This window comes from Rhinolophus hipposideros (genome assembly GCF_964194185.1).
Source record: "Rhinolophus hipposideros genome assembly, chromosome: 22".
NCBI lineage: Eukaryota > Metazoa > Chordata > Mammalia > Chiroptera > Rhinolophidae > Rhinolophus > Rhinolophus hipposideros.
In genome coordinates, this window is record NC_138068.1 from 19,678,865 (window position 1) to 19,788,439 (window position 109,575).

Here is a 109,575-nt window from a genome sequence, read left to right on the forward strand (position 1 = left end):
GTCTTATGACGACCTTGACAGACATCTGAGAGGGAGGCCCAGGGAAAGGTGGGGGCTGTCAGCTCTGAGGATAAAATCTTCAGATAGCTGTCAGGAGACGCCAGGAGGAGGTGGCGACGACCGACTTCCACTCAGCGTTGAGTTTTCCAGAAGATTGACAGGAAGTGTACCAACTGTCTTTGCCTTAGCAACATGCAAGGTCTCGCGAGATTTGGACGCCTATCTAGAGGGAGGAGTCAAAGGCGCCTCTCTAAATGGGGGATGGTAATATCTGTGGCGCAATCATTGCGCGAGATTGGGCCATGGTCGCTGGGGCCATACTGAGATCTCGCGATATTTCGGCGGCTCCAGTCTGGAACTAAGGGCAATTTCTCGCGAGAGCCCGTGCTGCGGGCTCTGTGAGGCCCCGTGTGTTTGTGTGTGTATATGTGTGTTAGTGAATGTGAGTACGGGGAAGCAGAGGCCGCCATTTCAGGGAGTCTGCGGACGTTGTCGCAGGGTTGGATCCTGAGCTGCCGAAGCCGCCGTCCTGCACTCCCGCGCGGGCCTCTCTAATTCCATTGTTTCTTTTAGATTCGCTCGGGCCTATCCGCCCTTGGAGCCCGAAATTGGGGCTGGGCGGTACCGCGGCCCGGGCCTAGCGGCTTAACAGTAGCAACAGCGGCAGCCGTAGCAGCAGCAGCCCTCCTCTTTCCGAATACGAGTATTGCAGGGGCCCGGAAGCCCTCACAGGTAAGGAAGCGTCGCGGACCGGTTTATTTTCGGAGCTTTTCAGCGGTTTGGTTCTTTTCTGGGTTGAGGGGCACTCCATAGGCGGTCTTTAGCGACGTGGGGGGGGAGCGGCGTTCTCGAGAAATAGGCTCCATTTTGGCGACCGCGCCCTTTTTCGGTCGTTTAGGTTTTAGATTCTTGGGTGGCAGGAACCCCGGAGAGGTCTCGGGCAGATGGCGACCGGTCCCTTCCAGGCCTGGGCGGCCGCGACCTCCCAACATGGCGCCAGCCGACCGCTGCCATGGCACACAACACCTCCCAACCGAGGGAGTTTCCCTTACCCCTAAAATGGCAGCGCGGGTTTTGCGCGCAAAAAGGCGCTCTAGCTTGAGGCTCCCAGCTTCGGTTTTTGCAGTTCGTTTCAGGCTTTTGAAAGTCGAACGTTTATTTTGGTGTTCTCGGTCTTAGAGACATTTCAGATTTAATTGCCAAACCTGGAAAAGTGCGTCCTGCCATTTTAGTCATTCTAGGGCTTTTGAAGGTTTTTCTGAAGTTTCGGGGTATTCGTCTAAGAACGAAATGGAGCAGAACCGAGAAGTATTTACTCATAGAATTACTTTTCTTATTATTTTCATAGGCGTTTAGAGAAAATGGCAGACGATATTGATATTGAAGCAATGCTTGAGGCTCCTTACAAGAAGGTGAGAAAAACATGTCGGTGAGGTTTATATATTTCTTAATTTAGCATTATTCACGAAACTACTGCTGAAATGTAAACTAACCTCCCCGGAGCCCTCTTGATTTATCTTATCAGAGATGCATTACGTATAACTTACAAAAAGTAAATATATGCTATTGATGTAATAATATTGTGCAGTAGTTTCACTTCAGCGTGATGAATAAATGCCCATCTATCTCTCTTTGTAGACTTGCCTAACGATATCTCACCTCTACTCCCATGAATTCACCTTTGATTCCAGTGTGAACTGTCAATCATAAGGTAGTAATTGAGTGACTTATCGCTGTACCGTGGTCCCCTAGGTAAAAATGACTCAACTAAGAATTACCAGCTCCAGTTTGGTATAGCAAAAAGGTGAATGTAGTGGTTTGGGAAAATAGCAGGGGTCCAAGAATAACAAAGCATAACCAGTCCGTGGCAAGCAAATCTTTAAATAAGTCTTACAAGAAGAAATGGGTGAGATTTAAAATTTTTTCTCTATGTATGTATATATATAAAAGACTGGTGATGGTACAATATTAAAACAGGCAGGTGATGATCTGCTGCTCAGTTAAAAATTAATAAAATTCTTGGATCCCTGAATAGAAAAAAATTTTAAACAAAAGAGGCAGTATCACAACTTAAAAGTCACTTGATGACTGTTTTACTGTTCTCCATATTGTTTTATTTTTAGTTAGTCCCTGGCATATTTCACACTTAAAAACTACAAAGGAATTATTTTGGCTAATACAGTCTGACCTATTTCAGTATCACAGTAAAAAGTAGTGTCTTTTCATTCTTTCACCAGTTGGTGGTGAAAATAGCAGTATGCATGCATTATCACTGGTGTCACAAACTGTAAGCTTTGTAAGTTAGCAGTTATGCTCCTATAACTGATGTGATCAAACTTTAAAATAAACATTGCGCTAAACCTTTTGAAAATAATACATTTGTTCTGGAGTGTATAGCACGACCGTGTGGTACCAATTTGGATGAATTCTTTATAGCTTTAAATAGTGTACGTAGTTTGTAATGCTTAGACTCTTGAAGACTTCTTTCTATTTTAATGTTATGATTCTTGTGTCTTAGTTTAACATGGATGTAATTCCATGTAAACAGGTATGGAAGTAGGAAATGTTTAGGTTGGACTGGTGGATTATTAATTGACTTTCTTGGGTTCTTGGGAGTCAACATTACTAAAGCAGTGTGAATCCCTGTTTGCTTCAGGGCGAGATGTGTGACAGAGGTGGCATCAAGCTCTTACAGTCCCAACCCTCCAACGGAAATGGGCGAAGATCTCAGGAATGGCATCGGTCACAGGAAATCGATAGTGGCTGGCTGCTAGCATGGCCACTTGGGGCTTAGGCAGAAATAGAGCCATGGTACTGACCAAAGGGACCATAGCACATGGACTAAAACTCAAAACAGGACTTCATTCATGTCTTAAAGAAATTCTATTTAACCACTTCAACACTGTAAATCTGGATAACTTAATATCTAACTATATAAGAAAATAAATTTAACATGTTAATATGCATTTTTATTTTTGTACTTTGATGACTTAATTGTAAGCAACAAAGTGGTTAAACACATACCCATCTAAATTTTTTTATAGCCTTCCATGTTAAACTATAAATAAGTAATTAGTTTTAAAATTGTTTTGTATTTTCTTATTCCTGTTCCCTTTACCCTTTGACAACTTGAAATGTTACCACTTCGTCCTCATGATGTTCTTCTATCAACCCTGCTTAGGATGAGAACAAGTTGAGCAGTGCTAATGGCCATGAAGAACGTAGCAAAAAGTAAGTTTTAAGAAGGGACCTGGGGTGGGGGAACTTTGTGATTGAGAGCTTATTAAAGTTGTGTTCCTGTGGCTAAAGCATCAAACTAAGGTTCTCTTCTGAAGCTTTCTTTGCCTCTTTTAGAAAAGTGGTTCTTTACCTTTTGGGACAAGACACCCTACTTGAGGATATAAAACTATGGACTCTTCCTAGATTTCAGCATATGGTTTCGGGGACCTTTTGGACACCTTCCCCTCTAAGTCCATCCGTAACAATCTGGATATGAGTTCCTGGGTTAGAGCTTGTCTTCTAAGTTTATTAACTTGGGCTTAATATTTAGTGATATTAGCATCACTATATCCACTAAACTATTATATCCACTAAAGATGGGTTAGGAAGAAGAAAAAGTAATAAATAACCAGGCCATGGAAAATGTTGTTTGTTCTAAGTCACCGAAGGACTCAGAGCTGTCAGTTAAAGCTCCTTGCTGCTTAAAGGCCTTCTTCTCATAATGCTGTGGCATATTTAAGTACTTCTGACGTTCCTCTAACATGACTTCTGTTGTCTTAAACTTTTAAACTCTTGATAGACTTAATAGTGAGAATGGAATATAAAAAAAATTAAGTATTGATGCAAGTTATTTGAGTTAAATGCGTAACCCATAATAGGAACTCAGTGCTACAGACTAGTACAGTATCCAGTATACAAAAATCTAAGTAACAGTATGAATCATATCTACTTTATAAGGTTGGATCCTATTAATTTTTGGAGTCTCCTTTCAGCTCTAAAATTTTTAATATCACGTGGTCATGTTATAAGCATTAAATTATATTAGCTTTGTGATTTCATTTTGTCATGTTTGTGTCCCCCATAATGTATAATGAAAAGTGATGATAAAACAGCTATTTACTTGGTTCTTTTGGCTCTTACTCCTAAGAGCTCAAAAGTGCTTCATAATACACTACCTCAACATCCTCACAACTTTGTTAGATAGGTAGATATAATATAAAAAGGTGAGAAAATTGTCAGATTGGATTATTCAGGCTTTGCTATGGCATCATTTTTTTATTGTAATTCCCTGAAAATGTAGTGATGGATTACAAATGATAGAATTTGTAGAAAATGTCCTATATTTCTGTTACAAGCTTGGGTGGGACTTTTATATTAGGTTGGTGCAAAAGTAATTGTGGTTTAAAAGGATAACAATTACCAAAACTGCAATTACTTTTGCACCAACCTAATAGTTCCTCACTAATGACAAGAGGTTATGGGTTTAGTCTTGAATTGTTAAGGTGTGAGGCAATCAACCAATCATTGCATGGTTTAGTGTCATCTGGTTTTAGACCTTTACCAAAGTAACTGCTTCCTAATTAATGGTTCTGATTTGCAATTCTGTAATCCAAAGAAAACCTAGGAAGGGGTATTTGTATAAAATGACTAAAATGATCCAATGTAGGTCTGAGGCCTAGTGGGTGAGTAAAGATCTCACTCTAAGTGCCAAAAGGATGAGGATACAGTTTTGGGCACAGACCTTTGTTGTACCATTCTCAGAAGTCACTTCTTGCTAACCCCAGTGTATACTTGTTTTCGTCCTGAATCTAAGCTAATTAAGGCTATCAAGCTTTTACAAGGAAATTTAGCATCAAGCTCTCAATGACTGGTGCTTAGTGGCCTTTATTTACCTAATACAGTCTCATGGGGTTAAGTAGAACAATCTACAACTTTCTTTGATGATTGATCCTAGGATTCTTTGTTTAAGGGAAGAACTTTTCAAAACACTTCCAACTACTATGTAGAATCTTCTAAAAGGTACAAATTATTTTTCTGTCAGACTTTCCACCCTCAATTAGAGCAGTTAAATAAATGGTTCCCTTGTTCACCCATTTTTCTGAAGGGAATTAATCTTTCAAATTAATTTCAAACTTACCTAGAACAAAATTGTGTTTAGGGATAGATACAATATAAAACAACTAAAATGTTTCGTGGTTTAATCTTTTGTATAAATTGTATAAAAGTGTCTTAATGGAAGGAAAGGTGCTGTGTTGCATTTTTTCATCTTAAAAGCCATTGAGTATTGGGATGCAGTTTTAGGGTCGAAAGAAAGTACATATTTTGAGAAATTGAGAGTGACTAGTAAATGTTTCCTTTTCAAAAATAGTAATTCTGATTCTCAGTACATACACTCAATTGTATTTGGTAGTAAAAGGAACTATAATGTAACACAAAGTTGTTATCAATTACAGCCTACTTTCAAAAGAGCTTTATACCCCTGAGTTTGGCAAGATATCAAAGTATGCCTTTTAGGTACCTGGGCTTGCCTTCATGGGAATGTTTGTTAGTGTAACCAGTTTTGCCAAGTCTAAACCATCCATTCAGTTAAGCTCTTCAGGAATTACTCAAAAAAGGATAACAAAATGACACAGTTGAAATATATTGGCTACTGTGGTTTGGATTATCTATAAATTTTGGAATAAATGACTTTTCTATTTTTTTTCTTATTTTCCAGAGTACTTTGCATTTAAAATTTAGATCTTCTTACATGGAAGAGGTCAAATCCAGTTATAGCAAAACACCTTTACAGCAGAGGCCATATAACCAAAAAGTCCAAAGGCCCAGCCCAGTGGACCATTTACTTCAATGATGTTCAGTACAAAATTCCACTGCCACTAAAGACTTTGGAAAGTCCCTTTTAAGTTGTAACAGGATTTGACTATTAGTATGGATTTTGATAACCCTTTAGTTAACTTCGTAAATGTTCTTTGAAGCTGCAGTTTGTTATAGAGAAATATACTGATTTCTTGCACCCTTAAATTTTTGTCTGGGCTGTTATGCAGAGGACTGTATATTCTGAATGCATTAGTATGTTGCTGTCTTTACCTGTCTGGGGTTGCCTTCAGATGTGGGTGGGGACTCATTTATAAAGTCCTAGGAAGACCTTAAGTTGAAATTAGCTTTCCAATTTTCGAGTCTTTTCCTTTGGCGAAATAAGTTTTGGGCCTTAAAAAGAGGTAAATAGGGAGGTTGGCTGCCTCTCTGCTGTGTACCATCTATGAGCAGAGCAAAACTTTGTCTTTTTTTGTAGGACATGGAGTTACTTTTTACTTTGTCCCCTAATTGATTATATTTAGAACTTCTGATTATAGCTACTGCACGGAATTCTTTAAGAGATAGGGTCAGGTTTTTCAGGCAACAAATTTGGAATGTTAATTTGTTGCCCTTCTGGGCATTGCTTTGATGACTTCTATATAAATGAGTGTAGCCTAATTTTCTGTCATGTGCTACCTAGCATATACATTTCTGACAGTCAGGTGGATTATCTTGAAATTTTAGACAAAGTTTCTGCCTCCTTGGAAAGCTCTACATCTCCTTGTGATTGGAGTGTGGGTTTCAAGATTCCAGAAGGTGGGTGTCTTCATTTTCTATTTTCAATGCACTCTAAGATGACCTGCTTACAGGTTCTTTGAGGCAGACTTCAGTTGCTCTTGTGCTAACTTTGCTTTGATAAGGACTAAACAGCTAATTAAGATTCCAAATGATGTAGAGTTGTCAAAATGTTTAATCTTTTAGCCATTACAAATTGACATTTTAGTGGAATAAGTTTATTTGAAATGTCTTTCAATTTATATTAAAAAATATCTGAAGGCACCTCTAAAATTTGGGTGATGATGTAGAGGTACAGACTAAGATTTAATTATGAAATGAGTGGGTAGTATATTGTGAAGAACATAGAAATTAACAAAGATGTGACTTTTTTTTTTTACCTTTCAGAGTTTGAGATTTTATAAAAATTATATAGATGTTGATTCTTGGTTTTGATTGCACCCCACAGGCTTGTATAAACTGGCATAAAAAATGGCATATTCCCATTTTCTGGTGTACTCATTATAACTTTAAATAAAAGGTAACAAGTGATCACAGTAAAATCTAGTAAGAGTGTCAGAATGCACTTTACTGCATTAGTTTTACTGTCCTTTGTCATTACTTGTAATTTTGTCCATGAAAACCAAAATACTGGTGTTTAAGGGCCATTTCTATGTAATGACCCTTTGAAAGTATAAAATATTTACATGTATAAATTGGGTTAAAATAGGCTTAAGAGAACTTAGTATATTTAATGAAAATATATGTGATCCAGCAGTAATACTTAAACGTTAACATATTCTATTATAACTTTGATTTTATTACTGCATCTTATGGATTACAGTAATACTTCTTGGCCAGTTATATGATGGCCAAACTTTATTTAAAAGTTCAAGTTTTGAACTATACTTACCCAAAAAGTCCTTTCCTTGTTAAAGCTGTAGCTGACTCTCAGGAGATCATTGAAGTCCCGCTTTCAAATGATTCTTTGTCAACAGACTGCTGAATTTCAATAGTACAAGGCAAAGGTTGGGTGGTGTTTTACTTTACCTAGGAATTATTTTTCCACAACTATGATTAAGTATCTTTGTATGGTAGTAAAACTAGCAAAATAAATTTACAAAAAGGTAAAATTTATGACCATAAAAGGAAGTGTATTTGGGCAGATTCTTAAACCAGAAAGGTAATGGTGATTTTTTTTTTTCTTAGGAGGAAAAAAAGCAAGAGCAGAAGTCGTAGTCATGAACGAAAAAGAAGTAAAAGTAAGGAACGGAAGCGAAGCAGAGATAGAGAAAGGAAAAAGAGCAAAAGTCGTGAAAGGAAGCGAAGTAGAAGCAAAGAAAGGAGACGGAGTCGCTCAAGAAGTCGAGATCGCAGATTCAGAGGCCGCTACAGAAGTCCTTAGTATGTAACTATAATTATGATGATTTTGTTGAGAGTCATTCTCTGGGTATCCAGATAGCAATTTACGTGATTTGAACTGTGAAATTTTATTTTTCAATGTAATTAGTTAAAAAGTATTGAGAATACTGACATTAAAAAGACTAGTAAAGTAGAAAATAGTGTGGACAAATAGATAACTTTGGTTTTACTAGGCATACAGATTTTCTAATGTTCCATCTAAAAATATTCTATGTAAAAAGAATAGTATGCCAGTCCAAATTAGACTAAAGCAATAGAGTGCTTTAAAAAAAAAAGACGATGTAGTACGAAATACTTGAAAGCTTAATTAAAGGTGTGTGAACTAATATTTACTGAACATATATTTATTTAAAATTTTACAGCTCAGATGAATACAAGTTACAAATATGTACGTTTTATTTAAATGCGTAATTAGCTAATCTTGTCTGCGTGGCTGTTTTCAGCTGAAATGACAGACCCTTTGTGAATTTGGTGTATGCTCCTGGATAATGATTATTTCTGAGGTTCATCACACACCACACACGTCGCTTGTATTTAAGGTTTTTTAAATAAAGCACCAACCATGCTTTGAAGGTTAAATCATAATGGAAACTTGTATGTGGTTGTTTAAGATGAAAACAAGTTTCATTGTAGTAATTGAAAACTCAGCTATATTAATAATTGGTAAGATTCTTTTTGCAACTCTTAAGCAAGGATTGAATCTAGCAATCCTTAGTATTTTATCATGTTCTTTCCTAACATAACTATTATAAACTATGGGATATATTAAAATTAACACTTCTAACTTTAAAACTTGAATGGTTGAAGGTAGAATTCAAAGACAAACAGCTAAATCGGAAACTTGACTCTCACGTGGGCAAGTTAACCCTTTAAGCTTTTTTTCTCAAGTTTTAAGGAAGTAACAATTGACATATAAACTGTAATGAGCATTTAATGAGAAGAGAATGTAAATAAAACACCCACCATAATTGCTGTTCATGAAATGTTTTGGTATTTGAAGCCCCTAAAGTTAGTATCACTTTAAATTGATTCTGGCTCTTAAATCTTTAAAATGAAAGGAATTGAACTTGTTTTCTAAGTTCCTCCTAGCTGTTATTTCACACTTTTTAAGAGCTTAAAGGGACAACCATGTTCTCTTAATTCTGAATGCTCTGTTAGAAAATAGTTTGCTTTTTGTCCAATTTATCAAAATTTACTGCATTCTTTTTTACCAGAATGAACTAAATCAGAGGAAAAGGAATTACCTTAATAAATTCTGAATACAGTTTCCTCGTGAGTGACAAGTACTTGAAGTCAGCCTATGATCCCGGGTCTGACTGAAAAATGATTTAGTTCTCACATTTGGTTTTAGGTTAGTTTTAAACTATGGAAACAAAAACAGCCTGTAAGAAGGGGAAAAAAACTATTTGTACATTCTTATTTGAACTTAATCTGGTAAATGTACATTCTGATATCACTATTAGTTTGAATTGCAAAGGACCCATTTAATACAAAATAATTTATTTGGAACTGCTTTGAGGTTGTAGGTACATGGAGAGTTCCTGAAAATGAATCCAAATGTGGGTTGCAGACCATATTTGGATAGACACTTATTTCATTTTGCTGCCCTTCTGGAAAAGAAGAACAGGATGAGCACTAAGGGACATCTGATGGTCCCTTTAAGTTAGTTTGGTCTTTCAAAATAAAAGGCCCAGTAGTTTGGGGAATTTCTTTTAGAATACAGAGTAAAACTATTTTTAAATAGTTGCCTTTTTGATCTTTTAAAAAAATGCTCCTTTAATATGATAAGTCCTCAAAAGAGAATTTTCTGAAGAATTGACGAACTTCCTTTACATCTTTTCTATGTAATATTTTGCCACAAGGGGATGAAGTATGATATGCTGAATGTGCTTTTTATATAGTCCCTGAGACTTGCTGTTAAATGGAAAAATTGGAGTTTCATGGTTATATAAAGACTTAGTCCCTTATTTAAAGGAAGTCCCTTAAACAAGAAAACATAAATATTGTGTACGTACGTATGTGTAAACACATGTATGTCCCTGAGAAAGGATGTGTGAAGATGCACACCATAGTTATTCCTGGTGTGAGAGAAGTTCAGAAGGATTTATTTTCACTTTTAGGTGTTTTTTAAACCTCAGGAATGTATTCATAAATGTATAATTTTTCAAAACCATAGACTAAAAATAAGAGCATTTTCCGAATTTAAAACATTTTGAGGCTGTAACCTTTGGTTTTGGCACCTCTCAGTAATCCAGGATGGATAACTGTAAGAGCAGTTTGCCTGGGAAAGAGTTAAGAGAAAAAGCCTATTTCCTCTTCATAATTGAGGTGGGAAAGAAACGGCTTAAACAATGTTCAGCTTGCTGGAGAACACATGAATGTGATCTTAGCAAGACCCTAAACCTGTAACTAGTGTAATTTTGTGTTTCCTTTTTAGCTCCGGACCAAAATTTAACAGTGCCATCCGAGGAAAGATTGGGTTGCCTCATAGCATCAAATTAAGGTTTTTAAACATACTTCTGAATTGTTTAAATTGTTTTTCAAGGAACTAATGTGTTGTACTTGTTTGGGTAACTTCTGAAACTTTTTAACTTTGCAGCAGACGACGCTCCCGAAGCAAAAGTCCATTCAGAAAAGACAAGAGCCCTGTGAGGTAGCTGTTGTCCCTATTTCTTTCTTTAGAGCTTTTAGCTTTTATACTACAACTAAATTTAATGATACTGTGCAATTTGGACCCCATTAAGTCTTGGTTCCTTTTGTAGTACTAGTACGGTTAAATCAAAGTGTAATTGTAAATTTTCAATAACTTTCATTTTAATTTCATAATAATGAAGAGTGGAGCACTAATTAATCATTTAATGTGCAGATACTACATGTAATCTTATTTCCCTTTTATAATTAAAAAATTTTAATAGTAACAGATACATTTATTTATACATAAGTGTATAAATACATTTCAATAAATTGACCTTTGGAATTAGTAAATTTGAGTTATTGAAATGGCCTCAGGTGGGAAAGTAGTTATAACAATTATGAGTTTTATCATTTTGCCAATCTCTTCCCTGAAGCAAAGTATTTAATTTCCAGAGTCTTAACCAAATTGACTGGTTTTTGATATTTGATCCAAATACATTCTTAAATGTTTATTTTCCTTTTAAATAAACATAAGGCTTAATCTGTCTAATCTACCATTTTGGTTCAAGCAACATTTTGTCATATGGTAGCGTTGTTTACTGGTGTTCTTTCTGGCTTGCTTAAAGGGCACTTTTAGCTTTGACACTATCCTGTTATTTAGTATATTCTGATTCTAGGAATTGGTAAAAACCTTAATGGTTTTAAAAGCTCTCTTTGTAACACATATTGATGTTTTTACTCTTTAATATTTAGTTTTATAAAAACTCCTTTTAATTCTCGTCTGGATCTAGGTCAGCCTTGTGCCTGTTTTACAGTAATACGTTTAAAATCACTTGTAGATTTCTCAAGGGGATATAGATGGAGTATTTCAAAAGTACTTCCTGAGAATGTCCAGAATGTGGATAAGAGCATGTTTATGCTTATTTCTTTAAGGATTCACTTAGAACCCTAACCTTAATGATATTTTGTATTAGAGACTGTTAACATGCACTTCTGTTTTCCTTGAAATTTATGCAGTTAAATTTCATCTATTGTGCTCTTTTGTACTTTTCTCCCTTATTTGGGCACTTGAAAGGCTATTTGTAGTAATGAATAAATTGAATCCCACTATTTAATTTTCTGCTTTTTATTTTTGATTTGCTTATGGTTACTGTCTCTGTATTCTGTATCCATCAAAAAACATTTCTTTGGATACTAATTTGCAGTCTTAGTAAAAATCTGTTCTAACAAACAACCAGCTTACTGGTTGTTTATATATCTAAATTTGTTAAATAAATGAATAAATTTGCTGAATAAAACAATTCTTAGAATAAAATAGTTTTTGTCATTTGGTGTTTTACTCTCAAGTTTATCATTTGTGATTATCAAACTTAATTTCACTTTATGGTTTTGTTGTGGGAAATCATTTCTACTAACTTTGGACTAGTTTAATTTGTGACTTGTCAGGTGTTATTTCTTGTTACTATTTCTAAATGCTCAGGCTTCTGATTGGCCTTTTATTATCCTGGAGAAATTAGCATTTGTACGATTGAGAGGCCAGTGGACTTTTGTCCTGATACCTTGTGAAATATTAGAAGAAACATTTAGTATACTATTATTCTGTTCAAGGAATTGAGTCACGTTGAATTACTTTGTGGATGTTTTGTATAAATCTGGCTTGGGGATACTAACAAACTAGTTTTGATTAAGTTTATTTTGTTTACTAAAAATGTACTTTAAAAAGAGTAAGTTACAAATTTTACCTTTTTTACTCCTGGTAGGGAACCTATTGATAATCTAACTCCTGAGGAAAGAGATGCTAGGACAGTTTTCTGCATGCAGCTGGCAGCAAGAATTCGGCCAAGGGATCTGGAAGAGTTTTTCTCTACAGTAGGAAAGGTAATCTTAGCCTATTTAGGGCAATCAAATAAATGGAAATTGCAAACATTTTAATAATTGTTAGCATAGCAGATAGAGTGAGAAGACACCTGACCACCAAATCTTGTAGAACTTAGTTAGGGACTTTATTTTTGGTAACATTTGTTTTGCCTCAAAGTTTAGTAGTATTGGAGTTGATAAATGTTACCATGTATTCACCAAGATAGAAGGTAGGTGCTCGCTTAGGCAGCACATATACTAAAATTGGAACAGTACGGAGAAGAGGAGCATGGCCCCTGCGCAAGGATGACACGCTTAGAAAGCACAAATTAATAACCACAATATTGCCATGGGGATATGAAAGAAAATTTGGGGAATATAATCAGTAACAAAGATTTTGTAGGATGTTAGATGGGCATTTGTCTTAATAGGGAGACCACTTTATGGACAGTGTACATGCCACTGCAGTGCACACCTGAGGCTGAAGCTGAATACTGAATGTCAACTATAATACATAGTCATAGAGTGTGAAGTACAGCATAGGGAATAGTCAATTGAATTGTAACAGCTATATATGTCAGGGGTAGTAGATTGGGGGGTGGTTATCACTTTGTGGGGTGTAAATGTCTATTACATTGTTTTGTACACTTGAAACTTAATTTTTAAAAAAATCATAGAATTCAGCCTACAAATTTACTTGTTAAAAAAAAATTTAATGGCTTCTGTGCTGCATCAGTAATGTGTCTCTTGTCCCTTTTTGAAATTATTACCTATAATGGCTTATGCTGGATGATTGCACAAACAACCTTGTGATGAGTGTTTTCTTTTTAGGTTCGAGATGTGAGAATGATATCTGATAGAAATTCAAGACGTTCCAAGGGAATTGCTTACGTGGAGTTTGTTGATGTAAGCTCAGTGCCTCTAGCAATAGGATTAACTGGCCAACGTGTTTTAGGAGTGCCAATCATAGTACAGGCATCACAGGTAAATTTTTTTCCTTAAGAATTTGATGATCCATAGCACTGGAAACCTGTTGCTTAGTGTTGTGCAATGTACTTTGCATAATCACCACTGACTACCTTAAGTCAGATGTTCTCAAGATCACTTTGCTTTGATTACTTTGATGATAATGTATGCTCAGACCCATCCTGTTCCATTTTAATAGAAGTTGTAAATACTATTTCATAGAAAGACTTGAGAACTTGGTCTAGAATTTTATTGATTTTGATGATTTCTTAGTTGGAGATAGAAGCATCTAAGTACGTTTTCCCTTTCCAGTCTTTCAAATGGAATGATTTTCTCATTTTTAATAAATTGAATATGTTTGCAAGATATATAATGTTAAGAGTAGTTTTAGCATTTTTTTTTTAATTGGGGAACTGTGCATTTTTGGACCCATCAGCTCCAAGTCTAAGTCGTTGTCCTTCAGTCTAGTTGTGGAGGGCGCATCTCAGCTCCTCGTCCAGTCAACATTTTCAGTCTAGTTGCGAGAGGCACAGCCCATCATCCTATGCAGGAGTTGAACTGGTAACCTTGTTAAGAGCTTGCACTCTAAGCAACTGAGCCATCTGGCTGCTCCAGTTCTAGTATTTCTTGAAATGAAGATATTTCAAACTAATTTTGAGAATATCTTCTATTTAAGATAACTGTAATTGTGTTTTAATTCCTCTTTGCTGATACTCTACAGACTTGGCGTTAATATTTTAGTTCACTTAGATGTGGATAGTTGGGATGTATCAATCTATTAAATATATAATACGAAAGTACCTGTTCGTGCTTTCATACTATTCACTGACTGAATAGTCATGTTGGTTGCTTTTCAAACCCTTGAAATAAACACTCCATAACTCCTAAGTAATCTGGCTACTTCATCAAACGTGAACATAATATAAATTTATGCATAAGCTTTGTAACAGATCCGACTTGAAGTTGCAGCTTCACTGCTAACAAGCTTATGTAATGATCAAATTACTCACTAGCTCTGTCACCTCTAAAAGTTGGTAACAGGTCCTATTTTAGGAATAGTTAACATTGGGTATTTATCACTTGATTGTATGTAAACAATAGGAAAGTAATTGTTAGGAAATGGGGAAAAATCATTGCTCAGTTCATTTCCTATAATAGATGAGGACAAACCTAATATTGTGTAGACTGACTTGACAGAGGGCTGAGAAGCATCAAATTACATGTTGATTTCATTTAATCTGTTGAGATATACTATTTAAGGTAGCCAGTCTGTTGTATGAAGGAGCTTGTTTTAGAATATAAACTAAGAACTATTGATTTTGATAAGTACTTGCTTTGGAATAAATGACAGCTGAACTGAAAGGTTTAATTTGGTTTATATTGACAGGAGCCCCTTTATGACAGTTGTGTACTGTACTTCGAGTAACTGATCTGAGAGTACATTAATGAATAATGAATGGATTTAATGATTCCAAGAAATAATCTTGTTTTCTACGTTAGCATGTCTGATACCAGGATGCATCAGATGGCATAATGTAGTTTTATGATTGATTTCATTTTATGTATGAAATGCATTGTATGATTGCTCTATATATGACTTTTGCATATGTCTAAAACTTTAAAAATCTTTTTATTGTGGTAAAAAAGTCACATTAAGTAAAACAATTTTTGTTTAAACATTTTGTATTTTAATCACATGTGTATAGTTCAATGCCATTAATAACAGTAGCAGTAAGTGGAATTACACGATGTTTGTCCTTTTGTGTGTGACTGTTACACTTAGCATAATTTCATCTCTAACCTTTGACTTCATCATTAAGCAAACCTAAGGTAAAAGTGGGATTTATGACTGTTTAAAATGATTTGTTTTAGTGCTGCATGATGTGCATTTTGTCTTACCTAATTTGTAGGCAGAAAAAAACAGAGCTGCAGCAATGGCAAACAATCTGCAAAAGGGAAGTGCTGGACCTATGAGGCTTTATGTGGGCTCATTACACTTTAACATAACTGAAGATATGCTTCGGGGAATCTTTGAGCCATTTGGAAGGGTAAGTCACAATTTCTTCAATGGATCCTTGATAGGTTTTGGTCCAAATATAACTGCATAATAATTTTTGTATATCCCCTTTGTCATGTTTCTAAGATTAACATTAAGATGGGGGAGAGTCTTTCTGTAAGGTTTTTGTGATGACTTAGATTAAGATAGTTTCCCTGAAAGAAGATATTATTTGAATATACAATGCTACAGTGAAATGCATGAGTATTAGAATCAATTGTTTTTTAAAAATCAACATGATAAATGTACTGTGTGCATTTGGAGCAAGAGATATTTTTCCCTTGGTGTTTTTTTTTGGGGGGGGTGCTCTTACTGAAAATTTTAGTGGTATGTAGAGAGGTTTCTCTACTAAATTCAAGAATAATTAGACTGTTTTGTTTCTGTCCAGTTAGTCTTCATTTTAGAATAGACGTTTTGTTTTAGAATAAGAGTTAATAATAGGCTGTGCTCTGGTTTAAAAGATTCATGATGTGGTCATGAATAAAAATCTGGGTTCTTGCTGTACCTTCACTGATGTTCATTGCCCTTGGATATTCTTTTTATTGCTTTCTTTCACTACCCTACCCCACTGAGCCCCTTTGTTAAACTGTTTTAAGTGTCAATGATGGTAAATTTAGGGTGTTGAGATTGTGGGTGTTTTATTTATTACACACATACACACATACACTGGTACATAAATCATAATTGCTTGGACTGGTCAGTCAATACAAAATGGATAGATACATTTCTGAAACCACCAGAACATGAAGAAATATGATATATGGGTGCTGTGTTTTAATTTTTCATGCTTTCTATGTATGGATAGCTTTATTGGGATAGTATGATGTAATTCATAAACCATATAGTTCACCAATTTAAAGTGAACAATTAACTGCTTTTTATTCAGAGTTGTGCATTCATTAGCCACATCCAATGTTTGAATATTCAACATTTGGCACAATTTATTGTGTCTGGTATTGAGAATTAATTTTCAGTTGTTAGCATAATGGAAAGGAAACAACGACGTTGATTTTGTTTCTAACTCCTAATTATATTTTACAAAGGACTTTAGGTTTTTGTGATGTGTTTTTGAGCCAAAAGAGCCAAAAGACTTAAGTGTTGAGATTTCTTCCAGGTCGCCAGTGCGTGACTTCTTGTTTAGGAAGTTTCTAGGCCCTTTAGAAGATTTTGGGGGACTTTAGGGGATATGGTATGTTTTCAAGTATTTTTTAGGGGGAGAGGAGATTTTTTAAACATGTTTTGAGGAATATTTGTCCCATCCTTTTCACATATTTATAATATATATATATATATTTTTTTTAGATTGAAAGTATACAGCTCATGATGGATAGTGAAACAGGTCGATCCAAGGGATACGGATTTATTACGGTAAAGAAATACTATGATAAACATGACTTAAACGCAGCATAGTAAAGCTTCATTAATTATTGGAAACGAGGAAGGAAGAATGATTAATATTTAAATTAATCTTGCTGTTAATAGCCATTTCCTAGTAGCAACAAGTGTCCCCTAAATGTGAAAGTTTGTTTAACCAGTTTTACTGTTATCCTGTATGTCGTCAATTTGTTTAGCCAACTCTATATAATTGAAGTCGGACTTGATATGATGTCTTCAGTTTCTGACTCTTAATGACAGAATCTCGTTAGTTGAATGAAGAAGGTTTCTTGTAATTCCATTTTACCTAAAATTCTTTTTATATGAACACAACTTACCACAGTGACCAGGGATGCCTTATTTAAAGTGCTTCTGATTAGGGTATGAGGTGGCAGCTGGAATGATTGTGAATAGAGGTGCCTGCCCTTTTAACAGTAAACTCTTTGTCTATTACTTCATGGTACAATCCGATAACGTAATAGCAATTTTTCAAATGTACGGTCTTATAACATTGTAAGATCCTGGGAACATTTTTATTTTAAGATACAGATAGGTCCCAGTTTTAATCAAGAATTTAGAACTGTCTTAATATCCAAAGTTCCATAAAATTTAAACCTGTTCTGTAGTGGTATAGAATCTATTATTGGTCGCAGGGATTTTATCTTCCTAATATGTGCTGGTGAAAGGAGAAAACTTACTTATAAAACTGTTTACTCACTAACATTTTGTTTCTAAGACCTAGCCAATCAGCTCTCATGCGTCTTTTGGAGCAAAAATTAATATAAGACCGGGGCTTACTTTAATGTAAGACCGGGGCTTATTATATTATTACTAGACTTAACAAGTACATGTTTCCTTACCTTGGTTACATACGTAAACTAATACACTGGACTTTTTTTAATCCCTCTTTCAATTATACAGTTTTCTGATTCAGAATGTGCCAAGAAGGCTTTGGAACAACTTAATGGATTTGAGCTAGCAGGAAGGCCAATGAAAGTTGGCCATGTTACTGAACGTACTGATGCTTCCAGTGCTAGCTCATTTTTGGACAGTGATGAACTGGAAAGGACTGGAATTGATTTGGGAACAACTGGTCGTCTCCAATTAATGGCAAGACTTGCAGAGGGTAAGTTTTTCTCAGTGTTGTGAATGATTTATTATGTGTTACGGTAATGAGAAAGGGAACCATGTAGACTAATAAATGGAAAATGGTTTCTTATTTTGGAGTTGACATCCTTGGGTAGCACATGTGTATAGTTTCATAGATGGAAGGAAATTCCTTGCTTTCAAGTTCTAAAGGAATCTATTTGATAGTGGTGCATTTTGAGTACTATAGCATATGTTACAGGATTCCTTTTGCTTTCTGTAAAAATTGTATCTTCACACACGATAAATTTAGTTACAGTTCTTAACACTATATGCTACTTGAAATTTCTTTTAGTGAAGTGACTGGTAGTAAACACTCAGAAAACTAGGTTTTCTCCTTTTAACATAGTAAGGACTTTAAGACCTATTCTTTTACAGGTACGGGTTTGCAGATCCCACCAGCAGCACAGCAAGCTCTACAAATGAGTGGCTCTTTGGCATTTGGTGCTGTGGCAGGTAGGAATTGAATCTTTTCTAATTTGAAGTCATTGTTTTTTCACCTAATTCGAAAATTTGCCAAATTTTTGCATTTAAAAGGACTTACAGAGAATTCAATTCATCAAGTACTTCTGGCCTATAAATTTCAAGAGTTTGTGTAAGGAAGTGGAGATATAGAACAGAATTTTCCAGTAACTAATAAGTTGTCAGGGTATTAATATTGAACCCTGCACACTAATTTTTAGTTGAAATTGCTGTAAGTTAAGACCTTTTTAAAATACATCACTTTTAATTAAAGACCAAAAGTTGATAATTGATTTAAAGAAGTTTCTTTGTAATGTTTAAGTTCAAGAAACCACAAGAGGCCTTTAAATCGAGCTCTCCTAAACTGCTCTTCTAAATAGTACATACTGTTTTGAGATGGTGATAGGTAACGAAGTTCCTGGAGAGGGCATGAAGGGTGGAGAGAATTGATAGTTTGTGACAATTATGCAGCAAGGGGTTCACTTTGTGAAACACTGTTTTCCTCTTTTACAACTTACTTTAATTACATGGATTTTCTTTTCTAAACCTTGATTTTATCCAATAACTAGAAGCTAGGATAACATTTAATTTTGAAATGTCGAATACTTGCTTTTAGAACATCTAAGAACCATTTGTATTGTGGATGTATGACAGGAAATACTTATCCCAAGAAAGTATGGCAATTTCTATTATGAATCGGTCCTTTGATCTTATTTATAAAATGAAACTGACAATATGTAAAAAATATGAGCTATGATGGTACTGCATCTGAATATATAAAAAGGCCCATGTGGTTGCTTGATTTCCTTTTAAATTGAAAGTTTATTATATCTAATTAGTGGAGAGGATCATTTCTGCTTTTACATTATTCTTTATTATTTATAGATGGGGGCTTCACCGTAGTGGATATCCATACATTTCTGAATACCTTTAGGAAATCTGCCTTTAGTTTCCTGTGCTTCTGTCAAATTGAATGATTTATTTTGCAATCTGACAGATACAATCTCTAAAATTTCTGATAAAACCATGCCAAGTGAATCCTTTTGAGAAGAAAAATCATGACCATTGTTACCTTTAATTTTCACTTTTTCAACAACTATTAGACAATTTCTTTATAGTGATGTAGTCATAGATACCACTTGCTATAATTGAAGATATTAGAAGAAACCCGTCACTTCCACAAATAAATCCATCTGTGGTTTAAAAATTATTTAATCCGAAAGCTGTCCTTGTATTACTTCCCATTGTTCAGGTTATTCTTTCAATAATTTAGAAAATGTTTGATTGTTTACCATGTTTCTAGGTAATTCACTAAAGGCTAGTGAACAAGGTTTGTTCCTTGCCTTCAGAGATTTGATGCCATGACATATGATTGATTTCTAAACAATCTTATGTTATATTCTGGATGCTGTATCAAATACGTTGATTTGATCTTCATAAACAGTATCTTGATCTAATTGAAGAAGGTGAAGATTTTTCAGTGTTAGTGTTACTACTCTTAGCCATTATTTCTCCTATGACCACACCTCCCTGGGCGCATTCACTGTGTAGCTTATGTTACTGTGATCTAACTAAAATTCTAAATGTCCACAAGGGTTGCTGAAAATAGCCATTTAATTATCTGTGTATTTGTTATGTTCCCCCTTGTCAGTGTTTATTGACATTATTTAAAAGTTTGTTTTCTTACACTTCGCATAAATTGTATTGCTGAGTTAACAATCCACTCAGTTTTTAGGTAAATATTTATGTAACTGGGTATTTTTCTCCAGATATTATTAAAAGCTCATACATTCCTTGTTGAAATTAATAGTGTTCATGTGATTGAGGCCCTTGTCCCCTGAGTCCTTTAAAGCTGTTTTTAAAACCAAGGGTGGGTCATCACTAATATCTACACCTAAGATAATTTAGGGAAATCCTAAGTCATTTAGGGAAATGATAAGATAGGATCTTTACTTTTGTGAAACTCATGCTTTGTTTTCTAACTTACAACTTTTAACATTTTGATAGGGATTTATATACACTTTAAAAAGCATGGATTTTTGATATCTATACATTTTTCCCCATTAGGAAAAAAAGACAAATTTTGTTATAATTAAAGTTTATTGACAGTGTTCCTATGGCCATATCTTTAAGTTCCTTCACTATACATCAGTTACATTTCTTAGGCCAATTTTGAGCACCTAGGACCCAGGTATACTTATATCCCAATATAACTTGGGCCGCAGGTCCCTTTTCATTTTTGACCATGTTTTATAATCATTTTCTGTACTCGGCAAGAATCCCAAATGGTAATAAAGTGTTGCAGGTGAATCATATGTTAATGAGAATTAGGTACTGAATCTAAACAATTTCTATATTGTGTATTTCTGTAACTTTTGAACTTCAAGATAGTTTTTCAACACTGGCGTTTTCTTTACTGTTTAGACTTGCTGCAATTTTGACGTCATAGCAGCTTTCACTTAACTTCTTTTCAGTGTATAGTGTTGATTATATGAGGAAATATGTTGGTAAAAATTCCCATTCTGTTTATTTTTAATACTGACCAGATGCTTATTAAGTTTTCTTGTACTTCATAGATTATGGTAAACCTGATTAGATTTTTCCTGCCTCATTATATTTCCAGGCTAGGCCATGATACCAGACCCTAGTATAACTGTCACCTGGGCTGGACTTGACTAATCGAATCTTAAAATCACTTTAAAAATGATGTATATACATATAATTAGAATGGTGACTTAGCCACTAGTGATATTCCTACTATTGAATTAATAGTTAGTGAAAGTGTTTACACCTGTTTGATGTGTACTAGTGCAGGGATTACTGTTTTTAATAAACTTTCGAAAGTTTAAAATGCTTATTGTCACTGATAGAACAATAAATAGTTGAATATCCCAAGTACTTGGAATTGAATTCTCAAGATCAGGGTTTTCATGTATTTTCTGACCGGTGTGCTTCCCTTTCCCCATTTCCCATTATTCCCGTGTGCAGAGTAGTATAGTGGAATGCATTTGCGATGTGGAAGAGTACCAGGAATAGGAAGAGAGAGGCATAAGTAAGTTTTCTAGGACAGGAGGAAATAAGGCCCCAAAGCCTTGTCAATGAGGAATGGGGAAGGAGGTTTGGCTGCCAGGTTTTACTATAAAACTTCATTTTCATAAACCCTGCTACTGTAGTCCACTTTTATTAATGCTTTCCTGACATTTACCCTGTTAGTTGAGGCTCTTCATTGTTCCTGCACTGAGCTGTAGAATTCTCTTTTGTTATAGATTTGCAAACAAGACTTTCCCAACAGACTGAAGGTGAGTTGAGTTTTTTATTTGTCTTTGAAATAGGTATGTGTAGCAAGACATAGTTGTTTATATTATATTATTGTAGTTTGTATTTTGGACCCAATTTTGGCAGAATGGCATAATGATATATATACAGTAAGCTCTCTGGTAATGTTTCAGAAGGCCTAGTTCAAAATATTACAGTTGCATAGATTAAAAAATTAAAATGTGTATTTTTTTGCTTTAGCTTGCTTAGAATTATTGTCAGCCTCGTATGCTTATTTTTGTGTTTTGATTGTTAGTAAGTTTTATGTAGAGGTCAGAAAATTAAATTTGTCATTTTAATAGACAAATCTTTCAGAACAGAAGAGTCTGTGAACTTAATATAAGATTAGGAAAAACTGACTCTTAACTCCAGTAGTACAAATAATAAGAAAATTACCTATATTAAATTGCATGCAGATATCAGAGATTGGAAAAATATATAAAGTAGGTGATTTTTTTTCTTGTTTTTAATTGCTATGTAAACACCTGCCATTTGATAGAGCAGTTTGCTATTGAACAAATTCGTATCCATCTTTTATAGGGTATATTTAGTCATTTAGGGAAATGATTCTATTAATGTATTAGAAAGGTCTTCCATGTTACTTGAGAATTAGGAATTAAATGTGTGATTTTCCAGCAAATGGGACAATTGTACTCAATCCTTTTTTTCCTAACATTTTAAAAGGAATTAGTGGGTTTTCCTATTAACTATATTTCTATGCTGAATTCATTGTGTTCTGCATTTATCTAGGTTAAGCCGGAATATTTCTATCATACATATTCTAAATATTTTTCATTATTCATAGTATATTATAGTTAATTTGAGAAAGTGGAAAAATAAAGTCATTTGTTTTGTAATGACCTAGTTTTTTTTTTCCAAGCATACTTCCATGTGTTTATGATAAGGTACACAGTGGACTTCATTTTTTAATTGGAACACAAGCACGGTTGCATTAACTTTCCTCAACAGTATTTGACATCTTTTAGTTTGGCATTTTTATTTTAATATAAAGCTTAAAGAAAACGATTGAAGTGAAAAATAAGCAAAAAGCATTTGTAATTTTGTCACAATCATTTTTTATGATGTATTTCATGCATAGCCATAATTTTTATTCAGTGGATTCTTCCTTGGGTGACCGTTTAATTACCATAATTTCTAATGCACTGTTTTATCCTTAGCTTTGTTTGTTATGTATTGGAATGAAATTTGGTCAAATGTTATGATTACGGTGAGTGAGTTGTATAACAGCTACTGGTAATGTTTTGTAAATCACAAAAACAATGGAGAAGCTGTCTTGAAAAATGCTCACTTCAAGCTTAAAATCAACATGAGTTTTAAATGTTGCCCTAAATATTAAGTGTCCAGTAGTTATTTTATTTATAATAGTGAATAATTGTATAGTCTATTCTTTTTAATGTTTCTTACTCTAAAACAGACCTAATTTTTAAAACACTAATTTGATTTTATAATAGGCTTTATAATCCTAGGATATTAAATCTCAATCCTTGGATGGTTTTATGCATCGTATTTTTAAAACTTAATCCTATTATACTGTTTATATGTTTTTAGAAATGTGTAACTATGGGCAGAAACCTAAGAAATACAGTAGGGTATAGATTTATTTTTCATTTTAAAGATGTGTTTTCATCATCCCCTGCTTCTCAGGGTATAAACTCCAGCCCTACAAAATCATCCTTATATTTTATCCTTTGCTATCTGGATTGATTTGTGTCGATATTTGTGTAATTGAATTTTAGTTGCATGTAAAGTTTAATTACCCTTCTAAAAATAAAACTCCCAACTTTGCTCAAGATCGGCTATTTCAAATAGGTTGCCCCGGTTTTCTGGCAACTAAAATGGGGTACCATTGCGTACTTTGATCGCATTATTAAATAAATTAGTGAAGTGGCTGACTTGACTACCCTAGTTTCAGGTTTTGGGTTTACTGTTTTGGTGTTGCTATTCTGATGCCTTTTCCATGAAACTAATTTCTTTCTCTTTTTTTTTTTAGCTTCAGCTTTAGCTGCAGCTGCCTCTGTTCAACCTCTCGCAACACAATGTTTTCAACTCTCTAACATGTTTAACCCTCAAACGTAAGTAATAAACTTTGGTCAAGTTCAAAAGGGTATATTTTGAAAGCTTTAATATTTAACTTGACTAAGTTAACACTTAGGGTATTTTGATATATTTCATAGTTCAAACAGTTTTGATCCTCTTCTGCCTTTCTGGATTGATTTGTATTGATATGCATATAATTGAATTTTGGTTACATTTAAAGTTTAATTACCTTTCTAAAAATAAAAGTCCCAACTTTTTCAAGATCAGCTATTTCAAATATAGGTTGCCTCGGTTTTCTGGCAACTAAAATGGGATACCTGATTCTCTTAGTACAATTTTAATGCACATTTCTAATTATTTCCTTTGGCTCTGTAAGATGGGAATTGAATTCAAAGCTATACAGATTTTTATGTTTTCCATTTATATCTAAGTGGTTTTATATGAAGCTTCTATTAGTTTTTATTTCGATCATCATTTTACTCTCTACCAGTTTTTTGCTTTGAAATTTTAAGCTTACTTCAAAATGTCTAATAGAAGAAAAGTATCTTTTCAGGTTTCCTTCTTTTGATTAGTACTTGCTGTGAATTTGGAGTATTTCTTTTCTACTCCCCAGTCAGTGATTTTAGAATGCCATTCATTTAATCAATCCACACATCTTGTTGGTTTTATAAATCATGCTTATATTCTAATATAAGTATGTTTTTTGTTCAGTTAATTTGATAAACCAACTATTCGTTAAAACATTAATCATACAGTAACTTTAATAATTTATAACATACTGTTTGCATTTATATTAGTTCATGGTTTACTATTGAAAGAGCTTGGATTCTTGTATTGTTAGCTTTGTCTGTGAAATGGTGATAAACTATTAGTATAAGTATCATTTGAAAGATGTCAAATATTAGTGTTAAAATTTATAAGTTTGGGTTAGAAATGTTTTATATCTTAATTTTATTTGATTTCCTTCAGTACCCTACATCTGCTTATATCTATGCCTTTTTACATTAAAAAGAATGCATATTTTTTAAAAAACTACATAGATGAGAATATACATAACATTTTGTAAGTTTGAGCAGTATCTAATTAAACTTTATACTGTCTTACAGAGAAGAAGAAGTTGGATGGGATACAGAGATTAAGGATGATGTGATTGAAGAATGTAATAAACATGGAGGAGTTATTCATATTTACGTTGACAAAAATTCAGCTCAGGTATTCTGATGTTTTTAGTAAGCAAAGATACGATGTTGTTACTCTCTTTGTCTTAATCTTCACCGATACTTGGGTCATATTATAATCTCTTAGTTTTTTTTTTTTTTCTCCTGAAGTTTTAACATACCAACTAAATATATACCCTGTAAAATGAAGATACTTTGAAGAATAATTATTAGACCAGGCCATTAGCAGTGTTGCTGGTTATTATTGAAGTCTTGCCATGAAATCCTGGTATCTTGATTCATTCTTCATCAGTTTTTAAATCATAGAGAAAAAAATAGTACAGGGCAAGTCTTTGGGAGAATGAATCATTTTCAGTAAAATTCTAGCTGTACATACTAGCCAGTGAAACAATATATAGAGAGCAGTGAGTTTTTCTACAGTGTGAATAAACCTATTGAAATCCCTGTTGTATGCCCTTACATTTTTTGTTGTTGTTATATTTTAGGGCAATGTGTATGTGAAGTGCCCATCAATTGCTGCAGCCATTGCTGCTGTCAATGCATTGCATGGCAGGTGGTTTGCTGGTGAGTTTGATCTTTTTTCTGAGTGATTATTATTAAGGGCCTAATTAATCTGAGTAAAGATGTTAAACTACACATATCTGTTTATTTCAACAGGTAAAATGATAACAGCAGCATATGTACCTCTTCCAACTTATCACAACCTCTTTCCTGATTCTATGACAGCAACACAACTACTGGTTCCAAGTAGACGATGAAGGAAGATATAGCCCCTTATGTACATAGCTTTTTTTCTTTCTTGAGAATTCATCTTGAGTTATCTTTTATTTAGATAAAAATAAAGAGGCAAGGGTCTACTGTCATTTGTATACAATTCCTGTTATCTTGAAAAAATAAAAATGTTAACAGGAATGCAGTGTGCTCATTCTCCCTAACTAGCAAATCCCACTGTATACAAAGCTGTTCTCTTGTTTGCCTTTTAAATATACATGTAGAAAATTACATTACAGATCTATAGGAATAGCTCTAGAGGAACAAATGTGCTTAATGTAAAAAGGCAGACAGGGATGTAATAATGTTTTTAATGTTTCAGAAACCTAACTTTTTACATAGCAGTTACATTTCACATTTCACTAATGTTGATATTTGGCTAATGGTTTAGCAGAGGTTTCTGGAGTACACATTAGTGAATGGCAATTCAAGACAGCTAAAGGGCTGTTTGATTAACATCTCATTTTGCACTCTGATCAATTGGCAAGAAAAGGAGATTTCAAAATTACATTTCTGGAAGGTATCTTTTCAATTAATGTATCTGTAAAAGTTTCTTTGTAAATATGTGTTCTAGTGTGTCTAAGATTCCAAACAAAATGATCCCTGCATTTCCTCAAGATGTTTAGTGAGTCTGGTGAGCAAAGCAGTCTGAGCAAGAAGTAGGAAATGCAGAAATAGGTTTTGTCTGGTTGCATATAATCTTTGCTCTTTTTAAGCTCTGTGAGCTCTGAAATATATTTTTGGGTTACTTCAGTGTGTTTGACAAGACAGCTTGATATTTCTATCAAACAAATGACTTTCATATTGCAACAATCTTTGTAAGAACCACTCAAATAAAATTCTCTTAAAAAGGCCACAAGAAATCTTCATTTTTGAAATGTTTTAAAGTCATAGAAACTTGAAAATAGGGTGTAAGTTTCTTTGATTTAGTAGTTATTTGGTGTTTGCCTCTTCGGGAAAATTCTTAAACCATACAGAATCTGGATAAACTTGCGCTCAGGTTGTTCTTGTACATTCCTCTATATCACTGTATAATCTTAGCACTGTATTTAGAGTAATGTTATCCAAACTGGGATTTACCAAAAAAAAAAAAAACAATATTAATTAACCCAGGCTTTAAACCTGTGTATTTTCTCCTGTGTTGTCTTGGCATCTTAGTGAAAAAATGCTTTACTATTTAAAAGTAAATCCTGAACGAAAAATGGTCTAAATTCAGACTGGTTTCCAAAATTGATTTAATTGCATTTCTAATTTTATTAATGGAATTTTTTTTAGCTTTAACTTTATTTGGGTAGTGAGCCTTCACCATTTATACTCTGAACTCCACTTCTAGTTCTGTGTCTAAGGTTGAACCTTTGAGTACGCAATGTTGTTCCTAATGGAATAATTATCTTCAGATACTGACTTGCTCACCTCATTTTTGTTTCTATTGTATTAGCACTGAAGCACAAGTTTTACAGGTTCATTCAGATAACAAGGTATTTAATAGTTTGAATGTGGAGGCATCACCATTTTCTACCAACCCTTTTGATGGATATTTAATCCAAAATTTCTCCTTATTTGCTTCAGTTATTTAACCTGAAGAAAATTTTCAAGATTAAACTTTATTTTTCAACACTGGGCAGTTTCTTGGGGCTGACTTACACTGTCAATGTTTTCTTTCCAAAGTATCTCTATAATTAAATTTTTCATTCTTGAATCAAGTCCTATCAGGTTGTCCTTTCCTTTCCAGGGACCCAGGTCAGCAAAGGTGGCCATGGTATTTAACCTCATTTTAAATTTAGCTTACCACCACAGAATGAAATTTGGATTGTAAATGATCAAAGCAAATGTAAGTTTGGTAACTTAACAGTGTGATGCATAGAATAGTTCAAATTGCTATTCTCAGTGAAATCCTTCAGGTAATCAATTCTGACACACATTCTTAGATTCTGGTTAACTCAAGGGGGAGTACATGCAGTTTACAGTAAAATCCATCAAGGACATGTATGTCCTGAGCAGGTAAGGGGCACTTGACTCATTACTAAACCTACCTTACCAAGCAAATTTTGTGGGAGATGGGGATCAGTTTATACAATTTACATCCTCATTAATGGCTGGTTAGAATGTCATTTAGGATTGACTCAGTTAAGAAGCTGCAAATGTCTGATAGTTTGGTTTTATTTCACAGTAGATAATTTGTTCTTTTTTCTGTTCAAGCCAGCAGCTATAGCTGGACAATTTTTGGATGAACGATATAGCATTGGAAATAACACATTAAAACTCCCTTTTGTATTGTGATCTTGAGGAAATACTGTAGTTTCAGTTTTTCACTTTCAAAACTGGTAACAGCATCAACTTTAAAAGGAGCAACAAGGGTTTACTAGAATCGGAGAAGTTCTAGACAACGCAAAAATTTTCTAACTGGATTTAACAGGTTACAGTAAAGCCTACTGAAATCAAACCTACTCAGCCTACTTCAGAGTATTTCTAACCAAGCTGCATAATGTAGACTGAGAATAGAAATGAATGCCTCCAACACACTCAGGCTACTCCAAGTCTTTTATTACTGTACATGGGCCGGGACTGACGGGAGGGGGTAGATGTGGACAATCATTGCCTTGATTAGCATCGGATGCCCATCCCAATAGCCATGAATGTGCCAAAGGTGCCGCCACTCTGCATCATGGTTTTCCCGATGCCGCCCATCAGCTCCCGACCCCGCATTCCGATCCTGGGAGAAGAGGAAACCAAGATGGGGCCAATTGGGAACAAAAATACTGTACAGGGTGATGCATTAACTGCCCTTTTCCAACATGTGCTTCCAATGTTGAGTCAAGCACTCCAAAAGTCTGGCAGGACATGAGCCCTTTCCCCCTGGGGCGTGTAATGACTAAGTTGAAAAGGATCCATCAGAGACTGGAGGAATTCTCCTGATGAATGTCAAATCAACTGCCTTCAGTTTGTGGGAGGAATCAAATGCAGTGTAAAGCACATGGACAGAGAAACCAGTTTTTTGTACTGGTTTTACCTCCAGGGTATATATATGATCCAATGAAGACAGCTCTTAGGTGGTTTCCTCGTGTCAAAACAGTCACTTGACAGGCTGTGTCAGGTGTAAAATAAGGATCGTAACATTCACAGGGTTGTTAAAGCATTTAACAGTGATGACCACAGTAAGTGTTCAGTAAATGGTAATTTACCGTCTGGAAAAATGGGAACAGTGCAGTCTACTACATGTGAAAAGGACAGGGCGTAGAGTTTATCTCCATTTCTACATCCTGTTCCCACTAGTGAAATTGCTCAAGCTTGCTTCACTATGAGCAACTAAATAATAGCGGCAGGAGTAGTAACCATTGACAGTACTTAACGTGCCAGATTTTGTGCTAAGTGTGCTCTGATTCGATCCTCGTTACTGACCTCATTCTACACCCGCGGAAACCCAGGCTCGACTGGCCTAAGGTTACAGAACGAACAGGGCCAGAGAGGTTGGATTGAGTCAGCTCACATTCACAAGCACCGAGGCTTCCAACCTGTCCTTCCAGACTGAAGGTGGCTACGAAATGTAATTGTAACAAGGTAGGCTCTATTCTGGCTGCGGGCCGGGTGGAATGGGACGGGTAGGTCCGGTGATTCGCCCTGAGGCCACCACCCGCTCCCCTCACCTGAGACAGGAAAAGGTGCCGAAGAGCGCCCCGGCCGCCATGCCCACGGCGCAACCCATCACAAAGCCCATCTTCACGCGGTCGAAGCAGCTAGGCTGGGACTGTCCATAGGGACCCACGGCCACCGGCATCTGCGGGGGTCGAGGGTTAGGGAAATGAAGGCCTAGCCTCCAGCCCAAGAGTAGGGCGGGGACCGGGGGAAGCGGGGTGGGGAGCGGGCCCAAGAGTTCGGGGAAGTCCGGGAAGGAAAATCAGCGCGTAGCCAGACTCCATCACCCTCTTAGAGTTCCAACCCGGGAGCCCCCACCTCACCTCGCTCGCGGCCTCGGTCGCTCAGCTCTACGTCTCACACGGAACGCGAGGCGGAGCGCGTTCGTGGCCCGAGGAATCGCTTCCGGGGCGCTGAGCAATACTTCCGGGAGAAAGTAGCTGAAGACTGCGGCCGCTTGGGGCGAGGGGCTGCGCCACCAGGACCATGTTGCTGCGAACAGCTTGGAGGCGGGTGGCCGCGGCAGTGCCCGCCGCTTCCCCGCGGAGGCCCGAGGCGCCCACTCGGGGTCTGCGCCTGCGCGGTACGCTCACTGCCCCCCTCTTTGGAGGCGCGGCCCTTTTTCCTCCGCTCCGCATCTGAATATGCGGGAGCCTCCCTCTTCCCGCTCGCTGCCCAGACCCTCTGACCCTTTCCCTTGGCTGCACCCCTCAAATTCTCTCAGGCCGGCCTTCTGAGCCGTTGACTTCACCGCGCCCACCTCACATCTCGCCCCGCGGGCCTTGAGAACCTTGGAGGCTCGGTCTGCAGACCTCTCCTGGCAGACTTTTACAGATGTTAGCCGTCCAGCCAGTAACTTTCGAAGGCCATCTCCCCATTCCTTCTAAATGGCTTTGCCCTTTCAGAGCTCTCCCCACTCCCAGCGACGCAATTTGAATACTGTCCCAACATACGTCCCCCTCCAAGAACCCGTCTCTGTCCCTTACCTCCTTTTAGTTCGCTCAGATCCTGGGATCTTCTGTTTCCTTTTCCGTAGAGATTCAACTCCAGCATGCCTTAACGTATTGCACCTGCATCCAGCGTGGGTACCCTGTGTCCATAGGTGCGACTTCTCTCACTTGGCCACTCTGGCTTTTTCTTCTCTTTTCTTTTTTTTTTTGTCAGTTGCAGACCATGCTCCCCAGTCTGCGGTTCCCTCAGATGCAGCCACTGCTCCAGAGGTGGAGTCAGTGCTGCGACCTCTGTATATGGATGTGCAAGCTACAGCTCCTCTGGTAAGGATGGAGGTGCAGCTTTTGCCCAGAGTGTTTATAGGAATTATATTGTAGAAGTGACCGTGTGCGGACATGGCTGCATCCTCGAGAGCCACGGAGAAGTGTGTGCTGGGCAAAGCAATGAGCCAGCAGTTGGGAAGCTTAAGTTGTAGTCTCCTAGAAATGGCTCGGTTATTTACTAGCTATTGAACTCGGTCAAATCACTTCAGTGCAGGCACTGTAGTAGTAATTAAAAGCATGGACTGTGGCATTAGCCGACTGCTACTTCCTAACTGTGTGAATTGGGGCAAGTAGTACATTAATTATAAGACATAAAACAGCCCTTAGCAGCTTGGCACGTATACGCACTTGAGTATTAACGCAAGCTTTCACCAACATACGGATTCTGTCACGTCCTGGCCCCTTGGAGATCACATTTCCTGGTAAGAATGGGAACACCTGCAGAAATGGCTGTCAGGACAAGGCAATGTTTGTAGATTACGTGGGGAGAGAGAATAGTCTGATTTAAGATGGATTGGGAATGGGAGTGTATTAGGCTTATATTTGATTAATATATATCTGAAGATCTGGAAGAATGTTTGAGGCCTAATCTAAGCAGTGTCTGAAGGGTTGGGAGTGTGCTGAAGTAGCTCTGAGGGGATGGGGTTGGGCCTGAGTTAATTATGGCTCAAGGAGACTGATCTATTCTGTTATGCTCAGGACCCTCGGGTGCTTGATGCCATGCTCCCTTACCTAGTCAACTACTATGGGAACCCACACTCCCGGACACATGCCTATGGCTGGGAGAGTGAGGCCGCCATGGAACATGCTCGCCAGGTTAGTACAGAAGAGTTTAGGAGGTACTGATATCAGGGATTCAGTGGCCTGTGGGAGGCATTCCCTTCTTGGTAGGTCTGGGTGGAGGTAGAAATGGTTTGGTGCTCTTCCAGAAAGACATTCAGAGAGCAGGCCTTGGAGTCCCTCTGAAGTCGTTTATTATAATTAATCCCTACATTTCCTAGCTAAATGACCTTTGACAAGTTATCTAATTTCTCCAAGCCTCAGTTTCCTCACATTGCAAATGCAATGTAATAGTTCCAACTCTCAAAGATTAACATTGGGTGGATTAAATGAGACAATGCTAATGATGGGTTTATTCACCCAACATCTATATACTGGGGTGCCAAAAAAATGTATACAAACGGACACTTTGGTCAACGTTGCTCAAGCAGTAGTTCGCAGTAATCAGAAGTGTCTGGACACTGATGGTAACCACTATGAGCACCTCTTGTAATTGCAGAAGTCAAACGTGACTTGTATTCATCTTTTGTTATCGGTATAGACTCGTATTGAGTATTACAATTTTAATACAGTTTTCTTGTCTTAAAATGTGTATACATTTTTTCAGCACCCTCTGTATACGAAGAGCTCAGTAGTGCTTTTTTAAAAACAATAATATTTATTATAATTATTATTATTATTTTGTATTGGGCTGGAAAAGAGCCTGGGATCTGGGATGTAAGTTTCTTGGGCAGTTGATAAAATGCAGTAGATCTCTTCTTGCTCCAGAGCTCTGTCCTAGCTGTGTCCTGAAGCCCAGTACTTGCCTGGGAAACTGATGTTACTTATCTCTGTTTCTTGGCTTGCAGCAAGTAGCATCTCTCATTGGAGCTGATCCTCGTGAGATCATTTTCACTAGTGGCGCTACTGAATCCAACAACATAGCAATTAAGGTAAGAGAGAGGAACCAGAGGGAGATAGTGTCCTTCAATCATTTGGGCTCACATATGTATTTTGCAGCCACCCACTCCCACCCTATTGTGAAGAGAAGACAGAGACACACGCACACTCTTTCTGATTTGTTGCTTCCTTCAATCCTTTGCAATCCATCTTAAGTCTTTGTTCCTATTGAACTGAGTTCAGTAAGGTAGTTGGATAGGAAAGGAGGTGGCTCTTGGACCATTAAGCACTTAGTTTTTTGGATGGCAGCTACTTCAGAGATTGGAAAATGGTGAGTCAACCCTTTACCCCATCTTTTTGATTTAGTCACAATTAAGTCCAGAATGCACTTGTAATTGGGCATGTTTCTCAGCTTCACCCTATATATATGATTTCAGGGCTGCCCTCCTCTCAGCCTTCCTTTTTCTTTCTTTCAGATCTGTTTGCAGCAAGTTCCTCCCATTTCTTTAGATGTCCCCATTTTTAAGTACTGGTCACTGTGGTGACCTCTGCAGGCATCACTTAGTTACCCATTCTGGATCAATCACAATATCCTTGGGACATACAGATCTTTGGTACTTAAGAAATTCCACTCTCAGTAGTCATGTTGGTGTCTCATAGGACATAATTACCTTTGAGGGGGCCTGGTTGCCAGGATCACTTGTGTAAATGCCCAGGCTCTGATAAATTGTGGGCTGCTATAGATTCAACTCTGGCTTCATCCTTTCTGACTGTTATCTCTCAACTGTGCTGCCACTATTGTTTTTTTCCTGACCTGTGCCTGAATGTAGGAGGCCTAGGACAGGCTCCAGAATCATCAGCATTCTGCTTGATCCTGTTAGCAGGAAAGCATCCTTCCTTTGGACTACAAAGACCACAGAGCCAGGGTGGAGGTCCCTCCAAAGAAGGGGATGGTTTCAAAACTTTGAAAACGTTTGTTTTGAAAGTCTACACAGATCCCAAACCTAGAGGACAAGCATTGCTAAGAATAGTTGTGACATTGTTCCCTTTAGTCTCCTGGATGGGTAGAGTCAATATCTATCTGCTATTAGAGCATTCTACACTGTGGGTAAGTGAGAGGCAGGCAACTTTTAAATGTTTTCCCTTTTACGTTCCTTGTCCTTGAGAACATACAGTTTTTATGTAGTTATAATTTTGGCCAAATTAGTTTTATATTCTGCTTTTAAAGCAGTACTCTTAATTTTTAAAAAGTAATTAATGAATTTGTGTTATGATTTTTTAACCATATAGAAAATTTTTAAAACAAAGTATAAGTCTTCCTCTTCTTCCTTCCCTATTCTGGCCCTGAGTCCTGCTCGCAAAGTTAATTCTGTTAATTCTACCTGATTCTGTTTAGTATTGTTACAAACAAAAAAAGTATACATATGTACGAATTTTAATGTTTTCACAAATTGTAGCGTGCTGTATTTATTCTTCTGTGACCATCAATAACATATCCTATGTTCTTCCATTTCAAACTCCATTATTTTTAATATAGTTGTATTCTTTATAATAAAATCTAACCGTAAGTACACATCGCTTTCAGTGAGTTCCGTGAGTTGTTCCAGTGAATTATTGAACTTCAGGGGCTGCGGGAAACCCTGAATTTGTAGCCGGCTGGGCAGAAGTATGAATGGGTGGCTTGTGACACCCAGGCCTTGCAGCTGGCATTTGAAGTTGGGGGTACTTTTGTGGGACTCAATCCCTTAACCTGTGGGATTTGCACTAACTCTGGATAGTTAGCATCAGAATTAAACTGATTTGCAGGATACCCAGTTGGTGTTTGAGAATTGATATTGGAGCATACCAGCCTACTTTGTCTTTACAAATGGGATTGAAGTCATTGCTGTCTCTCTGAGTATATTCTTCTTCCTTCCTCCACTACCCATTTTTAGGGGGTGGCCAGGTTCTATAGGTCACGCAAAAAGCACTTGATCACCACCCAGACAGAACACAAATGTGTCTTGGACTCTTGCCGATCATTGGAAGCAGAGGGCTTTCAGGTCACCTACCTCCCAGTGAAGAAAAGTGGGCTCATCGACTTGAAGGTAGGAGTGGCTCTTGGCAGGAGGGGAAAAAATTCGAGGCACTTGGCTTCAGCTTGTGAATCTATCTGTTCAGCCTCAGCTGGAGCTTGAAGTACTAGATCTAATGGCGAGGGTGGGGCTTAGAGTAATAGTCCTGGAAGGAAAACCAGAAGTATGTTCCCATTGAGTGTGTAATATCTTACTTTTATCTGGAGGCTATGTTTCTCAGCTTTGTTGGTGCTTCCTGGTTTGTATGGGAGCCACTGGGCATACACGCAGCATGCCAGGCGCTCGTACTCACCATAGCAAAGCTCTGGCCTCGTCTCCTACACTGATATCTCCCATGCCTGTAAAGAGCAGGTGTCGTTTTTTAGAAGAATATTTCCCTTTTTGGCCTATATCCTTATATGTCCATTTTGGGTAGTGCATCCAAGCATTTTGTCCGCCAGATTTTGGATGCTAGCATCCCTAGGCAAATCCTCAGATGCAGTTGTATACAGAACCCTGTCATGTGCAAATGGAGATAGTTTTACTTGTTCCTTCCCAACCTGGAGGCCTTTTATTTCTTTTTCATGCTTAATTGTCCTGGCAAGAACTTCTACAAAGTTGAATGAAACTAGTGAGAGTTTTCATTTCCCTGAGATAAATGCCCAGGTGTGCAACTTCTGGGTCATACGGTGATTTCATGTTGAGTTTGCCGTCGTAAGAACATCCAAACCTGTAGAGAATTTTTGAGTTTATTTGAGCCAAACTGAACACAAGCCGGGAAGCAAGATCTCAAATGATCTGGAGAATGACAGTATTTCAGTTTCTTTTATACATTTGGAATTAAAGAGGAAAGTATGGAAGATTACATGAAGGGGGGAAAAAACAAGACACCTAAATCTCTATGACTGGATTACAGGATAGTTAAAAAGATCATGTGCTCCCTTGGGGTGGTTAGACCTCCAGGGATCTGAAAAAGGACTACTCTGGTTTTTCAAAGGTGTGGCACAAGAACAATGGACAGGGCTTGCTTCAGGGGACGATAAACCTTTTACTTAAAAAAGTTATAGGCCTGGGGCCTAACTAACCGCCATGACCTGACCAGTTTGGAATTTATGATCAGTAACCCTGTGAGGTTACTTTCGGTCAGTGGTTTATTACAGCACACTCTTTTTGTTCACGAGTTTTATAAAGAACAAAAACTGCCAAAGTGTTTTCCAGTATGGCTGTACCATTTAACATTACCACAAATAGTGTATGAATGATCCAGTTTCTTTGCATCCTCGCCAGCATTTTGTGTTGTCACTATTTTTATTTAAACCGTTCTGATAGGTGTGTTGTGAAAGGCCCCTTTTCAAGACTAAGCTTGCCTACATTCTAAGTTAGGGAGAACTTGGTGGTCCTATGGCGTCATTTTTACTCCTGATATTCTTAGGAGCTAGAGGCTGCCATCCAACCTGATACCAGCCTGGTCTCAGTCATGACAGTGAACAATGAGATTGGAGTGAAGCAGCCCATTGCGGAAATAGGTTAGTATCACGGGTGGCCCCTGATGCTTGCCCAGCCCTGGGATTCATTTGAAGAGCAGGAGTAGACCTGGAACTGTAACACTTTATAGAGTGCAGTAAGCGAACCCGGGGAAAGAGGGCTTTAAGTTCCTTTTTCAAAAACATTGCAAGTGGCATAGCCAGTGTTTGCATCTCCATCTAGTACCTTTTATGTTCTCTTCATTTTACTGCAGTCAGTGCAGTAGACAAAATAGTAAACAAAACAGAAAAAACTTCCACTCTTTTTTTTCTCTTCCTCTTTGACCTTTTTCACTTTGGGATATCTCTTTATTCTCACTCGGAGCCAGACAGATCCTGTAACCTCTTAGTGACATTAGCAAATAGATCTTTTAACCTTTGCCTCTTTTAAATAAAAAAGGATCTAATAGTTAATCTAATTATTAAAAGGCCAGGTAAGAAGCATCTTTATTTTTTTTTTTTTAAGGAAGGCACAGCTCACAGTGGCCCATGTGGGGATGGAACTGGCAGCCGGCAGCTTTAGTGTTATCTGCACCACGCTCTAACCAACTGAGCAAACTGGCCACCCCTAAGAAAAATCTTATACATCTCAATATCCAGGGGTGTTTTGATTTGGTGCTTTGAACTTGCTCTTACTTATTGTAGTCAAGGAAGCTAACTAAGCTAGAACTGAGAGAGAGAAGTAATTTACTATGTGGCTAGAGGCTAATGTCAGATGCAGTTTTGCCTTAGAGCTCATGATACCTTGTGGGACCACTGCCAGGTGACTTAACAACATTGTGCTATGTTCTGCCCCTCTGTTGTTTCCTCAGGGCGGATTTGCAGTTCCAGAAAGGTATATTTCCATACGGATGCAGCCCAGGCTGTTGGAAAAATCCCACTTGATGTCAACGACATGAAAATTGATCTCATGAGCATCAGTGGTCACAAAATCTATGGTCCCAAAGGTACCAACCCCTCCTAGAGTTTCTCTGCTCTGTACCTCCCTGTAAACCCGATCACAGGTGTCCTTGGATTCCTTTGGCACTACCATTGCTCCCAGCGGAAGCTGTAAATTCAGAGTGCCTTGCAGAATGCAAGTGTCATTTAGCAATAGCCAAGGACACTGGCCTATTTGTAGATCCTCATAGTTACTATATAGCAGAACATTCTTCCATGTTCTCTTTAGAAAATCCTTCAACAGCATGTTAGATATTAATTTGATTGAGGAAGAATGGGTTTTTTCACATCAAATTTAGCTAAGTCCAGCCGCTTTCTCTGCCCCTATGATATGCAAAGCAGTATTCTTTGATTCTTCAGGCCTTCCCCTTCTGTTTTACTTTCGTTTAGGGAAAGATTGTGGGGGCTTTTACATGTCTTGGTGTTTGTTCCTGGACTAAGTAGTCTGTGCTTCTGTTAGTCTCTGAAGAATACTTGTCTATTCCCTATGGCCTCGTCGGCTTAGTAATGCTAAATTCTGCCTCTCCACCCCAACCCCTGTGAAGATACTGTTGTCTTCTATTTTATGGAGGTAGCCGTAGAACACAAACAACTCCTCTGTCTCTGGGGTGAGGGCCTGTGATGGCTGGTAGTGCCAGTGCACTTTCTGTGTGTGCAGTGTGTCACCTGGGTGTACACCCTGTGGAAAAAGCTAGAAGTAGGTAAGATGGCTTTTTCTAAAGGTTCCCGGAAGTTGCAAAAAGTGTTTTTGTGAGCTATGATTTTAAAAAACCAACAGTCATTCTGTCTTTAACTAAAATGTTGCCTTTATTGTTTTTAATTGAAGATACATCTATTTTGATAAAACCAATTAACTCATATCAAACAGCTCTGCTCAGCACTTAAATGTGTACAGATATCGTTCACTAGCCAAAGTTCTGCTTTCCGAGCTCAGGATCTAAGTAGATTTAGAGAACATGGTTTCCTTCGCTATACAGACTTGGAATCTGAGCACTTGCTCTCTGAACTTGGAACTGCAGAAATTTAGGTAGTGTACGATGTTTGAATTTGATTTTGTTTTTAATGGGGAAGTGAAATATTTCTTAATAAAAGCAGTTTGGTACAGAAATTATTTTTACTTTTTTATTTTTGTAAAGACAGTGGTCGCTTTATTTTCTGCCTTAATGGAAGAGGAGCAGGGTTACAAATTGCTTGTAACTATATGTTGTCCAAAAGCCTTTTCTGATTAGCGTTTTTTTTATATATTAGTTTCAGGTTTGCAAAACAACGTAATGATTAGACATTTATACCCCTGCTCCCAGTCTGCTATCCCTCTGACATTGTATATAGCTGTTACTGTACCATTGACTATGCTCCCTATGCTGTACTTTACATCCCAGAAACATATATATATATATTAAATACATGTATATATATATATATATATATACACACATGCACACATATATGTTTAATTATAGTTGACATTCAATATTATTCTTCATCAGCTTCAGGTGTACAGCACAGTGGTCAGGCATCAGAAATTACTTTAAAACTAGGATTCTTCATAATAAATTTGGGAACCACTGTACCTATAGGCTCTGCCGAAATAGTTGTTCTGTGTGAGGGAAGATGAACTTCATTAAGCAGCCACTTTATTAAAAAATCCTTGACTACTTAGGGAATATCTTTGCACATTCATGCTCATATTTTGGCATGAAATTCCTGTAAGTAGGTTTGCTGAGTCACACATCATACATATTTTTAAGTTTTGATAGACCCTGGGAGATTGCGTATTTTTTTACTGTCATTTTTATTCTATTTAGACAAGGTAATATATTCATATGGTTCCAAATTCAAAAGCTACAAAAATGTACAAGGAAGAAAGTCTGTCTCCTCCGTTGTCCAGCCATGTAGTTTCCCTCACTCTGGGGAGGCAGTTCCTTGAGTATTTTTCTAGAATTATTCTTTGTATTTGCAAACACGTATATATTTTCGCTCTGTTTTTTAACTCAAAATATTGTATACTATACTCATTATTCTGTGCTTTGCTTTTTTTCACCTAACAATACATCTTTTTAAAAAAACAAAAAACAAAACTAAAGTATAGACAAGATTTCACCAGTTTTCTGGTGGTGTATCTTAGATTTTACACTTGCAGTACAGAAGAGCTTAGATTCTTTTATACACCTGCTTTGTATTTCATTGTATGGATATACTATAACTTATTTGCCCATTCCTGTGATGATGGATATCGAAGTGGTTTCCAAGTTTTTTGATATTATGAATAATGCTACATTGCATGATGTCATTAACACATGCATAAAGAACTACTTTAAACTTAAAAATAACCAAGAGGTCATTACTCCTGGTAGTTACCCTCTGGATGTTAAATACTTTTGATAAATATTGTGCTTTTCCTGCTCTTCTTTTCCTCCAACTTGTTTTATATTGAAAAATTTCAAGCTTATAGAAAAGTTGAAATATTTTGACCCCTTTGGAAAGTGATACTTTGTTGTATCTGCGTTTTTCCTTTTCTCTTTTGGTAACAAACTTTGTTTCCCAGGGGTTGGTGCCATCTACATTCGCCGCCGGCCCCGTGTGCGTGTGGAGGCCCTGCAGAGTGGAGGGGGTCAGGAGCGGGGTATGCGGTCTGGGACAGTGCCCACACCATTGGTGGTGGGGCTTGGGGCTGCGTGTGAGGTGGCACAGCAAGAGATGGAGGTATGGAGAGAGCACTTCCCTCCCACAACTTCTTCCCCTGTGCTGGGTCTCCTATTAGAGGCTTCTCGGCATGACTAAGTCAGATCTCTGCCGGAAGAGGAGGTTTGAGCAAACCATCCTTGTCCCAGTGCTGCTAGCGTCTTGTTCTGAGGGAGGTGTCATGGGCTCTAAGATCGAGGCCCTTTCAGTGGGTTATCAGCTTGTTTACTTCTGGGCGATGAGAACCATGTGTCCAGTTGTTGAGCACCTCTGCCTGTCAGGCACGGTGCGCAGTGCTGGGGTACAGTGGTCTCCACGGGTAAGACAGGACGATAGAGGGGTCCGCTATACAGTCACCTCCGGGCACCTCGTCTGGGCTGTTTCTGAACTGTCGATGGTCACTATGCTTAGCTCTGCCTTGCCTGCTCCTTAGTATGACCACAAGAGAATATCAAAGTTAGCAGAGAGGCTGATGCAGAAGATAATGACGAGCCTTCCAGATGTGGTGATGAATGGGGACCGGGAGCACCATTACCCAGGTGTGGACATGCCCTTTCTATCCCTGTGCTGGAAGGGCCTGAGACTCTGAGACTCTTCCTACAGTGGTTCTTTCTTCCAGGCTGTATCAACCTCTCCTTTGCATATGTGGAAGGGGAGAGTCTGCTGATGGCACTCAAGGATGTTGCCTTATCTTCGGGAAGGTGAGTTGGACTGGATAGACAGGGACTGTGGCAGGACCGATTAGCCTGGCTGCTAAGTGTTATAACAGATGATTTAGCTTCCCAGTTGGAGATGAGAGGCACAGGAGCTCTTAGTTAAGAGTAAAGATCATTGTGTAAAGGACTATTTTTTTAGCTGGCTAGGCACAGGCTGAAGTTTGCCACTCTAGGAGGATTTTCTAGGGTAGAATTTTGTGCTTTTTGCGGTTCCAGGAGATACATGTATCTGTTCTAGTATTATATGTGGTGTGACAATTAAGTTTGCGAACTCATCCTAGAAAAAGTGCTGCATACCTCATTGCTGAATATCACTATGGTCACCTTCAAAGTACTCCCCTTAGGAAGCTGTGCACTGACGCCAGCACCTAGTCCACCCTTCAAAGCAATTTTGGAACTCTTTTTCTGCAATGGCTATCAGAGCTGTCGTCGTATTACTCTTGATGTCTTGAATGCCATCAAAATGTCTTCCTTTCACTATTTCCTTTATCTTTGGGTAAAGAAAGAAGTCATTGGGGGCCAGATCAGGTGAGTAGGGAGGGTGTTCCAATACAGTTATTTGTTGACTGGCTAAAAACTCCATTACAGTCAGTGCCATGTGAGTTGGTGCATTGTCGTGATGCAAGAGCCATGAATTGTTGGCAAAAAGTTCAAGTCATCTGATTTTTTTCATGCAGCCTGTTCAGCACTTTCAGATAGTAAACTTGGTTAACTGTTTGTCCAGTTGGTACAAATTCATAATGAATAATTCCTCTGATATCAAAAAGGTTAGCAACATCCTTTGCAAAACATGTTTGCAAACTTAATTGTCTGACCTTGTATTAACGGTTCTGTTGCAGGCCTCTAGAATTGAGGTCTGCTTTAAAGGCCACCAAGGGTTTTCCTGCCATCTAGGCTGGTACAAGATGGTGTATTAAGTCCTAGGGGAGTGAGCACATGTTCTGCTGCCTTTGTCAGACCAGCTCATGTGGTATCCTGGTTTGGCAGTGTTCTTGCTCAGGGAGTTTATCCTCCATGGAGGCCAGAGGAACTGTATTTACATCCCAGAATGTGCAGGCTGCATCAGGACTCTTACTTTAGCTCTGCCAGATTAGAATGTCTTTTGTGTCCATGGTAGGTTTCCAGGGACCTGAGGGGTAGTAGCAAGACTGGGGGTTTGGGGCTAAAAGCAGATGTTGATGATGAACTGAGCAAGGCTCTGTGTCTTTCTCCGCAGTGCCTGCACCTCTGCTTCCCTGGAGCCCTCTTACGTCCTTCGAGCAATTGGCACTGATGAGGATTTAGCTCACTCTTCTATCAGGTCAATCAGTTGAGCTGCAACATTTATGAAGGGCATCCTCTTTTGGATTTTTCATCTCCTGTTACAGTATTCCTCAATCTAGTTTTCCTTATCCCTTCTTAATTCTTCATGAAAGTTCCTAGAGCAGTGGTTCTCAGACTTCATTGACTGTATCACCTGGGAAGTTTGTGCAAGATAAAGATTTCTGAGTCCCACACTCAGAGATTCTGATTCACTAGGAAACTTCTCAGGTGATTCTGATGTGGCTGGTCCACAAACCACGTTCTAAGAAACTCTGACCTAGAGTGAAAAGACCAAGGTCTCTCCCTGTCTTTTGTGGAGTAGGTCCTCCTGGAGTATTTGCTGAGTGAATGTACCCCAGTGCTAGAGCTCTGACACAGAGCTATTCTGTGCCTTTTTCAGGTTTGGCATTGGCCGTTTCACTACAGAGGAGGAGGTGGACTACACAGCGGAGAAGTGCATTTACCACGTGAAGCGTCTTCGAGAAATGAGGTATGCACTGTTGTACCAGAGACCTTTCGGAAGAAGCTGCAGTGCTGGCTCCTGTCTTGTCCTTAGGCTCTGTGTTCACACAGCCAGAAACCAAGGTTTGAGAATACTTGGATTTTAGGATTTGGAGGTTCCACAAAGCAAGAAAGTGGATCTTCCTGGCTACTTGTTTTTCAGAAGATGAAAAAGCGTTTTTTAAAACTAACTGCATAAATTCAGACATTTTTTTCATTATTGTTATTGATAGTATTTATAGTTTTCATTGCATCAATATCAATACAAAATTAGTAATTTGTAGATTAAGTATAGGAAAATTCCCTTTAAGATGGGATTCTTGGCCTAGGAGCCAATGTTGGCTGCTTCCTATCTAAGCCCTCACTCATCCCATACCTCTTTTCTTTGGCAGCCCTCTCTGGGAGATGGTGCAGGATGGCATTGATATTAAGAGCATCAAGTGGACCCAACACTAGAAGAGTGGGCCTCTGACTTTGTTCTGGCCTGGCTGCTCCTGCCTCTTCTACCCATGCACAGCTGGCTACCTTGTTACACCCAGTGGGTGCTCCATGCTCAAATCAGAATTGGTATAGCTCAGTTGATTTCAGCATCAGCCCACCTCCAAGACAGAAACACAAGAAAACTATCTTTCCCTGGCCTCAGCTCCTTTGGTGGGGAACACTTCCCACTTCTCTCTAGGAGACCTTCTCAGGTCTTAGATTGAATGGATGCCGCACCCTGAAACAGGAGGGACATTTGTGATGATATAGCTGCTGGATATGTCTGTATCCTTGATGGGGAGAGCCAGAGGAACTAAAAGGCTCTGTGCTCAGGGAACCCGATGCTGTACGCGGACATTTGAGTTGACGCTTACTTCTGCTCAGCAAGACTGACTCCTTCAGGCATAAGCGTAATCAATTACAATTTAGTCTTTCTGTGGCTCCAAGAACCACCTTTTCATATTGACTGTAGACTGAACAGAAAGTTTCTTAGAAGGTTTATCTCCTTTCTGTTCTTGTCCTCTTTCCTTTCTTTTGACTTAGCAAGAAATATCTGTATGACTCTACCCATTATTCTAATAATTTATGTTTCTTTTTAAAATTTTGTTAATTTGCAGAGTAGAGAAATAAAATCACCTTCCTCTATTTACTCTGTCACTTTATGAACGGCTCATGGAAAATTCCAAGCTGGGCTTGGGAATTGTGGAGTAGACTACTGCTCTACTTGATTTCCATAGACGTCTCAGTCTGCTTGCATCTCTCTTCCTTCCATAGTTATTTGAGTGCCTGTCGGGAGCCTAATATTTTTGGGGGTATTGAGGATACACTGGTTAATAGTACCAAAAAGGACCCTGCATTCATTGAGCTTTCATTTTTGTGGAGACACAGAAAAGTTAACAAGTAAGGAAATAAGGCTATTATAGATTGTGATGAGTACTATGGAAAAAATAGAGTGGTCAAGAGGAAATTGGGGGAGAACTTAGTATACTAGGAAAGCTTTTTTGAGGAGGTGTTATTTAAGCAAAAATGTTATCTCGAGCTATGGAAAGACCTAAAGATGAGAGAGGAATGAGAAGGAACAGTAAAAGCTAAGGGCCTGAGATATGAAAAATCATGGTGTGTTTGAGAAACCATTAGACGGCCAGTGCAACTAGAGTAGAGATTTTACATTTGTAGGTCTGAAACTGTAGGTGGGTAATTACCAGCACACACACAAAAAGAGTACATCGCACATATTTATTTTGATTATATATTTTGTTGACTGAAAAATAATGTCGACTAGATGTTTCATCACCAAAAAGGATTTATTCGGGGGAAAAGAAAGGGTTGTAACCCAGTGTATGCAGACATGGCAAGCCACATGCATACTCTGGCCTGACTGCCAAGATGGAAGGGTATTTATAGAAGGGAAAAGGAAGTCAATGGAAGGGGTGGTTAGAACCACAGAGCTTTATTATAGAGTTCTTCCTGTAGGGTTTTCGTGTGTAGAGTTCTTGTGATTACATAGGAAAGGATAACTTCCATAAGCCCTAGCTCCTTCTACAGACCCTCCTGACTGTTTGCTTAAAGTTCCAGTTCATCTTTCTCAATTTGAATGTGTATACCAAATTGCAAATGTATTTCTTATATGGATGATGGTCAAAAAAAGTTTGAAAGCCACCAGGCTATAAAGTATGGTGAATGCAGATGACCAAGGGAAGGAGGGGATGAAATTATAGACGTTTTTAAAATAAATTTTATTTTGAATAATTTAAGATTTAGAAAAAGGTTACAAAAGTAGTACAGAGTTATGTATCTATCTCCTAATTTCCTCTGATTTTAACATCTTATATAAAACTGTGGTGCATTTGTCAAAACCAAAAGATCAACATCTGTACATTAGTATTAACTAAACTTGATTTTATTCCGATTTCATCAGTTTTCCCATTAATGTCCTTTTTCTGTTCCAGGATCCATTGCATTTAGTAGGGTTTGTTTTTATTCACTATAACGCACTATATTATACCTACAAAGAGTATATTTAATAAAGTATAAGTTTGGTTTAAAAATGTGGCCTGGTTTTTTAATTTGTTGGTTTTGGCACATTGAGCTAGCACCACGCAAGTCTCCGCACAGGTCTTCCCAAAAGCTTATTAGAGTTGTGGGAATTTAGTCCCTAATTTTGTTAATTGACGCCTCACTTTCTGATTAGAAAGTGGATTCGGGAGAAGTGGAGCAAAGCAGCATCAGAATACTTTTTCTATAATAAAATAATACTGAAGTGCAGCTGTGGATGGAGTTAATGAAGACTGGTGGGTAAGGCTCCTTGGATTGAAATTTTTAATGGAAAAAAGAATCAGTTTTTGGTTCTTCTGTCAGGGAATCATCAAGACGACTAGGCACCACTTTGTGGTCCTTTTAATCCTCAAAACAATTACGCTAAGTAGGTGCTATTTCCTTTCTCAAAAGCTTGAAGAAATGAAGCGATTTGCACAAAGTGCCGCAGTACAGGGCCGAGACAGAGAGTGTGCATCGCACCGCGCAGCGTCACTCCCCTAAGGCGAGGGTAGTGTGCAAACGTCGCAGTCACGGACTCAGAGCTCCTCTCGCCACAAATACCGGCAATTTCCGGGAGATTTGCTCGAAAACCTCACTGCGCTTGCGCCTTCCCGTCCGTGACGTCAACCACTCCACCCCGCCCCTTCTGGAACCTGAAGCTGCTGAGCGGGCTGGCGGCCATTTTGTGAAACAGCGAAGGAGGTGGTGGCTGCTGTAGGCTCCGGGAAGCCGTTCACACAGGGGCTGTCGGCCGCGGGGCGGAGGCACTCGCGCGGGGGGTAACTCGGGTCTGGGTTCGGGTGCCGCGCAGCTCTCCCGGGTAAGACTCCCGCAGCCCCGGAACGGGCGGGGCTGTGCGGGGCTCGAGCCGCCCCTTGGTGGCCCGGGGCGGGGCCTTCGGAGGCCTCTGAGCCCGCCGCAGCGAGCGCCCCACACAAAAGGGTCGGGGCGAGGCTGCGGGGGGCCGGGGGCGCCACTTGCGCCTCTGAGGCCTGAGAGTGTGCAAGAAGGACGCCAGAGAGGATGAGCCTGCAAACCGGAGTGGGGGCGAGGCTATAGTGAGGACGGCCCCGTGGTCCGAGAGGGAGGAGGCCACAGCTGGGTGGCCAGCGGCCTGCGCGCTAACGGGGACTGCAGTGAAAACACCTACGTCCCCAGTGAGCAAGGTTTTCTGTGCCCCCCAATGGGGCAGAGATTATAACTGCTTCTCTGTGCCCCGAAGTGAGGAGATAATTGTAGTGAGGACACTCCCTCCGCCCGAAGTGCAAAGGAGGCGCCTGTGGCCTACCAGAAACAGGGGACTGTAATTAGGACACACCTGTGGGCAGGAAGGTGTAGTCGGTACAGTCCTGTGAGTCCAGGAAGGGAGTCTGAGAACTGGCTGTTTTCGTGGCCTGAACGTGGACGGGGTTGCAGTGAAATGCTTACCAGGCCCGGTGTTGGGGCGGGGCCTACCCTCGAGGGTGTCCCTTGGGAGCCGGCCTCCAGCCCTGGAGGAGGAGGCGGTCCAATGGCACGTGGACTTTGGGTGCTTTCGATGGAGCGTGCGTTGAGTTTCTCTAGCGGAGGCCGGCGGTGCTAGTTTGCAGCCACGTGAAGTGGATGGGAGGAGCTTTGGTGATCTACAGGTTAGGGACGGGGATGGACACTAGTGCGGAGGCTTAGCTGCTCCATTGTCAGCGTATGGGTTTTCCGTTTGCCACCAATCTGGCTTTCTAGTGGAAAATCCGAGGGTCTCCGGTGAGGGGCTGCCCTGGGTTATTTACCGCTAAACGTATGCTGGGAATTGTATACGGAGAGTTGAAGGCTCCCGCAGGAGAGATTTCTGGACCCTAAAATCCTCCTTGACTCCTGGATTCCCAGAGGTGACCTGATCTAAATTGGGGTAGCTGGCAAGAGCCATTCTGTATGTATTATTCAAGATTAGGGTGATGCCAGTCAGTGTAACCTGAAAAAAACGTGATTTGCAACTGAAGGTTTGTTGAAGACTTGTGACCGGAGTATTTCTCTTAGAGCTTCTTTCGTGAATGGTGTAAAATGATTTTTGTAAAATGCAGAATTAGCCACGTGAATTGCCTTGGACCTTGTTATCTAGTTTATATTGTTAATGCATTTCAGAGCATTTGCAGTTGAAAAGAATTCTACAAGTTTGGACGTATAGGTCGATCTTGTTTCGTTTTTTAATTATAGAAATATAATACAAGACTGGTTTTACTTATTTTTGAAATTTGGTAGCTTTGTAGAATGAAGGATTTCTGGACTTTGTGGAAAGTAATTGTGTTCAGGCATTTTCCAAGAATATTAAAAAGATGGGAATAAATTTTACAGGCGGTTAAAATAATTTTATGGTAATTAATTTTTTGAAGGAAATGTTTGGTGTGTTTATATAAAAGTCGAGGATGTGCTTAGTATTAACAAAACGGAATGCGTTTTTATATCACCTTTATATGCTCGATCATATATTTGATATTGTTTATGGATTATAATGCATAATTTAAATTTTTCTTACTTTCATATCTGTTAGGTGAAAAATGTGAAGTTTTAGAAATCATCGTAGTAGTTATTTGGAGCATATTGTTATGTGCTAATACCAGTATACTTCGGGCTTCTTTCACTTTCTTTGACATGCCAAATGTTTTGATTGTCGCATATTGAGATTTCAGGGGTTGTTGGTACAATTTTTAGATGAGAAACTTGATTTTGTGGGCCAGTGTGTTCTAGGTGCTGGAATCCAGTGACACTTTCATAGTTTTGTTCCATTTTGTAGAGAAGCACTCCATCATTCAGTTTAGATTAATATTTTATTCTGTAGATGTTATAGGAAGAACTTCTAAGTGTCAGTAATTGGTTGCACAAAAGATGCTTTTAGATATCCCTCCCCAATGCAGGGACTGTGGTCCATTTCTAGACCCCCCGCCTAGCCCACAAGTGCTTAATAAATGTTAGGGAAATAAATGAATATTGCTAAAAGTTTTAGGTCAACTAAGCAGAAAAATCACCTAATTTACAGTTTTCTCAGATTTTACTACCACCACCCATATACTTTTTGGTTTAGTTCATGAAGTTTAAAGCCAGCTTTTGTCTTAAGACCAATAGTGAGGGTGAATTTGGTGAGCTAGGTTAGAAGTAACATTGTTACTTTGAAGTTTAAATCAAGTAGTATAATGAACATTTTGTTGGCATTTGGGGGGAATTGAAAAATAATTTAACATTATAGTCTTTTTGGCAGGAAGAATAAATTATTTAGAATTGTCTTTTGATTGCTGCCTTTGAGTACTGAGAGTTGAGAAAGTTGAGTAATGTGCTGTCAAAGGCACATATCTCCCTCAGTGTCAGAATTGTTTCATTAAGAATGATTACAGAATCTGAAATGTGATCCATTTGGGGATTGGGACAAAATTAAGTGGATGAAGCTGTGGGTTTTTTGTAATGCCTAACGTGATTGTGCTGCTTATTATAGTGGTGTGCCCATTCTGTTTGCTCATCTGGGAGGTGAACGTTCGAGGAGTGCTGGGTTTTGTTTCTTTTGAACCTGAAGAACTTAGCTCTGCTGTACCCTGGTTCTTGTTGATTAAAGACTGATTACTGAAGAAAATTAAAATTCACTTTTGGATGTTTATTACCTGATGAAGAGTGTAATCCGTCAAGTTCTTCTGGTTTGTGCCTTGGAAAGAGGACTGTTGTCAGACATTTTATTCTGAAATTCCAAGTGATTGGAATGGCTAGTAAATAAGAAAAATCTGTCTTGTCATAATAATATGCTAAATTTTTGTAACAGGTATTTGTAATTTGCACATGTATGTATGTATGTATGTATGTATGTATGTGGTATTTGTAAAGCTGAAGCAAAACCAGTATGTTAGGACTAAGTCCTAACAAAGTGGAAAAATATACTAAAGCAGGCTTCTTTAGATCTTACGAAATATGTCAGTGAACTTAATGGCAAATCCTATCCATTTTCTCCTTCCCTACCTACCCTCATGCACTGTGTATAAGGTAAAACATGTGTTTTAGATGTTTTGTTGCATAGAATTATTTCAGTCTTACCCTTCTAAAATTCACTGAAGTTTTAGGTGATTGGAGTGGATTTTTCATTTTGGTATCTTGCATTCAGTTGCCAGCTGACATTTAGAACACAGGAATGAGTACGTTTCATGGACTACAGTAATGCCTTTATTAAATTATTGTGCTCTTTACAAAGTGAAGTGTGGAAAACAAAAGTACTTCAGTTCTCAGTTTCTGTTTACCTTGCCTATTTGAAGGAAGAGGTGTAACGGCAAGAGTGTGAAGTTCTGGCTTCCAGCCTAATTTCTGTATACTTTTCTTTAGTTGTTGGGTGAGATGGGGCTTCCCCTTTGCTTTACAGAAATTCACAAATTTATGTCTAGGTTGATTTTGTGCTTTAAATTGAACATGTAAACCTTGAACTAGGCATTTGCCAAATTCAGCTGGGCCTTTCAACTTTTCCTTGTGGAATAAAATGTTTCTTCCTTGTTACAGTTATTTCTGGCAATCCTGTAGAAATTTCTGAGAGTAGACCTAGTATGTTCCCTTTTGGCTTAACAGGCTGAACCTGAACTTGTTCCTCTTCAGATGGACATAAGGTGCCTTCTTGGGTCTGGAAGAAAAGAGGCTAAGGAACTTGTTCCCTTACCTTTAAGGCACATAGTCCTGTCCCTCACCAGATTTTTTGAATTGGAATCTCCAGTAGGGGATTATCTGTTTATCACAAGTACTTAAACTAGAAAATTACCCTGGTTCTTTGGTTCAGAGTGTCATACCTGTACATTTAGAAATAAATATTGTAAAATTCGTGTTCTTCCTCATTGAGCATAGCCTTTACTTAAAGCAAGCTTTTTTCTGTCTCACGTTTACTTTTGTGACCCATTTAAAACTACTAGATGTGGCTTTTAAATGAAGAGTTTGAAAATTCTTTAGACTTCATTAGGATTGATTTTTACAATATGAAAGATTAATGCAATGCTCTGGGCTTTTGAAAGTGCCGTTTATGACATTTGCATAGCTTTTTGTGCAAAACAATCTTACTGTTTTTTAGTAATTTGAGTAGTTATCTAGAAAATGTTTTGCTTGTCCTTTAGAAGTTTGGAGTAACACTAAAATTTTTAATGTTTTACTTTTTGGTGATGATATTAAGCTAAATGCTCTGATGGTATCTTGATCTTGAAAGATAGTTAAAAATGATCATCATTCTAATAGTCTTCTGTTGGTAATCTTAATACCTAATAGTGACAATTTTCTTCTACTCTGTTCCTCTGAAGAAAAAAAATGACCTTTAGAATATAGTTGTCTGATTTGGTCATATACATTGCTTATGAATGGTTTATAACCACCAGTTTCGGGAAAATTGCAGTGAAAGATAAGTGACCTGTTTTTACTTTGGGAAGTACTCTTAATATGTCAGGTGTTTTTAGGGATTTTTGAAAAAAGTTTCTTGAGACTGTTACGGTGTTAGAATAAAAAGCACTTTTCTTTAATGTTTTGAATCTCAGTGGTTTTAACTAGGAATTAGTCCTTATACTAGAACTTTCTCTTCATTTATGTTTTTGATGTTTGATGGTATTTTGGTACAAAGGAAAATCATATTGAAAAAGAAATTGCAGTAATTTCGAGAGTACCCTTGAATTGATGATTTAATTTGACAAGGACCTGTTATTGTGAGAACTTGTGCTTTTGCATCAAAAATTTGGTGGGAACCTAAGGAAATAGGTCATAGTTGAACTTTTGTTATGGAATTTTTCTGGACTGGTTTAATCAAATGATAAAAGCAATTATCAGCTATAAAGCCGAGAGCTTCATGACTTTTAGTTTTCAATTGATTTATTCTTGGGCTAATTTATGACATGTTCTTGATGTATGTAAATACATCATGTTTTGAGACGTACTCAAATTTGAAAGTAATGCCAAGTAATAAGCATGTGTGGGATTTTGGTACGTTCTTTCTTTTTCTCCTTTTTTTTTTTTTGGATATGCATTCTAATGAAATACTCTGGTGGTTTCAGACTCGCCTTCGTAATGTACAGTTCAGTGTGGCCTGTGCGTGTTTTGTGTTTCCTGCATTGATTTTTGCCTCCGTTTATTCTCTATTGCAGTCTAAAAGTTGGTTTTAATTGGTTGCCCACAGGATTGACTTGGCCTCTACTTCTTGTTAAGAAAATACATCTCTTGTTTTATCAGGTAAGAGATTTTGAATAGAGGGTTTGTTTTTATACAGAATCAAATGAGAGCTTATTAAGTAACATGAAAATATGTGTAGTAACTAAATTGTGTGTGTGTGTTTGTTTTTTCTTGTTTTAAACAAGCTTATCTGAGGGATGGGGGTGGGATGGACTGGGTACCATGATGGAGGAACAGTTGTTGCTTCCTTTGGTTTTATATGGATGCATTTCTCCTGCTGAATTCCTGGTATATAAGGCAATAAGTAGCTGCTTTGTTCCTCAGTAGCATTACAAATATAGGTGTTTGTTATTGGTATGGTTATTTAATATTCCTTAGAAGTATAGGTACAGATAATGGTTCATACGTTTTAGAATACAAATTTTGACTTTAATGGAATTTCAGTGATTGGAATCTAACCCTTTTGTTAAATAATTAAGGTAGGCTCAAGGTAGCCTGAAATGCTTTATCTGTCAAACAGGTACTTAGTAAACACAATAGCAGATCTTATTTCATATTTTTTCAGAACCTAAAACCTTTTTAGATGGCTTTATGAATAAATTTTTGCTCTACTTTGGTTTAATCCTTAGCCCTTTGTACCTGGTAATTGGGCACATTTTCAATATCATATTTTCATGTGTAGTTTGTACAGACTTTCACTAAATCCCTTCTCTCTTAGCAGCAAATGGTTTGAAGACTTAACAGTATATGTCACTTCAGCCCTTTGTTTAATTTTTGTATTCTTGTGACCATATCAAGTTCCCATTTTTATTATCCCAATGAAAACTAACATCTTGCTCAAGTTTTGGGTACCTCGATTACCCATGTTTCCATGTAGTGATTAAATGATTCAAATGTTTTTTGAAGTTGAACAGGAATGCTATCTCAATTTTGCATATAGCCAATATTCTAGAGTCAGTACAAAATGAGAATTTGATTTAATGACTTGGAACCTTCTTGATGAACTTCCTGAGAGACTAAATAGTAAATAAGGAGAAAAGAGTGTTGGTGTGATTATTTTTTAGTATTAATTTTTCTTGTTGACTCTTGCAAACCAAGTATAAAAACTTCCCCTCTCTGCCCAATTTCTAGTGTTTTATAATGGCCTCACAAAGAGCACTTACTGCCCTATGGTTACCAGTCTTTCAGGATTAAATTTAAAGGTGACGTGCACGAGAGAGAGAACTATCGAAGCCAAACATATTTCTTTTTTGTACAGCAATCATAACATTGAGCTAAGATTACAGGTTTTGTTGCACTGATTTCTTATTCATACAATATTTATTAATAACATTGAAAAACTGCTTTCATAGAGTAATAGAATTCTTAGTGCTTGCAATAGGAAACTGCTTTTTTAGTATTCTCATTTGAGAAAATAAAACCAAAGCCCAAATAACTTATTATTTCCCCAAGGTCACAGAGCCAGTTTAATAGGTTTATATTTAAAAGTTGATTTTTAAGATGACTTGGAAAACACCTTGTGTTGTTGACCATATAAAGTTCAAATTAATATTTTTTCCCATGCCAACAATTTGTTTTGTATTGCTTTTCAAAAGACTGTCCTTGCATTTACTCTTAGAAGCTGTAAGAACTGAAATACTGAAATTTTACTTAAATCTAGGGGAAACTTTTTTTTTTATTACATCAAAATGGACATTGTCTAAGGAGATCAGTGAGTACCCAGAAATTCCACAGGAGTTACATTGGGCTGGATACTATAACAATCACTAAATAAAGTTCATACCTTAGTTCTTTTAAAACAAAAGCAAAAACCAAAAGATACCTCTTTTTCATGATCAGCTCTTCCCTATGGGAAAAACAAGACTTTTTTTTTAGTGGAGGGTTTGGAAATGAATTTTCATTAAAACAGCCATGGTGAATGACACTGTAACCAGGTTCTGCTTTTGGGATGATGAGTATAGGTAATTAAGATTTTGGCTATTTTATTTAGTATCTGTGTTGGATTCTTAGTATGTATTAACCTTGTTTGTAATAAATAATTTTTTATATATGGTTTTCTTTAATAAATAGAGCTGTAAGGCAGATTAAAGAGTTTTAGGGTGAAATATGGAATCAGTTCTCATTTGAGACTTGAATCTAGTGTAAATTATTATTTGTAATTAATTTTCTGTTTCTGTTGGGTTTTTGAGATTGAGCTGTATAAAATGACACTGATAATTCTATGAAGTTGTCAGGTTTATAAGGAAGATCCTAAGCCAGTTTTAAATATTAACTTTGATGCATCCTTTGCATGTTTTCCCCCTATAGATTGTTAAACTTTGTTTCCTGATTTGACTTACACATTTCTTTTAAATCTTACTGAATAGTGGTCTAAATGATGTCATTGGTGATTTTACTGTCCAATGGTTGTTTTTTTCCTGAAACTTGATTCTTGGGATTGAACTTCTAATTGTTTGCAGAATTAATGCCTTTTGGAAGTCGAAATTGTCTAGGTTTACATTGTAAATGGCACATGATTATTCAGTTTTTAGAATAGCCAAATTTTTAAAACGACATTGCTTGTGATAGTTTGAGGGACTATTTGAGGGCCTAATATGGTAGCTGGTCATTTCTTGTAGCTAAAAACTTTGGTGTGATAAACAGGAGTCTGACCTGGCCATTGCCTTTTCTCATCTGCAGGTGTGTGTGGTTTCAGCGCAGCATGGCTGTGGTCATCCGTTTGCAAGGTCTCCCAATTGTGGCGGGGACCATGGACATTCGCCACTTCTTCTCTGGATTGACCATTCCTGATGGGGGCGTGCATATTGTAGGGGGTGAACTGGGTGAGGCTTTCATCGTTTTTGCCACTGATGAAGATGCAAGGCTGGGTATGATGCGCACAGGTGGTACAATTAAAGGCTCTAAAGTAACACTATTGCTGAGTAGTAAAACAGAGATGCAGAACATGATTGAACTGAGTCGTAGGCGGTTTGAAACAGCCAACTTAGATATACCACCAGCAAATGCTAGTAGATCAGGACCACCACCTAGCTCAGGTATGAGTGGCAGGGTGAACTTGCCTACAACAGTACCCAACTTTAATAATCCTTCACCCAGTGTTGTTACTGCCACCACTACTGTTCATGAGAGCAACAAAAACATACAGACATTTTCCACAGCCAGCATAGGAACGGCTCCTCCAAATATGGGGACTTCCTTTGGGAGCCCAACGTTTAGCTCAACCATTTCGAGCACAGCCTCTCCAATGAACACAGTCCCACCACCACCAATTCCTCCAATCCCAGCAATGCCATCTTTGCCACCCATGCCGTCTATTCCCCCAATACCAGTTCCTCCTCCGGTACCTACATTGCCTCCCGTGCCTCCTGTGCCCCCAATACCTCCAGTCCCGTCTGTGCCACCCATGACCCCACTGCCACCCATGTCGGGCATGCCACCCCTGAACCCACCACCTGTGGCACCTCTACCTGCTGGAATGAATGGCTCTGGAGCACCTATGAATCTGAACAGTAACCTGAACCCTGTGTTTTTGGGTCCATTGAATCCTGTTAACCCTATCCAGATGAACTCTCAAAGTAGTGTGAAACCACTTCCCATCAACCCTGATGATCTGTATGTCAGTGTGCATGGAATGCCCTTTTCTGCCGTGGAAAATGACGTCAGAGATTTTTTTCATGGGCTCCGTGTTGATGCAGTACATTTGTTGAAAGATCATGTAGGCCGAAATAATGGGAATGGATTGGTTAAGTTTCTTTCCCCTCAAGATACATTTGAAGCCTTGAAACGAAACAGAATGCTGATGATTCAACGCTATGTGGAAGTTAGTCCTGCGACCGAAAGACAGTGGGTAGCTGCTGGAGGCCATATCACTTTTAAGCAAAGCATAGGACCCTCTGGACAAACCCACCCGCCTCCTCAGACACTTCCCAGGTCAAAATCGCCCAGTGGGCAGAAAAGGTCAAGGTCAAGATCACCACATGAGCCTGGGTTTTGTGTTTACTTGAAAGGGTTACCATTTGAAGCCGAAAACAAACATGTCATTGATTTTTTTAAAAAGCTGGATATTGTGGAAGATAGTATTTATATCGCTTACGGACCCAATGGGAAAGCAACTGGTGAAGGCTTCGTAGAATTCAGGAATGAGGCTGACTATAAGGCCGCTCTGTCTCGTCATAAACAATACATGGGCAATCGCTTTATTCAAGTGCATCCAATTACTAAGAAAGGTATGTTAGAAAAGATAGACATGATTAGAAAAAGACTGCAGAACTTCAGCTATGACCAGAGAGAAATGATGTTAAATCCCGAGGGGGATGTCAGCTCTACCAAAGTCTGTGCCCACATCACAAATATTCCATTCAGCATTACCAAGATGGATGTTCTTCAGTTCCTAGAAGGAATCCCAGTGGACGAAAATGCTGTACACGTTCTTGTTGATAACAATGGGCAAGGTTTAGGACAGGCATTGGTTCAGTTTAAAAATGAAGATGATGCACGTAAGTCTGAACGCTTACACCGTAAAAAACTTAATGGGAGAGAAGCTTTTGTTCATGTAGTTACTCTACAAGATATGAGAGAGATTGAAAAAAATCCCCCTGCCCAAGGAAAAAAGGGGTTAAAGATGCCTGTGCCAGGTAATCCTGCAGTTCCAGGAATGCCCAGTGCCGGAATGCCCAGTGCTGGAATGCCCAGTGCCGGAATGCCCAATGCCGGAATGCCCAGTGCCGGAATGCCCAATACTGGAATGCCCAGTGCTGGGATGCCCAATGCCGGAATGCCCAGTGTGGGAATGCCCAATGTGGGAATGCCCAATGCGGGAATGCCCAATGCAGGCATGCCGAGTGCAGGAGGTGAAGAGCATGGCTTCCTGACTGTAGGATCTAAGGAGGCCAATAATGGGCCTCCATTTAACTTTCCTGGTAATTTTGGTGGTCCGAATGCCTTTGGGCCACCACTGCCTCCTCCAGGATTAGGAGGGGGCTTTGGTGACGTTAGACCTGGTATGCCTTCAGTTGGAAATAGTGGTTTGCCTGGTCTAGGACTGGATGTGCCAGGTTTTGGAGGTGGACCAAATAATTTAAGTGGGCCAGGATTTGGAGGGGGGCCTCAGAATTTTGGAAATGGCCCTGGTAGCTTAGGTGGCCCCCCTGGCTTTGGAAGTGGCCCTCCTGGTCTTGGAAATGCCCCTGGCCATTTGAGTGGGCCACCAGCCTTTGGGCCTGGGCCTGGGCCTGGCCCAATCCACATTGGTGGTCCCCCTGGCTTTGGGTCTAGTTCTGGAAAACCAGGACCAACAGTAATTAAAGTGCAGAACATGCCCTTCACTGTGTCTATTGACGAGATTTTAGATTTCTTTTATGGCTATCAAGTGATCCCAGGCTCAGTTTGTTTAAAATACAATGAGAAAGGTATGCCCACAGGGGAAGCCATGGTGGCCTTTGAATCTCGTGATGAAGCCACAGCTGCTGTTATTGACTTAAATGACAGACCGATAGGCTCAAGGAAAGTAAAACTTGTATTAGGGTAGCTGTTCACATCAATTCTTCATAGGGTAGATCTTCATAGTGCTGTGATTAATGCATCCAGATTGTTTTCCTAGTATTTCCAGGTTAGAACCTGTGGATTGTTTCAATTGCATATAGATTGGATTCCATAACATAGAGCATTGGTTGACCGTTTACAGAAGACTCACTATCAGGATAAACATTGCTGTATGTTACCGTAAAGCTGTCTGGAAAGAACACAAAAATGATTTTGGCATACCGTTAGAGAAATGATTTATAAAACTCAAATGACGACATCAAGCTTATCAAGGAGTCTAGATTGGTTTTGTTTTATACCATATGGGATGAAGAAAACAGAAATGTCAGTAGAGCTTATTAAGGGTGCTCTTGCCAGCTGCTGAAAAATAGAAGTTGGCTACTCTTGGAATTTGGTTTAAAGCTGGACAGATTTGCTTTGTTATAGGGTCAAAGCTTTGTCTAAAGTCCTCATTTTCTTTTAAAATTGAATAAAATCTCTGTATACAGATTCACTGTATGTACCTTTATTGCTTCTCGAGGGTTCTTGCTGTATAGACAGTCCTGCTTCTGAAGTTGCTGCTTTGCCTAACTGACTCATCTGTAAATGAGCAGAACTGTTGTTGTTTTATTTTTAATATAAAACTACACTTGGTTTGTGCTATAACCTTGAACTTTGATTTCTAATGTCATACTTAAAACTGTGGAATAAGACTTTGCCACAAAAATAAAATATGGAGTCCTCTACCTACCAGAGCCTTTTTGGTTTGACCTCTAAGTTTTAGTTCAGTCGGTTTAAAAATTGTTCATTTTGTTTGGATGGCATTGAAAACCAGAAACTGCTTTTAATAATCACTGTTTAAGTTGCTTGATTGGAAGTCCTGTCCATGAGGGACTAATGTTCTGGCAATTTCCTTCTGTCCCAAATTTATGTGAAATTTTGGCCTGTAACTGAACAAAGAGGGTCCATTTATAAGAAAGAGCTTTATTACATCGAGGTTTTTAAAAATGAAGTTGAAATTGTTAGCTTTGGTAGCAATAGTGTTAGAGAATTTTAAAAAATCCATAAGCTGGCTTGTAGATTGATATGCATTTAATCCTGTTACTTGGAGGCTTTTGGTCTAGTTGTTTGATCAGGAGCCTGTTTACAAAATCTCATACAGAGCAAAAGTACGGCTGCCAGAAGGGAGAGAATTGAGACTCTGTGCCCTTTTATCCTCTTTTTTTTTGGCATTCAGGACACTAAGGCAAGAGGACCACATGGGTTCTGGTTGGTAAGTGTCCTTGTCATGAAAACATTTGCCTTACAACGTCCTGCCCACTGCCACAAAAGGCTCTGCTTATGGTTACTTTTTTTTTCTTAGTTAAAATGCTCTGAAGATGTGTCACATATTATAAACATACGGAATGGGAGATTGGTGAGATATCATGAAAAACAAATTTTGTCTTTTACATGGTCCTCTGTCTTAGTTTGAAGCATCCTCAACATTTCCTACAAATGTACTTGCAAAGGGGTTAGCCTTTTAAAAGAACTATTTCCTGTTAAAAAAAAATAGTGCCTTTTTGGTGTTGCAAATCAGTGGAACACAGAAATACAGCGTCGTGTAATTTAGAGTTAGGAGTGGCAACAGTTTGATTTGTGTGGTAAGATTTGGAAAGCCTTTTCCTCATTACAATTGTAGAGGATTGACAGTACAGGAATTTTTGTTTAGGGAAAGGATTGGTTAGACTTTCAAAAAAGACATGGCTGTGTTGTGGGTCTTTTGATAATTCATGATTACAAATTTGCTTTGACAGATCACTAGATATTGCCTCCTCAACGAAAAAAGCAATATGATGTTTGTATATGCTATTCAATTTAAGTTTTCTGTTAAGTAATCATTTCTCATTCCAAGGACAGAGTGCAAAAAACTTCAGCGCTGTTTGGGAGTCTTATTTCAACTGCACATATTTTCCTCATTGGAAAGCTGACTTTTTTAGAAAAATGGGTTGTTTGAAGATGAAAGTCTTTTCTTTTTTCACAATTTATTTTGGTTATATGTCCGTACATTCTTATTAAATATTTCATATACTTTATTGCAACTATTTTGTTATTTCCACATCTTAGGTAAATGCTGAAAAGGAAAATTTGATTTCATTGTTCATCAAATTAAATAAATTAAGAAAATAGTGGTTGTGTAGAAATTGGAGAGGACTATGTTTCATATTTGGTTGAATCACAACAGTGCTTTTCTTGTTGTGAAATGTAATTAAATGCTTTGCCCTGTGGAACTTGATTTTTGTGTATCTGAGACTTATTACACATTACATAGTGCTAACTGCTAAGCATACTGTTCATCTTGTTCTGGGCATTGGAGTTTGAGTTTTTAAAAAATTCTTGAAAATGTGTTTTGTGAAACTATTCATAGCTCTTTTCCTGCTAATTTTCTCATAAGAACTAGGTTTTGGGTGATAACGAATTTACATTATTTTCTTATTTGCTTTGTATGGTATGAAGGATTTGTAAAGCTTTGCTCAAAGTTGTGTGCATTTGTAAACACTTATCATATTTTCAATTTCATGTGTAAACTTTACTGTCTACTTTCGTGACTGACATTAATAGAAGAGAATCTTTTCCATTAGGTTTTATTTTTCTCCCCGTCCCTGCTGAAGGTTTTTTTTTTTTTTTTTTTTTTTTAGTTTAAAGGATTAGAGAAATCTACAAAATGTATTTTCTAAGTAAGCAAAGTTGTAAACTTTTTCTGAACTTTAGTGAAACATTTAGTTCACAAGCAAAATTTGGAAGTATGTCCTGTGTTTACACTGTGGTTTGGATGTACGATTATTAGTGGCTTTTTCTGTTTTAATGCAACACTATTACGTGAAATGTAGTTGCTAGCTCTGTTCTCCAAGTTGTCAAAACAATGACAGTGAAAATTCCATTAGGAAACTTCAAAATTTCAGAGAGTAATATTCAGTGTAATTAGGTTGGTCTTTACCCACTGGATGAAAATGTAGGGCTGTGTCTGGAAGTAAGCAAACAGACACTTTGGGTGGAAATACCTTGGATAAAAATAAGGATTCATGAAAGCCTTAATCAAACTCATAGTCCCTTTTATTGGATTTTGTCATTGTTTATTGCTGTGGGTCAAGTATTTAAAAATAAATCCACTCGTCAGTTTCAAGAGCACTTAAAAAATGAGTAAAGAAAATGTAAAATTGCTGCTAGTCAAATCTGGAAAGAATTTATGGCAGTGATCACTTAAAATTATTTCCCACTCTTACAAAATTACCACATTTAAATTGTCTTACTGGCAGTTCTACAGTAGTCCAAACTTTAGAAACCAAACACAATAAAATAATTTATTGCCATTATGGCCAAAAATTGCCAACAAATACTGCCTTGGCATCATTTAGCAGAGGTTTTTGTTTATCAAGATGAAGTCTTGGATACTGTTCAATAAACTTGTCACAAAAGAAAACAGGCTGATGCTTTTAATACTTTAACTGCACAAGAGTACTGACCTATACCGTCAGGCATTTCTTTTTTAAACTCCTGAAAATATTTTGTGCTGTGGAAAGGTGGATTTGGTGATCTTGGAGGTAACAATTGTTGCTTATCCTTGCCCACTAATGCTGAAGTGTGGAAAGAAGAGGATACCTGGAGCGGCAGGGGGAGGAAACTTGATTCTAGGTCAAATCTGCGGTATTCACTCTTTAAAACTTTTGTTGTATGTGTTTTGCTAGCAAGCCACTTCATTATGTGGACTCAGAAAGCACCAGAAATCAAATGCTCCTTTTCCCAGGATTCTTAAAGGGGGCAGTGGATTGTCTTTCTTAAAAAAATGATTACTTTAGAAAATGGGAAAAATCTTCAGAATACATTGTCAATTGCACATACCTCTAGAGCTTTTCCTTTTTTTGTTTATTTGTTTTTGCATTAGTATGTAAGGTATTTGAGGTGGGGAAGAGGGAAAAGGAATCAAAAATATTCCCACTTTCTGACAATGATGCTCTGTTTATGTGCCTAACACATTTGTTCATTTTCTACTGAAAAAATTAGCAAATTAAAAGTTTCCATAAACTCCATAGAGTCCTTTAAAAATATATCTGGATTGGAGTTACAGAGAAATTAGTGGGCTATTCCTTTTAACCCTAACCAGAGCTCTTGAAAAATATTTATGACTTTTTATCATGAAAGAGGTTTAGCCTGTATTTGAGTTTGAATACCAAACTTGTATTAGAGTGGTTTAGACTGGACATACTAAGTTCCTGTTTTAAAATTATGAAGGTTTGACTAAGCATTTGAAAAATGATGGCGTGAAATCAGCTGCCTACAGAGAACCAGAATGGCCTTTACCATCACAAGGGGATGGACTGTGTGCTAATAAGTCCTTATTTTTGCTCAGGAGAGATCACTCCTGTAATTCATTGTTGTCTGCTTTCCAGTGTTTTACAGCAAGAAATAGTTTTATCAGTTATGTGCATCACCACCATTCTTACTCCTGAAAAGTAGAGCTTTTTGGAATATGTAGAATCCAAACTTACGGCTGTCCAATTAAAAAATTGCTTGATTTTAGTTTCATATTTTTAACATGTAATCTGATAGATCACATCAACTTACTGTAAAATGTTCTGGTGGTGGCACAGTTCTCTGCTGTAATGGCTTTTCTGGGAAAACCCTTCTGTTCAACAACATAAGCAAGTTCAATTCTTCCTGTTTATGTAAATGTTAATTCTTTACCGAGCTGTTCCTGAATTTATTCTTGGTGCCTTGAGCTACTTTATGCCAGAGGACTCGTAAGCATCCTTTTCTGGATCGACATAACTAACAACAAGCTACTAAGGTGGCGGTGCTTTTCTGCATATTGCTCACTAAAGAGTCCAGAAGGGCAAAAAAGCCACCTGACGCAAGCAATCCAGCCCCAAGTACAGAAGGGCAGCGCTCTAAAAATCTGGCAGTAAGAAATAGTGCTAGGGGAAATCTCACCCGTTATATTCCTTAAATTCTCTCAAGAGGCCTGGGGATCTCCCCCCACTGAAAATGTTGACAGCTCAGAGAGACTAAGCAAACACCAGTTGTAGAGAATTGGTGAAGTGGCACAGCAGAGGATCGGGGGTGGCACCCTAGTAGCTGTGCTGGACATCTGGACTCTGACTTGAGTAACTTAATAGTTTCAAGTCATTTTTCCTCATCAACTGACGGCTTGCCATTTCATGTTGAGAGAAGGTGACTATTTGGAGAAAACAGAGCCATGATCAACAAGAGAACATCATTCAATATGCAGTCAAAGATGTTGAATAAATGTAGCACATCCCAGGAGCGAGCTATCCAGTATTAAAACAGGCTACCCCTGGGTGTTGCTTTCTCTTGATTCTGATGTTGCCAGTTTTCCCTTTTACTTGCTGAAATAGTAAATCTGCTGGTAACCAGGACTATGAGTTTTACGTAGACCGAAGCTCCCTCACTGCTCTCTCTCTAGCCCTAGCTTCTTAATTGGGGTGAGGAGGCCATGAGTTCACTCACAACTCTTGATTAGTGAATAAGATTTGTCACTTAGGCATTTGTGTTATATATCAAATGTAACAAGCAGTGCGCTAACACAAGTCACCTGTTAGTCCTCACAGAGTGGGAAAAGCTTAAGGGTAAGGAAATTCAGCTTTGTATGGTGTCTTAAGTCATACCAGCTGGTGCTGTTGATTTTCTCATTTTCCTTTTGTTCCACTTGGAAGTGAGTTACACTCCACTACACTGCCCCACTCATTGGGTTGCAATACAGAGAGGGTCCTGTCCTTTACATAACTCCCTCCTGTGGTGTGGGCCTATGGCACCGACAGGGTCTCTATCTGCTATGGAGGTGGCTAAAGTGGGAAAGCAAATGCACCTCTTTCTACTGTAGATACTGCCAGTTACCTTTGCTTCTATGACCATTTAATTGACAGGACAAATTGGATACATCTAGCCATAGCTGGTTTTACTTGTTATGCGTGGTTTTACACGTTAAACACACGAGATACACTTGTGTCCCACAGGAATGGAATAAAGGCTTTCCTGGACAATTGCTAACTGGTCAGACAGAAACAAGTGTAATGGAGGTCTTGTGTGTTACGTGAGGGAAGGCTTGATCTCTAACCAAGGTTCTTGGGGACGCACTGTGTTAATTTAGTAAAATGAAATCATTGAGGAAGCCAGTGGCACTGTCTAAAATGGTGCTTGTTCTAGAAGTTCTTAAAGCCGCCCCATATAACAGCATAGCCTGAGGTTCCCAGAGCCTGAGTGGCATGACAGCTGAATGGTCAGTAGGGCAGGCAGGCAAGGGCTGGTTCTAGGGGTGTCCTGGCCTAGCAGAGGGATGGAATGTTTCATCTTTTTAATCTTTTAACTAGCTGCCAAACACCACTTCATATAAATGCTCTAAGACATAAATACTCCAGAATCAAGTGAATTTCCCCATCAATTTTACCACTTACATGCATAGTTGACTACCTGAAATTCATTCCTTTCTAGTTTTGGATCAATTTGATACAGAGCTTTAGCTTTTCGGTATGAAATGTCAACCTCTTGGTCCTTGTTCTAGGCCAGCAATTGTCCAATAGAATCTTCTCAATTGGAAATGTTCGTACATGCACTAATACAATAATTATTGGTCATGATAGCTACTATTAAGTACTACAAGTGAAATTAACTTTTATAATACATTTTATTTAACCCAGTAGATCCGGAATATTAACCGTTTCAACATATACTTTAAAATTATTGAGACAGTTTATATTTTTTTTGTACTAAGTTTTCAAAATACAATGTGTATTTTGCAGGACATTGTGATTTGAACTAAGCATATTTCAAGTGTTCAATAGCCAGATGTCTCTGAGAGATATCCTTTTGGACAGCACAGGTTTATATTTAAAGAGTTCCCTGTAATTTATTTCTGCTGCCTCTTTCAGCTGTTTCTTTAGAGTATTCGAGTTTTGTTGCATTCCTCCTAATCTTTCCACCTCCGGCTGTGTTTGCAGTGGTTTTTTTGGAGAACTTGTCTCAAGTACCTTTATATCACAGGCTATACTGGAGGTTAACTAGGTGAGAGTTTTACATTGTAACTTTATTAATCCTGAACGAGGAGCAGCAGAACTGGAATCTCTTCCCCCACAACTCCCCATCCACAATGGCAAGTGGGCAAATGAGTGTGTTTATAGTGCAGTTTTCCTATTGTCAAAATCCTCCCTTTTAATTTCTCAGCTTCCCTAACGTACAAATTCTGAAGAGCAACCTTTCTTAAGATCTCCCATGTATTCCAAGTAAATGTATTCCAGTGAGGGGGCTGGCATTTTGAACAATAGGTAGGTTTCGTTCTGGTCTGTTGCTTTTATTCATTCACTCAGCTCGTTTTGTGTCATAGGTCACCTTGCACACTGGAGATGCACAAGTTCTTGCTCTGGAGATAGGTGCTCAGGAAGGTGGTCCAGCATTGTTGTCTTAGACACTGCAGGCAACAGAGAAATAGGGGTCTCATTCAAAGAAGAGAGATTAAAAGAATGTAGATCCCAGCAGGGCAGTGTGGGGGCAGAATTGGCTGCCCAGTAGATGTTTTTTGACATTTTTGCTATAAACCACATTTTCCTGAGGCGATTTCTACTTTATTTGCAATATTCGTGCTTGTTACTTAAAGCCTGTTCTTTGATAAAATCCTATAAATGTGGAGTCCTTTCCTGCCGTGGCAGTCAGATAGGGAGAATGTGTGCTGATGCAGCAGTATTTTCCATCCGTGTGTGAGGCTAGTTAGTACAGGTCAGGGGAAGAGGCCACATGAGCCTCACCGTTTTAGTGGCCAGATGGACTTTAGATCAGACTGGATTACAAGGTGTGAGCTGTTGCTGAAATGGGTGGATATAGAAATCATTCTCAGGGAATCAGGTTGTGGTTCGTCCAATACCGTGTGTCCCAGGACTGGTCATTTCCTTTGGCCTCATTCTCCAAAATGGGATTAAACTAGATCATCTATCTAGTTTTAAGCTTCTGTGATTCTGTGAACCCATTCTATTACTGGAAATCTGTAATGAATTTGAACATTAAACTAAAGAGAGAGAGGCCAATGGAACTCAAATTTTGGTGTCACTATTGCTCTGCTGCTGTTTCTGAGTGGGATAACAGTCCCGCACTGTGGCTTGAGAAAGGTCTTCATTTCCTCTTTTGGCGGCTGTCCCTTTTCTGCCTGTTAGGTCCTGTGGAGCAGGTAGACCAGAGGCGTTCCTCCTGGGTGTCCCATAAACTGACAAGTAGATAATGATACCGCAAAAGCATCCATTTAGCGCATCAAAAAGCATAGCAGTTAACACACATTGGACGCTTACTGTGTCAGGCAGGGAGCACTTTCCATGGTTGGCATCATTTAATCTTTACAATAACCCTGTAAAGTTGGTGGTATTATTATTATTATTATTATTATTATTATTATTATTATTTTAGTATCGTCATCCCCACTTCACAGATGGGGAAAGAGTAACAAAGTAACTTGCCCTTGGTCTCATTGATGGTAAGGGGTGCACAGAGATCATTCAGTCACCGGATTCCCGCATAACTCCAGAGCCAGAGCCCTCCCTCCCTCATCTGTTCCTGCCTCTCCCTGACTTTGGGGGAAGATGTAGGAGACTACTGACTGGCAGCACTTATTCTGTCATGTATCTCCAGCCTTGCTCTCGTGCTCCAATGTTTATTTTGAAGTAGGCAGGTGGAGGCTTTGCATAAGCACGTTCAGAGTCATAGGGCAGAGAGAAACCAGTACAGCCCTGTCTTGCTTGAAGGGCACGTGTTCCTCCTTGGTTTGCTTCCTTCTGCATATCCAGTTCTCTCAAGCTAGATTTTCTTTGAAGAGATGGACACAAGTTGATAAGTCTTTTGGGGACACTGGAGTTGGATCCGTGGCTTCCATACTTTTTTGACCTTCACAGAATATAATAGGATGGGAAACTCTGTGACAGTTTATACTGTATTTTCCCACTTTTCACTTTTTGTGTGAACATGCACTTTTAAGTTTTATAATACTGCCAAATACTGTGTGGCAGCTGGACTTCTTAGTTTATATGGATCTAAACTCAATTATTACTTAAAATTTCAGTACATAAACAGTTTCAATAGCCATTAGTCATATGTATGAATAAAGAATGTAGTTTTATGGTAAGGATTTGCATATTTGGTTCAGTTTGTGACCTCTGAGGGTACTGATTTATATTTGGGTAATCCCTGAGTTACAGAGGGAGAAACAGGAGAGAAAACAACTTGTCTACCTTCTCAACGTCCCTTGAGGCAGAGAAGGAAAGAAAGGAGTGGTGGTGGTGGGAGTAGTTTGTCTTTTCAATCTTACCGGAAAAGACTATTCCACGGGTGGTATTCCACCCATTGGGAGCCTGTGGAGAATTTCCTGATTGGCTTTCAAGACTTGATCCAGCATCTGAGCTGCTCCAGCAAGCAAAGGTAGGCAACAGGAGTATACGTGTGGCTTTGGTTTGTTGAAGGAGTGATCCTGCCACCCGGACATGCTGCTTGATTCATCCTCCTTTCAGCCTAGAAATGGGTTGGAAGGCTGACGCCTCCTTTCCTTGTTAGGCTTTTGGGACTAGAAGAGGGCAGTGTTAACTCCCGAGCTGATAAGTTTCAGCTCAGCTGGCATTGAATTGGATCCAAATGGATCCAGGAGAAAAGATCTGTTCTTGGATTTATGAAGAGCTGAGTTAGAATCTCCCAAGGCAGGGGAGGGGTTGCCAATGGAAAATGAAGGGCAAGTTACTCCCTGTGGGCAGGGAGTGGGATTCCCTATCAACAGTGGTATGCTGGTAAACTGGCTAGCTAGGGGAAGGGAAGCCCTGATTTTTACCATTTGCCCAATTTCTGTGGTGTAAAACTTACCAAGGCTACCCACTTAGAAAATTCCTGAATATTTAACAGCCATCTCTTGCAAACCATACAAGTCTGATTTAGCACACTGCTGCAAGCCTCTCTCGTTTTGAATTCCCATTATGTGCTCAGGTCGGTACTGTGTGACATGGGAAACAGTGTTTGTTCTAAAGAGGTTTGTTATTTCATTGACAAGCAAGGAGCCGGAAATACTGTCAAAATACAATTGATTGAGTGTAGTAGTCCAAAGTGAGACGTTGAGTGCTGGAGAGATCATGAAAAGAGGAACATACTGTGTTTCCCCGAAAATAAGACCTAGCTGGACAATCAACTCTAATGTGTCTTTTGGAGCAAAAATTAATGGAAGACCTGGTCTTATTTTACTATAATATAAGACCGGGTCTTATGTAACATAACATAACATAACAACATAACATAACATAATGACATAACATATAAGACTGAGTCTTATATTAATTTTTGCTCCAAAAGATGCATTAGAGCTGATTGTCCATCTAGGTCTTATTTTCGGGGAAACAGGGTAGGAGAGCTAGACATGAAGGATAATAATAGTAGCTAACACTTACTCGTAATAGTACCAGACTCTGTACGAAGCACCTTGCTTGCATTATATAAATCTTCAGAAATAGATACTAGCTCTCACTACGCCCAAGTTGCATAGGTAAGACATCACTCTGGTAGGTGTGTAGCAATATCTCATTGTGGCTAGGAAGGAGTAAGGCCAGTGTTTGGAGTCTGGACACTTCATTGCAGAACTCATACTCTTGCCCACTATATCACATTACTATTGAATATAAGAAGGAAGGTTCTTACAGGAGAGAAGAAGGGTATAACTGTAGCCTGAAGTTCTAGAGTAGGTAGGAATCAGAATACTTGAGTTCTACTCATTTTCCTTAACCATGTATGTGGCCTTAGCCAAATCACAGCTTCCCTCTCCACCTTAAATTGAAGGACTTAGATTAGATGATCCCTCAGTTCCTTTCTCTGACATTTTGTGAATTTAAGTTATAAAAATGAGAATGAGTATGGCTTCTTGAAACAGGAGGGCTCAGTGCCCTGTCAGGGTATGGGGCTTGGAAAGCATTAAGGTTGATGGGGGTAAGCAGAGGGAAAGCAACTGACAAGGCGGAGTGGAAGGTAATGCGACTCCAAGTGGTAGAAAGCAGAGGCAGAAAAGGTTAGTGCTATATTCGTCTGTTCAGTTGTTTCCATTTGCAATTCCTGACTAGCACCCAAATGAAAGTTGGGGGTCATGGGGGCACACAGAGATAACAAGCTAGTCTTTGTGTTAGGTTTTCTTGAAAAGCTCACTTCTCCCTTGATGGCTTCAGCAGCAGGCAAAGGCCTGATTTGGGTCATTTCTGAGGATCCTTGGATTATCACTCCTAACATTAATTCAACAAGATATAAAGCACCTGATGTATGAATGGGAGCAAGTCAGATCTGGTCCCTCCCCTTGTGGAATGTGTAGTCTAATAGGGGAAATAGGTAGTAAGAAAGTTAATAAACAAGTTACACATTTTTATAGGTGTGTGAAAGCTGGGTTTTGTTGGGTTAGAGTCGAATGTCTCAACAACATAGAGAACAGATCGGAGGAGACAAGGTGGAAATGGGGAGACCTGTTAGGAGACTATTATGACATTCAGACAAGAGATGCTGGTTCAGAGGAGAGGGCACAAGACCTGGCGAATATTAGCCAGACCTGAGGAAATGAGAAGATTTCTGAGACTTTTATTGACTCACTTACAGGTGATAATACGGTTTTATAAAATTCAGTCCTATAAAGGAGGCTGAAAGTCCCTTGAGATGAACAATACTGGCGCTAGATGGAAAGTTAAATAAGTCTGGTTTAAAATATGTAGCTGTTCAAGGGATATGGGACAGAAGAGCGACTTGAACTCAGAGTTTTAATTGTAGAAGATTTCCAAATGGAGGTAGATTGTAAAAGAGAGAAACAGGATTTGGGAGAGATCAATAATTCCATGCATTAGATAATTTAAAGGGCATATGACTCAAAGGACAGAAAACTGCATATTGTAAAAATTATAGAGTTGGAAGCTCTAATCTCTCAGAATGGAATCCAGCCCCATATGCTACTGAGGCACACGTGGGCCTTATAGCATTCTAGTTGGGGTTTTAGTCCAGTCGGAGAAGAAACTGAAAAAGGGTAGAATAGGACTAGCTATGGAGACAGTGGTGGAAATGGTAATAGAAAATTATAGTAGAAATGAAAATGGTAATAGAAAAGAATGCTCTGGTCTATCAGAAATTGAGGCCTAACCCAGGAGGAAGCTCCTGGCCCACGTCAGTGTTTGGCCCAGACCAACAGCCTCTCACTTTGGGATCTTTGAGAGAAGTTATGGAGTGAGGGAAGAGGCAGTAGCTCCCATTGTTGCCTGTAATCTCACCACCATGAATAATTACTGATAATGCTTTTATAGTTTACAACAAAAGTCTATCGAGGATAAACCTGTAGTTCTCGGTTTGAATTTTTCCCCAATATTTTATTATAAAACCTTAAACATACAAGTTGAAAAAATGTACAATGAATACCCATATAGCCATGATTTAGATTCTACAATTTGAATTTTTCCTATGTTTTACTACGTGTCCATTCAACACACCATTTTATCTTTTGGTGCATTTCAAAGAAATGTGTGCAAGCATCAGCACACCTCACCCATAAACATTTCAGCATGCCTTAGCTTGAGTTCAGTATATGTTTATGGGGGGGAGGTGGTGAAATTTACATACAATACAATGTGTACACCTTAAGTGTACCATTAGATAAAAATGAGAAGTGCACCTGTGGCTCGCTGCTGTGCCTATCGAGATAAAGAACTTTTCCATTTACCCAGAGTTCTCTCCTGCCTCTTCTCAGTTAATACCTGCCCCTCCCCGGCAGGACAGGGAAAGAACAACCACTATTCTGAATTTTTTTACCGTAGATTAGTTTTGCCTGTTATAAAACTTTATTAAGTGTAATCTGTGTATTTATGCTTCAGATTCATCCATGTTGCAGATAATAGCTCGTCTCTTGGTTGCTGAGTAGATTTCTATTACATATATAAACATATTATGGTTTGTTTATCCATTCTCAGATTGATGGACACCTGGGCTGTTTCACATTTTTGGCTATTGTGAATAAAGCTGCTATGAACATTCACGTGCAAATCTTTCTGTGGACATAATGTTTTCATTTTGTTTGGATACAAATCTAGGAGTGGAATTGCTCTTGGACTAGGTGTGTGTTTGGTTTTCTAATAAGCCGCCAGACTGTTCCCAAAGTGGTACATGCTTTCAATAACAACATGTGAGAGTTCCATGTCCTCGGCATTGTTGGATTTTTAACTTTTCACCATGGTGGTGGGTATGTAATAGCATCTCATTGTGGTTTTAATTTGCATTTCCCTGATGACTTCAGTGTGCTGATCACTTCTTCCTTTGCTTATTTCCAATTCGTCTGATAACTTTACGTTCATTTTAATTGACTGCTATTTAATATTGAGTTTCAGGAGTCCTGCATTTAGTTTATAAAGCTCAGTTGTACAAGATCAGGATAGGAAAGATTTACTGCTGGACACTAGTTTAAATGGAAAAGGCCTGAAGGTTTGAGTTGAGCAAAAGCACATTTTCCGTTTATTCAGCAAATGGTTATGAGTACCAGCTATGTACTAAGCACTACCATGTTTCCCTGAAAATAAGACCTAGCCAGAACATCAGCTCTAATGCGTCTTTTGGAGCAAAAATTAATATAAGACCCAGTATTATATATTGTATTACATTATATTTATTATATACCCAGTCTTATATTAAAATAAGACCGGGTATTATATTAATTTTTGCTCCAAAAGATACATTAAAGCTGATGGTCCGGCTAGGCTTATTTTCGGGGAAACACGGTAGTAGTAGGGATACAGAAGTAATACCCAGCCGTAGTTTCAAGGAGCCTATACATAGATTACGAGGTTAGACAGACAAAAGTAAAAAGTCTGATGTAATGGTTTCGTCGTTAAGTCACTAAATGTTTACTGAGTATCTACTATGGGGTAGTAGGTACTAGAGATACGAGATAGGTAAACCAGACATGGTTCCTCCTCTAATACAGCTTATTTTCTGCAGTATCTGTGGGGGAAGATGGCATAGAGGCCGTGAGATGGAGAATGAGATGGATGTGTGTATGTGGATCAGAAATGAAACCTGGCTAGAACATACTTGTGTGACTAGATGATTAGTTAGGCAAGGGTCTGGTCTTGCAGAGCCTTGTAGACCATTGTAAGAACTTTGGATTTTATTTTGAGTTTAAGGAAGCCATTCCAGAATTTTAAGCAGAAAAATGGTATGATCTGGTTTCTGTTTTGTTAATGAACACGAGAGAGGAAGGGAGGAAGGGAGGGGGAGAGAGACAGAGACACTGATGATTTCGGAAACCATTGCGGTCGTTCAGAGGAATCAGCACGTATGTGTGTTTGAGGAACCAGAAATAACTGGATGACTGGTTGGGTGGGTGGTGGAATGGCAGGAGGTGGAGCAGATTGGGAAGGGCTTTGAAGGTTGAATTAAAGAAACAGGATCACCATATTATACAATTATTGAATTCTTTGTAGATGTGCCCTCTGGAGTTGTGCCACAGGTGGCACTGCTGGGGAGTTTGGCTCTGAACCTAAGGGCTATGGACAACTATACAGAGCTTCTAGTTAGGGTCGAGACTCTGGAAGCTGGCATCAAGGATGGCAGAGGAGGCAGTGCTAAGGAGGATAAACCAGGGAGGAGGCAAGAGATAGGCCTGAAGTTAGGTCTTGACTAGAGGTAGAGGCTTTAGGCTTAGAATGAATGGTCCAGAGGACTTCAGGTATGGATTGAGGGAAAAAGCTAATAAGGCCCTTTAAAAAAATATAAAACAGTGTAAAATATTGAAATAATACAGAAGTGTATAGAGTATGTAGAAATCTTTCACCTCATTCCTCTGAGTTGTACGTAAAAGTTGCATTTATTTGGTGTGTCTTCCATTTTTCCAAGTATGTGTATTTATTTTGTGTATATATTCCATTCTACTGTATACACACATACAATTGAAGTTTAAAACGGAGTCATGCTCTTCTTACCATTTTTTGCAACTTCTTTTTTCTTATAATGGCAATTTAATATAGTACTGCCTTAATTATTTTGTTTGAATGTTCCATAATTATTTGTTTGAATGTTCCATAATTCAGCCGCCACCTAGCTGATAGACCTTGCCGGGGTTTCAGGTTTTTCCGCTGTTCTCAGCAGTAGTGAAAGGAGCGAGGGGTCTGAGGATAGTTTGTGTCTGTACTGTGCAAACACTGGAGGCCATGTGAGGTGAGAAGCAGGAGTCAGGTTGTGATTTGGGGGAAGTTGGGGTCCCGCTCCGTCAAGAGTATGTGTTCTGGTCCGGATCCGTCCCGGGGGAACCTCCACAGGGGTGATCAGGCTGGTCAGAAGTCTCCAAGCCACACTCCTGGGGCAACCTTCAAAAGAACTGAGAGTGTCCCTCCGGATGTTAGCTGGGGGTTTCACTGCCTCCAGGTGTTAGATGGGTTGCAGAGGGAAATAAGGCTCTCCTGTTGAACTTTAGACTGGAGAAGAAGTAGGACTAATGTGGAGAAGTGAGAACTCAACAAACTTGGGTTAGTTTGGGTAGGATTTTATGGAGCAGGACTTTCTGACGAATGGATGGATTGCAAGAGTGGTGGGTTTTCTGTCGTTGGGTGCATTCCATCCAGCGGAGGCTGAGGTGCCACAGAGGGGCAGCATGGGAGGCAAGTGGAACTCTAAGAAGCATTCCAACTTTGGTGGATAGTATTCCAAATGGAGACCATGCAACACCAAGATGGGAATGGCACTGACTCGGCGGGGTTGGAGGGGGGACTGACTGCGGGTCAGTGGAGGGGCAGCTGGGGCTGGAGGCATCCTGGGGTGCAGTCGTGGAAGCCTGGAGTGTTGTGTGAGGCGGGGTGAGAGACCTGAGCTCGTTTGTACTCCTGATGCACGTGGCGTGCAGGTGTATGGGTTGGGGGGACGCAGGGATAGTGGGGGAGCTGAGGATAATTGTTATGGGGACCAGGAGGAGGCATTGCGTGGGAGTCACGGTGATCTGTGATGATAGTGTTTCCAGAAGAGGAAACGGATGAATTGGAGAAGATTGATGCTACTTGATTGCCAGCCAGTTCGGAGATGGCTGGCCTGGGAGCTAAGGCTGGATGTAGCCTTTTGGATTTCGTTCAGCAAATACTTATTGTGTAGGTGCATGGGATAGAGCAATGAACAGAACAAATATTCCTTCTGTCATGGAGTTTACATTCTACTAGGGAAACAAATTTTATATATATATATATTACAGAGTAAGAAATGCTAAAGAATAAAAGGAGGAAAGGGGTATGTGGTGAGTCAGTGGTAGTAGAGTGGCTAGAAAAAGAGAGTCTTTCCTTCCTAATGGAGAAGATGATTTCAATAAAGACCTAGAGAGACTGACGGAATAGCAAGCCATATGGATATGAAGGAAGAACATTCCATGCTTTGAGGTAGAAATAAGCTTCTTTGAGAAATGGCAAAGCAAGCAAAATGGACTTGTGTGGCCACAATGTAGTGAGCAAGAGAGAAGGTGTTAGGAGATCAGCTTAGAGAGATCTAGATCGTTTTACGACCTTGTAGGTTCTGACAGAGCTGGACTTTTTTCCTAAGCAGTGGAAAACCATTAAAGGGCTTGGCAGAGGTGTGACCTGACCTGACTGTTTTACAGGATCAGCCTGTTTGCTGTATTGAGAATGGCCGGCTGGTGAGGACGGAGGATTGGAGGCGGGGATGGTGTAGGATAAGGGAGACCCGTTAAAGAGGCTGAAGTGATAAGCCTGGTGAGAAGCGGTGATGGCTTGGACGGGGTAGTGGCAGTGAGAATAGTGAGCAGTTGGATGAGAGACTAGGAGAATCAGCAGGGGGATCATAACTCCACCTAAAGACGCCCCAGAGTTAGTGGGACATGATTGGAGGAAGAGGCTTTTTGGGGAGCATTTTCTGGATCATGGTTGTGTTTGGGGCAATGTCAGGACTGGAACTTGGATTAGGGTCTGACATAGGGGGCCGGTAAGGGAATCAGAGGGAGAGCCATTGGTCTCTGAGAAGATCGGGGCTGGAGTCCGGGTGTGGGGAGCATTTTTAGGATGAAGACCAATTTTAGGGTGAGGACTAGTTTGGGGTTGAAGTTGTTGATGGAGACCAGTATACTTTTTTCGCATCTTCACATCATACTCTTGGACCGGGGTTGGTTGTAACCAACCTGTCCCACTGAGCTCACCCATGGTGATTGGAGGAGCATGGAGGCTCTAGGGACGTACCTTCCTTGGGCGTCATGGGGGTGGGCAGCCCCACCTGGGTGAAGCCTGCTGGCATTCCCAAACTGGGACATAGAGTCAGGGAAGAGGGGAGAAGTGCCCTCGGTGTTTGACTCCAGTCCTTTTTCCCCAGATGGCCCACTGTGTGACCTTGGTTCAGCTGTCCATTTCCTGTGACCACCTCATTGACAAGGACATCGGCTCCAAGTCTGACCCACTCTGCGTCCTTTTACAGGATGTGGGAGGGGGCACCTGGGCTGAGGTGAGAAGGACCAGGGGGTTAGGGTTGTGGAGGGAGTCTAGGACTGTTTTCGGGGTGGAGGGTGTGTGGTGTGATGCTTATTGGCCTCTGCCTACAGCTTGGCCGGACTGAGCGAGTACGAAACTGCTCGAGCCCCGAGTTCTCCAAGACTCTGCAGCTTGAGTATCACTTTGAGACAATCCAGAAGCTCCGATTTGGCCTCTATGACATAGACAACAAGACCCCTGATCTGAGGGATGATGACTTCCTAGGAGGGGCTGAGTGTTCCCTAGGACAGGTACGTAGGGCCAGGGATTAGAATCGTTTAGACACAGGTTTAGTAAGAACCCTGTCAGACAACCTGCCTGCCCGGAACTTGGAGGGGGTGGTCAGGCAAGACCCAATCCTGCCTGAGATCCTCACACATGTACCTGCCCCCTGCCCCTGCTCTGCCCAGATTGTGTCCAGCCAGACACTAACCCTACCCTTGATGCTGAAGCCTGGAAAACCTGCTGGGCGGGGGACCATCACAGTAAGGAGGAAGTCCGTGAGGGCGGCTGGGGGGCTCCACATCGAGGAAGAGTTCATGCGGTGACCCAGTCTCCTGCCTCCCTTACCTAGGTCTCGTCTCAGGAGCTGAAGGATAGTCGTGTAGTGACCATGGAGGTGGAGGCCAGAAACCTAGATAAGAAGGTGTGTGGAGAAGGAGACCCTGGGTTTCAAGAATAAAGGGGACTGGAATGGTGTGTTGGGGGGCAGGCGTGGGGACGGGTCTGGCACAATGGTTTCTTCCTAGTCTGATAATAGGTCTCTGTGGTATTGACAGGATTTCCTGGGGAAATCGGATCCATTCTTGGAGTTCTTCCGCCAGGGTGATGGGAAATGGCACCTGGCATACAGATCTGAGGTGTGAGACCCCCTGGGATTGGGGATGGGGGGCGGTGGGAGAGAGTCTCCTGGGATTTGTGGCTACCAAGGTTTGGAACACCGCGAAAGAGACTACATATGGGTAGGAAAAGGATGGCAGCTCCCCACCCATCAGGCCAGAGCTCACCGGAGATCTTGTCCTCCACCTTCAGGTAATTAAGAACAACCTGAACCCTACGTGGAAGCGCTTCTCTGTTCCCTTCCAGCACTTCTGTGGGGGAGATCCCAGCACACCCATCCAGGTGAGGAGCACGCCTCCTGAGTGGGCTGAACGGGGCTGAGAGCTTGGGGAGGGATTTATTCTCACCTGCCGCCTGCCTCCTGGTCTTGGTAGACACACAGCTTGCCTCGCAGGTGCGGTGCTCAGACTATGACAGCGATGGTTCACATGACCTCATCGGTACCTTCCACACCAGCTTGGCCCAGCTGCAAGCAGCCCCGGTGAGTGCTGGCCCTGCTCAGCGTGCTGAGGTGGCCTAGAGGGCTGCAGCCCAGGGAGCGGAGGAGGGTCGGGCAGCTCCACTCCAGTCCTGGCGGAGGCTCCGGGGGTTTCCTACCCTAATTGTTCTTTCCTCACCAGGCTGAGTTTGAATGCATCCACCCTGAGAAACAGCAGAAAAAGAAAAGCTACAAAAACTCTGGAACTATCCGTGTCAAGATTTGCCAGGTGAGACAACAGCCCGTGTGACCCAGGCTCTGACCCCTGAGCTCCATGGCCGCAAGCCCTTCACCACCCATGACCCTGGTTTCTTTCATCTGCAGGTGGAAACAGAGTATTCGTTCCTGGACTATGTGATGGGAGGCTGTCAGATCAACTTTACTGTAAGTTGCTTTACCAGCGCAAGAGAACAGATCTGGGGCTCACGGAGGCTTTCAGCTCCCCTCCTCCTATCCTAGGTGGGCGTGGACTTCACAGGCTCCAATGGAGACCCGTCCTCACCCGATTCCCTGCACTACCTGAGCCCAGCCGGAGTGAACGAGTACCTGACGGCGCTGTGGGCTGTGGGCAGCGTGGTTCAGGACTACGACTCGTGAGTAACTTCTCTTGCCCACGCCACTCCCTGCAGGTGCTTCAGCCCCTGGGCTCCCAGTTCCCTCACGGCTCTTCCTTAACTCACTGTCCTCCCACAGGGACAAGCTGTTCCCAGCATTTGGATTTGGGGCCGAGGTGCCCCCTGACTGGCAGGTGAGCACTCTCTTCCCCTCCTGTACTCGTGTTTGCAGTTCCAGCGTTCTGATTTGGGGGAAGCAGTGAACTTGCTGCCTGGCTCCCAGCTTTATGGATGTGTCCCCTGCGGGCATGTGTACACGTGCTCAGGACTGAGTAGCTCCTATACAATGCTTGGTATATACCATATACCATGCTGCCCTTTTTCTTCGTACAAACGTGGTCATGGGGAAGGAACCTCATTTTCATTCTTGCCCTCAGGTCTCCCATGAATTTCCCTTGAACTTCAACCCCAGTAACCCCTACTGTGCAGGTAAGTCCTCCATCTTCAATCGTAAGGCAGAATCTGTCCAGACCTAGAGGACTAAGCCTGTGCTAGCGAGGGAGAATGGAGGTGGGGGAGCAGACACCTGATTCCATTGCCCAGAAGACTGGATTTTAGAGCTAGGACTCCAGAGTCAAATCTTCATCCTGCCACTTAACTCACCATATGACTTGTGACTTGCTTAGCTTCTGTGTGCTTGTAGGTTACAATATTGTAGGATATGGAATTTTTAAGGAGAGGATGTATGCACTACTTGGTGCATACTAAATGCTCCCTAAAAAATGGTAGCTATTATCATTATCTCTGCCTAGAAGCTCACAGCTACTTATTTAGGCATCAGCTCTTTTTAGGGTGCTTTTTGCCCCAAACTCTTTCGTCTAGAGAAGGCCAAACCTCATGGCTCCCTAGCTACCCCAACATGGGCAACAAGCTATAGTGGAAAACTTGACCTGAACTGAGTTTTTATTTTAACCTGAGTTCAGACTTAGAGAAAAGTTGCAAGAATTGATCTAGGGGATCATGTCATTGCTGCTCAGGAGTCAGGGCCCCGGGGAAAGGGGCTATTTACCTTCACCCAGCTTCTCCTAACATGAACATTTTACCATGTTTGATTTATTATTCTCACTCAAGTTCTCTCTACTCCCCACCACACATATACTTTTTTTTTCTCTGAAATGTTGAGAATTATAGTGAATAAGCCCTGCCCCAAGTTTGCCTCTGTGGCCCCACCAACTTTGCACCCATCTTCATTCATGTGGCCTTTTATCCCTAAATACTTCAGTGTTTCCTAAAATCAATGACATTCTCTTACATAATCACATTACAATCCTCAAAGTTAGGAAATTAACATTAATACAATACTATTATCCAGTGTATAGAATTTATTCAAATTTTGCCATTTGTCCTGACTCATACAGCAAAAGGGCAAAAGGAAATCTTGGCTCACATGTTGCATCCAGTTGTCTTATGTTCCAGAGTTCTTCGTGTCTTTCATTATATTGACATTGTTTAAGATTACAGGCCTGATAATTTGTAGGAGGTCCCTCAGTTTGGGTTTACCTAATATTTCCTCCTGATTAGATTGAGATTGTGCGGTTTTGGCAGGAATACTGTGATGCTCTTCTCAGTGTACCGTGTCAGGAGGTGCACGTGATGTTGATTTATCCTATTACCAGTCTTATTAACTCTGAACGCTTGGTTAAGGTAGTCTGTCAGGTTTCTCCACTATGCAAGTACAGGTTTTCTCTTTGTAATTAGTGTCTTTAGGGAAGATACTTTGAGGCTATATCAATGTGTAAGTACTCATTATTTTTTACCCTCTAATTTTAGCATCCATCCATGATCCTTGCCTGAATCAATTATCTCTATGATTGTCAAATGATTTTGTAATTCCTTCTGCATTTATTAAGGAAGAATTTTCCCTTCTCTCCCATTATTTAATATTTCTGTGGATTCTTATTAATTGATTGTAGCTCATTATCTTACTGAGTGGATTATAATCTGATACTCAACTGTCCTAGATTTTTCAGGGTGTCCCCCTAATCTGGGTTTTAATTCAAGCTGTGATTTAGGGCAAGTGTTTTTGGCTTTAATTTCCTCATCTGTATGATAAGTTTAAGCACCTTGGGTTATAGGGACGATTGAATGAAATGCACCCAGGTCCCCAAATCTCCTTGGCCAGGATGGGGTGATGTCAGGAGTGGCTGAATCCTGAGAGGCCCCGTGTTTTACAGTGGTTTTGTCCTTCTTCTCTAGGCATCCAGGGAATTGTGGATGCCTACCGCCAGGCCCTGCCCCAAGTTCGCCTGTACGGCCCCACCAATTTTGCACCCATCATCAACCATGTGGCCAGGTTTGCAGCCCAGGCTGCACATCAGAGGACTGCCTCGGTGAGGTCATGGGACGTAGTGGTGGTGGGGGGTGGTCTCGGTCAGGGGCTCCCTTGAGGGTTATCTACCAAGGGACTTGTTAGTGTGGGAATGTGTGGCTGGGCTGTGTAGAGGGTCTGCCTCAGTACACGAATGGGTTCGCCCCCAGCAATACTTCGTGCTGTTGCTGCTGACCGACGGTGCTGTGACAGATGTGGAGGCCACACGTGAGGCTGTGGTTCGTGCCTCCCACCTGCCCATGTCACTGATCATCGTGGGTGTGGGCGGTGCTGACTTCGATGCCATGGAGCAGCTGGACGCTGATGGTGGACCCCTGTGTACACGCTCCGGGGAGGGAGCTGCCCGTGACATAGTGCAGTTTGTGCCCTACCGCCGCTTCCAGAATGTGAGTGGGGGCACGCGTGGGGGCGTTTACTCTTCCACCTCTCCTGATGTGGGTGGGGATACTCACCCTTTCATCTAAGTCTGGGGCAGGGTTGGGTGTTGGGTTTTACATCGCTTCTTGGGTATAAAATATAGGCCTCGGCTGGCTGGTGTGCCCCCACTGACCTTGACCCTGTTCTCCTGGCAGGCTCCTCGGGAGGTATTGGCACAGACGGTGCTCGCAGAAATACCCATGCAACTGGTCTCCTACTTCAAGGCCCAAGGTTGGGCCCCATTGAAACCGCTTCCAGTCCCAGCCAAGGGCCCTGCACAGGGTCCGCAGGCCTAGATTCCCCTGGAAGGTCCTCTGCCCTGTGTCCCCAAGGTCTGCACGCACAGCGCCCACCCCTGCACACACACCCCAGTGCTCGCACTTTATATTTTATACTTTTTGCTGGCATTTTATATTTTATACTTTTATACTTGCTCCTGCTGTTGCTGCTCTTGATCCCACCTGCTTGCCCCTGGAGCCCCTCATTCAATAAAGACCAGTGATGACCACTGCTTTGCCACCCAGCACTCTGTGTGTTTTGGGGTGGGAATCTGTTAGACATGTTTACTTCGCTCTGAGCCTATGTGTTAACCTTAGGGGTTGCTGAGTGAAAGATACTCCTGCAGAATAGCTGCACTCAAAGATATTGGGTATTCCTGGCCATATATCTGGAAACACAGACTCTTATTTTTCGAAAATACAAAGATTGAATGTAAGTCAGACACCCAGCCTGCCCTGAGCTGAGCTGGGAACTCAGGACAAGGTAGAAAGTGCTAGGGGAAGGATGAATTTTAAGATATAGCAAGGGCTATGCTAGACTTCCTGGGGAGGGAGCAGTGGTAGTTCTAGTCTTAAAAATAGGCAACAAGCTTGAATTGTTTAACAGCTTTTTTTTTTTTTACTAGAAAATTAATATGTACATCCATTGTAAAACAAAATACTGGAAAAATATCACCTAAACTCCCATGTCCCAATAAAACATTTGGTGCATATTTTTTAGTCCTTTATCCGTAGTATTTATAGTTTATACGTGTTTTTTATTTTATAAAAATGGGCTCATGTTATACATACTATTTTAGCATGCTTTAAAATAGATAATGGAACAGGTGATGGCCCGTCTTTCCTAAGTCTGGCAAAAATTATTTTTCTAAATAGGATATTATACATACTGTTTGTATCTTGTTTTTAAATATATTAAATATATATATATATATATTTTGGGTGTCATTAGAACGTAATTGCTGATCTCATTCTTTTTAATATCTATATATTATTCTGTGTATGAGTGTACCGTACCTTATTTAGCCAATCCCTTACTTACTGAGGTACGGGTCCCTTCCAGTTTTGTTCTGTTCAAACAGTGCTGTAATGAATATCCTTGCACATTTATCTGTGCATTTACAGGAATGTTTCTGAAGGATTAGTTCCTTGAAATACTAGATCGAAGGGTATAAATACTTAAAATTTTAATAGATATTGTGACTTGCCCTCCATAACAGTTTTTTACCCCTTTTGTTAATCTGACTGGCAATAAAAGAAAAAAAGAAAATCTCATTTTTAGTTTGAATTTATTTAATTATGAAAGATAGTTATCATTTCATATATTTGTGAATTTTATTTCTTAAGAATAGCCTATTTGTAAGTTTTTATTTTTATAACGTTTATTCTGTTCCTCCCAGGGCATTGTCTTTTCATGTACAGTATCTTTTGGTCTATCTCTTTTCATATAAAAGTTTTAATTTTTTATGTATACCAGTCTAGCTTGCTTTAAAAAAAATTATCCAGGGCCGGCCCAGTGTCTCAGGCGGTTGAAGCTCCATGCTCCTAACGCCGGAGGCTGCCAGTTCGATTCCCACATGGGCCAGTGAGCTCTCAACCACAAGGTTGCAGGTTCGATCCCTTGACTCCCGCAAGGGATAGTGGGCGGCACTCCCTGCAACTAACAATGGCAACTGGAACTGGAGCTGAGCTGAGCCCTGCATAACTAAGATTGAAAGGACAACAACTTGACTTGGAAATAAGGCCTGGAAGCACACACTGTTCTCCAATAAAGTCCTTGTTCCCCTTCCCCAATAAAATCTTAAAAAAATAAATTATCCATATATCATTAATTACTTTCCATGACATTAAACATTCCCTTATACTACCATTTCTATTGTCTGAATATTATTTTTGGACCATGATTTACCTTCTTAGATACTATTTCCAGTTTTTTCTTTATAAAAACTGTGATGAATATTCTTAAAAGTATTATCTTTGATTACGTCTGTATCCTTTGGATCCAGTCTTAGAAATGGAATTGCTGTGACTTTTAAAAAGAGTATAAAATTTTTTAAGGCTTTTGGTTTTTATTGTGAAACGGCCCTTCAGAAAAGTTGTATTTTCATATTACTAACTTCAAGCTTTGAGACCACTCGAGAATCTTTTTCCTTTGTCTTCAAATTACAAAAGTAATATCACCCCAATGTAAACAGATGGAAACGTGTTCCATCCCCACACACACTCAGCATTCCACTTCCTAGTGTGTATGTTATTCCAAAACATGAACACACTGGGAAGGATCTTAACAGCCAAGATGTTGTATGTTTCTTTGTTCATGCTGGTCCCCTTTTTCTACTCTCTGCTAGAGTTCTACCCCAGGTAGAACTACTTCATTTTTTGATGACTGTCTCTTCCATCTGTTTTCCTCCATTTCTACTTTTGAGTGAAGAATTCTTGAACCAGCAAATGGTCTTGTTTCCTAGAGCATCCTCTGTCCTACCGTATTAGGCTCTTTGAGGGCATGATGAAAACTAGAACCATCTGTACCATGCCTCATATAGAGTTGGGCACTCAGGTCTCAGTAAAAGCCACCTGAGTAGGGGCTCCATCAACTGACCCAGATGCTTCCTAGAGGTTCTCAAAGTCTCCTTAGTTTTTAAGGGTTTACCTGAGGGAAAGTGGTAGTTCCCCCTCCACCTGCACCTGCAGGAGTCAAGGGACTTTCCCAGAGGTTGGGGGTAGGAATTGAGGGGCACAAGTATGGATTCAGGCTGACTGCAGATAAGGGTGGCCTGTGGAGGAAGGTGGGTGTGGGTCCTGCTGTGACACTATTTCCTAACTGTGTCACTTGGAGCAAATTTCCTGATCTGAGTGGTTTCGTCCCCTCTGGTTGTGAGAATTAGTTAAGGAATGTGTATAATGTCCAGAGCACATGGAACGACTCTAATGAGTTGCTACTATACTGATCTGGACTTTTCTAAGAAAAGAGCATACATTGGGAGGTAGACTCCCCCCATCATACATACCAAAGACGACCAGAGCCCCCCAACAGACACCTCTCCAGCAATGATCCAGCTTCTTCCAGCACAGACCACTCTACTCCAACAATCAGCATTTTAATGGAGTCCCCCTGTGGCACTGTCCCCTGCCCCCTCTGAGGTTCGCATGCCATGGGCTCGGACTCGATACAAGCACGTGAAACGGGGATGGCCCCAGTTGCTTAGAATCTGGATCTTCACCTTGGGAAAGGCACTTGGGGGGTCATTCTGGGGAGACAAATGGATCATGCCAAGGTCTGCTCTCCCAAGGGCTGCCTTCCTTCCCAATCTTCCCTCATTGTCCCACACCCTTAGCACTCTCACCCCTAGAGACAAACACACCTGTAGGTGGAAAGTCTGAATCTCAGATTTCTCCACATCAAAGGTGAATTTCCCCAAGAAAACTTCAGTCTTATCATCAACCTGGAGGCCCTGGTAGGTGAAGAGTGAATGGAGGGACAGTGAGGCACAGGTGAAGGAGGAAGAAAGCTTTGTTGAGGACCCACTATATGTTCAATAGCTATATGCATGCTCTCTCATTTATTTTTTGGTGTTAGAATAGTGTGGAATGTGGGCTAGAAGAAACCAGGCTGTGAATTTTAGTCTAGCCAATTGTTAGTTATGTGACATTGGGCAAGTAAGGTCCCCTTTCTGAGCATTACTTTCCTCATCTGTGAAGGGGAGATAATAAGTATGTCATAGGTTGTGTGGATGCAAGGAGATAAAAAACCATATGCTCAATAAGCCATAAGTAATATTTGGATATGGTTATAATTATGAGATCTGACAATTAAGTTCGCGAACTTGCCACCGTGCACTTCCATTGGCAGCACTGTACAGACAGTTTGTTAAGGTTTCATAACCTTTGTATATCAGTGTCTCGTAGTTGTGTTTGTGTCGAAATGTGGCGGTGTCTTGCTGAGTGGAGTTCATTATTGTTGTTGCCTGTTTTTGTGTGCCATTGCAAGAATGTCTGAGCTTGAATTAGAGCAACAAACAAACATTAAATTTCTTGTTAAACTTGGCAAGAGTGGAAGTGAAATCAGGGACATGTTAGTCCAAGTTTATGGGGATAATGCCATGAAGAAAACGGCAGTGTACAAATAGATTAAACATTTTTCTGAGGGGAGAGAACGTGTCACTGATGAAGAGAGGTCAGGGTGGCCAGTAACAAGCAGAACTGACAAAAACATTGCAAAAATTTGCCGAATTGTGTGTCAAATTCATCAGCTGACTGTGAAAGGATAGCAGACCAAGTAAACATCGATAAACAGGAAAATCTTAACTAAAAATCCTGGCATGAAAAAGGTGTGTGCAGAAATGGTTCCAAAGGAGCTCACTGACAAAAGCAAAGGAGAGTCGAAGTTTGCCAAGACCTTTTGAATAGGTAAGACGATGTTTTGGGCCATGTTATCACTGGTGATGAAATGTGGGTGTACCAATAAGACGCTGAAACAAAGCATCAAAGTGCACAATGGAAGTCAGCCAATTCTCCATGACCAAAAATGTTCTGTCAGTCCAAACATAGAGTCAAAATGATGTTGCTAACCTTTTTTGATATCAGAGGGATTATTCGTTATGAATTTGTACCAACTGGACAGACAGTTAACCAAGTTTACTATTTGGAAGTGCTGAAAAGGCTGAGTGAAAAATTTAGACGACCTGAACTTTTCGCCAACAATTCATGGCTCTTGCATCACAATGCACCAGCTCACACGGCACCGTCTGTGAGGGTTTTTAGCCGGTAAACAACTATTGGAACACCCTACTCACCTGCTCTGGCCCCCAGTGAATTCTTTACCCGAAGAGAAAGGAAATATTGAAAGGAAGACATTTTGATGACATATTCAGAACATCAAGGGTAATATGAGGACAGCTCTGATGGCCATTCCAGAAAGAATTCCAAAATTGCTTTGAAGGGTGGACTAGGCGCTGGCATCAGTGCATAGCTTTCCAAGGGGAGTACTTCGAAGGTGACCATAGTGATATTCAGCAATGAGGTATGTAGCACTTTTTCTAGGATGAGTTCCCGAACTTAATTGTCAGACCTCATATAACCTACAGCAGCATTGAGGCAAATGGTAGTATCTCCATTTTATAGATAAGCAAGTGAAGACTCAGATGGTAGCATCAGTTTTCATGACTGCCTGGTGCTTTCTAGGCAAAATCTCCCACCTCCTAGGCCTCCGTCCCACTCACATAGACTGCGAAATCGCGGGGGGCACTGTTGGCTCCCCCAGTGTGTGCCACACTGGCTGGTGGATGCTGCAGGGTGATGTCGCTCAGCTGCACACGACCCGGCAGCCGAATCACCACCTGGCCCTGGTCGCCTTCAAAAGCCCAGCAATTCCCAGGGAACACATCTGGCTGCAGGGGGAAAGTTGGACCATCAGAACCCATGAACCGACAGAGACTAGCCCTTCCCCGCCTTGTGCATTGATTCAGGTAGGCCCCGCCCTCGGCTGGACCTCATCACCGCCACACTCAGTCCTTCACCCCAGCCAGAGTCCCTACCCAGCCAGATCCTACCTGGGGCCCCAATCCCTAGCCCTGCCAGCTTTCCCCTTCAGCTCAATGCTGTCCTAGGCCTCGCCCAGCGCTTCACCAGCCAAGCCAGACCCCGTCTCCAAACGGACTCATTCTCCACCCAGCAGGGACCGCCTAGCGCCACATCCTCAGCTCAGCCAGGTCCTACTTCCAAGGAGCTGTTGGGTCCTTTCCCCAGCGTCCCTCCCCTGGTCCCATTCTGGGATCCAGGTTCCAGGCCCACCTCCAGGATAACCGTGGGCGGCCGCGCATAGTTCCAGAAGCTGAAGCGATTCCAGAAGTAGGCAGTGTTTGCATCCTGGTAGTCGTGGGATGTCTTCTCTAGGTCGATGGAGGCTCCTGGAGCAGGGAGAAGCAACCACTCAGGGGGCTCTCAGGCCTGACTGCCAGCTGGAGCAGGGTCTGTCTGAGGTCGGACTCCTTGGGCTGGTCACGTGCATAGGTCTATATCCGTGTCAATGTCTCCTCAGTCTCTTTCCCTTCTCTGAGTCTGTCTCTCAGTGTCTCTGGGTCTTACCTACAGAGCTCAGCGCATAATCAGGTTTCCGCACAAAGTCCTCATTCAACCTCTGGAATACAAGCTTGGCCACTCTCTGAAAAGAGGGAGGGTGGGACTTGCTGGCCGGATTTCTACGGGGGTAGAGTTCTCTGGAACTAGGTTATCTGGGATGGACTTTGTGGGTCCCGAGAGACATCCCGAAGTTGGAGCTTTGGGGCAGGGCTTTCAGGCTCAGGACCCAGGGAGCAGGGCTCTGCAAAGGGTTTCCAAGCTGGGCCAGGACTGCAGCAGGCAGGGCTCCTGGACACCCCTGGGGAACGGATGTGAGAGCAGGAGGCCCCTGCAGGGCTCACCTCGCTGTTGGCTATGCGAACGCTGGACACCTCCCTGTGCAGTTTGTTCAGCTCAGCCTGGAGCTGCTGCAGCTGCTGCCCCTGGGAGCGCACACGCTCGTGGTACTCGCTGCAGGCAGGAGGTTGGCACGGTGTGGTTGGCCCCCTGTCCCTGGGACATTTCCCGTAAGGCCCCCCACAGAAACACCTTTGAGCCCAATTCCCCACCCCATCTTTCACCTTAGAGTCAGCATCTCCTTAGGTTCCTATTGGAGGGAGGGAGGTACAAGATATAAAGATTGCTCATCACCCACCCAGCCCCTTGCCTACTTCAGTCTGGAAGCAGCCAGACTCAAAGGGCTTTCTTTTTGAGGACTGCCCCACCTTCCCTGACCTTCCAGGACCCCTCAGAGACCCTTGAGCACCTCTGGACACAGTCTCTCAGAAATTCCCTGTTTAGGTCCAGCCCTTCCAGCAGCCCAGGGGATCCCCCACAATCTCTAGGCTCATAGGCTTCCTGCCACCCACCCACCCAGGACACAGTCTCCCTTACTTACATTCTCCAAAGGAGGAACCAGACACAGGAGGCCCCAAAAGAGTGCTGGAGAAAGAGGAAGGTGGTTTCAGGGGAAGGGAAGGGAGAGAGTTTCCCTGGCATAAAGGGACATTGAGGGAGAAGAGGCTTGAGGGTCTTGAGTCTGGACCGGGATTACTGGGCTCTGAAGGGGACAGTGGGGAGCCTGAAGGGCAGAGTGGGCTGAGGGATACAGGGAAAATATACCCAGTTTGGCTCCAAAGCCTCCAGGGCTGTGGCCCCAGGGTATTCACCACGTCCTTCCTTACCTGTCAGGAAGAGACTCAGCAGTGAAACAGCCGTGAGCAGGAAGCGGATGGAACAGACCTCCCTGAAGAACCGGAGGATAGCTGAGGCCCCAGGACCCTAGGGAACCCCGCAGCCCCCACCCCAGGCTCCTAGACCCAGCTCCTGTGAACACGACTTAACCAGGGCTGAATCGGCTCAGCTGGGTACTGCCCTGCTCCCCACCTCCTCCAAAGAGCAGCCCCTGGGCTCCCCCTTTCCTGCCTCTGACCTGTATACAATGACAAGCACGTCTCCTAGCCGGGATAACAACGCGCTCAACACTTGAAAAAGTAGGCCTGAAGAGAAGAGAGGGAGCTCAGAGACGGGCCTACGACTTAGAAAGGGGGAGATGCAGAGGGGTGGGCTAGGAGAATTAGACGGGGGCAAGGAGCATGAGTTGAGGCTCAGAGACGGTGGCTCGGGCTCAGGGAAGGGGCTGGAGACGCAAGCATGGGCCGGGGGTTGAGAACGGAGAACAGTCTCAGAGATGAGAACTGGAATTCGGGGAGGGAAGCCGGAGGGTCAGAGGGGATCTGGGCTGGCCTGGCCATACTTAGGAAGCTCTTGGACACTCGCAGGGGAGGCATCTCCTGCCTCAGGTCCAGGGCCGAGAGAAGGTCGAACGGCTCCTCAGAGACAACGGGAGAGCCAGCCGGTTCTGCAGGAGCCCAAGGGCTCCATTGGGGCCTTGCGTAACGCAAGCCCACTCTTTCCCCGGGGCCCGGCCTCAGGTTCCGCAGCCCGGAAGCGGGGCAGCCTCTCACAGGCTTTGATCCCGCGGCATCCTAAACCTGGTCGCTCAGCACTCTGAGGCCCCGCCCCTCAGGGATGCTCGCTCAAGATTAGTCCCACCTCCAAACGGAGGCTCCGCCCCCAGCCTAAGGTCTCGGTGCGGCCCCAAGTCCCAGGTAGCCACTCATGCTAAGATCGAGGCCGCGCCTCCTCAGTGGTGCTCAATAGTAGGATTTTTCCCTCCCCAGGATTGTCCATCACACAGAGGCCCCGCCCCTAAGAGGATCTTATTTGGTGCCGCCCCTGTTCACCCGATAGGGCCCGCCCCTCGGGAGATGCCCATGTGTAGCTCCATCCCGGTTCCGTGCCCCGCCCCGCCCTTATGCCCCGCCCCCTCCCTCGGCTTACCCGGGTTCGACCCCGCCCGCACCCGAGGCCCCGCCCCTCACGGTTGCCGCTCCACAGGCGGTCCGCCCATTGTGGCTCCGAGGCGCCGGCTTCTGCCGAGAGCTTCCAGCCCGTGCGGTTCCTCCGGGCACTCCTGAGCTCAAGGCGGGCTCACCGCAGCTCGAGCCCTGGGCTCTTCCGCCCTCGGGCTCCCCGGGCCCCGGCCCAGCTGACCGGTGGCCGCTACTGTCCCCCGATGTGACGCTCCCTGAGCTGTTGCTGTTGCCGCTGTAGAAGTTGGGCGTGTGCTTGTGTGGGGACGCGACTGAGGCTGGGCGGGGACTCCGCCGCATCCTGAGTCCCGGCGGGCCACTCTCGGACGCCAAAGTCGCCGCCGCAGCCGCCAAGGCCCTCGGCCCTCCCTCAGCCGATGCGCGCCGCCGCGACCACACAAAGCCTGCGTGCAGCCGGCGGGCCCCGCGGCCGGACCCAGCCCTCTCCCCCGTTTCTGGGCCCGGCTGCAGACGTCATAGAGGAGACCACGGTCTCCGCGGAACGCCCTGACCGGGTGTCACAGAGCTGTCGTGACATCATTGGGAGGCGTGGAGGTCTCTCTTACTCTTTCTCAGGTTAAAGCAAGCAATGACATCACAGCACTTCCCAGAACACCCTATCTAAAACTGCACTCGGCTTAAAAGAATTTCCATCCCCCTCCTGCTTTGTTTTTCTCCTCCGCACTTATCACTAACATGCTTTACGTTTTATTTATTTCTTCATTGCCTGTCACTCCCACCAGCACGTAAACTTTATGAAGACAGGGATTTTTGTTTTGTTCACTGCTGTATCCTTCCGCAGCTAGACAGGCTTAGCATGTAATAGATTCTTAAATATTTGTGAATGAATGAATGTTAAGAAGGGGCAGGGGATCACCCAGGGCACTTCTAAATAAACATTTAGTCTCTTTTGCTCTGCAAACCCTTCAGGCCCCTCTTCTCATCCCAGTCATCAAGCCGGAGAACTCTGACCTCGGGATGTGTGGGGCCCCTCTCTCAGACCCATATTCACCAAGAGTCTGTGGGCTGAGAATTTAGTACTCACCAATCACCACCCACACTCACACCAACCATGTGAGACACTGAGAACAGAATGAAGAATCACAGATGGTCACAGCCAAGAGACCAGAGGTCCACAGACTCCCAACTGATAGAAATCAGGCATACCTTGAGATTCTAGTCCAGCATTTCTGGAGCGGGTGCAGGGTGTGCATTTTTGACAACCATCAGTGTGATCCTGATTAAGGACCACACTTTGAAAGGCAATGCAGAACATTCTGTGCACATTGCACAGCTAGGCAAACAGGTGCACAGAGGGGAAAGGACGATTCTAAAACCATACAGTGTGTGATAGAGATTAGAATTCCAAAATCCTGCCCTTGAGATCAGTACTCTTTCTGCCACATCACATCTTCTTTGGAATGTTAGGAAGTGGAAGTGGCAGTTCTTAGAGGTATTGAGGCCCAGAGAGAACCTTCCAGGCTGTGTTCCAGCCCAGAGAGGAGGTGCCAGCGTTAGGTTCCAGGTGGGTGGCATCAATACTTTGCTTGATTAGATGCCACAGAGCTCAGGGTAGGAAGAGAGGGAAAGGCCAAGGCACTGCAAGCTAAGAATTCTGGTTCCCCCTCTGCCTTCCTTTGTCCCTGTCTATCAACATCTGGGGGCCTTGAGGTCTAACCTGGACCTTGCTTAGAAACAGAACAACCCATGCCTCTTGTCTGATGTTGTATAGACCCCCCAAAACACAGTTGAGTGCGAAATACCTGGGTTTTGTAACCCCGGTATTGACATGGAGAAGCTGAATCACCATGTGATTTAGAAGAAGGCACCATGTCTGGCTCAAGGCCACACAGCAAGGCCCAGCTCTTCTGATGGTCTAATCTTATCTGCTGCTGCCCGATACGTTTCTTGCACGCAGGCCAAATTTCACAAATCAGTTTCCAGAACACGCCCTGCATTCTTCCCCAGTCCCTGGATATCTATCTCTGCTCAGCGCCTTTCCTCAAAGCCCATTTTAAACACTCCCTCCTCAGGGAAGCCCCTCTAGCGTCCCTCCTCTGAGCAACCCAGCCTGACCCTTTCCTGTTCTGATGGGGACTGCAATCCTTCCAGGCTTCATTTGATGTTGTAGTCCATGAACCTACCGGAAGACAGAGAACATTTCTGATTCATATCTGTGGCTGCACTCCCTTCCTCCCAGAGAGCTTAGCACAAGGCCTGCACATAGGAAGTGTCATTAAATAGAATGATGAAGTGGATGGTCGTGAAATACACTCAACGTAGTTACTGTCACCCATGGGTTCAGACTGCGAGATATGTTCATTCCTTCATACATTCAGTAAAAGCACATCTGTTTAAGGGTAATTAACCTAAGCTAGGAGTTTTATGTCAAGAAAAATGCACAGGTGCTCAGTATTTTACAGAGAATTTCAAGGGTTTGCTGACTCCTTGGAGCCCAGCGATAGTCCCATTAGTAAACCCCAAGTTAAGGACCTCTGGATTCTGGTTAAGAAGTGTTTTGAACACCTGTTATGTACGAACTAGGGACAAACATTCAGTCACTCGCTAATTCAATAAATGTGTCGAATGCTTATACCACTAATGCTGGGAATTCATTTATTAACCCATCCATTTATTCAGCCAGTGTTTTGAGGGTCTACAGTGTAGCCACACCCTGAGCTGGGCATGAAGACAGAGAGATGAATAAGGAACAACATGAGGCCCCATAAGCTAGCTGGACCAGACTAGGGTGCTGTCCTCTCCCTTCGCCTCCATCCCCACACTGTCCCAATCTCCCCCCCACCCCCACCAGGATGCAGGACGGAGGCTGAAGCTGGTGCAGGCAAGGGGGACTGAGCTGACCACAGGGATCTTACCCCACCTCTCAGTCCTTGGGCTTCTTTCCCTCCTATGACCCCCACCAGACCTGCTCTCTGTGTGTTTGACTAAAGGGCAAGGATTGCTGAACCTGCTGGGTGAGTCCAGTGAGTCAGAGGCGATTCAGGTGTTCAGAAAGGTGGTCAGGAGGGCAGGCGGGCAGAAGCAGAGTCAGTGGCCCTGGGACAATGGCTCTGACTGTGCGTGTACGGCGACTAACAGGGCTGCCAGGCACCCATGACCGACAAGTGAGGCTCAGCTTTCGAGGTGAGGCTTTAAGGATTTTTGGAATTGAGGGGGGGGTCCAGTTTATCCATTCGCAAGCCCTCAACCCCATCCCTAGGCATCTCTACAGCGTGTCCCCTTTGTCTCCCTGCTCCAGTATCTCCAACTCTCTGCCTCCTCTCCCCATCTTCTACTTTGCTTTAAGAGTGAGTCCAGGAGGACTGGACTCTGGGCTAAGGATTTGGGGGGGTGGGGATATTTTGGGGGAGGGAGTGATAAATGACTAGATTCAATTCTGAGCAGGATTTACCCAGAAAACGAGGAGAATTCATTGTGGTCAAGAAGCAGATATCGGTGAGGTCAGTGGGGTTGGGTCCTGGATGGGGAGAAGCTGATCTGTGCCTCATCTAAGCCCATGCTGGGGATAAGGGGCTTATTCCTGGGATTTGAGAGGTATAGTCTTAGGAGGTGGGGTCAGTCTTAGGCTTGAGAGGTCAGACCCAGTTTGGGACAAGTCAAAATGAAGATAGGGGACTGATTCTTAACTGGTAGTTATCCCAGATCAGCCCTAGTATGGAGTCAACCCAGTGTTGGGGGGGTTGGTTCCAGGTTTGGAAAATCAGCCACAGAATTAGCTCCAAGTCTGGAGGGTTCGCTCTTGTTTCAGGGTTGGGAAGAGGCTCTGGACTGGGGCTCAGGGTTAGCCCAGCGTTGGGTGTCACAAAGTTCTTCCTGTCCCCAGCTGTTCCGTTGGCCACACTATGGGGCTGCGCTGGCTGGGGAGTGTCTTTCTGTGCAGGTGGTCAACTGCAGCCGTGTGTTCAGCCCCAGGTGAGTAGGCCTGGGGGAGCTAAGGATGCAGGTGGGGCGAGGGGTGGCTTAGGGCATTCCTCTGGGTCATTCTGCTATTCCATGCCACACTTCCAGGTCTCTGGGGACTCTGGTGATATCCCTGCAGCAGCTACAAAGCGCTGGGCATTTGGTGCTGCGGGAGGCCCTAGTGGATGAGAATCTGAGAGCATCTCCAGTGAGTCCCTCCAGCCCCCCACCTGCCACCCCCAAGCCGGAGAGTCCCTCTAAGTAAAGGGTTCTATTTCTCAGAGGAGAAATCCCAGCCCCACATAGGAGTCACAACAAGGCCCCCTGGCCAAGGCACCTATCTATCATTGCAGCCTCTGCTGAAGTCCCACAGAGGCCAAGAACCAGGTTCAGTCCTAAGGGTCAGGGATGTGGCAATGGGGGCAGGTAAGGAGTTCTGTGCTACACCCCGACCCTGTACAAAGCTCAATTCTCATGGGAGACAAAGGTAAACCTGGCTGGATTTTCCTGGTGTTTATGGAGGGTCAGTATAGCCTGGTAGAAACGGACTTGGGTTCAAACCTCAGATCCACCATTTCCCAGATGAGAACTTGGACAAGTTATTTAGTCTCTCTATCTAGGCTGTTTCCTCATTTGCATTGTGTGGAGTCATACAAAATGAGCTTTCCATTCAGTCTGTCATAACTTGTTGAGCTCTCATTATAAGCCAAGTGCTGTGTTGATCAATGAGGATGGAGTGGTGAGCAAAGCCAGATAAGGGTTTGCCCTCTTAGAGCTCCATATCTAAAGAGAGACGCAAACATTAAACAAATATTTATACAAATAAATGTAAAATTGCCACTGATGAGTCTTACAAAAGAGTTGGTAGGGGGATGGGAGAGTGTATAACAGAGGAATGTGATCTATTTGGGGGTCAGAAAAGGTTCCCTGAGGAAGTAGTGCATGAGTTTGGGATTGAAGAATGATAGGAGTTAGGAGTTAACTAAGTAGAATGTTCCAGGCAGAAGAACCAGCATAGGCAAAAGCACATTGTCCTGAGAGAGCATAACTGGGGTGCAGGACAGAAGCAGAGCCCATAAGAAATGGGGCTGGAAAGGTTGGTAGGGGCCAGACTATGCAGAGCTATGAAGGCCACTGTAATGGATTTCTAAGAGCTATGAGAGAATTTTGGAGTCCTGTTTGGCCTCTTCAAGAAGCAACCCACACATGGTAAGTTCTTAATAGATTGTGGGTAATCAATATCTCTAATGATCAGAGAAGAACCACAAGTCACCATAGATGCAGGGCAGGAGGGTCTCTGTTTATAGGTGGAGTAAAAGGCAGTATCCCTGGGCTTCTCTTAGGCCCAGGGAGTTTGAGTGGCCCATGGGCACACTGCGTACGAGTACCTTGTTTCAGATCCAAGTGGAGCTTGACCTGAAGTACCAGCCCCCAGAGGGTGCAACTGGAGCCTGGGCAGAGGAGGACTTTGGGGCACCTATCCGGGACAGGTAACCACCCCCCAGCCTAAGCAAGGCCTGGTGGTCCCAACCCAGACATGCACTGAAAAGGGAGAAGTGGTACCCAGTTCCACTTGGACCCATGCTGCCCAACTTGCAACTTTGTAGTCAGGCCTGGCCTTCTCATTCCTTTCATTTTTCTTCCTCCCAGCTCAGAGCTGATCATTCCCAATGTGGGCTTCCAGGAGCTGGAGTAAGTATGTGGGGATGACCTGGGGTTACCAGGTCAGTCTTTAGATTAAGAGCCCGTGATGTGGGGTCAGTCCCAGGGCTTGGAATCAGTCAGTACTGGATCAATGCCAGGGTTAGAAGTCAGTCCTGGAATCAGGGGTCAATTCTGAAAATTGAGGGGTCCCAGGTGAGGGGTCAGTTCTGGGATTAGTGAGGTCAGTCCAAGGGTCAGAGAAGTCAAGGGGTACCCAGAGATGGGTGATGGGTCCCAGACATGTCCTTTGAAGGCCTTTCCTAGCAGGCCTAGGGAGGGCCAGTTGGAACGACGGGCAGTGGCATTGGGCCGCAGGCTAGCTCAAGGCCTAGCTCAGCAGGATGATGAGGATAACGAGCTGGAGCTGGAGCTGGAGATGGAGGACGAGCCTGATGTGGACCTTTCCGGTGTTGTGTTCAGCCCCCTCAAGAGGTAACTAATACCCACTGTACAGCTACTCCCACACCCCACCAGTGTGTCAACCTCACTCACTCATACACGCAGGCCCTGTGCCCATCCACTCTCACAAGCACATGGTCCCGGGTATGGGTGAGGATTGGATATCCTGGGGTCAAGGGTCATTCACTCCTAGGCATAGACACTGCCATGTTGACACAGTTACACTGGCTCACACATAGTTTTTGGAACCCATGTAGGTGATGAAAACTTGATGAGGGCAAGGAATTTTGTCTCTTTTTTTCACTGCCGTTTCCCAGTGCCTAGAACAGTGCTGGCACATACTAGGTGCTCAATAAATCTTTGTTGAATGAAAGAATTAATGAATAATTTTAGGGCTCCAGGAATAAGTCAAATTCTGGGTGTAGGGTTGAGATGGAGGCAAGACAAAATCAGAAGGACTCAGAATCAAAATATTCAGGGGGAGAGATCTTATCCCCAGCACCAAGCAAGAGTGTGTGTGGTAAGGGGAAAAAATAAAGTGAGAGCTGACCTTAACGCTCTCCGACAGCCGAGCTCGGGGTCTGGTCCGCAGGGATCCCTTCCAGGTATCCAGAGCTCAGGACTTCCAGGTACCGTTCCCCCTCCAGGCCCTAACCCTTGGGAATACCACTTGCCCTCCACCACGTCAGGTTCTGCCCTCCCTACCTTGGCAGGCTTGGCTTCCTTTTCTCCTTCTTCTACACCCTTCAGGTGGGGGTCACAGTTCTGGAGGCCCAGAAGTTGGTGGGAGTCAACATTAACCCCTATGTGGCCGTCCGAGTAGGGGAGCAGCGCCGAGTGACTGCCACGCAGCGCGGGACTAATTGCCCCTTCTACAATGAGGTTCGTGTGACCAAGATGGAGCGAGATCCAGGGTAACAACTGTCCGCGTGGGGGCATGGCCTCAGTGGACAAAGAGGCGCCATGGAGGAGGGGTGAAGCAGAAGGGCATTTTCTGTATATGCGAAACCTTCACGTATAATCTTCTCTCAACCTTCCTTGTTTGCCCACTTCAACCCAGTACTTCTTGTTCGAATTTCATGAGACCCGGCTTCACCTCCAAGATTTACTGCTGGAGATCACGGTGAGTGGGGTTGGGGGAGAGAAGTTTCTGTCAGAGAAGGGAGGATGCCTAAACTCCAGGACCAACTCCACCTTTCCCAGGCTTTCCATTCTCAGACTCTCCCCTTTATGGCCACCCGGATCGGCACCTTCAGGATGGACCTGGGCATTATCTGTGACCAGCCAGGTACCGAACCTGCCCCACACTGAGACTCATCTGCACAGACGAGGGCAACTGACTCTCTGGGCACTGATACCTATGTGGTAACTTGTGAGACGTCGGTCTCTTCCGAAGGCTGAGCTCCACGCACTCCGGCCTCCCCTATGGAGCAGGATATGCACCCCGGCCATCGTCCACCGCTCGGATTGTCGCCCCACGACCGCCCCGTGCATCCCTCGGGTCTCTCCTGACCGCTGGTCTGCCCCTCTGCCCCCAGATGGCCACTTCTACCAGAAATGGGCTCCGCTGCACGACCCCCGGGACACACGCGCCGGGACCAAAGGCTTCATCAAGGTCACTTTGTCTGTGAGGGCGCGCGGAGATCTACCCCCTCCACTGCCACCCCCGAGCCCGGGGCACAGTTCGGACATTGAGAAGTGAGCTGGGGGGAGGTCGGGAGAGGGAGTAGGACCCGGAGTGGGCTCCCGGACGCAAAAGGGGGGAGGGGCCGAGAGCCGGGCTTCTCGGGCCTCAGCGTCTCCCCACCCACCCCAGGCACCTGCTCCTGCCGCGCAGCGTGCCGGCTCGGAGGCCGTGGGCGCGGCTGCGCGTGCGCCTGTACCGCGCCGAGGGGCTTCCCGCGCTGCGCCTCGGGTTGCTGGGCAGTCTGGCCCGCGCCCTGCACGACCAGCGCGTCCTCGTGGACCCCTATGTGCGGGTGTCTTTCCTGGGGCAGCAGGTAAGTCCTTTCCATCGTCACGTGGCGGAGGCTTAGGCCCTGATCCCGCGCTGACCCCCTCTCCGCCTGTCCTCGCCGCCGCGTTCAGGGAGAGACGTCGGTGCGTGGAGAGGCGGTGGCGCCGGAGTGGAACGAGCAACTGAGCTTCGTGGAGCTCTTCCCGCCGCTCACGCGCGGCCTTCGTCTGCAGTTGCGGGACGAGGCGCCCCTGGTCGACGTGGCCCTCGCCACGCACGTGCTGGACCTGAGGCAGATCTCACACCCGGGCCGCGCGGGTGAGCGCGTCTGCTGTGCAGCCTTCGCTTGGGCCCTGTCGGCCCTGGGTCCCGCCCCCGACGGCAAACCCCATCTCGTGACCCAGCTCCGCTTAGAAAATCAGCCCCACCCCACAGGACAAACTGTGCTCCAAGCCGACCCCTCCCTTCGTAGCCTCACCCCCAGACTACAAACCCCACCCTCGGTTTGGCTCCGTTGACAGAATCCTCACTACAGCTGTACATCCAGTAGCCACTCCAGCCCTGTGCTCCCTCCAGATTTACACGTACATCCACAAGCCCACTGCACGTTACCCATTCACCCCAGCCCCTAACAGGATCCCCTGTAGCTCCGCTCCAACCCTGACTCCTCCTCCCAGGCGCTGGCTCCGCCCCTAGCGCCCTGACTCCAACTGTCCGCAGCGCCTTTGGAGCTGAGCTGGTTCCGAAATGCTTCCAGCTCCCCATTCACAGCTGTAAAAAGACTTCCCAGAGCAGCGAAGGCCCACTCGGACACCCCACCTCTCAAACTTGCAGGAAATGAGGGTGTAGTGCATAGACTGACCTAGCACTCACCTGCTCCATGTTCCCCTCCAATACACTGTTCTGGTCCCCACAGCGGGGTTTAACCCCACCTTCGGCCCGGCCTGGGTGTCTCTCTATGGCTCGCCCCCCAGTGGGGGACTCCGGGATGGTCTTCAAAGTCTCAACGAAGGCCCTGGCCAGGGCATTTGGTACCGTGGCCGCCTGCTGGTGGCTGTATCCATGGAGGTGTTGGAAGGGAGAGCTGAACGTGAGCCTCTCCAGGCCTCACAGGAGTCCAGGTTGTCCCGGCTCAAGGGAAAGAAGAAGAAACCCAGGCGGGGCAAGACCCCACCGGGGATTCAGCAGCATCTAGACGCCAGCTCCAGCGCTGATGGGCCTGAGATTCCTAGTGCGATGGACGTGGAGGTGGAGACGTTACTGCCGCTGCCAGAGGTGGGGGCTGGGGTTTAGCAAAGGGGCAGGATTGCTCTCAGCTCTGGAGTGTGTGACGGGCTCCCAGGCATTAAACACACGAGTGAGGGTGTGTGTGTCTCAGTTTAGGGGCCTAGGTGAAAACTGCAGTGCGTGTCCGCATGTGCTCTTGTGCATGTGGGGGGAAGGGGACTGACGAATCGGAGGTGGGCCAGAGAGGACTAACTCCAGCCCAAGTCTAGTGGGTTGGTGCTGCCAGTGACAGAAAGGGAGGAAAGATACCTGCAGTGACTCTTCCAGGCTTCGGTTGCAGTGTCTTTCTGTGGGCATTGTGGCCTAGCATAGTGTGGGCTATAGCCTGGGAGGGTGGGGGCTGACTCCAGCCTGACCCACCTTCCCCAGAGCACCCTGGCACCCTGCGAAGACTTCCTGCTTTTTGGTGTGCTCTTCGAGGCTACCATGATTGACCCCACCGTGGCCTCCCAGCCCATCAGCTTCGAGATCTCCATTGGTGTGTGGCCTAGCGGAATCCCTGAGGGTCATGGGTTTGAGGGTGGCCCCTGGAACGGACAGTTGACTTTCAGTAAGGGGTTGGCTCAGATTTCGTTTGAAGCAGAGGAGGTTGAGGGAGGGGTCAGCCCCTAAGCCTGGTGCCGGCTGACTTGCTCCTCTGGGCAGGTCGCGCAGGCCGCCAGGAGGAGCAATTGGGCCGAGGGTCCAGGGCTGGGGAGGGAACCGAGGGCGCCGCGGGGGAGGCACAGCCTCTGCTGGAGTCGGATGTGGGAGTTGGGCGGCAGGAGGAAGAAGAGAGGAAGGTGGGAACCCCTCCTCAGCGGCCTGAGCCCATGGACGGCAGCGGGTGAGTGTTCCTGGTGGATGGAAGGAGGGCTTTGGGAGATCCCAGCGGCCCAGGACTGCCCCTCGCAGCCTCTGCTCCTCTCCGCCTGGCCCAGGTCATACCTCTGTCTGCCACTGCGTCACCGAAAGCCATGCGTGCACGTGTGGAGCCGCTGGGAGAATCACACGTGGCGCCTGCAGAGCAGTAACTGCGTGCGGAAAGTGGCCGAGAGGCTGGTGAGAGAAAGGCGGGCGCCCACAGGGAGAGGCCAGGACGCTGGGGCATCCGGGAGACCGCAGCCTTTGATGGGAGCTATGTAGCAGGACTAACGGGTAGAACACCAGAGAACCAGCACCTGATTGGTGCAAGGCCAGAGAGCCAAAGAGCACAGCTCATGGGCGCACTGAGGAGGCCAGAATTGTGCGAGGATGGAGATCCAACATTGTTGGACCCAGGAAGGGGCCGGAGAAGGACATGGGTAGAGCTACTGGGAACCGGAATCCAGAGGAATGGAGGCAGTGAGGTTCTAGAAAATCGGGTCCACCAACCATTTGGAGCCAAAGACGGGCGGGACCAAGAGGTGCTGTCGTGAGTGGGGGAGCCCTGGGTGAGAGTGTGGTTTAAAAGAGGTCGGATTCTGGTCCTCTCATGACTCTGACCCTCTCCCTCCGTTGTGCAGGACCAGGGGCTCCAGGAGGTTGAGACTCTGCAGCGCAGGCCGGGGCTTGACGCCTGCACACGGATGAAACAGGCGCTGGAAGAGCTGGTGGCTGGGAGCAGGTGAGCTGAGAACCTGTCTCTGGGCCATCTCCACTCGTGGTGGTGGTTTGGATTCAAGGGCGGTTGGGAGCTTCATTCACCTTAGCTTTACCCAAGAATGAGAAGGAGATGATTGTCCAGATGGAGGGAGCTCGACGGGAATTTGGGGGGGTTAGGCCAGTCCCCTCCAATAAACTCCCTTTCCCCATGCTCCTAGAATCTTATGCCTTTTCACCTCTCCTCAAATCTTCCTTGTTCCTTTCCTCCAGATTTGTTTCAGCTAATGATCTCCTCTCTTACTTCATGGAGAAAATAGAAGCCTCATCTTTCTCCATCCATTCTACCACCTTTGCCAATTTGCATCCATCTACTCTCCCTGCTGCCATAGGCACAGCTGCGGTCTTGATTTCATCTCCTCTCACCTACTGAAGGAATTAGCTCTGCAATTATCCACTTTCTCTCCTGCAATATCAACTGGTCTCTACTTACCAGGTCATTATATAACCATATAAACTTGTTCTAGTCACTTCTGTCTTTGTCCTTCACTGAGCTGAATTCCATAACCTGCTCCACTTAGTTCAGTGTTTTTCTGATCCTCTTCTCAAAAGAATTATTAATCCATTTATTCAGTAAATATTTATGACACTTACTATGCTAGACATTGTTTTAGGCATAGGTATAGCAGTGAAAAAGCATTCTTGCCCATAAAAATTCCTGAAACTTACATTCTGGTGGTAGAGGCTGGATGGGGACACAGATTAAAAACAGGTATACAAAAAGGTAGAAGTTTAAGAAGTATGATAAGGATAAATGTTAAAGAGAGAGAATAAAGTAAGGAAATAGGAAAGAGAGAGGAAATTAGAAAGGGTGGCAAGGGGAGGCCACTGTGAAGTTGACATGGAGAGGAAGGAGCAAGCCCTGCCTGTAAGAGTGTTCCGAGCAACAGGGACAGCATGTGCAATGGCCGTGAGGTGAAGCATGCTTTGTGTGTTTGAGGAAGAGCAAGGGAAACAGTGTGACTACAGCAGAGTGAGCAGAGTAGATGAGGCTGGAGGGTGAGGAGAAAGGATGATGATGATGGGAGAGGCATGTGGGAACCTTGTCGTAATGGCCTTGGCTTCTTCTCTGCTTGAGATGAGGAGTCACTGAAGGTTTTGAAAAGAGCAGGGATGTGCTCTAAGTTATCCTTTAAAAGGATCAGTGTTGGGGGGTGGTGGTGATGAAATAAGAGAGGAAACAGAGAGATTACTAAGGAAGGCATTGTAATAATCCAGGTGATCAATGGTGATGAACTGAATCTAGGGTGGTTGCAGTGGACATAGAGTGACATGAATGGATGAGCAATTTTGGACTTTGGAGGTGACACCTCAGGACTTGCTAATGGATAGGTACAGGGGAATGAGGAAAACATGGTAAGAAGAATCATGGGGGAGGGAGATGAGGGTAAGGGTGATCAAATATATGGTGATGGAGGGAGAACTGACTCTGGGTGGTGAACACACAGTGGGATTTATAGATGATGTAATACAGAATTGTACACCTGAAATCTATGTAATTTCACTAACAATTGTCACCCCAATAAATTAAAAAAAAAAAGAATCATGAGTGACTCCCAAGCTATTGGCTTGCACAGCTGTAGAGATTGTGCTATTTACTGAGCTATGGAAAATAAGAGAAGGTCTGATCAGAGTGAAAGAAATATCAGAAGCTCATTTTTGGATGTGTTAACTTTGAGATAAATGTCTGTTAGACTTATAAGTAGACACATCTGCTAGGCAGTTATCTGTATGAGTTGAGTTCTGAGGAGAGTTCTAGGCTGGAAATGAAAACTTGGGAGCTGTCAATACATAGATGGAACTGGATAAGATCATCTAGGGAGCAGATAAAAGAGAAATCTGAGGACCTGGAGAGCTCCAGCATTTAGAGGCAGTGTGGGGGACTCAGCCAAGGAGCTGGTCGTATGTGATCCCTTTTCTGCCCTCATGTCAGTCAATCTTCCAGTGTCAGAGGACACTGCACCCCCCACCCTCCTTCTTGAAAAGCTCTGCTATTGACTTCCAGGCCCTTGGTTTTCCTTCTGCTTCCCTGGCCATTTCTTTTCATCAGTTTTGCTGGCTTCCTCTCTTCTTCTTGACCTCTAAATGTTCCAAATGTCCGTGTATATATGTCCCAGAGCATCATTGTAAGGCTCTCTGTCTATGTTCTCTGTGTCTCCTAAAGAGCAACCACCTTTAATCCAATTTAATTCCTTGCTTGATTTCCTATATTTTACAATCAAACTATTTACACTTTCACTTACTGAACTTATTTTATTACTGAAATTATTCTTTGGCAGGGAAATGTCAATAAAAGTTTTGCCCATATCATATTTCACTATTTATAGCTTTGGCCAATGTGGTTTTCTTTTGTGGCTATTATTTCTACCAGATCCAGTTTCCCTGAATCTAGTCAAGATTGGATTCTCCTGTCAATTTTCAATCAATAGCAAATGTTCCTAGGTTCCTCTTTGTTCTTGGAGCAAAGAGCATTAATCAGCTAAAAGTATAACCTCTGGGAGCAGTATCAGGTGGAAAATCCTTGGAGTCATTTATTTTATATATTTTGAAAATTCCCATGACAGAAACTTAAGAAATCGTTGGGGGTCAAAACGGGCCTACAATATCATGTCTCAAAAATCATTTTACTTTATCCAACAATTTATTTTGAGCCTCTAGTAGATGCCGGCCCTGAGGATACAGTGGTAATCAACAGGAAGTCCCTGCTCTGATTTACTTTCTATTTAGAGAGACAGATAAAGCAGGATGTGAGGACAGAGAGAGCGGCAGGTGCTGTTTAGACCCGATGACCAGGGAGGGCCTGTAAGGAGGTAACATTTGAGCAGAGACCTGAATGAAGAAGGAGAGTGAACCATACGAAGATCTAGGGGTAGAATATTCTAGCAGAGGGAGTGGCTAATCCAAAGGCCCTAAGATAGTAATGGGCTTGGTGTATTCACGGAGAAGCAAAAAAGTCTAGTGTGTCTGTAGGGCTGTGCATGAGAGGAGAGTAATGTTTGGTGAGGACAAGCAGATAAGGGGAGTCAGATCACGTAGGGCCTTTCAGGCTGTTTTGAAAGCTTTGTTTTGTATTCTGAGATGAGAAACCTCTGGAGAGGAGAGAAATGGTCAGGAAAGCATTGAAAAGATGACTGTGGTTGTTGTATTGAGAATATTCTGTAGGAGAGAGAGTAAGAGTGGAAATAGGTAGAGCAGCGAGGAGGCTGTTACAAGAATCCTAGGTGAGAAATGATGGACTACGGTGGTCCTGGAAAAGGAGAAAAGTGGTCAGATTTCAGAAATATTTTGAAGGCAGAGCCTAAATAACATGCTGACGGATTGATGTGGAATGTGAGAGAAAGAAAAAGCAGTAAAGGGTGACTATGAGGTTTTGGAGTAAGCCAGGGTTTTTTTTTCGGGGGGTGGGTCGGTGGGGGTGGTGGGGAGTCATTGGAAATCATGCGTTTGATTTGGGCAGCTAATGTTTCAGCTATATTTAGTCAATGTGTTGGAAAGGTCAAGCACAGCCCATCAGAGCCTTTAGTGTGCATATGAGTCCCCCAGGGTGTAAACATTCTGATTCTGACAACAGGTCTGGGGTGGGGCTGAAAGTCTGCATTTCTAACTGGGTGATGCCATGTTGTTGGTCCTGGGCCACACTTTGAGTAGCCACGGTAGCAGATAGTTCAATACTAATGAGTTCTGGGGCTCAAAGGTGAGGCAGGCCTCAATGAATGGGGAGTGGTCTAAACACAGAAGCCATCCTTGGTTGAAGAAGAGCGCTCTTTGAGAACAAGACTGAGAGGGGTTATGTGGGAGTCTGGGTGTGGGAGACCTGCTCTGGGGGAGGTAGCACTAAGGGTCAGTGTTCCCTCCTTTGACTCCCACCTGCCTTTGATGCTGCAGACAGTTTTGCCATGGTGCTGAGTGCAGAACAATGACCCGACCCAACGCCCTGGATCGATGCCGAGGGAAACTGCTGGTGCATAGCCTGGTACGGGCCACCAGGGAGGGACGGGGGATCAAGGGCAGCTAACAGGGCCCCTCCACTCATGTTCTTTCCATGCCCTTTCAGAACCTATTGGCAAAGCAAGGACTGCGCCTTTTACGGGGACTGAGACGGGGCAATGTACAAGAGAAGGTGGCACTGGCCAAGAAGCTCCTGGCAAAACTGCACTTCCTGGCCCTGGAGGTAATGCCTCACCCACTGATTTCCCCACTCTGAATACCTTTTCCCCTAAGCTTTTCAGAGGCCTCTGGGCAGGGGTGACCTAATATTTGTCCTGTGGATTGAAGCTAGGCCATGGGACCACTTGCTCTGGGCATAGGACCAAGTTCCATTTGGAGCAGCTGAGCATAAACAGTGTTCTAGGGCCCAGCAGGAATGCAGGGAACATGAAGGATCTCTTTTGATGAAGATAGGAGAGTCCATTTCCTTGGCATGACTTCCCTGGTCTAAAGCTCTGAACACTAAGTGTGTGAAGGGTGAAGGGAGTTCACATTTTTGAAATGCTTCCTCTGCTAAGCATTTGCATATGTCATCTTGTGTGATCGTTCCAACAACCTTGGAAAGACATTACCCCTTTTGATAGGTGCAGAAACTGAGGCTTAGAGAGCAAAAATGACTGGTTCACCATGTAGCTGGTTAAGTAGCAGAGCTGGAGTTTAAAGCCAGTTCTGCCTCACTTTGAAGCACAGTGCTTCCAAAGGCACAAGAAGTTTTGACCCCTGGGTCTACTTCTAATGATTATTTCTTCTTTTGACCATGGGTCAGGTTTTTTTATTTTTTGTTTTCCTATGCCTTGTAATTTTTTATTATGTGCCTAGATTTTTGTATAAAAATAGTAGAGGCTCAAATAAATAACATATTTCCAGAAAGTTTTGATGAAGTCTAAGTTATCTAATATTTCTCTTATGTTTGTTTATTGCTTTCTGTTACCTGTATAAGAAAACTTTGCTACCTCTAAGCCACAAAGATCTAGTGGGAAAAGCACACAGAATTAAAAGATGGGTAACTTCAGCTGGAGATGGATATTTGGTCCATCCATCCAGTGGAAGCTGTGGAAGCAGGTGGTCTCAGCTCCAAATCCACCTCAGTGATCCAGTTCTCTGCTTGCAGCCCCAGCCTCCCCTCCCAGACGTGCTGGTTTGGATGCTCAGTGGGCAGCGCCGTGTAGCCTGGGCCCGCATCCCAGCCCAGGATGTGCTGTTCTCTGTGGTCGAAGAAGAACGAGGTCAGGACTGTGGGAAGATCCAGACTTTGCTCCTCACAGTGAGTGAGGCCTGGCATGAGGGGGCTGGGATCTGAAGTGGGGGGCAGGTGCTCATGAGGTAAAGGCCTGTGGCTCCCAACCGAGAGGTCCCCAAACTCTTTTGCTTTAATTTAAAACTATTTAAAAAATTTTAATTAACATTTTTCAATTCAAAAAATTAAATTAAAAAATTTTAATTTAAGAAATATGTACAATCTTTAATTACTTTAGTTATTATTCTTAATGTGTACCCAAACTCTTTTCAATTATCCAAATGCCAAAAGGAGATTGTGCCTTTACCCAGATCCGTTTTTTTTTTTTTTTTTTTTTTTTTTTTTGATTGCCCACTGGCCCATGTGGGAATCGAACCGGCAGCCTTCGGAGTTAGGAGCATGGAGCTCTAACTGCCTGAGCCACCGGGCCAGCCCCCCCAGATCCGTTTTGACATGAGATAAACACCAAATTTTGTCAGCTCTGGCCCTGGACTGGCCCTTTTGCTGTCTAGGCTCTGACAGACGGGCAGGGTAATGAAAGTGGGCAAATGATTGATTAGTTCCTTATAAGTACAACTGATTTGGGGGCAAAATATTTCTGAATGAGGTGTCCTTGGAAAAGACACCAACAGGGATCCCTAGTGGTGAGAAGCCAGGATCATTGGGATAAGGGACAGGGAATCTAAATGTGTTGAGGATGAGCCTGGGTAGAGTGTGGGGTATAGGAGTGCAGAGCTCAGGGTATAGTTTGGGGGTATGGGTTTTGGAGTATAGGAAGTATCAGTGTTAGGCCGGGCATATACATAATAGGAGCATCAGGGCAATCGGTATTGGATGGAGAGCATGAAGTGGGGTACAAGGGTGAGGTACAGGGAATGCTCTTTGGATTAGGGATCTGGGGTGTAGTCTGGCAGTACATAAAATAGGGGTACACCCCAGAGGACCAGGGCTGTTGGTCTAGCTGGGGTAATAAGAGGTGGGCCCTAACATTGCCTCTTTCCCACAATAGGCACCTGGGGCAGCCCCTGGTGAGGTCTCTGCCAAGCTGGAGCTCTTCCTGTGGCTGGGGCTGGGCAAGCAAGCGAAGGCCTGTACCTCAGAGCTCCCTCTGGACCTGCTGCCTGAGCCCTCTGTGGGGCTGCCGCACAGCCTGCACCGGGATGGTGAGTATGGGGGTGGGGCCAATGCGCCCAGGCTGGGGTCTGGGTAAGGCACTCCAGTGGTCCCCTGAGCAAACATGCCCCTTCCTTCCCCCTCCCAGACTTCAGCTACTTCCAGCTCCGGGCTCACTTGTACCAGGCCCGAGGTGTGTTGGCAGCAGATGACAGTGGGCTCTCGGATCCCTTTGCTCGAGTCATCATCTCTACCCAGTGCCAGATGACACGGGTGAGGGCTGGGCTGAGGTGTGGGCAGAGGGGTGCTAGGAGACAAGGTGGGGTGGGTGCCGTGCTTTTTTCCACAAGCCCCATGTCTCTCTTCCTGCCCTGGATTTTCAGGATAGGAGATTGAATCGGACTGCCCTGATTTAGGGGGTAGTGTAGATCTGGAGGGTCTTTAGGGGTGAAGAGTTGTTTTCTGGGGTTGACTTTAAGACTAGCTCTGAGGTTGGCAGATTACAGGAAGGAGAGACCGGGGCTGGGAGGGCAGGCTCCAACACCAATCTGAAGGGTGCTGTCATCTTCACCACATTCTTGCGCCTTTTGTGATAACCAGTTATTTGAAGCATTACTTTAGGGCAGTGCTGCTCACCTGGGCTGTGTGTTGGGAGCTTTCTTCAGAGGCCTGCCATTGCCTCTTTCCCTGCATGACCCCCAAGGTCCTGGAGCAGACACTGAGCCCCCTGTGGGATGAGCTCCTGGTGTTCGATCAGTTGATTGTGGACGGGAGAAGGGAGCACCTGCAGCAGGAGCCTCCATTAGTGGTCGTCAATGTCTTTGACCACAATAAGTTTGTGAGTGTGGCTTGGACCCTACCTGGTCCCTGTTCCAGTGCGCCCCCATTCCTTGTCTTGATGCCCCCTCCCTTGGCTCCTGATCCTCTTCCACTTTTGTCTTCACTGTCTTGCTCCCTGTAGGGCCCCCCTGTGTTTCTAGGCAGGGCATTGGCTGCTCCGAAAGTCAAGCTGATGGAGGACCCTTATCGATGCCCTGAGCTGCAGTTCTTCCCCCTGAGGAAGGGGCCCCGGGCAGCTGGAGAGCTCATCGCCACCTTTGAACTCATTGAACTGGACTACAGTGGCCGGCTGGAGGTCAGAGGGCCGTAACCTAGCTGGGACAGAGTATTAATTCCTGCTGTTATTCAATCAGGTCATCCAACCCCAGAGACTATGGAACATGGGCATGTTCCAGGGTTATCCCTCCGAGTCCCTGACCCCCAAAGAATGCAGGCTGCAATTCTGTCCTGGGGTCACCTCATTGGACCTCCTGATTCCAGAGAACACTAGAGGTAGACATTCGCTGGGTTCACCTTGCCAGGCCTCCAACCCTAGAGAACTCAGGCTGTAGGTTGATCCTCATGCCTCCGATACCCACCCACCCTTCCTGTACATGGTTGTTTCCTAGACACCCCCCTCCTGCCAATCCAGCCTTGCCCGGGCCCATTGGAGTTATAGTTCACCAGCAGCTCTTCATTTTTCTTCCCTGAGCCCAGGATTTCCCTCCTTTGGTCTGCTTCCTCTTTGATCTCTGACCTCTTGCCCCTGCAGCCCTCAGTGCCCAGTGATGTGGAGCCTCAGGACCTGACACCCCTGGTTGAGCCCCTCTCCGGACGCCTGTCCCTGCCACTCAATGTGCGCCCAGTGCTCAGGGAGTTCCGTGTTGAGGTAGCACCAGGCACTCACATCCCGTACCTTCCCCCACTTCTGGGGGCCCCTCTGTTGGGTGCAAGCCCCTGAATATCCCACTTCCTGACCCTAGGTGCTGTTCTGGGGTTTGAGGGGCCTCGGCCGCGTGCATCTGTTTGAGGTAGAGCAGCCCCAGGTTGTGCTGGAGGTGGCAGGGCAACGTGTGGAGTCCGAGATCCTGGCCAGTTACCGTGAGAACCCCAATTTCACCGAGCTCGTCAGGCATCTGAAGGTGGTGAGGACATGAACTGGGGGCAAGAAATGTTGGGCTGAGAAGTGAAAGAGGACAGTGGGATAGTGAATTCCAGGCTGGATATCTTAGATCCAGGAGTCACCACACTTTTTATAAAGGGCCAGATGGTAAATATTTTAGGCTCTGTGAGCCATACAGTTTCAGTTGCAATTACTTAACTCTGTCATTGTAGCGTGTAAACATTGATAGACAACAAGTAAATGAATGAATATGACTCTGTTCCAATAAAACTTTATTTACAAAAACTGGCAGTGAGCCGGATTTGGCTTACAGGTTGTAGTTTGCTGATCCCTGGATGAATCCATGAGCTGGTAGTGCTCTCTTGGCTCTACTGAGTTAGTGGATTCGCCAAGCGTCATGAAGTGTGAGTCTGAAGGAATGTACCTAGTCTCAGAGACACCAGGGGATGAGAAGTAAAATACATTCTTTGTAATTTTTGTAGTATGGACCAATTCTGGCATTGTCACTCAGGAGCTTGTCAAATCACTTGTCTAATTTAAGCTTCAAGTTTTTTTTTTTTTAATTTATAAAAGGGAATAACAAGTACAAAAGGAAAAACGTTGAAGGAAATACACCAAATGCCTCCTTTGAGGGAGAACTACGAGAAGCCAATGACAGAAAGAATCTTAGCGAAAGGGTTTTGTAAGGGGGTGATGAGGACAAAACACTGGTACCAGATTGCAAGGGGGCAAACAACAACAATCAGCAGCGATAAGCCCAACACGATTTCATGATTCTGTTCCACACGTAGCAGTTCTCAGTTTGAAAATTTCATTGTGCTTTAAGATGATGAAACTGAAAGCAGTTTGCTCATTGAACATTCATGGAGCATTTCCCCTCATTTCCCATTTTATAGTTCAAATTGGGGAACATGCATCCCTTTTTCCATTGTGTACTTGAAAAAAAAATGTGCTGTTTTCTATAGATGTCAGTGAGGTCAAGATGGTTGACAGTGTTATTCAGCCTTTTTGATGATATTCTATTTGTTCTATCCATTATTGAGACTATGGTACTGAAGTCTCCATTGTTGTTGAATGATTTGTTTCTCCCTTTATTTTTGTCACTTTTTAGTTCTTGTATTTTGAGGTTCTATTATTAGGTACATACATGTTTATAATTGTTGTAGCTTCCTGATGAATTGACCTATTTATAAAATGTCCCTCTTTAGTAAACTTTTTTTGTCTTAATTTCTATTTTGTCTAATAGGATAGACAACTACTTTAGTTCTCTATGGCTATTATTTGCATGATGTATCTTTCCCCATCCTTTTACTTTCAACTTCTATGTGTCTTTCTAAAGAGTGTCTCTTGAACAGCATGGAGTTGCATCTTGTTTTTTAAATCCAGTAGATAATCTCTGCCTTTCAATTGAAGTGTTTAATATGGGTCACATTTGATGTTATTTTTTTAATTTATTTTTTAAATTGGGGAATATTGGGGAACAGTGTGTTTTTCCAGGGCCCATCATCTACAACATTGTCCTTTAGTCTAGTTGTGGAGGGCGCGGCTCAGCTCCAGGTCCAGTCACCGTTTTCAATCTTAGTTGCAGGAGGCACAGCCCTCCATCCCATGTGGGAATTGAACCGGCAGCCTTGTTGTTAAGAGCTTGTGCTCTAACCAGTTGAGCCATCCTGCTGCCCCTCCGGCAGCTCAGTGGCAGCTCATTGTCTTCAATCTAGTTGTGGAGGGTGCAGCTCACTGGCCCATGTGGGAATTGAACCAGCAACCCTGTTGTTAAGAGCTCGCGCTGTAACCACCTGAGTCATCCAGCTGCCCTGATGTTATTTGTTTTATATTGTTGGATTTACATCTGCCATTTTGCTATATGTTTTCTATATGATTCATATTTTTGTTCCTCCTTTGTCACCTTCTTTTGTATTAAATAGATATTTATTAGTGTACTCTTTAATTCCTTTGTTGATCTTTACTTAGTTGTGGTTCTGGGGATTACAATATGCATACTGATTTTTCACAATATACTTCAGATTAATACTAATTTAGTTCCAGTAAAATCATAGAAACTCCATTCTAGCTCCATTCCTTTCTGTGTCCTTTGTGCTATAATTGTCACATATATGTAAAATAAGCCCAGCAATACAGTATTACGATTATTGTTCCCCCTTAGGATCCATTGATAGAAATGGAATTCCTGGGTTAAAGGGCATCCATAAATTTGTATTAACACATTGAGCGTTGGTCCTTTCCATAATAACAATAACAACAACCACTTCACGTTTCTGATAGGGCTTTGAAGGTGCCAGAGTACTTTTGTATCTATTATATCATTTGATACTTACAGCAGTTTTTCAAATCCAGGATTGTGTCTCTTTTTTAGCTGGGAAACAGACTGCGAAGGCAATGGCTAATCAGGGATGGCACAATGAGTTGGTGACAAACCTGGGCTGAGAATGCAAATTTAAATGTATGGTTTTCCATCTGTCTTTGCTGGGGCCTCTCCCGCCTCCCCAGTTCTTCAGAGACACAGGTGCTCTCTGCTCCCCTAGGATTTGCCAGAGCAGCCTTATCTGCAGCCCCCACTCAGCATCCTGGTGATTGAGCGCCGGGCCTTTGGGCGTACAGTGCTCGTGGGTTCCCACATTGTCCCCCACATGCTACGATTCACACTCCGGGGTCATGAGGACCCCCTCGAGGAGGAAAGAGAAGAGGAGACAGGACACCTGGTGCCCAAGGGACTTCAAGGTGAGGGCATTTCTCTGGATTCTGGCCGAGATGCCTCCAGGGGACCCGCAAGTGGGGCATGGAGTCTGACTTCTACTCACCTGACCTCCTCCTGTTCTCATTTCCCCTCTCTCAGGACAGAAGGCCCTGGATCCCTTATTGGCTGAAGCAGGGATGCCCAGGCGGCTCCTGAAGGTGATGGCGTGATGGCGTATGGGAGATGCATGGCTGGCACGGCTGGAGGTGGTGCTGGGTCACGGGTGCTTAGTTCATTCTCCCGCAGGCTCCTCTGCAGAAGCTGCCCCTGAGAGGCCTTCTGGATCAAGGCCCAGAGCTGGAGGAGGACATCCCAGATCCTGAAGAGCTCGACTGGTGGTCCAAATACTATGCATCGCTGCAGGAGCTCCAGGGGCAGGTGGGGGAGAGGAGGGTCTCAGGGTGAGGGCTGGAGGCAGAGCAGGCTAAATGGCAAGAAGGATCTCTTCAAATGTGGAGCTCTACAGTTTTTCAGAG

The 109,575-nt window shown here is 42.5% G+C and overlaps 7 protein-coding genes across 29 annotated transcripts in view; 5 read left to right on the forward strand and 2 right to left on the reverse strand.

Moving 5' to 3' along the window:
• Nucleotides 1–252: 252 nt before the first annotated feature.
• On the forward strand, nucleotides 253–28,332 carry RBM39 (RNA binding motif protein 39). Of its 13 annotated transcripts, none has more exons than XM_081033375.1 (18): nucleotides 445–732; nucleotides 1,349–1,412; nucleotides 3,182–3,231; nucleotides 6,541–6,616; nucleotides 7,783–7,974; nucleotides 10,430–10,495; nucleotides 10,592–10,645; nucleotides 12,387–12,504; nucleotides 13,315–13,467; nucleotides 15,360–15,497; nucleotides 16,808–16,873; nucleotides 17,801–18,005; nucleotides 18,404–18,481; nucleotides 21,736–21,786; nucleotides 23,814–23,895; nucleotides 24,967–25,072; nucleotides 25,524–25,602; nucleotides 25,696–27,510. In XM_081033375.1, the coding sequence occupies exons 3-18, from the start codon at nucleotides 3,207–3,209 to the stop codon at nucleotides 25,794–25,796; spliced, it is 1,590 nt and encodes a 529-aa protein (XP_080889501.1). In that variant the 5' UTR covers nucleotides 445–732; nucleotides 1,349–1,412; nucleotides 3,182–3,206; the 3' UTR covers nucleotides 25,797–27,510. The 13 variants fall into 13 exon arrangements, with proteins under 13 accessions (XP_080889507.1, XP_080889496.1, XP_080889505.1 ...); XM_081033377.1 differs by lacking the exon at nucleotides 445–732 and adding an exon at nucleotides 1,639–1,711 and having other exon boundaries at nucleotides 1,361–1,412; XM_081033370.1 differs by lacking the exon at nucleotides 6,541–6,616 and having other exon boundaries at nucleotides 385–732; nucleotides 7,780–7,974.
• ROMO1 (reactive oxygen species modulator 1) lies at nucleotides 28,333–29,893 on the reverse strand. The gene is made up of 3 exons (XM_081033386.1): nucleotides 29,766–29,893; nucleotides 29,454–29,584; nucleotides 28,333–28,522 (listed from the first exon to the last, which is right to left on the reverse strand). Exons 2-3 carry the CDS (start codon nucleotides 29,582–29,584, stop codon nucleotides 28,414–28,416), a joined length of 240 nt encoding a protein of 79 aa, XP_080889512.1. The 5' UTR covers nucleotides 29,766–29,893; the 3' UTR covers nucleotides 28,333–28,413.
• Nucleotides 29,850–44,616, forward strand: NFS1 (NFS1 cysteine desulfurase). 3 transcript variants are annotated; one of them, XM_081033385.1, is made up of 13 exons: nucleotides 29,850–30,025; nucleotides 30,613–30,716; nucleotides 31,416–31,532; nucleotides 32,345–32,428; nucleotides 34,310–34,462; nucleotides 35,862–35,955; nucleotides 36,765–36,899; nucleotides 39,437–39,594; nucleotides 40,007–40,112; nucleotides 40,193–40,274; nucleotides 41,506–41,589; nucleotides 41,992–42,081; nucleotides 42,485–44,615. In XM_081033385.1, exons 1-13 carry the CDS (start codon nucleotides 29,929–29,931, stop codon nucleotides 42,546–42,548), a joined length of 1,368 nt encoding a protein of 455 aa, XP_080889511.1. In that variant the 5' UTR covers nucleotides 29,850–29,928; the 3' UTR covers nucleotides 42,549–44,615. The 3 variants fall into 3 exon arrangements, with proteins under 3 accessions (XP_080889511.1, XP_080889510.1, XP_080889509.1); XM_081033384.1 differs by having other exon boundaries at nucleotides 29,860–30,025; nucleotides 30,607–30,716; nucleotides 42,485–44,616; XM_081033383.1 differs by lacking the exon at nucleotides 42,485–44,615 and having other exon boundaries at nucleotides 29,871–30,025; nucleotides 30,607–30,716; nucleotides 41,992–42,317.
• A 639-nt stretch (nucleotides 44,617–45,255) lies between these two features.
• CPNE1 (copine 1) lies at nucleotides 45,256–78,977 on the forward strand. 9 transcript variants are annotated; one of them, XM_081033871.1, is made up of 18 exons: nucleotides 46,241–46,474; nucleotides 50,720–50,804; nucleotides 53,424–55,240; nucleotides 73,635–73,763; nucleotides 73,861–74,040; nucleotides 74,200–74,274; nucleotides 74,364–74,435; nucleotides 74,569–74,649; nucleotides 74,822–74,911; nucleotides 75,024–75,110; nucleotides 75,250–75,336; nucleotides 75,432–75,491; nucleotides 75,567–75,700; nucleotides 75,801–75,855; nucleotides 76,099–76,150; nucleotides 77,918–78,051; nucleotides 78,200–78,436; nucleotides 78,623–78,977. In XM_081033871.1, the coding sequence occupies exons 3-18, from the start codon at nucleotides 55,226–55,228 to the stop codon at nucleotides 78,761–78,763; spliced, it is 1,629 nt and encodes a 542-aa protein (XP_080889997.1). In that variant the 5' UTR covers nucleotides 46,241–46,474; nucleotides 50,720–50,804; nucleotides 53,424–55,225; the 3' UTR covers nucleotides 78,764–78,977. The 9 variants fall into 9 exon arrangements, with proteins under 9 accessions (XP_080890005.1, XP_080890000.1, XP_080889998.1 ...); XM_081033874.1 differs by lacking the exons at nucleotides 46,241–46,474; nucleotides 50,720–50,804; nucleotides 53,424–55,240 and adding exons at nucleotides 45,258–45,388; nucleotides 72,913–73,024; XM_081033876.1 differs by lacking the exons at nucleotides 46,241–46,474; nucleotides 53,424–55,240 and adding an exon at nucleotides 45,292–45,429.
• On the forward strand, nucleotides 53,446–57,014 carry RBM12 (RNA binding motif protein 12; the record flags this gene model as incomplete). The annotated part of the gene is made up of 1 exon (XM_081033870.1): nucleotides 53,446–57,014. The coding sequence occupies one exon, from the start codon at nucleotides 53,446–53,448 to the stop codon at nucleotides 56,269–56,271; it is 2,826 nt and encodes a 941-aa protein (XP_080889996.1). The 3' UTR covers nucleotides 56,272–57,014.
• A 1,048-nt stretch (nucleotides 78,978–80,025) lies between the features above and the next one.
• SPAG4 (sperm associated antigen 4) lies at nucleotides 80,026–87,506 on the reverse strand. Its single transcript, XM_081033883.1, has 12 exons — nucleotides 87,168–87,506; nucleotides 86,559–86,663; nucleotides 86,235–86,301; nucleotides 85,987–86,048; nucleotides 85,701–85,744; nucleotides 85,384–85,409; nucleotides 85,165–85,273; nucleotides 84,830–84,905; nucleotides 84,536–84,651; nucleotides 83,965–84,132; nucleotides 82,108–82,197; nucleotides 80,026–81,993 (listed from the first exon to the last, which is right to left on the reverse strand). Exons 1-12 carry the CDS (start codon nucleotides 87,475–87,477, stop codon nucleotides 81,844–81,846), a joined length of 1,323 nt encoding a protein of 440 aa, XP_080890009.1. The 5' UTR covers nucleotides 87,478–87,506; the 3' UTR covers nucleotides 80,026–81,843.
• A 2,736-nt stretch (nucleotides 87,507–90,242) lies between these two features.
• Nucleotides 90,243–109,575, forward strand: part of LOC308490765 (fer-1-like protein 4) — a gene marked incomplete at both ends in the record, with an annotated part of 33,254 nt that continues 13,921 nt past the window's right edge. The window contains 31 exons of the mRNA XM_081033363.1: nucleotides 90,243–90,321; nucleotides 90,583–90,638; nucleotides 91,022–91,110; nucleotides 91,207–91,306; nucleotides 92,497–92,588; nucleotides 92,749–92,790; nucleotides 93,070–93,234; nucleotides 93,770–93,830; nucleotides 93,952–94,083; nucleotides 94,262–94,324; nucleotides 94,405–94,489; nucleotides 94,740–94,899; nucleotides 95,018–95,201; nucleotides 95,290–95,476; nucleotides 96,075–96,433; nucleotides 96,815–96,923; nucleotides 97,091–97,271; nucleotides 97,366–97,486; nucleotides 97,930–98,030; nucleotides 101,951–102,038; nucleotides 102,120–102,236; nucleotides 103,164–103,316; nucleotides 104,299–104,452; nucleotides 104,551–104,675; nucleotides 105,106–105,240; nucleotides 105,364–105,537; nucleotides 105,994–106,110; nucleotides 106,205–106,366; nucleotides 108,888–109,083; nucleotides 109,199–109,257; nucleotides 109,346–109,477. Coding sequence (XP_080889489.1) covers nucleotides 90,243–90,321; nucleotides 90,583–90,638; nucleotides 91,022–91,110; nucleotides 91,207–91,306; nucleotides 92,497–92,588; nucleotides 92,749–92,790; nucleotides 93,070–93,234; nucleotides 93,770–93,830; nucleotides 93,952–94,083; nucleotides 94,262–94,324; nucleotides 94,405–94,489; nucleotides 94,740–94,899; nucleotides 95,018–95,201; nucleotides 95,290–95,476; nucleotides 96,075–96,433; nucleotides 96,815–96,923; nucleotides 97,091–97,271; nucleotides 97,366–97,486; nucleotides 97,930–98,030; nucleotides 101,951–102,038; nucleotides 102,120–102,236; nucleotides 103,164–103,316; nucleotides 104,299–104,452; nucleotides 104,551–104,675; nucleotides 105,106–105,240; nucleotides 105,364–105,537; nucleotides 105,994–106,110; nucleotides 106,205–106,366; nucleotides 108,888–109,083; nucleotides 109,199–109,257; nucleotides 109,346–109,477 — 3,978 coding nt within the window. The remainder of the gene's footprint in view (nucleotides 90,322–90,582; nucleotides 90,639–91,021; nucleotides 91,111–91,206; nucleotides 91,307–92,496; nucleotides 92,589–92,748; nucleotides 92,791–93,069; nucleotides 93,235–93,769; nucleotides 93,831–93,951; nucleotides 94,084–94,261; nucleotides 94,325–94,404; nucleotides 94,490–94,739; nucleotides 94,900–95,017; nucleotides 95,202–95,289; nucleotides 95,477–96,074; nucleotides 96,434–96,814; nucleotides 96,924–97,090; nucleotides 97,272–97,365; nucleotides 97,487–97,929; nucleotides 98,031–101,950; nucleotides 102,039–102,119; nucleotides 102,237–103,163; nucleotides 103,317–104,298; nucleotides 104,453–104,550; nucleotides 104,676–105,105; nucleotides 105,241–105,363; nucleotides 105,538–105,993; nucleotides 106,111–106,204; nucleotides 106,367–108,887; nucleotides 109,084–109,198; nucleotides 109,258–109,345; nucleotides 109,478–109,575) is intronic.

Bases quoted from the DNA above. Each gene is read 5' to 3' on its own strand.
- RBM39 (XM_081033370.1), top strand. From the start codon at position 1,362: ATGGCAGACGATATTGATATTGAAGCAATGCTTGAGGCTCCTTACAAG. The intron at 1,413-3,181 runs GTGAGAAAAACA...AACCCTGCTTAG, and splicing joins TTGAGGCTCCTTACAAGAAG to GATGAGAACAAGTTGAGCAG. The intron at 10,646-12,386 runs GTAGCTGTTGTC...TACTCCTGGTAG, and splicing joins AAAGACAAGAGCCCTGTGAG to GGAACCTATTGATAATCTAA.
- ROMO1 (XM_081033386.1), bottom strand. From the start codon at position 29,584: ATGCCGGTGGCCGTGGGTCCCTATGGACAGTCCCAGCCTAGCTGCTTC. The intron at 28,523-29,453 runs GTGAGGGGAGCG...CTCTTCTCCCAG, and splicing joins GGCACCTTTTCCTGTCTCAG to GATCGGAATGCGGGGTCGGG.
- NFS1 (XM_081033383.1), top strand. From the start codon at position 29,929: ATGTTGCTGCGAACAGCTTGGAGGCGGGTGGCCGCGGCAGTGCCCGCC. The intron at 30,717-31,415 runs GTAAGGATGGAG...TGTTATGCTCAG, and splicing joins TGCAAGCTACAGCTCCTCTG to GACCCTCGGGTGCTTGATGC. The intron at 35,956-36,764 runs GTTAGTATCACG...TTGTTTCCTCAG, and splicing joins GCAGCCCATTGCGGAAATAG to GGCGGATTTGCAGTTCCAGA.
- CPNE1 (XM_081033871.1), top strand. The intron at 74,436-74,568 runs GTGTGTGGAGAA...TGGTATTGACAG, and splicing joins CCAGAAACCTAGATAAGAAG to GATTTCCTGGGGAAATCGGA. The intron at 75,111-75,249 runs GTGAGTGCTGGC...TTTCCTCACCAG, and splicing joins CCCAGCTGCAAGCAGCCCCG to GCTGAGTTTGAATGCATCCA.
- SPAG4 (XM_081033883.1), bottom strand. From the start codon at position 87,477: ATGCGGCGGAGTCCCCGCCCAGCCTCAGTCGCGTCCCCACACAAGCAC. The intron at 86,302-86,558 runs GTATGGCCAGGC...TCTTCTCTTCAG, and splicing joins AGTGTCCAAGAGCTTCCTAA to GCCTACTTTTTCAAGTGTTG. The intron at 85,410-85,700 runs GTAAGTAAGGGA...TCCCTCCAATAG, and splicing joins TGGTTCCTCCTTTGGAGAAT to GAACCTAAGGAGATGCTGAC.